The sequence below is a fragment of the Pieris rapae genome, chromosome 2 (genome assembly GCF_905147795.1).
Source record: "Pieris rapae chromosome 2, ilPieRapa1.1, whole genome shotgun sequence".
NCBI classification, from domain to species: Eukaryota; Metazoa; Arthropoda; class Insecta; order Lepidoptera; family Pieridae; genus Pieris; species Pieris rapae.
This window is the reverse complement of record NC_059510.1, coordinates 3,007,352-3,151,530: the sequence shown is the minus strand read 5'-3', so window position 1 is coordinate 3,151,530 and position 144,179 is coordinate 3,007,352. Positions and strand designations below refer to the sequence as shown.

Sequence of the window (144,179 nt, the reverse complement as noted above, 5' to 3'; positions counted from 1 at the left end):
AATCTTACAGATTTATATATTTAGTAATTTACTATTGAACTAAAAGTTGTAGAACTATTTATATATATTACATAATTCTAATTAAATAAAGGTCTACATGTTAGTTTACTTAGTAACACAAATCCCTCAAGCAAGTGTACAGCGCGACCTGAATCTAGTTATTAATGAGATAAGTTTTAATTGTACACTGTGCACCTAGTGTTGTTACATAGACTTAGTCTTAAAGCATGCATTTGGCGTGTATTATAATCAGGGGGTGGGTATGTTAAACAAATGACGAAACGATCGTGCTCTCTGTTCGATTGTATACGTAATAATCCTATTGTGTTCGCGGTAACACGTGACATTGTAGGATTATTACGTGTGATTGCCCAATCACAATCAATTTTGTTACCACTACCCTAAAAAAAGTCGATTACGGACCCATTAAAATGGGTATGCTTAGGCTAATCTGCCCATTTAGGGGCTCGTTGGCCTGCCCCCATAAACTTTGGACCATAAGAATGTAAAAGACAAAACGGTAGCGATATCTATTGAGATTGGTAAATGATGTTCGAGTGATGGGACAAAAGAATCTGTAAGCACTGATTAATAAGCATTATTTAGAAGCAAGCAAGTTTTCTGGATGGACCCTAAGTCGAATTGGTTTGGAAATTCTTCAATCGACAGCTAGTTCGGCATATTGGTGATGGGCGGCAAAACAACGGACGTCGTGGAGATACGGTTAGAATTTTGTATTATGAAACTAAGGTGCCTATCACTGTCTGTTTTAGACGAATATATTTATCTATTTAATTCCTTGTATATGGTTCAATTACTTCCTTCCCACGTGTAGTCCTTGACCTTCTACCGCTATTATTAAGGTTCTGCCCTCGTCCCTTTTACTCCTCGTCTTTAATCTTTTTCCCCACTCATTCCATTATATATTATAATATTGTCAAAGAAAAATAATAGTCACTTTCACTTTCACACAATAATAAATGTTTTGTTAAAACCACTTACAGGGTCTTAATTTAATTATCTGTCAAAAAGGCTTTGATGTAACGACAAAAACTAGTGAGAATATTCGTAGCTGCGCCATACTTTGAAAACAATTGTGTAACTTTTGAACGCATACCGATAAACTTTAAACTCGTACCAATTTTTGACTTCAAATTTCACGTTCCGCGAAAATTATTTGAGGTAAAGTTGTGTTAAGTGAATCTTAAAATAGTTTACTTTAATTTAATTTCTTCAATTTTATTCATGAAAACATTTCATAGAATCAGCCTTCATCATGTTAATTAAAATAATATAGCATTTAAGCTATACTTGATATTTCTCACGATTATGTAAGTGCGTGCTCCTATTTCAACATGCCTCCTGCTGATAGAGGACAAATCTTTGTTTTTAATTTATTTTATTATTATTAATTACTCAAGATGTCATATGGAACATGGTGTAATGGTAAATGTAATGTAATATTAATGCTCCTTACATACATGGTGTAAAAAAACTTTGCGATTAAAAAGAGTGGCGGAGAGTTTATTGCCAGTTCTTCTCTTCCGAGAACTGGCAGTAATTTTAAAATTAGAATCATTTAATTTATATTTCTTTTTTTTTTGACGTTCATAAGTGTATATTATGTTACCTGTATGAATAAATGATTTTTGATTTGATTTGAAGCGGCTATTATTCTTCATAACAAAACAATGTTCTTGTAATCAATCGATATTTTTCCTTAAAACTAGATTTTCATTGTGTTTTTTTTTTATACAAATTAACACTTGACGCATAAAAATCTAGCCTTATATCAGAGATATATGTAAGGCTATTTTTAAAGTCTAACAGTATATTATAGAAAAAAAAATTAAGAAATATTTCTAAAATATCAAAATTGGTCCAATATTTTCTTAGCGAGACATTTCGCTTTTTATGTGCACAGAAATTGAACATCAAATATTACCTCCTATACTCACTTAAACGAAGATAAATGATATTAACAATGAAAGAAAGGTGAAAGCGAGATTAGAAATTTCTAGCACAAAAAGTAAGTTACGATGTCAAACAAACACATAATTTTATATAAGAACGCAATCATTCCAGCGGGATCAGAGGCGAAATAACGCGGAGTTACGCCAGAGTTACGCATGTTATAGCGTATTGAGACACACCGCCTGAAAATTTAGAAAACGTAATGTGTGGGAACATATCAAATTAAAAATATTCTGTCAATTTAGTTTTCGTTTACATACAAAAACAGCCAAAAAACATACATAAATCATAAATAACTACAACCTCTTCAGGTCTTGCCTCTGATTTTTGAATCTGTCTCATGATCAATTTTTAAATCTAATAGGCAAGTAGGTGATCAGCCTGCAATGCCTGACACACGTCATCCACTTTTTGGGTCTAAGACATGTCGGTTTCCTCACGATGTTTTCCTTCACCGTTCGAGCAAATGTTTAATAAAAGATACATAGAAAGAAAGTCCATTGGTGCACAGCCGGGGATCGAACCTACGACCTCAGGTATGAGAGTCATACGTTGGTGCCCCTAGGCCAACACTGCTCCAATAGATACATTAATCATATCCAAAACTAAAGTATTCTTCTGTCTTTTTCATCACAGCGTTATACCCACTCTTTTGTACGTGGGTACTACAGTAACCAAAAAACAGTATGGCCTCATTCGTACGTGGTAACTACAGTACCCAAAACGAAGAGTTTAAGAAAATGCCATCTAGTTCAAACTGACCTAAGAAATAAACGTTTTTATCGACGTAGAACGATAGCTTACGAAATAGTGTACCCAATTAACAACAGATGGCAATGAAATATGAAGAGTTCTTTGTACAAAAAAAATTCCAAAGTCGGTTAAGTGGTACTTGTCAATTTTGTCAACAAGCGTATCGAGTGTCGGCAATTATTTTGTTAGTTTTATATCATATTTCTTTAATTATCATACATCAAAATAAACTTGAATATTTGTACTTTATGATTATGATAATATTTTATAGTTTTAAATGCGAAATTGAGTTTGATTCCAACTTTAAAATATTGTCGTCACGGGCTATTAAATTGAGTTTGATTTCAACTTTAAGATATTGTAGTCACGGGCATCTAATTATTATTAAATGTATTTTAATCTATATCCTTTAAGCTATTTTCTAGTATTTTTTTCATAGTTGTAGTTATTATATTCCAACAGATATAATGGTTTTTGTTGCGATGTATCGGGCGCGGTGCGCGAGGGTCTAGGCCGCGTGAGTAGATGTACAGATGAGATATAAACAGTCGTGCGGCCCGTGCAAAAGAGAGGATACATATAATAGTGACAAAATAAAACGACTTTAAACTAGGTTCATAAAAAAATTATGACATGACAATCATACTGAAAACACCTCACTATTTCTATATTCAACAGCTTAGAAAAGAGATTCTTTTTTAGTTTGGGAGGGAGGGAGCTGCAAGGTATTACAAAAATATTATACAAAAAATGTGTTGCAGAACGAAATTTCTTGAATCTGCCTCTATGGCTTAGCATATTCCGAAAAAAAGTTACTTATAGTACATATTTACATCTTGCCTAACAGCGTATAAAAACATACATATGTTTTGCGATTATAAAAAGAGGTCTTTTATATTTCTATTTATTACGCTATAACTTAAATTTGTTACGTACGTATTACATTTACAATTTTTTATTATATATTCTGAGTGTCAGTGTATCTCAGTGGAATCGTCACAAAATTCCTTTGTCAGCGGATCTTAATGGTTGCTATTTGACACTAGACATTGACAAATATACGTCTCTCAACATCCATTGCAGACCAGTTAACTGCTTGTTGTCTACACTGTTAGTTTGTTATAACCTTCTTGAACTTACATTAGAATCCTACAAAAATATTAATTGAATAAAATACTAACATATTATGCATTTTATCTTTGAATATCTTATGGTTTTTTTTGTGAATGTTTTTGTTTAAAGTAATGAAGTGTAATTAAATATTAATTAATATCTGTATATAAGTTCAAAATATTGATCACAATCAATACTATTTGTTACTCTCTCAAACTACTACGAATCAAAATAAAAAAGTCATCATAAAAGAACTATTAATATTCCGTGAAAATTTAAATCTATAGAAAATCGAAGAATAAAGACATGCTCATTCAAGTAGATATTCCATTTGAGCGCTTGCCTAATCTATGTATACAGAATATAGGAGAATGATCCTCCAAGAAACATTTATTCTGCTTCGTTATTTCCTTATATCTGCACTGAATGTGGGAACTTTTGGGACAGTATCGTGTGTTTCATTACGGTCAGTGGCCGGTCACTTGCGGGCAAAACTTTTACACACTATTTTTCTTCTAAACGTCAATGGTTAGTTTGCACGAAACTACAATATTGTTTGGCAGTTTTCGCTTGTAATGCCATGACTGGAGGAAGTTTATCGAAAGAGGCAATTAATTGTATGTCACTTACGTTTTCGTAATGGTTATAGTGCGATTGTTTTAATAGTATGAAAAACCTTAACAATATTATAATGGCACAAAAGACTTTGATAGTTTTGACACCTGATGTTTGAAGGCCATTATAAATTTAAGTGTGCGACTGTAGCATATATAGCTCCTGAGCAAATGGACCGGAACCTAAATCTGAACGGTTCTTAGCTAAAAGATCTGCATAAATTATCTGCAGACCTTTATAGGATTTTTTTTTCGGAAAAGTTAAGCGCGCAGGAGGCTCACCGAATGTCAAGTGATATTGCCGCCCATGGACACTCACATTTCTAATAAAATACTTGGCACTCTTTTCTTGAAGGATCCTAAGTCGTAATGGTCTGAAAATGCTTTAGTGTGCAGCTGGTTCCACATAGTCTTGGAGCGCGGCAAAAACTGGCTCAAGAAACGCTCAAATGTTGACGGACGTCGAGGTATTTTGTATTCTGCTTTGACGTTCGGGGATAAAACTCAGCTGTAGGTTTTAGTCCGAACAACTCGTCTGAACACTCTCAATGGCGAATCTGTTATGCGTAGACTGCCACATCTCTACACAACGCCTAGAAATTGAGCCGCACTTTAAGTCGATGGCGATTCGAATCGCTCTTCCTTGAATATGATTTAGCGAGAGGAGCTGGTACTGAGGAGGTACCGACCATAGGTGAGTACTGTATGTGTGGAATTTGCGCTTTATAGAGTCGCAAGCGGTGGCCGGGAGTGAAGTACCACCTGGCCCTGCTGAGTACACCACGCTTCTAAGAGGCTAATTTGGCCTTCCTTTCCAAATGAACGTCTGAACGTCGTTCGATATTTACAGCCCAGTATTACGATGCTAGTTAAGGCTTTAAGTAGAGTGCCTTCAAAGGATTTGATCGTAATCAGCTCTTTTGAAAGCTGCTAACATCGCGGTAATTAAGACTGTAATCTCATAAATACACTTCTGTTGTTCTGTGTTATAATTGAAATTGTTTACAGGTTATAAATATTATTCAGCTGACAAAAATGCTAAAAGAATCTACGCCTTTATTCGCTCGTATTTCATCATGATGTTTACTTTCAGTCTGTCGTAGTCTCGTAAGTACTAAACAAACACAAAGTATATAAAAGTACGTACATACTTCACTTTTACACCATTACATAACACAGCCGAATTAGATATTTCTTAATTAAATGTATTAAATAGCTTTTATTATTTTTTTTATTTAAGTAAACTTAAAAATAATACAACATTTTGTAAATACTATATATTTCATTTTTGGCTGAATATTTAGTTTAATTGTCTCTTTATAAATATAATTTAAGTTAACTATCGAAGAACAAAAAATACTCAAATTTGAGTATTAAATTTTTTTCTCTGTATTTATTTATTGGGATCGTATTTCAATATTTTGTCAATTTTAAATTCACCGTAATTGCCATGTTTTTTTTATGAATATTTGTTACTGATATGTGGAAAATTTATTATTTATAATGTGTAGTACTGTATATAGTGATAAAAATGTAAGTTGCGCACTTAAAAATAGCCACAACCAGGTTCAAACACAATGTCTGACAGATTCAAATGCTTAACTACTAAGCCATAACACAACCCAGACCGAATATGAGTCTAGCAAAATAAAACAGTGGTATCAAATTGCGCGGCAAAATGCCGCAAAACCACAAATTTGTACCTTTCGCTAGTAATAGTCGTTTATTCCGACAAATGCAGGCCTCATAATTATTTTATCGTAATTGCCGTTTTAATGTTAATGTGCTTGCTATTTATATAATACAGATTTGGATCCTACTGAGATCAAGTGCCCACGAAGCCTTGTATATCAAAAACAGGGTACAAAATATTGAATAGTAGAGATTTACCCTAGTATAACAATTACAAAAAAAATATTGATAATTATTTGAATGGTTTGATAATCAATTTCACCTGTGATAATATTGTTACTACACATTTAGTTTGCATGTATAATATTATGTTAGTCGTATGGCGACGGCTGTGGCTGACTTACTAGTAAAATTTATCTCTGAATTTTCTTTGTCTTAAATAAAAAATAAATAATTAAATCAGGGGCGCTACAACCTCTTTAGGTCTTGGCCCAGATTTCTGAATCTGTTTCATGATCATTTTAAAATCTAATAGGTCTCAGACATGTCGGTTTCCTTACGACGTTTTCCTTCACCGTTCGAGTAAATGTTAATTGCGCACATAGAAAGAAAGTCCATTGGTGCACAGCCGGGGATCGAACCTACGACCTCGGGTATGAGCGTCGGACGCTGAAGCCAACACTGTTCATTAAACGCTTAAATATTATATGAAAATACTCATATTTAAAATTACAGGAAATACATTACATTTGTTGAATGATTCGTTAGTAAATATGATAATGGAAATAGCATTTTAATGGCAAGAGGAACAAATAAATTCAAACATCGCCATAATCAATACGCGGAGTATAATAAAATATTAAATTTCTTTGAAAGGAAATTTCCATAATATGTAATCGACAAAGAATCGCTTCCAGCTATTGTCTTTAAAATATCAATTTGAATAAACTAATAAACTATGAAGTCGAGATATTTATAGCTTCCAGGCTTTTCCTTTTTAATGCAAAGTACTAGTAGTACTACTTAGTTCATGTAGATTCCGGAACAAAACAATTTTAAATTCACAAATTATTTCATCTAATCAACGTCTTGCCCTGTTTCATTTAAGTGAGTCAATTATAATTAGCATCTTATAACTTTTAATTTATTTTGACGTTTTGAAATGTTTATAAGGAACTTAACTCAAAGATTTTTTATATTTTTTATAGAACAGGGGGCAAACGGACAGGAGGCTCACCTGATGTTCAGTGTTACCGCCGCCCATGGACACTCTCCATGCTAGAGGGCTCGCGAGTGCATTGCCGGCCTTTTAAGAATTTGTACGCTCTTTTCTTGAAGATATTATTGTGTATTAGATTAACGAGTAATTTATTTCATACCTCAATATGGCGTAAACATTGTGTACAATATAGAATCTATGCAGATAAATGTATTTGTTATATTTGTGTAATGTGTGCACTGTGCAATTTTTCTATATTCATTACTGAGATGAATAGAATGCTAGAAACATGTTTACATTATATATTTCAATATTTCAACATTTTCTACGCTTTTATTTAGACTATGAATCTTTCGTGCAAGAAAAAATGACCCGTGATATTCGTGTATACGAGTAAAGACGATATCGTGGATTATTCGTGCAACGTAAACTTGACATAAATAACGCTATAATTGAAACTGACAACAAATGCTTCTCTAAATTAAGTTGGGAAGATACTGCCAATATGAGTTGCCTCACGTACTAGATGATAAATTTCAGAAATTGTCGCCTTCATTTAAATAAGACCTCCCATGTGGCTCTCAAGTACGGTTCGTATAATTAAATTTTGAATATTAAAAGCAATAAAGTATCGTTATTATTTAGGCGTAGAGCTTAATCGTTTAGTTATATTTATGTGAACAAGTATCGGTATATCGCATCATTTGTCTTTGCTATCATTTGATTCAAATTGACAACAAAAAAAAATACTTATTTGTCTATTTCTATTAAATTGTATTTTTGATGTGATGAAATGAATGTTCCAAAAATTAAACTAACTCATAATTTCAGATAAGTATAAGTTTGTGTAATTTATAGATTTTTTTTACTTCGATCGATTGTACATAAAGAAATTCATAACTTTGTTTACATATGCTTGGTGCAAAGTGCTCACTCACTCGCTCCTACCGCGGTAATCACATCAAACGGTAGCAGTGTCTTTAAGACAGAGAGACAACTTAGAAGGTGGATAGACCACATTAATGAAACAGCAGGTGGTACATGGCAGAGAGGAATAGTGGGATTTGGAGGAGGCCTTTACCAAAAAAGGGCACACACACTAGAAAAGGATTAAAATTTAGATCTGTTTAAATGTAAATGTTTCTGAATAAAGGCTATTATTATTATCAGTTTCATAATTAAATTTCAGCACATAAAGGCACACTTCAATATACACCACGGCAACCACTCTTGCCTGAACGCTCTTCTGTCCACACTTTGCAATTAGTCTAAAGTTACAAGCAACAGAATAACAATAACGTCTTCCGTATATTTGGAACTGGATTTATAGACCTGAGACCGTATTCCGACATTCCAAAGCTCAAGGGTTCTATAAGGCTATATGCATGCCTCCTAAACAAACAATAATAAACTGACGCTGTTAATCTTGCTTCGACTGTGACCACTTTATTAGATGCCGAGACACCGAGACACCTCTGTATAGAGAAATATACGCCTTCCGGGAGAAGTTTTTCCAACGATATACAATTCATGGAATGTGTAATTAAAGTTAATCTTATATACGAGCAATTCTTGTATATATTTATATAATTGGAATCTCGGAATCGGCTCCAACGATTTTCATGAAATTTAATATTCGGGAGGTTTCTGGGGGCGATAAATCGATCTAGCTAGGAATCATTTCTAGAAAATGTCATTTTATTCTTGTTTTATCAACTTAAACATAGAATTGCTCGTCTAAAGATGTCAGTCAAATAAAAACTTAAATATGAATATAATCTTTATTCGATAATTATATTCATATTTCATCATTTTATAAGTATGTAATTCGTATTTAAATATAATTTCCAAAAACACAATTTAAAGAATTAAAAAAATACCGAACCAAATTGTGAGATACATTACAAGCAAGGCCAACAAAATGTACACAGCCAGACATTTTGTTGTAGTATTTTGAAGATAATTATTGCCAATGTTACTCAGGAATAAAGTAGAAGAAGCACATGTCTTCATTGAAGCCTATGTCAGATATACGGCCTGTGGGTTGAACGCCGTATTTGAGTGATGTGGTTATTTTTGGGGATAAGACGACCTCCGAGGCCCCAGCCTGCGTCACCACCTTTAACAGGTTTAGGAAGTCGGTTCAGTTATAGAGATAGAACCACACAAATCCTACCCTTTTAAAGATAATATACTTAGTCTGGCCATAAATACTGATACAATAAAAACTAAACAAAATATTACATTTGAATTTGGAATCTGTTATTTTTATATGATTGCTCATGGAGTTTTCTCATTTTGGCGCCAATACCTTGTATAATATTTTGCAAAATTAAAATGGAGTGGGGTGATGAAGAGAACCGAATCGCTGTGATTGCATTACATAAAGTAGGTATGGTGCCAAATGCAATTTTTAAAACTCTCCATACGCTTGGTATTAGAAAAATATTTGTGTACCGAGCTATTAATAGGTACAATGAGACCTCCTCTGTTTGTGACAGAAAAAGATCTGGCCTTCCACGTAGTGTTCGTACAAAAAAGGTGGTCGAAGCAGTAAGGGAAAGAATTCGAAGAAATCCTGTCCGAAAGCAAAAGATTTTATCTCGGGAGACGAAGATAGCACCTAGAACCATGTCGCGTATTTTAAAAGATGACTTAGGACTTGTAGCCTATAAGACACCTTCTGGTCATTTTTTAACTGATGATTTAAAAAAGAATAGGGTGATAAAATTGAAAAAAATACTAAAGCGGTACGCAAAGAGTGGTCAAGGAAGGTAGTGAAGCCCCTTAATAAAACCATTTTCAATAACAAAGAATGGTCCTTCCAGCAAGACTCGGCACCGGGTCATAAAGCTCGGTCTACGCAGTCTTGGTTGGAAATGAACGTTTCGGACTTCATCAGAGCTGAAGACTGGCCGTCGTCTAGTCCCGATCTTAATCCGCTAGATTATGATTTATGGTCAGTTTTATAGAGCACGGCTTGCTCTAAACGGCATGATAATTTGGAGGCCCAAAAACAATCCGTACGATTGGTAGTGATGAATTATCCCATGGAAAGAGTGCGTGATTCTATTGATAACTGGCCTCAACGTTTAAAGGACTGTATCGCAGCCAATGGAGACTACATTAAATAAGCTTTTTATATTATAAATTGTTTTTTATTTATGTATTAAACTAACACACTGTAAAAGTAATAAATGTTATTTGCAATAGAAAAAAAAATATTTTTCATTGTTTCAGTATTTATGGCAAGACTAGGTATAGATGACAGTTGGTTGAACAAGAAAACAGTATTCTTAATACTGTTTATTATATTTTTTGCTTCGATAACACCTTTCAAATCGTTATTTGGCTACGCATAAAGGAGGTTTTTGTTTATAGTGATTACGGATAGTCGGGTTGTAGAACAAAATTTTTATATCATATTTATTACAATATAATTTTAGTAACAATTTTTTTTACCAATGGTAAATTCTCTCTTCCGAAAACCTTAACATTCTTAATAGAGTTTTATTCAAACGAATATCGCTTACCTATACATAAATATACAATTGCCGCAGAATAGTATACTAGAAATTATGAATACCAAAACTAGAATGAAACATTCAAATTTTTTTATTTTTCATTCTCGGAAACAAATTTATTAAAATGTTAATTGCTCGTTTCGTAGGTGAACGCTAGTTTTTATTCATTGAACATTCTTTACAATTCTTAATAACTTTTACCAAGATATGTATGTAAAACAGATACAAAACAAGCGCGTGATACAATAATAAATAATGATAATGTAAATGATTCATTATTAATTTTGTATCAATTAAATACAAACATACTTTTTTATACAATATTCCTTTACATTCAAGGCGAAATATTTTAACTTTAAAAGGTGAAATAAATAATCCTTCTAGGACTGTACATCTGCGTTCGTCGCTTAAACTTACAAGGGAAAATTTATGGAAGGCACTTTAGTTGGTGCATAGGTGGAGTCGGTTAGGAATGCCCTGGACCTAACTTTTAGTTTGCACTACCTCAATGCTTTGTTTAATTTGGCAATTACTAAACGATTCTGTATGGGTTAGGCACGATTGACCCTGGTGCCGTGGTTTATACCTGACTTGAGCACCTTTGCTTTAAACATTTGCTCATAGTGTGAAGGACCTGATTACGCATGGTGGGTTATGGTATATTAACTTTCATTGAAAACCTAAATTCTAGTTTTGAAAAATGAAAATAGTGCGTGTAATCCCTCCGCGCGGAAGAAGTGAAAATTCGTAATGTGACAATGAAAATAGAAAGGGGTAGAAAGTAGAAACGGATTTTTAGTAAAACCATATTGTTACTTTGAGACAAACTTTCAAATGGAACATTCTTCTCTTCCGTTCTACGCTCTAGGTTACAACTGGCTGGTTTACCTATGAATAAAGATATTTTTGTTTATTTGTTTGTTTAGCAACGTTATGCTTACAATTCACATTTGATCCTTAAAAATGAAATAATTAATAAAAATTAAAATAGAACAACAAGTATGAACAGCTAATTTCACGATGAACACACAGTTTACTCCGCTGCATAGCAAGAATACCACACGTATATGCTTGGGTCTACCGACTCACTCTCTTTCTCTATCCTACACTCTACCTTTGTGTATCTTTCTATCTCCCTCCATCTTGCGTTGGAATGTAGCGTTAAACGTTTAACGCAACCTTGTTGGAAGACGGATTAAAAGTTTCAGTTAAAAAATATCTACTGAAAATATATGCTACTTTCCAATCTTAAGACTCAATTTGCCTGTTATAGATTCAGCGTCATGCAAAATAATTATTACCAACTAAATATTGTAGTTTTATACAATTAGATATCTACTGTTGTAACTTCCGTTTACCATAAGTACGCTCTTAAATAATTATGTTACGTTTTAAGTGGCTAAGTACAGTTGTTTGGGCTAGTCATAATTCAGCCTACGTCAGGCTTTTAACATTAATGTTCTAACTAGATACATTATACACTTTGCTGTTACACTAGCAATTCATATATAATGCTATGTTTCCAGTTTAATAACAGAGTAATGATTTAATATGTTTTCAAAACCTGGAAACATAAAATATAGGTGGTAAATAAAATGACACATTTAGGCAAGGCAATGTACAGTAATCAGTGATAAGTATAACGTGGTTGACCCGGGCGTTATAGGAAATCGCGTTGTATGAGTATTCTCGTAAAAATATTTTTATAACAATTCAAAAACTAAGAACATGAATTTAATTACGTGCTTGACAACTCATTATAAACTTTACACTACAGGAAAATAACTTGAGAAATGTCCTCGTTATATGAGGGATGGAAATCGTGTAATAGGAGTACCGCTTACGCCTATTAACTTGAATGAACTTTATGGTTCTAAATATACATTCAAGGACAGTTCACATGTATGGACGATAAACGCTTTAAATTAAAAATTCGATTTAAAATGAATCGCGATGTTTTTGTTTTATAATATGTTTGTAAAGAGTTCTAACCGTTATACCATGCACTAAGTGATATTTGAAATCAAATAATAATAATAAACTAGGCCTCAATCAGCAGTATTAGATTGGACGAAAAGTTATATTTTATTAAGCCCTAGCCTTCAAAATATATAGGTATGGCGTATTAGGAGCACGCAATTATGTTAATAACAACGACATAGACATTTTAATGGCTTCTTCTCTTCTTCAAGTGCCTCTCCATTACTGGAGTTTTTAATTTTTAACTGCGTCTTGTCCTGCGCCAGATGCAGCAACTCTTCCGCATTTGCTATACCCGTCCACTCCATGACGTTGCGAAGCCATGAATTCTTGTCCGTATTTCGCATTTGAACGGCACAATAACATTAACTATATTTAGATAATATATTTTTAATAATAGTATTACTTAATATCAAATTCCTAAGTTCTAATTGTATTGGAAAACGAAAGGCATTTTTTTTAAATTATAACTAGAAATTATGGACACAGAAGTAGATATTGGATATTAAAGTCGTAAAATGCTTCTCACACTAAACAGTGTTGGCCTGATGAAACTCATCCCTGAGGGTCGTAGGTTCGAGCCTCGGCTGTGCGCCAATGAACTTTCATTATATGTTCGCATTAACATCGAACGGTGAAGGAAAACTTCGAGAACAAACCGGCTTGCCTCAAATCCAAAGCGTCGATGGCCTTTTAAATTGACAAATGATCATGAAACAGATACAGAAATCTGAGGACCGGACCTACATAGGTTGTAGCGCCACTGAGTTTACTTACAATCTCAAAAACTAATCATAATCACAGCAATGTAAAACTCAATACACCCAAATTTTATAAAACCTTCAGAATTTTCCAAAATCAAATTAGCGTTGAGAAAGTTTTACCAAATATTGAAGTTTATTGTAAAACTTGAAATTGTCCTGATTTATTCAATTTCTTGTAATGTAATTCAAAACATTTCAGCTTAGTTAAAGCATATTGAAGGAAATTTTGAATTCGCAATTTATAAATAAATATTATGTGTAAATCAACGAGCGATTCAAGTTCAAAGTTGAGGTAATTTTTTTTGAGGTAAAACGAACTCTTAAGAAAGCTCTCGTTACCTATAGAAATAGTTAATTCTTTCTCTTTTCCTTTTTTAAATGAAACATAGTTCTCCAAAACATCGTTCAAGTTTCTTCATTTATTTCTTTCGTATGTGAGTATGGAACTAGACAGTTATTGTTTCACCCGGAATCGAACACAAGACAAGTTGTCGTACCTTGTACGTGCATAACCAAAGGTAAATATAGAGACGGTAATTTTCGTTAGAAAATATTTTTGACGTTATAACGTCTTATAAATCGATGAACGCCAGCTGCACGAACATAAAAACATGAGTCATGTTCCGCCTGTACCTGCAAGCGATAGAGAGTCACGATCGGACTTAGTTCTTGGCTTTTGACGCATTTATCTCTTTTCCACTCCATGGGCCGCAGCCTATGCGTGAACTGTTAGGCAGTTGCAAGTGAAAAGTTCAGGCAAATAATTATTTAATGTTACGAATATTATAAGCGATATAATCTCATATATGTGTTTTTGATTATTAAAAAAATAACGTTTCAATAAAGTAACGAGTATAAGTTAATTGATGGAAAAAAAATATAATTTTCAATTACTATGCATCATAGAAAATAATCATAATTGAGTGATAATAATTAAATTTATAAAAGTTTGAATTTTTTTTATTTTCTTATGACGGTATCACTTAAAATTATCGTCCGTATCAGACCGATTTATAATGCACTTATAGCTGCTTTACCCCGTTTTGTAGATGCTAGTACCCACGTACGAGAAGAGCATGAATTAAAAAAAGTGTGGCGTACAAAGTACACATGTCAGAAGTGAAACTTCTTTGTAAATTAATGATTACTTTGGTAAAGGCCTAATAGATGATCATGTACCAGTATAAGATCACTACATGTATTTGTATATCTATATTCACACTGTTTACATACTGTATACATCCTTATGATAAAATAAATAAAATAAAAAATCTGCGTTTACTGCTCAAAACGTTACGCGACAGGATTTCCATTTAAACTTCTAATATGTAACTACTACACGAATACATCAACGTGCAAGCGTGTATTGTATCTTAATGTCCCTTTCTCGCTCTCTCTTTCAATGGGTCTCACTCACTCTCTCCCTTTTCTTCGATAAAAACGCTGCACATTTTCGTGACGTTCCGTGACACTATAAGTGTCAATGGAAACTCGGCGGCATTTAACATTTTAAGAACTTCCAGTCCCCTTGCTTACTGCATTTTGTTCATTTTACCTTTATTAAAAACGAATTAAATCAGAATAATATATTCAGTACAAATTATCATTATTAAAATTCACAATAACAATAATTTCCTAATTAATTAAAATAGCGGGCAAATTTCACGCAATGGGAGAATATGGCCGTGACGCCAGCTTCAAACGTCCGATCAAATTGACCGAAACGCGGTTAATGGATTTGAGTATCGTCAAAGTTGGCGATTCTATAATGAAGACTTCAGATATTGTCTATTGTTTAATTTATAACTAGACCCATATTAAACCCTTTCTGAGAAAATCGCGTTTCAGTTTATGATGTTTCTAACATACAACTACGGTTAAATACGGAACGTTCGCTACGCCTTCAAAGGACATAATATCTACAATTGATCCTTCTTGGTACGTACGCCTTTAAACCTCTTTTTAAATGATTTATAGCAAAGGTAAAAGTATATTTATATCCTTTTAACTTAATTTATATTTTAAAATATAATACGAACGTGTTTTTTCAAAACAACCCACGCGCGGATACTATATCTATTTTGCTTGTAGATCCTTCAAGAATGCGAGTTTGACAGCCCATGTACAAATAATTTAGCAAATAAAAATAAAATAATAAAAATAATTTTATTTATTTTTTTTATTATTTTATTTAAATAGTTTATAGCATTTTTTTATATAGACTTCGGTCATATAATTTAACGCTACAGGATATATATACAACTTGAGAATATAATTTTAAAAATATTGTAAGAAGAATTGCAGATTAATAATTTATTTTTTTGCCACAAAAGTGGTACATAAGAATAATAATAAAAAATAAATAATTATTAAAATTACAAATAGAGTATTTACAATATTATTAAACTAGATAGATTAACTAAAATAAATTATAAAAATTCCATCCCGATCAACGTTAGGTATCTACCAGACGTCAACTATATTTCATAATGATTGTATTATTTATACAGGATATTATATAATAATCGCTCAACATAAAGATTCGCAGTCATAGTACATTTAAAAGATTTCATTGTCAGTTTAGAAAAGTAATAAAGAAAATGCGCAGTAATGTATGCCCCGCTTGGGGAAATGATTCTTCACTATATTTTATTTCCTGGGACTCCAATACCATCGTAGTTTTCAATTTAACATTAAATATTGAAAAAATCATTTTTAAAAGACGGTCTTTTTTATTACGTGTAAAAAAATTACACGAAAATAATAATTCTTATTAAAGGGAAGTTGAAACCTGAACGGGAAAAAAATTCACCTTGTCGATGTCAATAAACAGTCTAAATGAAGTAAATAATGATTTATGAGCGCTAATCTCCCCTGTGCATAAAAAACAGAATTTAGACGAAGGTTTGCAAAGGGACAAAGTAATGGAGTTCCCTTGTACGGGTTGCCCTAAAGCGTAGAGTTTTGGGAAAATTCAACCCCTTGACGCGGCACATAAAACACTTAGCCCGAGATATAGCTTAGGTGAGGATTAGGATTATGATTTAAGTAGTTTTACTGGTAAAATGTTTACATTTAGCCGGACTGGACGGAACTGGATTTCTGCGAAACCTGTTTAATATGACCCGAAATCGTCTGTAATCTTTTGATTTTCTAAAAGCAATTATATAATACTAGCGGCCCGTCCCGGCCTCGCACACGTGGCCATTATTATGATAGATATTGATATTTAATATCGTGGAAGAATTTTGTTCCATTACTAATCGATTTCGCAGCGCATGCGATGAGAGATATTTAATAGGGATTTTACACTTTGGATAGCATTATTGTAATTTTAGTAGGGATCCTGAGTTTTTCTTGCAATTATTACTTCAATGAATCAGTGATAATGAAGCATTCTAATGGTGAAAGAATTTTTACAATCGGCCCAGTGCTTTTGAGCTAATTCGTTACATACAAATCTTTCCGCTTTTTAATATTTAGTATAAATAATACATTAAATCCTTAAATTTGTTCTCTCATCTTACTATTTACATTAGATATAAAAAAAATAAATCATAACTGCCGCTTCGACTGTTGTAGCTTCATTGTACTGTTTTAAAATAACCGACATCTGAACCTACACCCTTCTCTTTCACTCACTCTTATAAAGAAATATGTAAGCCGAACTTATAGAAACTATACGTCATCTTCTGGTCTATTTGCCACTAAAGCTCCGCAACTAAACCACCGCTTCAGGTAAAAAGAAGGCGAAAGAGGTAAAAAACTTTCCCAAGTGGCATACCTCGAGTACCTTTTATCGCGTCTAAACACTTATAACATGCGATTTTGGATACGTCACACGTTCACGCGCCCAACTTCGTTTATCGTACATTCGTTACTTTATTTGAAGTGATTTTTGTTTTTTTTTGCACAAGCTTTATGGACTATTAGGTTATGACTGGTATTTGGATATAAAAAAAATCGTTTTTGGACAATTCAATAAGTTTTAAATTTATATAACTTACTACTTATTCATTCAATATAATTTAGTTTTATTATTAGTGCCAGCGATAAATCAGCACAAACTGTGAACTTTTTAATTTTTTAGACATTTTAAATTATTTATATTATTACTCTGTAGGTATTGTAAATTATATATATTGGTATAAGTTTTATAATATATTTTACGAATTATGATGTGCAAACCGCTCGCGGATTTATTGTATAACGCGTTTCTTTTCTACTTTCCCTCTGTGTCCTTGTCGGTGCGGCTATAAATAAATAATTACATCACTTTGACTAAAGCACACATGTCTCTTTAATACAAACACAATTTGACTAAAACAAACGAAGGAATAATTATAAAAAAATGATATAAAATTAAAAAAGAAGAATAATATACAAAAGATTAAAGCAATCAATCTGATTTAGATTTAATAAATTATCGCTTAAAATATACATTTTTATTTGGTAGAAGATAGTACAAAAATATAATTCTTAGATCATCATTCAGGTTCTTCATTTAACTTACTGATGGGCCTGTCTATACATTTGTTGTATATATCTATATTATCTTGTATTTAAACAAATGTATATATCTATACATTTGTTTAAATACAAGTCAAATAAAATTTTCACGATACTGAAATTGCCATATAAGAATAGTCCATAAATCTTTAGCTTAGAATATGGGTGTTAGTATCCGAATAGTATGCAGGTACATTAGCCGTGCCGTCACTCAACAAAGCTCAGCCAACAATGGGTGCAGCAGAAGATCGTCTCGACGCTAACAATGGTCGAGAATGTTAATTGCTGTCGTTTGCCGAGACATTGATAAATGTTGACGCTTGTCGGTGGAGGATTTGTAGTGCACTCACTGTGCAAGTAGACGCAGTGAGTAAATTAAATTCAGAATGTACATCGTATTACTATTTGTAAACTATAGACTGTGTCAGAATCATTGGTGGGCATAAAAATAGCATGTCAGACGTTTCCCGAGTAGCCTGGCGACGTTGCGTAATCAATTTGTACTGAATCATTCTCAATTGTTGACAGAAAAACGTTGCAGACTATGCGTGCCGTAAATTTTATGTATAATTGCATGTATAGCAGTGTTAGAGTAGTATCTACCGCCTAGGACTTTCTATCTGTGCGCGTTTATCAATTGCTAGTAAAGTGAAGGAAAATATCGCGAGGAAATCTAAGTTACCTTAGACCTAAAAAAGTGTGCCACAGAAGCCTATTCACCGATCCATTTAGGAAAATAAATGATGACTAAGCAAATACAGAAATGTACGGCCCAGGCCTAATGTATAGTCCTCATTAGCTATCGAACTATTACTGAGTTTTACACGTAACCTATAAGCTTATTTTTGAGTAGTAAAGTCTGACGTGGCCAAGCATAGTGTGTAATAAGATTCACGAAGACTTGTCTTGAATTTAATCTTCGGAATATGGTGAGATTTTCCGCAAATATTTCACCGGAACCTACCTCAATAGCTTGACGTCTAAATGAAAACATAATTTTCCCAGCGACAATATTAATTTACATTGAATAATTACTTTATCTAAATAATAAATGTGTTTTAGGTTATAAGCACGAAAATACTACTTACGTACAATATGAATTACGTTAATCATAGTGGTGCGTTGTATCATATAAAAAGGTCAGAGTAAAATATGCTTATCAACTTTTATATTAAAATCATAATTTTTCATGTGGATAAAACTTTTATAGTCACTTTTAATTTTCTAACTTACCGCCTTTTTAAAATTTTAATTTACTATTGCCCTTAGCTTGTTTTGTAACGTTAGTTAATTATCTTATTTTTTTAGAATGTCTATAAAATTTTTCACTATATGAGGTTTGTAGTTACTTGTTTAGATAAAACTTCTTTAAAGAATATTTAACATTATTTGTATAGCTCGCTCTTTCGATTGCTTCATAGTTATCAAAGAGATCTAATTGACAGGTAACAATTTTGTATTGGTAATTAAAAACCTAACACAATTATTTCTTCACCGGAAATCAAGTTCTAGAGTTCGTGATTTATTAGTATGGGTAGTGTATTAATTACCTCGGCCTCTACTTTATTTGTACGAAGCAATCAAAATTATGATATAGCGATACTACGCGATCTTAAATTCTTAGCATATATACGAAGTTAGGTGTTTGTGAAACAATTTAACATCAGATTAAATCCCTCATCTCCACGTAATTACACAACACAATTTTAAGAGCATTTTGAGCGCTCTAAGCCCAATCGTGATTCGAGAATAGATCGTTAAAACTAGAATCAATAAGGATTACATTTAATCGCAACTTAATCGCCTTTCAACGTAGCGTTTACAGACTGAATTTACCAGGTGAGCATAAGAAGCTTATTGTTTCACTGACATGAATGAAATAAATATATTCCGTGAATTTTGTTTAAAAGGCGTATTTTCGCCTTCGTTATAACGTGTGAGGCTGAATTGTCTTTTGTTTACGTATTATTCATAGAATACCTTAATGGACATAAAATGAAATTTATTCCACATTTACATAGTATAAATAGAAAATACATAACAATTCGTAGCTGTGTAGAAATCTTAGACCAAAGACAATGTTAAATAGGATGATGATGGATGGTAAATTTAGATTGTCTATGGAAGTCCATTGAAAGAAGAAAAAAATGAACATCAGGGACAGCATAACTAGTTTTCGTATTGGCATAGTCTGTAAGAATAATGTATGTATTTTTGTAATAAATAAATAAATTGTTTACCCAAAAATCTTTAGACGAAGGAAGAAATTATTTTTAAAAAATCCCTTTTATCATCCTGAATTCATATTTACCACCTACTTATCTTCCAAGTATTTAGTAAAACAGTTGCAGAAATGTGTTAAAATAAAAATATAATTTTTTAAATTATTTAGCTTCTTAATAACATGTGATACTTATACTTCAGAATTAAAATTCTCAACGCGAATGGCATTGAAAGAAATGGAATTCATCGAAAGTTCAAAAATGAATTCTTTTTAACATCACAAATTCCCGGCGTCCATTGGGAGCCACGTCCCCCCGTTTAATCATCACACATGTAGTGGTGGCGCCCTCTAGCATTCAGCTGGAAAAGAGTTGAATTACCGCTAGTACTCACGGGATTATTTCTCAGCCCCTACTATTGTAATATTTCAAAATCGTGAAGCACCGAACACGACAATGTTTAAAAACCATCGAAATGTTTCTTATTTCAAATTACATACCGGATCGACGTTAATTATGCGATTTTATGTAAAATAGAAATAAAATAGTTTTTAATACATTTCATATAGTTAGAAACAGTTTTGCGTTTTCAGCCGAACTTGTTCACCTTTTGAAAGTTTGACTTTGTGAAAGGTTACATAAGTACTTTGAACTTTATAAATTGTAAGTCTGCACATCATATTCTCTAATAGAAATCCTAGTTATTCATATGCAATTATTTCATAAACTTAAATTTCATAAATTTAAATAGTCAATATTTTTATTTGATTTTCCATTTCGCCATTCATGTTTTGCATAAAACTTATGGTTTCTTATGTTCTGTTTTTAGAAGTCTACATCTATCTAACCTATGTCTGAAACTACAGGAACGATTAAAAACCAGTCGATGTAGCTTACCTTCCGCTGTTTTTATGATTAAAATATTATTTCTTTTTATTCTATTCTGACTCCCATTTTTTCGTGACGCGCGGTTAGGACAAAAGGAATAAGTTAAAACCACATTTTCCTTTCCAATAGTATTGGTTAAGTAAAGCTAGAATTGCGAGAATTTTAAACTCGCCGTAAATGCTCCGGGTGGCAATGATCGTAAAGCATTCTACGGTATTGCTCACGGGATCCGATCCAAATCGAACTAAATCGTCCGCTCTGTGACTCGCACACTACACTGACACTGGATTAAAAACTACTTTTCAATGAACTTTTTCATCTATCCGACTGACAATTATAGTATGGACATAGAAGACAATTTTAATTGCGATCTAATTCGAGTTCCTCTTAGGAATTTCTTTAATTAGTGTCAAAAAAAATCTCATTTATAACATTTTCTTTATTATGTAGATAACATTTAAGGTAAACACCACAAGTGTAGTTCATGAGTACATGAGTACAAGTAAGTGTGATTGCTATATAGTATATCATAGCAATCTACTAGCTTGTACGGCAAAGAAAAGCAAAGAGAATCCAGTACGTTTTAAACCCAAAAAACGACGACGTGCGTCAAACACAATTGGCTGATTTGTGGTGGTTTATTTAAACAGAAAAATCACGAAACATAAAGAAATTTCATTATGAAAGGAACTTCAAAATACAATTACAATGTTTTAGAATTTTTCGGCGCTGTAAAAATTTGAATAAAATATTATTTACCAAACACTCATATTCTTTGTTAATTGCATCAATTCTGAAGAATAAAACATTATACAAGCCAACAATTATTATTATTATATAGAAATATGCCACTTAAGCCTGAATTGCATCCAAGCCTCGAATGAATGCAAGCGTTTTGTGAAAAAACGTTTTGATTAAAAAACTGCACATAAAACTACTTTTGTGAATTCATTTCGAAGTGAAAAACACCCCACAATTGAATGTTTTCATTACTTTACTGAAATGATCCTTGATTTTTGCCTCAAAATTTGAAAAATAAATTCCATTGAGTTTCCTGTAATTAGTAAACAAAGACTAAAATTTTTATATGAGACATCAGGAGAGATAATAGCGGAATTAATGGTATACTAGAAAGAGTGTGGACAAATGCTATTATTTTATTATATGTCTGTGATTTTCAGCAGTAATGGTGAGCGAGATATCAATAAGTCTCATTTATGACTATTGAAGAAGTTTTACTTAAATTTTAACAGTGCCTTGCTGTTTTGTCACGTTAACGCCCTATCCCAGCACGAATTAATTTCTGTGTCAGTGTGTTTTGGTAGTCTGTGGTGCGCTGTGGAGAGCTGAAGCACTGAGGCGCCAGTCTGTAATAACAATTAGTTATGTAAAACATTGAATTAAAATTGAAAAAAAAATCTGAAATTGATCTTAGGATCTAGTAAAACCCAGATAAAATCTAATCAGAGCTACTCGTAGTACCAAGCTAGGGTGGACGCTACACAAAATGACTTTGTGTGATATGAAATTCCTCATATAAGCAAGCAATTCATTTCGAGTATCAGTTCCTAGGTATTAAACCGTTTAGCAAATGAAAGGAAAATGTCAAAGAAATTTCGTTGATAAATATTAATTAAAATCTCAGTTAACCTTTATAATATAAGTTTGACAGTTTGTATTTTTTATTTTTGTTCTAGAATAACACTTTTGTACATAACCCGCGATATCAGTGCTACCCGTATAAAAAAAGCTCTTTAAAAAGGAAATTTTATTTCTTTTGTATAAAACACATTTTCCTTATAAAATTGATGAAGGAGACAGCTTAAAAGAACAACGCGAATAATTCATTTTCACCTATTGAATGATAAAAAATAGGGAGGGCGCGTCAAAGAAAATCCATTCTCCCAATGATGAGAATTACGAAATTGAACATGGCGAATGAAACAATTATTTTTACAAAATTCTCACGGCGTTTTGTTGAATAAATTTTAGTCTTAAAAAATATAAATATATCCAATTAACATTATATGAACACAAGTTTATGTTAGGTATACAATAAAAATATTAAATGTATAGCAGATTATGATAATTGTTTATCACAATTTGTACTTAAAACATACAGGGATTAAGAGTTACAGATTTAATCTGTATATATAAATATATATCAACCAACGCGACGTACATATAGTATGGTCGTTGCCATTTTTTAGTTTTTTCTTTCCTATTTTACAAAATAATATAGTATATCACAAAATGTTACATTAGAAAACCGCTGTGGTTTGTATTAATGTAACCATAGCAGTCTTGTTTAGGAGCGCGACAAATGCATGTAAAAGTAGTATTTTACTTTAAAACGTTATTTGTGGTACGACATTAGGGAAGGGTATATAAATTATATAAATAGCAAGCAATGTACAGCGATTAAAAACAATTCCGCAATATTTAAATAAACAGCAAGCAATATACAGCGATTAAAAACAATTCCGCAATATTTAAATAAATAGCAAGAAATGTACAGCGATAATAAACCATTCCGCAATATTTAAATAAACAGCAAGCAATGTACAGCGATTAAAAACCATTCCGCAATATTACAAATCTGCCAAAAACTACATACAATGATCATTAACGTGTATGAGACCGGGGACAATTAAACAGTGCGATACAAATTTAACCGAACAACCTAAATTATCCTCATTCGGTACACGCTTAATATTCCTATCTATTTGTGATTATTTGAATGTCCAAATTAACTAACTTCTACAGTGTTACTGCGAAAGCCACACCACCATTTAAATTTCGTCGCAAATAGTAAACCGGTGTAATTTTAGATTAGTTTGTTTTGAACGAGCATTTATAACGTATTTGTATTTAATGCGAAGGTAATTTGTTTGTAAGACCTTTTAAACAATGATTTTAATAGGATGGTAATGGAATGTTAAATAGAATATAAATTAAGATATGTTCTATTACTTGTCTTCGTTAGAAAGAATTAAGAGTCTTTCTTATATTTTTATTATTTTCGATTTATAACGAGCGGCCTGGATTCAAACGAACTTTATTAATATGTATAATAAAAATGAAACCTACTTAAACAAAAGAATTAAAAATGTATGTATGTATGAAAAAACATTTCATACATATTTTTACAGGATCGGAGGTAGGCAGATATTATACATGACAGAGTCGCAGAAATGAGTTATCATACTAATCAGAAGTATATTTTTTTAATTTGGTTTCTTAAATTAAAAAAAAGAAACCAAAATTATGACGATTGAACAACTGTATGTTTATAGTACCTGTATCTTAATTTAAAAAGTTTAAATAACTCTCTCCATAGTAGCTTTTCATTTAAAAAAATCAAATACACAACTACATGCAATTCTCGTCGAGCGAGTTTATTTATCTTGACGAAGCCGCGTACATATTATTTAAAGAAATCTATTAGGTAGATGGTGTGAAATCATTTAATCAATTACCATTTAAAATTCGCAATATTGGTGCGTTTGGACAAATTCAAAAAGGCATTAAAGGTGCATGTTAGAGTGATCATAGTAGACTAAAGTTGTGACGGCTAATGGCGACGTGTATCTCGCTCGTATATACATTTTAAGTCTCTCGTGTAAATAAAATATTTTTTTGTAATGAGTTCTTTCAACATTAAATACATCATATTATAAATAAAACATTATAAAACACTAAGATCAGTATGTCCTCCGGCGCAATTTAGTTCCACCGCACATCAAAACGCCATCTGTAGATTTCTTCACGGTTGCATTGTAATCCAGTAGGCGTGTTATAATTTTTCGTCCACAATACTCGTAAAGATCTCGTATTTTTTATTGGGAAGTAAAAGTATTGGAATTTTTATTACTTCAACGAAATTGCAATATAAAAGTTTCATTTAACGCTAAGAGGGAATATAATCAGTACATAACACAGGATATAAGGGACGGAAAGCGCTTAAAGTTTCATTACTTTCAACTTTACAGTGTCGTTAACTCATAAAGTGAGTATCACTTACCCATACTTTGTTGATTGACAGACTGCTTATTTGCGAGCACTTTGCTAAGGGATATTACTTTCGCAGCAATATTAGTTTTACTAATTCAGAGACGGTCTGTCTTAGAGGATAATACTTCCAATATATTAATTAATGATAATAATCCAGTGGCGCTACAACTTTGTGTAAGTATTCGTTTCAGCTTGCAGCTTGCGTTTCTTTAATAATTTTTATTTTATAGTAGATGATCATCTTCTGATACATATTAATTAGGTGTTGCTGGCAGTCAAAGATATAAAGTTCGTTGGTTCACAGCAGGGGATTGATCCTACGACCTCAAATGAGGGTCACATGCTCAAGCCACTAGGCTAACTGCTCCCTTATTATAAGACTTATTAATAGACAAATTAGTTTATAAAGGACTGTGATGAGTCAACATATCGCTTAGTCTTGACAGGTGTATTAAGATTTTAGCTTTTTTAATAGTCTGAGCTGGCTTTACAAAAACTTAGGCAAATCATTGGTTTTATTAAAAAAAAAAGGTAATTTACATTTCAATAGAATCCTTATGAATGTAATCTTTAATCAAATTCGTTTAAGACTGATTGTCGTCAAGATCGTAAATATGAATAATTTGATTTCCCAATTTATTGCCCGTTGAAATAACAGCTGTGAATGACTTCTATTATGAATGGCTCGTTTGAATACATCGCTCTCGAGGCCCATGATTAATTCAGATATTCATCTTAAGACGATGTAGGCCGAGTTATATCACGAGTAAATCTAAATAGGCTTTTTAAAAATGCTTCACAATTTTACTCTTTATGTTCTGGGTTTGTACAGTGATGTTTTTAAGAGAATGACAAAAACCAATATATGGAATGTCCTTCGTATATTCTATTATAAATAATGTGTCGGTGTAATTGTAGTAAATTCTAATATAGCTAATAACTAACCTTAAAATTTAATAATTAAAATATACTTATTAAAAGGATTAAAAGTCCATTTAGGCAAGGTTCCGAAGATACTGGTAGCGTTCCCACTTTGAATAGCTAGACTGATTCTTTGTCTAAGGTAGCTCTTCGTTCTCCTGTGATGTCGACTAACCTTTTTGATATTTCCCTAAAAAGCCTTATAGTGCTAGGAACCCACGGACCAAGGGTCTCGACACCGAATGATACAAAATCATATTCAGAGCCTAGACCCCTGTATTTGCAGACTTTTTTATTAACTTTTAATTTTATTTATTGGACAGGAGTCTTTTTAGTGAGCACGTCACTGAGAATAAATTTCTTAGCGCATCCCATAGATACCAGCGATTAACACTCTTCGATTCTGTTATCGCTTTTATTATCTATTAATGACTAAGCCTTAAATAATTTAAATTAATGATTTAAATACGTTACTCAATGGTTATTCATAACAATATGTTGAGAGCCATCATCACACACTCTCCGAACTCGTCACAATTAACTTTACCAAAGGTAGCAGCAATTTGCGACTAAATTTTTAACAAAATATATTTATATCTATACAAATATTTTGTGTTCATTATAAAATTTAATAAAATCTGTAGCATAAATCACAATAAAATTAATATTTATCGTATCAAAGAAATCGTTTTCGCTTATGTGCACAGGGTATATAAGAAATATATATTTCTTTAAGTAGTTTTCATATTAGAAGAAAATAGGTCATATGATATGGTGAATATCTATGAACACCGCCATAAGGCTCGCGAAAACTTCCTTTTGAGAATTTTACTTCAAGTAGTCATTCATACATTCTTTCTACCTTTTAGGCATATTCATTATGTTTTTTTGAAATAGAACAGGGAGCAAACGGGCAGTAGGCTCACTCGATGTTAAATGATACCGCCGCCCATATACACTGAATGCTCTGGCATATAATAATAGCACGCGAATGCTTTACCGGTTGTATAAAAATTCGTACCTTCAATGACCTTTCGTGTCTAATTGGTTGGTTAGTATATCTTCAACAGGCATTAGACATAGTGAGAGTCAAAAAAAGTCTTAAAAGCGTAAATTTTATGTTGTGCACAGAATACAAAATTTGTTTGTTACAACATCTAAGGTCTCATAAACGAAGTTTCAAGATCAACTGTGACACTACTATTACAAATGACAGTCATAAAGTCGCCGGGTAAGAGGTTATTACGCAAGCCATCAACCCATTCTCTCCTAGGATTACCACACTGTATGTTTTTTTGCACTATTTTATAATATCTCCGGTTTAGTGGAAAAATGTCTGCCCTGTGTGGGCTATTTACAAATATGTGTAATATGTCTACTGTGATATAAAAAATAACATACATTTAGCATTTTGATGTTACTGTATAGTACAGAGTTATGTTTCGGAGAAACTGAACTTATAAATTGAGCTTTTTATTTAGTAAACGTAGCGTTTTTTTCTTTTGCATACATAATTATAGTAAATATTTTAATTGTCTTTCAATTTATGATGAATTCAATTTATTCCAATTAGACCACCTAAAATGGCACTTTTGAACGTTAAATAAAATATAAAGATTAGAAGCCCCTTCCAAAAGGTAGTGTCGTGTGGAGAAGAATAGGTACAAAACTCCACACTTACTCTTTTAAAAAAAAATTTACAATATTTGTATATATTTGTTAAATTAATTATAAAACAATAAACTCCCAGAATAAATATCGCTACCCACGACTGCGATAAAGCACTCTAAACGAAGTAGTTAATAAAGTTTTACATCAGAGAAACGAGTTCTATGTAGTAGTAAACATTTAACAAAACACTTTCGAATCGTCAATTGTTTATTTAGTGAATTTCACTATGCTCTATTTTATTAAATAGCCAGACACATTAAAAGTTGTATTTGGTAACCCTACTCCGTCTTTGTCACTTGGCGTCACGTGCTACACGTTACGGCGAGCCTTGATAACTTTCACTCACTATTAGTACATTCATCCAATTTCAGCGATTTATAGCTTTCTGTGCCAAGTTATAAATTATAGGGAATATGACAAAAAACTTATACTATCCGTCCCCTATATACAAAGTCATATTCATTATTTTTAGATTTCTATTTGACATTTACTTTTCATCAATGATCGCCAACAATGACACAAACAAATGACAGCTGATAATATATAAAATTTTGTAAATATTTATTACTTTTTTTTTCGTGAAAACGACCCTAGAATTCGACCTGTATGTTGTGTTCGTTTAGTTTATCTATTATAAAATAAAGCGTCAAACTACACATATCATAAAAATAAAATTGATATTGTAATTTATAGGGCATTTACAAATGAATACAAATCCTTTAAACAAACGCAAAATAACGGAGTGAAGCATAGTAAAAGAGTAAAGCTAAAAGTGGATATTTAAAACGCGTCAATGTCTGTATCAAGTAATCTATCATTTATTCGTACGTCAGAAATCCATTACGGCTTCGAGTCGCCCGAAGCAAGTAGCTATTTTGCTTGCTTAGCAAATATAGTAATGGAAATGGCGCCTTGCTCCCACGTCACCTGACATGCTTTATACATAGAAATCTTATACTGAAGGAATATGTGGATGAGTCAATCTGTTTATGACCATAAAGAATACTTTCAAGCACACAAAAATATAAAGAATTTCCCAAAAGAAGTCACGCAGTTACTAAAAATACACAGTATTAAATTTCTGAAAATATTTCAGAAATTTACATTACATACTTAAAAAATACTTCTGTTTGCCAATAAAAATATGAGACAATATCAATAAGTCTGCTTCCTACTGCTGTGCAAATTAAAATCATACAAGTAAGTAATCAGTGTAGCGGCAACGAAGTTTTTATCGTATGTTTGAACCAGCTAGGATTGAATGTTTCCAATGGTTGGAATAGTTATATGGCTGATCTAAGTTTCAAGTGCCCACTCACTCGATGGAATACTATTTAAATATCACATTATACAGTCGAAAGTTAAGTATTAAATTAATCCTTAATTTAGGAATATATTGTTTAATGTGTAACTTTTACTTGATACGTCTTGCCAATGCCTCACGGGGAATCTGTTTAGGGCAGACGTAAATTAATTAATGATTTAACTATGTACATTATGTGAGTAGTTGGCACAACTAGCAACTCCTAACCGAGATATTCCTGATTACTAAACAGAAGATATATAAAACATTTGAATTTCCGAGAATTCTAAATAATCTTTTTTTTAGGATATTCCAATATCACTAGCCTTCATAAATTCAGTCGATGTCACCACAATAATAACAGAATTGTAAAACGACTGCTCTTAAATCGCATTTAGCTTACGACGGATAAATTGCTTGAACCCAAAGACAGGATCTTGACGTTCAATTCTAAAGAATATCTGGACCGTGAAATATCAAATGTTACTCACGTTAGCGCAAAAACTATATAGATATACATGGTGTTGGCATAAATTGTATATCAGTTACCAGCTAATAAGGTGAGTTATATGTATGAGATAGGATAAGACGACAGGAATGACAAAGACATCTGATGGAAAAATTGGCGGAAAACAAAGTCGATGAGGGAAGAGAACAAGGTAGAATAACAAGAATGCAGAAGATTGAAGATAATGACGTCGCTGACGTGAAAAATGAGTTTGTCGACATCAGCAGTTTAAAGGCTTCTGCTTGATTCGACCGCTTAATCAAATCTAGCTTCACAGCTTTATTGGCGATAAACAAGTTAGGCGAAAATTATTTAATAGTCTTTATTTTATAGATCTGCGCAACATTGCAAATTATTGGCGATTCGAATAAACCATAGGTAATGACAGTTTAGAACTAATTTGATGTTGTTAATTTGAACTCTGAGATATGGTAACTGATATAAGGTCAATTATCAAGCACGCAAGTTTTCGTTAAGACTATGTACATTGATAATGTGGTTTGATGAAATATTAACTGTTCTTAAAAAAGGAATATCGTACAGAATACTCGACTCGACGAGGAACAATCCCCCCTTGAAGATAATCAAATGTCTTGGGGGGGGATTGTTCCTAGGCGTTTGTTAAATAACGCGACAATGTAATAAGGTTATTTTAATAAATTTAAGACTTAATATAATATGAAATAACCACCTAAGATGTAGACTCTAGGTGTGTATGGTACACTCCTAGAGCATTCCTGTCAAAAATTATAAATGAAATGTCTATGCAATATGAACATGTTCATACATACCTAGAGCATTCCTGTCAAAAATTATAAATGAAATGTCTATGCAATATGAACATGTTCATATTTCATAGACAAGTTCGACGTTCAAATTATGAATTTCAGGCCTACAAATAATAACTAATTATAAGTTTTCGTCATATTGGAACATACTGTATGAAGCGGTGTTGTGGTAGTAAATCGGCTTGGATACAAGGGGATTTTCCTTTTACGAGATTTACTGACGGGATTCACATGTTCCTTTTGACCTCGAACTAACGCCTGAGAAGCTCCCCAAGTCATAATCTTTATGAACGGAGTACGAACTGAGAAATATTGTTTTTTAAAGTTTATCAATCAAATGAGATTTTATTCCCACTTTACCTTTAAATTTTGTTCTGTGCGACAGCTTCAGTGTTAATTAACCTTTTACTGAAAATATAAAGAATAAACAAAAACTAATTTTGAAATTCTAAAACTGACTGAGCTGACTGACGTACTCAGGGACAACCATAGATATTTCGTAGAACGATTAAACGGTTAAATTTCGTGGAATCTACAGCCTTCTGTAGAAGAATTACTTTTTATCCAGGTCGGGTACTGTAGTCTGTGACCGAATTGGATCCGCCACATTTCACAATGAACAAATTTGAGACAGAAGCAAGTTCACCAAAGGGTCACCAAACCTTATGAGCTATGTAAATGTTTAAATATAGATACATAACTCTAAAATTAGAGGAAAATTGAAATATATTTATTTATAATAATAAGTGTCCAGCCGTGCGAGTCTTTGGAATTTTGACAGTGAATTTTATTATTAATATAAATTAGGTATAGTTAAGTAGTGAATGTTGCTGGTATGTTCGTAGTAGTAATAATTTATTTATCTATATCTATACTAATATTATAAAGAGGAAAGGTTTGATTTTTTGTTTGTTTGTATGAATTGAATAGGCTCCGAAACTACTTGGCAGATTTGAAAAATTCTTTCACTGTTGGAAAGCTACATCATTCCTGAGTGACATAGGCTATATTTCATTTTCAAAAAAAATAGGCATCCTTACTAAAATTACGATAACATTAACATTTGTTTATTATTTGATACAATTCTAACAGATGGCGCTGAGTTAAAGGTAGTTTAGTTTAGGTCCGTGTCGTGGTACCAACGTTTCACATAAGTTCTCCTACGGTTTCCCTTGATTAATTTACTACTATGTAATATAACAAAAACCTTAGCCACAGCAACGCTTGGCCGAGTCTGCTAGTTTATAATATATTAAGGCACACAGAAATAAATTTAGCCTGCTCTTATACATGTCATGATGCGCTCAGTCTATCCCTTGCACCATAAAGAACACAAAGCTGAACCAGAACAAAGGTACATTTTTGCCAAATAATTTCACTTCTTAACAATTTTGTCTTCTTAACAAAAAACACCTTTTTCGACTACCGAAATTGATGTTAAGAAAGATTTGAGTGTTAATTAGTCTTAATGCAAAACGGATATTAGATTTTTTTATTTAAAAAAAATGTCGTTCTCCTGATCTATAAATTTTGGGCTGTCATGTTTTGTTTTGCATTGCTGTGTAACTTATTTTTACCAGTGAAACTTTTTTTGAATATATACAATTTGTTTATTTTATGTTTGATTTACTTTTATTGTATAGAGATGTATGTGATTTGTTCCTAAATAAAAAAATCAAAAATAAGTTTACCTCTTTAAATTGCATACAAAAAATATATTTAAAAGAAATATAGAAGTAACTATTTTCCTATCCTAATAGTTTTAGTAAAAAGGTAGAGTTTTCTCTGATAGGTGGAGGTGTTGATTAAGGCCAGCTTTGAGTCCCCGTAGGCGCTCATTATTTTTCTCATTAGGAGAGACCTGTCTGCTACGATTAAAGATGATGAGGAATTCTAAAGATGTATTCATAAAGGCAACTTAATGTCCGACATTTCTTTGCAAATTCTACCTGGAAATGTATAATAGAATGAGTTTTAAAAACGTTTTTGGGTTGGCTTTGCATTATTTATTAAGTACTAGAAAGTGGGTTGTTTTAAAATAATTTTCTTGATATATTTTTCTTACTTTAACGTTACTTATTCACGAAACAATATAACACACTTTAAAACATTTTTATAAATAAATAGGTATTGTATTATATATAAAAAAAAACTCTGATACTTCATAAACTTTTATACACATGAAATATAGTCATAAATAATTGCCAAATGTCATTGTTACATATTTATTCTTATTTAGTAAATTGTATGAACTCATCCCAATCGAACCTCCTCGTTAGGGGCTAGGTGGTGAACTGATGGACGGATTAAGCTTTATTCGAGCATTTATCTAAGGATCATGTTAATAAGTACCGATAAACGACCAACGAACCGTGATCCTACGGGCCAAAACATGCTTCGTCGTTCTGACAAAAGGTTTTCTCTCAATAAATCTTAATAAATGAACGTTTACGAAAATAATCTTTAGGCACGGGCATTAATAATCTCATATTAATAATTCCAAAATTCTTTGCACTAGGCCTTTTGCATGAGGCCCGGTTTTAAATAATAATGAGCCTTTTTCTGTACGGAGTCTAGGGTAGTTTTTTCATTATTATTAGCACTTATCAACTTGTCTATAGAAAGGCTTCTTTAAGTGACAACATGTGGAGCTGTCCTTCGATGGCTAACTTTCTTATATCCTTCGTCCTCTGAACGCATTACCTGCCTTCCCTTGCTTCTCTTTTCATCCATATACCACTTTTTTACCTTCTCCTTATCTCCTCGTCATCCTTCTGTCGTAATCCAAATGTTTGGCTATTTTATTTCACTTTAATCGTACAATATCCGAACTGAACTTTTAGTTAGTTAATAATGTGGATAATAATACTATTCTATTAGTCGTACTGGGAATCGATCATCCAACAATTCATGATTTGGGGTGAAGTAGGCTCATACTAAACTACCATCTGTCTACAAGTCAAATGTTTTGAACGTGATAGGAGGCAAACGAGCAGAAGGCTCAACTGATGTTAAGTGATGGACGACATAGACACTCACATTGTCAGAAGGTTCGCAAGTGCGTTGGCGGTTGGTGGTGCTTGGTAAAATTTCCTGAACCGCTCAGTTGTAGATCGACTGAAGTGATACGGAATGTATTCTAAAGTCTCCCTTGACGTCCCGAAAAATATAATTGGACTGATGACTATTAATTTTAATTCTACCCACACATGTTACTATTATTCATTGTAACATTGCAAAGTGAATGTCAAAAGCGTTGATAAATGTTTGGTACGTAAGAAACCATATCAATCTACACTAATGTAACAAAATGTTCTAGGCTTATCATGTACGATACGTATACGTATTTGAGGATCAGAAAAATGGGACGACAGCCACGTGATCTGAATAATATTCGCAGGTTTTATCATCGCCAAACGTCTTTGTTCGAGATAACGTCCTGCGGGTACAAGTAATAAGTATATTGTATTTTTACGGTGTACGTAAAAATCAAATTATTATTACGTAATTAGAGATATAAAAATAAGTATTAATTTAACTCTAAGGACTTCTAAAGCACAACTTAAAGACATCACTGCATGACTCAATATTGTGTGTTGTTTACTTCTTAAATAATATATCTTGCATCATCGCCTCTTCCACTAAACAGAGATATGACCAAAAATATTTTAGATTTAAGAAATTTTGTTTTTAATTTATTCACATTCAATACTATAGGCACTAACAAATAATAGAGCATTTGCCAGTTCACTCAACGGACAAACGAAAAGACTAAATTCCGTTAACTAAATTAATACACCGAATCACATGTGCCATTTTCAGAAGGTTAGTCCTAGCTGAGCATATGAAGTGACGGTGGCGGATGTCGCTTTCTGACGTACCCGTCAGGTACATTGAAGCTAAGGTACTGAAGTACTGCCGAATTACTGTCTTTGCCCTGTAACAATTTGTTCAAGTATATCACAAGAGTGAATTCTCGGCGTGGTCTTTGCTCGTTGTAGTCATTTTAAACAGTTAAAAAGTTTGGTTCCTGTGACACTATACCTATACCGCTGGCAGCATTTCCTCGCTGTATTCCGATAATTATTCTTTAATCGAGGAAAGTACAAGCTCTGAGGTAACTGGTACAATCTAAGAGTCACAACATTAATATTTAAAGTTAGTCTCTTTAGTAAATGCACTTAAACCCCAAGGACACAACAGGGGAACGAAATCAAAGTTGGAGGAAAGACTCATATTTTTAGCGTTTATTTTTTGCTTTAAAATTCAATTCCGTATAATTATTTCTTAGTACAGGTCCCAAGATTTACTAAAGCCTAATTAAAAATATTAAATATTATTTTTGTTACAATGAGCACCCGACCCTGGAATGCGTTAAATATACCATGAACTGTCCTTCAAAAACTCGTATACTGATTTTGATTTCGAGACGTGTGATTAACGATTTTTGACCGTTGCATTGTAAAAGGTATAGTTTTCAGTACTCCTTTAATATTTCAGTTAAAATTTCAGCTAGATATGACGGATACAGAATCTAATCCTTTTGTTTTTGGCATGTTCGTTATTGTGTTTCTATTCGTTTGATACTTTTTATGTACATTTTTAAAGCTTCACAAATCCACGTATCGTTAAAAACAATATTTTTTTCTATTTTCATTCAGTTTAAGCCACTCTGGATTTAAAGTTAAAATCGATGCGACGTTATATATAACATTCTGTTGTATCTACGTTATGTTTGTGTTTACCGTCTAGAAAAAAAACCAAACTCAGAAAATAACATTGCAACTGATTGGAGGAATTGCTATTGTTATTTTCCTTAACGAAGGAAGAATTACTCATTATCACGCCAGGAGTTACCGGAACTGCGTTTGAAGATAACTCCGGCCCTCCACTGAGCACTCAATACGAGCCAGATAAAGGCCACCATTATTTTTCTCATTAGTCGAGCGCAAGCCACGCCCATTCCTTGCTTGCTAGGAATTGCCATCACTGTTTATTTCATTGCAGTGATTATCTTTTCAAAGTGGAACGCTAGTTTTAACAATATTTTCTCTTATACTTGTTTGTCGCGAGAGCTATAGTATCACTGTGAAAAACAAGGTATTCTAAAACCTAAGTACGAAGTATTCGCGCGGCAAATATCTGTATGTGTTTGTGAAAGTCCCTTATATGCGACAAAAGTTTCTTTAGCTTCGTCTAACAATACGACACGGAGTTATTAATTCATCAGTCCTTTATTTGGACTTGACGATCAATCAAAAACAGCAGTGGACCTATTGGCTTGGTCCACAGATTCATGTATCTATTTCGTGATCATTTGCTTTGTCTAATGGGCACACGACCGACACATGCCCGCTGTCGGCATGCCGGTTACCTCGCCACGTTTTCCTTCCGAGAGAGTGACAAATGCGCACATAGTAAGCGTATTACTAGCCAGCCGGAGATCGAACTACTAACTCAAGAATTTCGTACGCACATTTCGAAAAATTATTTTAAATCAGACAATTTAAATTTTAGCTGCCTTTTACCATTCTTCTATACATACGAGAGATATTTCCATTATTTTAATGTACTCATTTTATCAAATATTTTTATCTGATTTAATTTTATAAACCAAATTTAATTAAATAAAATTACATAGAACAGTATTCATTTATCCTGTAATTTATTGCTCAATGTAAAGAGTTTGGAAGTGAATATAATATTGAGTAAACATAATTTGGTTTCAACTTGCCAACACTGTGTATATTGAAATGGTCTCGAAGCAAGTTATATAGGAAGCTTCGCTAGTTAGTAGTTAGTAATCTTGTATTGTGTTTCAGATGGCGAGACAATCGGCAGCCCGTTAGTCAAAGGCTGTTGAAATTGAATTGATTGACTAAACTACATGCCTTTCCCATTTATATATTATGTACTATGTTCAAGTCACTTTATGATACAATTACCTAATGGACTATGGACAATACAATCTACAAATGCCTGTTTATGCTAATGTCTAATGGTGCTACGGTTTGTATATTGAAACTAGCGGATCCGACAGACGTTGTCCTGTCTACACGTCTTTAATTTCAAAATTTCAATTTTTAATAAGCCATTTTGATGAAAATTATTATTCAAATGTTATGACAATATCTAACGATCCAGCACATGGTCACACACGATATAACACAATGATAACAAAACTTTTTTTAAATTTCGGGACAGACTAAAATTAAAATTCGAATATTATTTAAAATTTGACACTGTGATGGTAGCGCCGTCTGTCGGATCCATTGTAAAACAATCCAAAATCAACAACAACTAATAAATTAAAAATTAATTAAAAAAACATTGTCCAGCGGACAAAATTGTGAATCTAAACCATTCCCAGATCCCCTTGAACACACACAAAAAATTTCGTCTAAATCGGTCCAGTCGTTTAGGAGGAGTTCAGTCACATACACACGCACACAAGAAATATATATATTAAGATAATACCCAGAAATTCGGTGTAGTAACATTCTTGAAGTTTGACATCTAGAAATGCAAAATACAAATACAATAAAACTTTCGTACCATTAACATGTATTACTAACTCAAATTAAGTGAACATATGTGCAATAACTATTTTACCCTAGAATCAAAGAATCAACTTCAAAATAACATTTGAAAATCGAACAAGTTTGTGATGAAAAAAGAATGTGAATTTTTAAGACCTAAATTAAAATAGATAGGAGCATTACGTATCTTCAATATGAGAACAGTCTGCAGTGCTTATATTGGTGTCTCTGCACCAAATATTTATCTTAGTGCCTACTTTCATACGGTGAAGAGAAACCAACGCGTCCGAGATGCAAATATAGACAGCGTCACCACTTTTCTTTATAAGTCATCAGCCTTCACGTGACCCAGCACCAGACATGGCTTAGATATAGGAATCTGAGGCCAACGAGTCATGCCTCTGATTTTTACGGGTTTAAAGGTCGCCTTCATTTGTACCGCGCGATTCCAAGGTGATATTAGTTCTACGGTTATTGAAATAATATGGAATCAAAACATTTATATGCAGCTACAGAGTACAGGCATACGTTAATATTTTAAATACATCATGTGCTATTTAAAACTCCACTCTTCCATGGTCAATTGATATTCATTAAAACGGTTTAAAATTAACAGCTGACCGGTAATGGTCGATTGAATTGTAAAACACTCGGCGATGCACATTGATTATCCTTGACGGTGCATTTCGTTATTTTCTTTCGTTTTAAAATGTTTTTCATACTTTATATGATAATTTATTGCGTTGGCGAGTATGCACTATTAAGACTTTTTTTATCTACAGCGTACTAAATTAGTAGTAATTCGGTTTTACGTTGGGAGCGCTGCTGAGAAACTCCGAAGGTATACCAATTATATTCCCAAGTAGGTGCTTGGTTGGAACCCGCAAGGAAAGCGGAAGCGTGGCCGTCCCAGAGAAACCTGGCGCCGTACCGTTGCAGATGAGGCAAAGAGAGCTGGAAATACTTGGGACGAGTTGAAATACTGCCTCATATAAGAGAAATAGGGCATTAAGTTAGTAAGTAAATTCGTTATGATCAGATTCGTGGTTTGACAGATTTATTATAACACCTATTAAATGAAAATCGATTAAAGATCTCTCTTCAGAAATTATTTAATATTACCGTTACATTTTATTTCATTTTATTATTTGTTACAGTGTGGATGAAGTGAAATTAAATTACAAAATAATTGATTAAATTTCAAAATAAAATAATCGCACCTTTAAAATTAATATTGTTAATTATTTTAACGTGATTTGTTTTCACTACTGATAGTGGTGCAATCTCATAAATGTATATCCAGCAATCCTATTTATTCTTGAAATAAAATTCATCGTATATCGTTGAAACAGATAACATAGAGTTAACTAGAGCATAACGTTTGCTATAATAAATTGCCCGTCTACTATATATATCCTGGACTATTCATATAAAATTATTTACAGAAACAATAAGCAGCATCTAACAATTGAAACAACAAAAGAACATTCTTGACGTTCTAGTATAAAATATTTTTAATTTAAACTACAATCAACTGCAGACGGCACAGTTTCGAATTGTCTGTGAGAAGGTTCATAACAATATTACAAACGTAAAACAACTTTCGTTCATTGTGAGACTAATGCGGACTTCACTTTCCCATTTTTAATTCCCGAATTTTATGTTCAACTATTTTATCGTTCCTTTGGCGTGTCGAGATTGACTTCGTTCTTTAAACTCAGCAATCAATCAATTTTATAAATCACGTATATACACATTGCAAGGAAGTTTAGCATCTTTAGTCAATTGTTTCTAGTTCTATTAAAATTATCTCATACAAATCGCTTTTTTTTTTTATTAGCCGGATACAAAGTCCATTGGCTCAAATCGCTTATAAGAGCAAGTGTTGCCATAAGCCAATGTGAAACAAAAATACGTTTTAAAAACCGTTACCATTAGCAAGGTCATTCAAGTTTTTAAATACTTTTCTCTCAATATAAAATGTTTATTTGTAAATATTATATAAATATATCTGAATAAAGCATAATTAGAAAATATTTAATATTCATAAATGCCCTAGAATTCTCAATCAATGTAAATTAGAAGTTAAGGTGCAATTAGTGATGCATGAATTTTATTAGATCTCGTCTCGAAGAAGCAATTTCAGACTATCGTCTTATCTGCCTTCCCAAGTTAATTCCTATTATTTATACAGTTTAAATTGCAAGGTCCATATTATTTGATTCTCAATTTGAAGACGAAGACCTAATTGATTTTATTACGAAGACTAGAAGATGAAGCGAATGAATAATCAATGGAATAGCTCGTGCCTAACAGAATTACTAGCTATAATTAGATTTCTCACTGAAATAATACAAAATTTAACTAAGCGTTATTCCACTTCTACACTATAGTATTCAAGTACTGATTTTGTTGTGTCTGATGGGTGCGTCAGAAAGTGACCTCCTCCGCCGTTACTTCATTTGCCAACAGCTAGGTCTAACCTTCTGCAAAGGGCACATGTTATTCGGTGTGTTAATTTACTTACAACATACATAAGTTAGCGGGGTTATGAAAGAAAAAATTAAGGAAATTGCGAGAAAAATTAGAAAATTTAAAGTTACTTAACCACCATATAAAATTATTAAACTTTTTTAATGTAACCTTAAGACATTTGACATAGAATTGACTAAATGCGTGCTGCAAATATAGTCAAAGAGGACGTTTGACGTGACAATGACGTTTAAAACGGATTCTTCTGTCAATCTTATTTTATTAATAAACAATACATTTAAAATAATTAAAGGATCTAAGAAACCTGATTTTCTTAGTTCACATGACGGTTTGATGGATGAGAGCCAAGTCAGTTTTAAGTTTCTAAGCTCAATTTAATATTGAATTTTGGTAAGTTTACTTTGGATAGACTAACATACACAATTAACTTAATAAAATCAAAAATCTGCACATTTATGGCGTCTAAGGCGGAACAAAGTTCGCCGAGTCAGCTAGTAAATATATATAATAGGAATATTACAATTGGACCAACCTTCTAAAATACAGGAAATCACTATAACACAATATAATGAAAATCCACACAATCCAGGTTTCTTTGAGGCTTGGAAAAAAATTCCGAATAATTGAGGGCTTCTTTAAAATGATTAATAACAGCTGCGGCTTAGCAAAATAAATGTACAAAAATGTTAAATTAATTACATTATTAATTTCAGTATTAACAAAATATGAAACACCTTTATGCAAGGCATGTGAAAATACGCATCACGTTATTAATCGGTGGTTGGTATTAATTTTTAATTATTACATTCATTTATGTTTTACTATTTGCAGGCATTAAATATTACTACGAGATTAAATCACAGTTAAACTATGACATGTTATTCATTTGTGTATGGTTTATTAATTTCTTTATTGTTTGAATATTAAACCGTTGGATGCAAATCGGCTATTGCAAAGAAATTGTAATGAATGAAGAATTAATAAATATCATTCAAGTTATTACCTAAAGGCATCTCTAGTGGTGTTCACCAATAGTTTTTTATAGTTAATTTGAGCACACTGAAAGAAAACTTTATTAGCGCACATACACCAGGCACGATTTAGCTGTAACACTTTTGATTTGAAAGCATATTATGGGCAGCTGCCCCGCATACTTTGTTTCGCTTTTATAATACGATTTTTTGCATAGCCTATCTTTTTAGTAGCTAAATACCAACATATAAAAAATTTTGCGTTACTGAGTAAAGCGAATTTACATTTTTTTGTACGTTTCAAATTGTTCTCCCCATGTAAACCCTTCTCACAGTAAGGGAATAAATATAACAATAAACACTTGAACTCGTCCAGCCGTCTTCGACTTTTGCCCTTAGTAATGTATTTTGCGATTCATTTTTATAGATAAAGTGACTTTAAGCCGAAAAGTTGTTTAGCCATTGAGACCGCAGACTCTCCCATACAGCAGAAGTTCAGACAGTTTTCGCTGCTCAGCTTTTATAGTGACCTGACTTTCACAACTTCTAGCTTACGTCAAATCAAATCAAATCAAAATATCTTTATTTGTATAGGTAAACATGTACACTTATGAACTTCAAGAAAAACAAATTAAATTAATTGTAAATTTACATTTACAACCAGTTCGCAAGTCAAGGGCGTAGAGCGGGTAAGACACAGATGACAGACAGATGTTTAAACCCATATAAACCTTATACGATAAAGAAAAAACAAAAAACTATACGGTACACGGTTGTTATTAATATTATTTATTGGTCATGTATATATTTAGAGAAAACGATATGGATTTTTTGTGTATAATAAGATGTAATAAACATATTAGATATTGAAATATTTCAAGGAATATGTAAAGGACTAAAAATGTTCTATAGAAAACAATTTGAGCTAAAATTTGTCGATATAATATTTAAGACCGTGGAAAATTCATTCACAACTATCCCAGTCAAGAACGGTAATGTATGTATAAGGTTGGTCAGATTACAGGAATAGGTAGGAGGTACCACCTATGGGACAGAAATATTATAGCTGACTTCAATTGGTTTAACCATAATATTATGTAAGTCAAAATAAGAGTATATAATTGTTTATTTCTTAGTTGTTCAGAAGTGAAGACTTATATAAATCTCCACCAAAACCAATGTATACCATGTATTACGATTATACCTACTACGCCATTTCAACACTTAACAATACTAATTGCGTATAAATACACTATATCAGACATAATATCAAATAAATTACTCTAAGGTGCGATGTGTGAAGCTGCGCGGTACCTTACGACTAGACTAGACAAATAACTGCTTTCGTAGCAAATATATATTATCTATCCTTCATAAATAAATCACATCGGCACAAACACGACCTTCAGAAATAAATATTTTCAGAAGAAGAAAATATTTAATGAAAAATACAATATAAACATCTACATATCAATTATACTCGAAAGTACTTTGCCAGCTAATTAATAAATGTAATGCTCTTGAACCCTCGTATTGATTCAGAAACATCTCTTCAGACAGCAGTACTTAAAGGCCAGCCTATCGAATAAAATTGATTCTATTTCTAATAAAATATTAAATAAATAAGAAAAAATAAAGCTTTCAATCCGAGCTTAAATACATTTAATGAACTCTACACATTACACTCTTGCCCACTCGTCTCTCTGACGTAGTTTTTATAAAAGATTATAATTATAAAATTAAAAGTTTTGTAGAACTCTTGTTGAGTGTTGGAGTAACTTTATATTATTTTCTAGAAAATATCCTTGTTTCAATTATAAAGAGCCGCTTTGATTTTTAATTAGCGTTCTGAGAAATATTATATACTTTCAACTAGGAAGTGTGTTTTGTGTTTCAACTTTGTTGTTGAACTAATAATAAATCATGAAACTTATTTCTCATTAACACCAGCTCATACTTGTTAACATTTTTTTGTGTTAACTTACATTGATGAAAACTATCGTCTCATATGGCTGACTTTTATAAAAATAATACTGCCACTATTTACTACGCAACTATTTCTCACCTGACAGTAGTAACGTAACCTAACATTAGTTAAGTTATATTTAAATTTTAGCTAATAATTAGAATCAATCAAATCAATCATCGGTACACTTGTAGTCAATAAATAGTTAAACGTCAATTAAGTAATAAATGTGCCCTTTAGTTTTTCACACACTCATAAATTGTACCATTCTCGTTTCCGATAATGTCCAATATGTAGCTTTCACTTAAATTCTTTATCGGTAACATAAGTATCACTTAGATTTAAGAACCCTTCAATAAGTCAAAGTTTTTATAGTATAGCATCTCAACCCCAGTAGGCTAATTTTTTGTAAGTTATAAGCAAGTTTTGGCCTAGTGGCTTCAGCGTGCGACTGTCATACCTGAGGTCGTAGGTTCGATCCCCGGCTGTGCACCAATGGAGTTTCTTTCTATGTGCATATTTAACTTTTGCTCGAACGGTGAAGGAAAACATCGTGAGGAAACCGACATATCTTAGACCCAAAAAGTCGACGACGTGTGTCAGGCACTGGAGGCTGATCACCTACTTGCCTATTATATTTAAAAATGATCATGAAACAGATTCAGATATCTGAGGCCAAGACCTAAAGAGGTTGTAGCGCCACTGATTTATTTTTTATTTTTATAAGCAAGTTTTAAATCATAAAAGCCATTTGACAGCTTTATTGTATTATGCTGCTATTGTATTATATCCATACCGCTCTTGACTAGAGCCACTGAAGTATATTTCCTCCGGCCTTTGTCCAGTTATCTAAAATATACTATGAATACACACTGTGAATAATTTATTTAATAATAAAAATATACATTTCTAGGAAAAATATAAAAACCCGCAGATGAAAAAAATAAAATTGTTAGTATAAAAGCATTGCTAAAAAATCACATAATAAAAGGCATTCCACAAAATGGCGTGAAAACTAGGAAAATTACATCTCATAATAAGTGCATCGCAGCACAGGGGCCATTTCGAATCGGTGGTAATAACAATAACCAGTGGCCAACGGCGCCCCATAAAAACGAATAGTAGACTGTGGTTTTCGTCTGGAATTAAATTCGTTACAGGCTAATATCGATACTGAAGCCGATACGTCTCTAACATTATTCAATCGTTTCCAATTTATTGTCTGACCAATATAAAAATACATTATAATTCACTGGCGTTGCATCGTCATTCTCAGATAGTATCTGAGGCCAAAATGACGATGTTAGATGCGCAAATAGAATTAAAAATTCATTGGTTTTCAGCCTCTATTCAAACACATAATCAGTCAATCACACAAACTAAGCTACAAGGCCACCACTGCTGTTCATATGTGATTATATGATGATTTATTTTTGTAACTATCGTTAACAGTTGCCAATGCAATAGTTGTGTATCTTGTTTCGGCCTGTCGACGTACACAGCTGGAGGCATCTCTCCTAAATGTCTCTCTGCATCCAACATTTTACCTCACCAGGTCGTCTGTCAACCTAGGAGATCTTGCATTGCTTCGCTGTCTGGTCTACCGGCCATCCGTTCTTAGGGCAATTTGTCCGGCTCATTTCGAATCTTAGGCGCCCTTTTTTCTATGTCAGTGAATTTAGTTCTTCTACCGATCTCTTCATTTGTTGGAAATTATTTAGAGGCAAATTATTGTCATCCTTCTGCCAAATACCGTACGTTTAAACCATTTCATTGAATCGCTGAACCAAGAGATGGAACGACAATAATAATGCACATAGGATTCCGAAGTCGTTTAGCTTATGCGTGGAATTGGAAATCAGACATCGGAAAACCGTTGAATATAATGACTGGAATTGATTTTCAATAGAAACCGCATAAAGATATTTGCAGACCCTTACTAGATGATATGCATACTGTTTACTGGCATAAGCCGTAGGTATTTTTTATTCAGTGGCCCTACAGTGGCCATACCTTTTCGGTATGACCTTCAGATTTGTGATCATTTATTTTCTATCATGTATTTAAATAATAGTCAATTTAGTTTAAGCCTTCTGTACCTGACCCACGACGTCGATTTTTAAGGTTTGAGGCCAGTTTATTCACGATGATAAATAGGCCCACAGACAGAAAACTTTTAAATTCTTAAAAGGCCAGCAACGCACTCGCGAGCCCTCTAGCATCGAGAGTGTCCATGGGCGGCGGTATCACTTAACATCAGGTAAGCCTCCTGCCCGTTTGCCCCCTGTTCCAAAAAAAAGTCTGTATGGGTATACCTCAGGGACGGAAGTTGCACGCTAAAACCACTAGGTCAACATTGCTCATTGCTCGTCATTTCGTGGTTGTGCGAATGTATATATTCAGTAGCACGACCCTTTCTTGCCCTACCATTTCTCGGTCTGTTTCATTATATCAACTATGAAATATTAAACTTATTTAAATATATCGTATTCGCGTAACCAAAAACAAAAATTCAATTCAAGGCCGAGACATTCAACTCTAGTTTGAGATTGTATCTCAATAACAAACTAGATTTTGATATCCAGGAGTCCGCGATTAGCGAGACTATGACCTAAACTTACCCTAATTGGAATTCTTTGAGTACACATACTTAAAAGGCTAAATACTTATTTGCATTTAAATGTACGAAAACGTTAAACATTGTTGAGCACATAAATATTTAAACGCGTTTAAATTGAAATTATACCTTTGCTGTACTGTGTTTTATACTTTTACCATAACTTTGTATTAAACAAAACATTCATTTTGCTTTGTTTTTCCTCCGTTATTTGATATATTTTAAGCGATAGGTTGTGGAGCGATATACGTCGAGATGATAGGGATGATAATAAAACTCAGCTGCAGGTATTAGACCAAACAACTCCTCTCAGCACTCTCCATGGTAAATGCGGTAGAAGATGCAGAGATACCCCAAATCTCTACGCCATGGATCAAGACGCACGGATAGTGACTTCACTTATACTTATATGATTTACTTGAATGCCATTACATGTATGTATGCTTTGTACACTAAATATCATTAATGTAAATAGCCGTATTCTGAGTTATTAACATTTTAGTACATTGAATTCCCCTTGCTTCCTTTCTTAATCGAGCTTCAAGTTTAATATCCTCGTAAATTTATATTATACTAGCAGATCCGACAGACGTTGTCCTGTCTACACGTCTTTAATTTCAAAATTTCAATTTTTAATAAGCCATTTTGATGAAAATTATTATTCAAATGTTATGACAATATTATCTAACGATCCAGCACATGGTCACACACGATATAACACAATGATAACAAAACTTTTTTTAAATTTCGGGACAGACTAAAATTAAAATTCGAATATTATTTAAAATTTGACACTGCGATGGTAGCGCCGTCTGTCGGATCCAATGTAAAACATTCCAAAATCAACAACAACTAATAATATGAAAATTAATTAAAAAAACATTGTCCAGCGGACAAAATTGTGAATCTAAACCATTCCCAGATCCCCTTGAACACACACAAAAAATTTCGTCTAAATCGGTCCAGTCGTTTAGGAGGAGTTCAGTCACATACACACGCACACAAGAAATATATATATTAAGATTAAGATAATATTATTAATTTACCATTTAAAGTATTTTATTTCTAATTCTATAATTAGAATCTATAGTATGATTATTTTATAAATAAAACGAAAAATAACCAAAGGTCAAACTAATTTAATCAAAAGAACTTAAATGTTAGTGCGATTTTCTAAAATAATGTTGAACACAAAACTCGTATCACTTAGCTAATGAGTCGCGAGGTTGTTCAATAAATCTCAGAACCTAAGTTGAACAAACACCTGTTTTTGTAAAGTTAGAACCGCGGCTTTTGAACGCTCATTACTAACTTTACCTAAAGACCGTTTACTGTGCCTATGTCAAGAAGGCTTATTATAGAAAATCATACACTTTGAAGTATTAACAGCCTCATTATTAAGTAATTCAATATTTTTTTTGTAAATATATTGCTTTTGAGTACTAGGCCGCGTACGCGCGCGTGTTTATCTGAGTCATTAATTATTTCTCTCAAACTATTTTATTTTATACGTATACAGTTATCTAAGCAATAAATGAGACCGAAAAAACATTTACTTCCAGAAGAACTAGCTAGAAGTTCTCGACTGAAAGATTTCTATGACAGTATGTTTGTAACGAATTGGTTCAAAAAGTACTGGACCTATTTTAAAAATTATTTCAACATTTGAATACACTTATCAATTATCTATTATATATCATGCAATTATCACTGATTAATATAGGCAATTTTTATTGCAGGAAAAAGTAAAGGTATAGATTCTAAACTTCAGTGAAATGTTTTTAAAAATCACCCGTAGATGCTGTTTGCAAAACTATCAGTTGACAAAACTACGGATCATTTAACATCGAATTAGGGTCGATCTTGAGGTGAATGAGGAGATGCAAAACCAGGCTTTATCTTGATCGAAGATATGTGTTACTTCATCAAACATGTTGTTTATCCGAAAGTTTTTTTTTCGCGGGGAAATGCGTTACGCATACCCCGCCGCGGCCCGGTTGCCTGAGAAGGGTTATGTGGGACTCGCCACTGTGCATACCCACTAAAACCCCTCGGAGCCACCAACAATCGCCCGAGGCAGGACACGGTAATAGCTTAGGCTTGTCCGCATTCAGCCACACGATCAGCCGTTAAAACTCACGGTCCTCTTCGGCCACGACTGATGTCGAATTGTATTGAATCTGTATATCCGAAAGTGCTTTAACATCGCAATATTGACGCTAGAGACAAGAGACTAAGGGCCTGTTTCACAATGTCCGGATAAGTTTCAAATAAGCTATTTGTTACTTATTTGTAGGATAAACAGTATTTTTGCGTTTCACGACTGTCAGATAGCGCTATTTGTCATGAAATGCCAAGTATCTTAATCAGAACTTTTATCTTTCGAATAATTTATGTGTTGCATAGCTAATTGGCACTTTATCCATACATTGTGAAACAGGCCCTTAATGTGTAAAACTGCCTTTCTTATTTTGCAATGGCAAGCAATAACATATTTCTCTATTTGCAAAAAAAATGTATTAATGTGATTACTTTAATGAAATCCCAAATTAAGTTTAACTTAAGTTATGTTGTTAGGCAGAACGAAGTTAGCTGGGTTGGAGAGTAATTAAAGTTATAAAACAGGTACGATATTGTACCAAGATCTCAATAGTTTCAGAATTCAAACAAAAATCTAAAATACGTAATAAAAAACCTACATGTAAAACTCTTTTTACATTGAAATAAAAAGTGGAAATTTACTGTAACAATTCTAGCGTGTAGGTAAGTCGTATCTCCATGTCTTTGTTAACCTTCTTGAATACATAAGTTATATGTTGCTTCAACCTTACATTTGAAGTACAAAAGACATTTCTTTGCTTGTAAATGCTTAGAACTAAATATAATCTCAACTTAAATCTGTATTGTTACTGTACGCGTCACTCTGAATACCTTTGCTTAAAATAGCAATTTTATTTATTCATATGTAACATATTGTATGGGTAAGAATTAAAAAAATATATGTAGTAGTACATGACCTAAAACGTGGTAGAACTGGATACACTTTTTTTCAAGTGAAACTTCTTTAGGTGCATGAGGGTATTTTTTACGGATGAAACGTCCGAAGGTGAGCAGCGTTTATTATTTAATATTTTTTTCAGTCAACAAAACCAAAAATTAAACAATGTAATTCACGAGCAACAATGACATTTTGCACACTCGGTGCGGCAAAATAAGTTTAGTTGCCCTTCATGACTAATGATAATCTCGTGTCTTATGTGCAAAGAAACAGAAGAAGGTGCCTGGCTGGATATCTGAAGACTTATCCAACCTGGTCGCTAAAATTTTCATACATGGCGTACGCCCGAACCCAATAATCAATATAAACCAAATAAAACCGTACAAATAATATTAAAATATACATGTCTATGTTTAAAACATATTTGATATGTTTTTTTATTTGGTTTTTGATTGTTTTAAAAACTGGTGTAAGTTAAAATCTTAAGATAGGATATTGGCACAGTTGAACTGTCATTTTCATACAAAGGTCTATCCACATACACCGATACGACCTACCATGGATAGCTTGTTTCGATAGATCGCATCCATCGATGGGTTATTGGCACACTTTTATCAATACATATTTGGATTAAGATGTCTATCTCAGATGGTCAAAATGGATTGAGATAGATTATTGGGTAAGGGCCTTAACTGACTGGTCAATTTATCCACATACACAGCCTGATGAATAAAATTCATTATATGCAATAAGTTTTAAGCATTTTAAAGAGTTCTAGATGTATGGGCAAAACGTTCCAATGAGAGAAAACTCCTAAATTTCGTGGCTCATTAAAATTTGCAGATATTCTAGAAAGGCACGGTATTTAAGCCGGCAAGTTGAATCTAAAAGTATGCCTTTGAGAAACTAAATGGAATCTGGCTCAGCTATTTTCATGTGACCTAAAAATAGACTTATACTAAGAATAGGCAAAACTTTTTACCGTGTCCTTTGTTATACATTGTGACCACTCTTACTCTTGAACTTGTGTCCTTTGAAAAAATATATTCTACAATCATTTATTCTTTGTAATAGCCCGTTTCTACGAGTTTATGTTCGCAATTTTATGAAGAAAAAAAATACTGATGGTATGGTTGCATTTTTCAAAAGAAAATTTTAATTTTATTTTAATAGATGTTTTGTATGGATATAGAGAAGGAGGTAAATGGAAATCACAATTGAATTGATCAAGTCACATTGATTTGAACGCATAAATATAATTATAATAATAATTAAAAAGAGACAGATGTCGAACGCTGCCGAACACGGAAGCCGATTACACCTCTTTGTCGCTCGTTCTGCGCTCTCGCTTGCACTTCAAGCCTTAAATGGAACGCCTCAGAATATTTCCTAAAGTATCTTGCAAAAAAATTAAGAGCAAAAGCCTGTCAGACTCACACAAACTTAGCATATCTTCCGTAAATTATGAAATGTCACAGCTTAACCTTAACTCAAAGTTTCAAGTTTAAAACAATACTGTGGAGATAGAAACTTTGTGAGAGCTTCCCTATACTCGCGAAGTGTGCACGATCTTTACAACATACGTTATAACATCGGTAATAATACATAAAAAAAATTTATATAATTTTATTGTCATTAAAAGTTGCCTGAAAGAGATCGTTTGAAAGCTTATTGCTTGCCATATTTTATAATTATTACAACTTAGCTGGTGTATGCCTTTAAATAAATCATTAATTTCAAATAAAGAATAAGTAGTAACTTATAAGAATGGACAACGAATTTACACCTATTGACAATATTTTTTTTAATAAACAAAATATCATCGTAAAACCATATAAGAATGAATCTTTAACTGCTTGCTTTTAATCATGCCCATCATTTGAAAATAATTCAAATATTTTCTTCTTTTCTTCTTAGAATATTCGTTGATTATTTATAGTGTAAATGAACACATTGATTAGAAGTTCATATATAAACATCTGTTTAGATATTGTATCGTATCGTTACATCTAAAGCTCGACCAAGAATAAACAAAACTTGCCGTCCACTTACAGAAGTCACAGGATGAAACTTGAATCGTGTGTATTTAAGTCTGAACTAACTTTATACATCCAACTGCCATATTAATAAATGGTCTAAGCCATTCCGCTTTTATTTAAATCTTTTCTTTCTAGTGACTAAACGATAGACAATAGATTCGTGTATAGTGATAGTCTTCATGCGATAACCAAGTCACCGATATAAACGAAAAGAAACCAATTATTGCTCAATGCAGAAGAATTACCGTGTTTTTTGAATGAATTTAACATCATTATGAAACACCTCTGTGTCGAAAATTTGAATGACAAATAATTTCGATATTTAATTCAAAGGGATTTTTTACATTTGTAAAATATAGTTTAATATTATGTTAAAATGATGTAGCAAACAAATGGTATGAAGACGTTTATGTTAACGTAAATGTCTATTTATATTATCTGTTTCTAAGCCTTCGAAGATTTTCAGACTGGCTTCGAACCCAAAACGTCGTTGATACCAACAATGCCCCGCGTTCATCGGAATTGTATATTTTAATGAGAAAGAATCTATAAATTTTATTAAAAAGTTTTCCCTCGTTTTAGAGTTGGTATTATTCTAGATTCTAGGCAACGTCAACATGGTTAATTGAAGTTAACGTGTTTCGCTTCGTAGCTGCTTAGGCACTAAGTAGCATACTAAGTGCTCTAAGATGGATCGACGGCTACATATTAATACCTAGCTAGCTATACCTAGCCTAACTAGCTGCACCTAAATTGTTTTATAAATATGAACTTTAGATAAAGATTAAAGATGGTTTATTTATAGCAAGAGTTTTATGGCAGCATTTGCGGTGACAAAAGGCTACTTTACGTTATCTATAATTGAGGGCGTAGACAACAGAAAAAAAGTTTATAATTTTTTAATGATGTACTTATGTAGCGAAGTTTAACTGGTGTGTACCGCTTCGTCTATGTAAAATCGATACGGCCTATGATTCAGAATTAAATAATTAAAAAACCGCTGACCATTTAAAATGCACTTAATATGGATAATTATATTGAATAGATTTTCAGATCTAACAGACTTATTTAGATTTTAACTTTCTTGAACAAATTTTCAAAGATATAAATCAAAAATTCCTTCATGAACTTAAATACGCGAGAGCTCTGAAATTCCAGTCATAAGGCTAAACTTACGACTGTCAATTCCACAGAAAAGTTAAAAACTTCTTTCATAAAACTCATTATTATCGAAGCCTTTGTTAGATGAATCGAGAAAATAGAAAAGAAATTATAGCGATCTTCAAATGGACACTTTAAATTAGAGAATCTTTTTGAAATATACTCTGTGGTCGAACATAACTCACATTTATTGGAATGATAAGGTACGAACAAAGAACGTTTATGACGTAAATCAAAAAATTATTGTTACATTATAATATTCCATAAACTATACTATGAACAGAAATCACATAGTAAATCATTTTGCGGTTTATTTCACGAAATGAGCAATTAATTTATTGTTATTTTTCTCTCACGCGATGAAATGAAATAAATTATGACTATTGAAATAATTTATTAAATAAGTGTTGTTTATTGATATTTTTGTTACATTAATAATGAAAATCGATTATGTGTTGTGATTCTGGAAACTGAAAACTAATAAGTATTATATGATTGATGTATCCATAGATTTTTCTTGTTAAGCAACTATTTACCTATTGGGAAATGGTGGCGGTAAGACGTTGTTTACCCGACTCTTACCACAACTATGATTCCAATACGCTTTTGATATAAGAGAATCAAACTTAGCGCAAAGTATATTTTCTTCTATCGTACGAACGTATTAATAAATATAAAAAATGGAAGAAATAAATATAAGGGTTCGAACGCCACAATTCTCGGGTTGAGAATTCAAACTCAAAATAATTTTATTAACATAGGTAGGTAACCAAGTATATTAATATGAACGTCAATAGAAAAAATGTTAAATTGATTGTAAATTTACATTGACTAGTTCGCCACTCTTTTTAATAGCCAAGTTTTGAGTCATACGCCTAGGATCATTTAATAAAAAATCATCATCACCTTTGGTTTTAAAATCGTTTATATTTTTTTGTACATAAAAAGGCTTCAAGAATATTTTGACCTGATAGTGTCATAATATTTAATTCCATAAACTTATCGCGTACCGATTCTCTCGGGGAAACAACAAATACTCCGAACAGCCGGCTAACCTCACTGAAAGCCATCATTTTATATAAGTAGGTATCGAGGGACTCACGAAACATAATATAAGCACTGTATATTGTATAAAAAGGCTATAAATCCTTTAATTTGTCACCGACTGGCGCTAATGCGGATGAATGGTCTGAGAGAGCGCTAAATTAAACTCTCGGAATAATGAAGTGGACGCATTCGTCTTCATTTGAGGATTCACGGCTTATTAGATACATATTAAGTCGTCTGCGAACTTTAGGGTCACTTGACAGTTTCCTAGTTAGGTTGTTTGACAGTTTTGGGTCTGTGATATCGGAGCATGAACCCTGAAACGACTTTTATAGGAATCTGCAATTCAGGTAAGTTTGATGTTAGGGTTGCCAACAATGATTATAATTTACATTTTATTAAAAAGTTTTAAATATAACAGTGTTCATATTATTTTTATCTAGACTAGAAACCAGCAGCAAACCCGTTACTCCGCACATCCCAGGCTCCTTCTAATACACCATCTGTATGTCGAACTAGTGCACCAGCTTGTCCAACTATTTCAGAAAACGCAGGCAACATGGCCATAACATGACCTTTATCCCTTAAATAATTTATGGTTTCTTGAGAAAATCTATTTTCAAGACGTAATATACTCGTAGGATCCATAGTAAGTGGCCCATATGCCCATCGTGGGTCGTAAACAGATTGTTGTAAATTCTTTCCTTGAACCACATATCTATGAAAAATTGCTGCTTGAGTTTGGGGTTGGCCATCTCCACCCCGAGTTCCGTACAACATAACTCTTCCATCGTTCAATATTGCAGCAGCTGGATTAAGGGTGTGAAACGGTTTTTTTCCTGGTACTATAAATCTTAAACTGTCCGGATTTAAATTAAATGAAACACCTCTATTTTGCCACAAAATACCAGTCTCGGGTAGCACAACGCCACTTCCATATTCGTGGAATATACTTTGTATAAAAGAGACTGAAAATCCTTCTTTATCCATAATACCCATCCAAATTGTGTCGCCTGGTCCATCTCCATTTCCTTCGGATGAAGCCCTTTTTAGATTTATGTGACTTGCCATTTCAGAGATATTTCTTTTCGATAGCAATGATTGAGCAGATACAGTCATATATCTAGGATCCGTTATATATCTATCACGCAATTTAAATGCCTGCTTTGTAGCTTCAACAGTGGCATGAACAAATTCACCTTCATGTTTTCCATCAATGTGCAAGTCGTCTAACATACCAAGTATGGATAGTGAAAGTACCCCTTGTGTAGGTGGTGGTAAGTTTAGTAACTCACCATGCGAATGTTGCAGTCTCAAAGGGCGACATCGTATAGCATTATAATTAAAAAGGTCGGATTCCGTTATAGGCATACCGAGAGTTTGCATATCTTGGACTATTGATTGAGCCAGAGTACCACGATAGAAGCTACTAAATCCGTTATTTACAAGATCTTTGAAAGTGTTTGCCAACTTTTTTTGATACAAAATATCCCCAGTTTTCAAAACTCTACCATTAGGAAAAAAGACCTCTTTGAATTCTCGAGTAAAATTTGTTAGCCTCGTCTTAAATATTTCATTTGCTTTTGCCTGGCTTGACGAAATTGGAAAACCGTGTTCAGAGTAGGCTATGGCATCTGATAAAAGATTAGCCACAGGCATCGGTTGATAACCAGATTCTGTTAGATATCTTAATGCCGCTTCCCAGCCTGCAACTGTTCCGGCTACCGTTATCGCAGACTTTGGACCTTTGTCTGGAATTTTATTAATGCCTTGAAAAAAGTTCAGATCAGCTAAGCTTCCTGCTGGACCAGACGCATCAATCGCTACGGGATCCCCATTTGGTGGAAGAATCAGCCAGAAACTATCACCTCCTATACTATTCATATGAGGGTACACAACAGATATCGTCGCTGCAGCGGCAACCATTGCTTCTATAGCTGTCCCGCCTTGTCGTAAAATCATTATAGCAGTTTGAGTTGCCATGTGATGCGGTGTAACCACCATGGCACTTGGTGCCATCACACTTACGTCCATGCCTCCTTCGCTCTGCAAAAATTAAATTAATTTTATTTAAGTATACAAAATAATATATAAAATAGTACCTGTAATATCTCTATAAGTAAATAACAACTGACTTGAACAAGTAAGACATTGGGTTAGATTATAGGGTAACACTAAAATATGTTACCAACCCTCCAAATTCCATCAGTAAAATAACATTATGCAATGTATTACTAGTATCGTGTAACTAATTAGATACACGACAATATGTGAAACAGAGAATATAAATTAAAAATAAACCGTACATTGACTCTCTATTAGTTTTTATTAAGTATAACACTATTTTTACTAACTACTTTTAAGAAATATAAGAATTTATTCAATCGCACAACCAAGTAGCAAGTTACTTATTCAATAAAATATATTTGAATGTATTTATAGAAGACATTCAAATACGTACATAAAAAATAACATATTTTATTTTTCTTTTTTCTTTACGTTTATGAAGCTTTACATTTAGAATACTAAAAATAATCATAATATACATAAAAACTTATATTGTTATGTGAGATTCAATCAACGCCATCTGTTAAAAGATGAATGAACCACAAGAAAAGTAAACTGTGACAGCAACCACGTTGTTATATTTGTAGACCGCGGTTAGTCTTGATAAAAAAAATAAACCATTACAAAAGATACGATCCACATAATATAACGTTTTGAAATAGCATTATTTAAATTATTACAAGATAAGATTTTTAGTAAACGTTGTATTTATTAAATTAATTGTAACGAATTAAAATTTAATAAAAAGAAATAAGTAATATAATATTTAAAGTTACCGTTTAAATATTATATTACTTATTTCTTTAGTATAATGTCTCAGTCAAATACTACGTTATAATATATTAAAATTTATCCCACTGTAAAAATAGTATATTATTAGTATATACCTTAATATTGTAATCGACCCTAATATGTTATACACAATTAACAGAATCTACACCTAACGTTGACTCGATAAAAATATGTTTTCTATTCAATAATGCAGTACCTTCAGCAACAAAAAAATAAATTTGAAATCTTAACGATTCTAAATTTATTTTTGAAGTGAAACTTCTTTAGAATCGTTGTGATTTCAAACCGGATGCAACGAAAAAGCGACAGTAAAAAGAGACAGAAACATTAATTCATATGATTTAACGTGGGAGAAAATGAGATAGATAAACTTCTTTCGAATCGTCGTGATTTCAAACCGGATGCAGCGGTAAAGAGAGACAGAAACATCAATTCATCATATGATTTAACGTGGGAGAAAATGAGATAGCAGGCATTATACAGCCTCTCTTTTCTGCCGCTTTTTCATTTGATCGAATTTCAAACTTTCGATGTTTTAGTTTTTCCCAAATTAAAAATTTATATTAAACTTATAAATTAAAATTTATCATTAAAATATACTGTTTTAAAAGAACACACACATTTAGATAATGGAAAATGATTAATTTATATATGATTAATAATAAAAAAAATGTTTTTGAAGGTTTCACTTCTACCATGTGTGAATTGCACATATGTTTTTTTTTTGATGATTGTGGGTACCGACTAGATATTTTGTTTTTAGTGAACCATTCATTTTTACCATATTATAATCTGGAGACATCTTACCGATCTTAAAACTGTGACATATTATTAATTAATGTATTCACATTAGTAAGACTAACTAACGAAGTTAAAATATAGGATCGAATAAAATGACATCATTTTAATGATATTCAAAGTGATAATCTACTTTTAATCTGCTATTAAGAACTATGTCTAATCGTAGTTAAGATTAACAATAATAAGGTCGGTCATTCACATTCTCTAGAATTAATAAAAAAATTAACAGCAGAATTGCCTTTTTTCTGTTTTTGGCTTATGTATTGGTTGGTATCAGGTATTGTTATACATTGTACCTACTTTGAATTTCCATACTATTACTCGTATAGACTAACAGTCTAGAAGTTTCGCTTTTGTAGTGTTGCCACTTACAAATACAGTATAGGATCTTGAGTACGTTTCGACATAATATTGTCTAGAGACTATTGATACAGAAAATAATACTCTTAATATTGTAAATCCTTTAAATTAATTCCAACAGCTTCTTTTGAGAAATTTAAACCTACACTCTGTGTAAATAGGAAAAATGTACATCAGATTTATGTGAAAATTTTAAGAAAATATAGGTTTGTGTCCGCTGTCAGTGGTAAATATTTTCATGTCACGAGAATGCATATTATTATGAATGACATTAAATCTCTAAAGATATTTTATTTAATAATTATGGAGAGCAAAAAATTCGACACTGAAAATACTATAGTCGACATTTTTTTTTCCAATCGATAAGTTGCTACATTCTGATCACTGCTACATCGATAACTTTGTTATGTTTCACAACACTACTTGCAAGTAGTTTTTCAATTTGGCATTTTGCATTTCTGCAACACCCGGCGGACGGTGTTTGATCATGAGTGTGTTGCGTGAACAACTAAAATAGATTCGTATTATTTTCTGTTGTTGTGACGTAATATCAAGGCAAACGAACTTTACACCGATTTTAAGTGTATTAATATTTTCTATCGAAATCCAAGGATTATTGTGTAGTGAAAAAAATCACTGTAATGTTTAATTTTTTGTCCAATTCCTTGATTACGCAGGCCAGCTGTCAAGAGGTGGGTAAGTTTATTTTAATTCTGCGGATTTTTCTATAAAAATTAACTTCTGTTTAGGTCTTATTACGTAAAATTTATTAAGGAATTAGTTTCCATTTGCAGAAACATATTGTCCTTGAGAGTTTGCCCTTGAAATTCTGTCAGCCAATGTTGGCACTCACTGGCTTCCTATTTCATGTATAATATCATCAGCAGTCGTGAAGTATACTAATTATATTATTTAATTAATTAATTATACAAAGTCCTAGTAGACTATATAGTTCTTATTAGATAATACATCCTAACCTTTATGACCTTAGACTTGCAATAAATCTATTGATGCGTCGTTCGAAACTTAAAAGACTTAGCAAATCTATTTGTTACTAAATTAATTAAATATAAGATTGCGATAAAACAAAATTTAAACTATAATTCTTTTATAAAATCAATCTCCATGAATGATGAAAATATTATATATCTGTGTATATTTTAAAGTAAACTTGATAATAATTCTTATCTCTTACGTCAACTTATTTAATTGATAACTTTAGTCTTATTCAAGTCTTTACAACAAAATGTCATCACGTCGGGTAATGTTCTAAAATTATTGCATGTTTGCTATATTCAATTTTTGTATGTGAAGAATAATGAGTATCTAAGTGGTTCAAAAATATTTTCATTTGTTGAATTTGCGAAACATAAATATCAAGTTATGAGGTTATATTCAAAGTGTTAAGTTGGCAAAGCACTTGATTAGAACTAATATCTCTTTTATATAAGTGTATGGTTGACAAGTAGGCATAATTTTATTTTCCTATCTTATAGAATCTAATATTTCTAGAATCTTATCTACAAAAAAAAATGTGATTTGGATCAATTTATTTCTTCTTCCTTAGTTTTTAATTATTAAAAGTAATAAATAATAATATGTAATTAATTAATTTCAAGTAGTGTTAGATTATGTATATAAATAATTGTCACTTGCCTTGATTCTAATTATAATATTTTTTTGTATGCTTATAATCATGTGAAGAGACAGTGACTGATAGCTTATCAGTGACTCTGCTGTGATGTTTTTATGTAACATTAAAAAAAAATATTGCATTGTATGCTTATTGCTCAATCCACTCACACACATACATTAATATTAAAATTAAATGCATGCACCACACAACAGAACAGTTTCTTTTACCATTAAAAGTTTTACTAGGTAAAACATTTCCTGCAATATTATAAAGTTTCTATTAAAAAAAATTAAACAATGTTTTAATCAAGACTTCTTGCTTCTTTCACTATTTAATCAAAGTAACTACAGTAAAAATCTGTTATAACAGCATCAAAGGGAATGCTCATAATTGGTCGTAAAAACCAATAGTCATAACAGCAATTATGTTGTTATTTAGAACGAATACAATAGAATTAAGCCGGGACCTTTGATTTTGGTCAATATAATGTTATGTTGTTCTAAACAATGATGTTGTACACGTTTTTGACTGTACACTTAACATTACTAAGCTTATAAAAATGTATAACTCAATTCATATATATTTAGAATATTATTAATGTAATACTCACAGTTAACAGCAATAATTGTTATAATAACAAAATTTAAATTTAGAATGGTAGTCATTATAAGTGGTCTGGTGGTTTTATTATAACAATATTTATATAAGATATGGTAATTATAGTCACTAATAGCTGAGATAACTTTTAAAGCCAAGCTAGTTCAAGACCAAATACTTTTGTTTATTAGTTACGATGGTATTGCCGAAAAACTTATAATTCATATCTATGGTTTTGTGATTTTTTGTTGTGTTACAATAAACTTAACCTCTTTACAGGGGGCTGGGTATTTGAAAAGAGCTGATTCAGATCGTCTTCGAGAGATTTTCTTGAAATATGCCAGTGTAGATAAAAATGGTGAAAAATATATCACCAGTGAAGATTTTGTCAGAAAATTCCTTGGACTCTTCAATGAAGGTAAATATAAATTGAAAAAATATAATAAGTCTTCAGCTTTTTATTTAGCTGTATATTATGTAGTTTATCGTATTATATAATGTTTATTCTCATTGTCATGACATTGTATTTTATGTATTTTTTGATGGGTATATATCAAGTGTAGCTGACATTAACTTAATGTATGGGTACCAGTCAGCAGAAATAATTGTCTCTGGGTCATACTAGTCAGGTTTGGTTTTATTAACGTCAATGTAGTATATTTTATGAATTAGGTATTATTTTCACTGGATTAAAACTTGCAATATTTTCTAGATGACTACAACAAAGAGTCAGTCCAGCTCATTGCTGGCATTGTGGATATGGACAAGGATGGCTTTATATCATTCTCGGAGTTCCAGGCCTTTGAGGGACTATTGTGTGTTCCCGATGCACTGTACAAAACTGCCTTCCAACTTTTTGATACTAATGGAAATGGCCTCGTTACATTTGGTAAGTTGTTTTGTGCAATCTAATTACTGAAGTGTATGTAAGGGACTAATAATTGGCTAAACCATACATACATATTTCTATTTGTGTCAGCATACAACAATTAAAAATACTATATTGTACACTTTGCAATATGTATTTTATTAAGTTTAAATAATTTAAAATATAAGATGGAGTTAAGCCCATTGTGATATTTTGTTGGTGTTCCTTAAGTAATTTTAATTATATTACTAACTATTTTTTTAATTTAATTTAAAAATAACTAATTCAAAATATAACTTGAAAATTAATATGCACAAAGAAAATATAACACAATTACAGCAACGGTACGGTTCGATTAAGTTTTCTTTTTTCACTAATTTTTTACCATAAATTTGTTGTTTTCAGAGGAGTTTGCTGATGTCATGAAAAAGACTGCGTTGTACAAGAAATTACCATTCAATATGGAGAGCACTTTCGTACGCCTATACTTTGGAAAGGTAAAAATTATTCCGAGGAAAATCTATGAAATAAATAATTTCCGTGGAAGTTTTGCGAAAATTCTAAAAATTTTTTACAGTTACATTACCCATGAAAGTCAAATATGAGAAAGCATTAAAACACTCGTAATAGTGCTTTACGACTGTATTCCCTGGGGCAAGCGATATAATATGACGCTGTCAGAGCTAAATTGCTGTCCTAAAAAGCCGAATTGTTTTTATCATCAGACAAAAAACCGCGAGGAAATTATACACTATTAAATTGAAAAAAAAAAAAAAACATTTTTTCATACTTTTTGTTAATTAATATAAACATTTATATATAAATATATTATATATATTGTTCACTTACCGTAAAATCTCGAATAACACTACGATTATTAACAGTTTATCATAAATATTATTACCATAATATACGTTATATTGCTTCAACGTGTCGTAGAAAAAAATGACATTACGATTGCGAAATCGTGTGGCTCTTAGGTCGATGACCGAGTCTTAGTTTCCTGTGCCATTACCGCTATTAACATATTTTACGAAATATAATCACATCATTTGTCTTTAATTAAATATATATAAATCTATACGTGATTTTCAAAGAGATACAGATGGATATCGAAGGAACCTTAGATAAGATTATCTTTTAATGACGTTATGAGGGTTTTGAGAGAGTCGGCCTATTGTTAATAGTTAAGCTAATCTTACGAGAAAATATTAGTGCTTGCCGGGTCTGATTATTGAAATATAGCTTTAAAAATACGATTTTTATTGCATTTACTTGAAGAAAAAAAAACGTTAGAAATTTTGTTTATTTTAGAAATGTACTCTCATATTTTTCCCAAAAGAAAAAAAGCCAAAAGATGTATAATTTCAAAATATTGTTACAAATGTGAAAACCTTCATGCAATTATGATATATGAAAAGCATACTTTACAATTTTAATTAGATCGATCAATTTAACAAAACGAAGAAGAAAAACTAATACGAGCACACGAATCGAGTTAAAAATGTATTTAATTTGCATTGGAGTAGTACTTTCATAGGAACAAATGCTATATTATGCAATAATACACGTATTAAATATTTCTTTGCCTTCTGAATTACACCATAGCTTATATATCATTTTAAAAATATTAAACAATCGTTTTATAAGTAAATGCAATACTTCTTGAACATTCCAGGACAAGAAGCGCCTAGTGACATACCCTGAGTTCAGTCAGTTCCTTCACGACTTCCACGAGGAGTATGGCGTGGAAGCGTTCAAGAAACGCGACATCAATGGCAGCGGATTCATCAGTGCTGGAGACTTCAAGGATATCATGCTCTCGGTTAAGAACCACCTTCTCACCAAGGAGATGAAAACTAAGGTTATTGAGGTGAGCGTATGGTTAATGACACAACTTTTAAGATTGAGACTGCGTGTGAAGTATGAAAGTTTCTTGGTTTTAGCTCTATGTAAGACTTAAGCTTTGGGTACTGATAGGTAATAGACTTTCGGAAAGCTTCCTAAGATGGTGCGATCAAAATTTATTCAATTATGCAATAATTTATGGATAGATTTTGGTTTTGTTTAATATTAGATCTCTTCGTGTATGTCATGTTTGCCTATAAGTGCTTGTCACATTGACAATTGTATTTAATGATTTTTTTAGCGATGTAAGCGTGGCAAGCTTGTTATCAATAAAATAAAAAAATAGATGCTAAGGTGAATCCTGATGATTAAACCAACTTGTTCAGACGCAGTTACTTTGACTTCTTATTTCCGTGTTACTGTGTATTGCGGGAAAACAATTCGTTAACATACTTGAACTAAACTAATTAAGTGTATATATGTCATTAAAAATAAATTAAATACCAATCTTAAATGATCACTTATAAGAACTGTATGAAAAGTCAAAAAGTCAACAATCATTTATTCACATAGGTAACAAAATGTACACTTATAAACGTCAAAAAAAGAAAAATACATTAAATGATTCGAATTATACATTTACACACTGCCAGTTTTCAAGTCAAGGGCGGAGAACGGAAGAGAAGAACTAAAATTTAAATATAGGAATTTAATAAAAAAAACTTTTGAGTTTGCGTAGAATTTATCCATGACCTTAGACTTATTTAAATTAAATGTTTTTCTATAATAGTCAAACAAAGTATGAATTTGCGGTTTTTATTCTATTGTCATGTTACGGCAATAAAATATAACTCGAAGTAATAACTTTTATCATTTGATATCAATATATATTTTTTTATCTATTACATAAATAATGTAGTATGGTAAGTGGTCTGAAGAGTTGTTTGGCTCATTATACAACACCGTTATAGCCTTATCATTGCACAATTTCATTGCTGAAAGTCTTCCACAGTCCATTTCATAAGGCACTTTCTTTTAGGGACTAGCAAACTGTGGAATCGGTGGAGACTTCCCTAAGAGATATGTCCTTTAACTATTCAAAGTTAGACTGTACTCCTCCCTCAAAGGCCGGCTAAAATTTAGTGTCAATGGGCTGCGATGACTGCCCTTTATGGTCGTCCCGTTGGCTCATTTGCCCCCTATAATATAAAAAATACATATTTATATATGTATTGATACGTGTACGTTTTTGAGATACCTTAGCTTCTCTTGAATTCGAATCTTACATTTTGATATTTTAATTCTTACATACATATTTGCTAATTTACGTATCTAGTACCTAGTAATACGTAAATGATTAGATTATATATTACTATTATAACTGATAAACAACATATATGTATTTCTGAAATGAAATAAATAAATACACATATTATATAAACGAAAAACGTCGTAATTCTAAGAAACAATTTACTACTACTACGACTTAATTAAAATATTTTCAGGCCTACTAGCAATTTATATAACATTTGGTATTTCTACTGATTCCGATCGATATTCGATTGTCAGAATTAATTATTTAGGCAGATAAGAGTATTGTATATATCATGTATATATCTTTAGTATAAAAATTTGCTGTAGGATTACGAAATAAATTAAGGTAAAAACTTGTACGTGTAATTTTTTTTAACAAGAATATGACAAAGAATAATTAGAGGTGAGGTGTTCAGCCTTTTGTGCTTGATACACACTGTCGACATCAGTCTAAAGCATGCTGATTTTCTCATGTTTCCCTTTCGTGTATGAATATTAAATACGCACATAGAAAGTCCATTGATGCACAGCTGCAGTTTAAACCTTAGAAATCAGGTTTGAGATTCACATACTGAAGCTACTTTGCTAACACTACTCCACGTAAATTTTGTGAAATCCAATGAAACTAATGCCCAATACGTACGATATTTATCTTAAATATATGATGTGACGTGGTCCCTCTTACATATAACCTTTCTAATAAATACTTAGAGATCACGAATAAAGAAAATACACCATCGGTTTGTCATTTGTTTTCGATTTAAAACTTTAAATATGGATTAAATAACAATAGATTATGACATGAAAAAATACATGACATGGAACACATTGAGTTTCATCATCGGACGTCGAGGCAGAATACGAAATTCTACCCGTATAACACCTCGACGTCCGTTGTTCCACAACTGAGCGCTTTTCAAGGCAGTTTTTGCCTCACACCATCACTGTGTGAAACCAGCTGCCCACTAAAGTATTTCCGAAACAATTCGACTTGAAAAAGCGTATCAATTATTTAAAGGCCAGCAATGCACTTGCGAGCCCTCTGGCATTGAGAGTGTCCATGGGGGGCGGTATCACTTAGCATCAGATGCGTTTCCTGCCCGTTCGCCCTAAGTTCCATAAAAAAAAATTGAGTTTGCTTTACTTTAACGAAAGTATAATTTAAGTTACTTTAATGATATTATATACATTCCAGGCGTCAGGCTTCCCTCAAGGCGAGAGGAAAATCAGTTTTCCATATTACATGGCGTTCAATTCCCTTCTTAACAACATGGAGCTGATCAAACGAGTATACTTGAACGCAACGAACGGACATCGAACTCAGGAAGTTACGAAGGAGGAGTTTCTTCATTCAGCACAAATGATGAGCCAGATCACGCCTCTAGAAGTAGATATATTGTTCACCTTGTGTGACCTGATACATAAAAGCAATGGGTGAGTTGAAAAAATTAATCTCTATTGAAATTTGAAATAATCTCGTATTCTACTTGACTAGAGAATGTCACAATGATTCTATAAACGATATAGAAAAAATCATCACAGTAATCATTCATACTGTACTATAAGCAGAAGTTAACGAGGCACCTCGCTGTAATGACGTCATAGTGATGTACTAACTGCATAAAAAATTCAAACAGTCTTTAAGGCCCCTCGACACTCGCGATAGTAGGTATCTATTAATTATTTATAATATCAACGGTTATCAATAATTATTAAATGTAGGTAGTATATTTTTTGGTAACAGTTCCGACAAAATAAAAAAGTACAGATATCGTTAAAATCGCCTGTTATTCACTGATCTGGCTAACAATAATAACAACGAAAGAAAAACACAACTCGCGTAACGGTAATTAATTTACTGATCGTACTATGGCGTCAAGGGCGAGAGGGGTAGGCTGTGAGGTGTGGTGGGAGGGGAAGCACAAACCACGCTGGTGCCAAGTTTATTTCTGCGTGTAGAAAGAAAACATGTTTATTAGGAAGAATACAAATACATACAATCACTACACTAGAGCCGAGTCCTTACCAGTGATCCCGAACTCAATATTGAGTTTATGTTGCGCGCGTCACAAGGTGGGATCAGTATCACTGTCGTTATTGTTACATATGGTCTCTGGCAGGAACGTCGTGTAGTTTACACACACACACATGTTGAATGTGACACAATCTAACAAATTACGTCTTTGACTCCTTTAAAGTAAATTATAATTGATTGAGAGGTCAACAGAATTACGGTGTCATATGATACGTTACTTTGATTAGATTTAATCCTAAATGATAGTGTTTTAACCTGTATAAAACTAATGAGCTTAATTATAAGTAAATAATGAACACGTGTAAAATCTAATCCATGTCTTTATCTAATCCATAAAATGAGTTTAACCTAATCAGAAATATCAATATAATTAATATGAATAGTGTTAGAGAAGAAAAACGGTTGGCATGTACCTACGATAAACGAACCATTAACTAATGAATTATGACTATTATTATGAGAGACATGGAATGTCTGGCAAACTATATAGTTTGCTAGCTGTGCACTGCTGTTGTACCGTTGACTGCGTCATAGAGTGATGTTATAATAGACTTCTTCAATAAACGGACTATTTAGAACAAACGCGTACAACCAAACTTGAAAGCTCCCAAAATAAATACATTTTTCCCGTTATTACAACCTAAAAATAACCCATTTTCATATTGTTTCTTTCTACTAATAATTGAGTAACATTATACGCTACGATCTCCCACTCGTACGCTGAAGAAAAACATCGTTAGGAAACCGAAGCATTCTTTACTAATGTTCTTACTGGTTTTTTGTATGGATTTCCGAACAAATCATTCTAACAAATGTATAAGGTGCTGCCTACTTTTAATATGCATTAGTTCACTACGTAGATAACGTAGTAAGTACCGAGGATAAGTATACCGATACTATATTTTTCGTCAAATATTATCATTCATTCGCCTTTGATGACCTTTAAGAATTCCAATGTCAATGTAAAGTGACAGCGACTACCCTACCCACCAACTATGTACACAAACATGATAAAAGTTTACTTATCTTTTTTATCTGAAATTTTACACACGGCGTAATACGTAGTATCATAGTCAAGATTATTCGATAGATTGTATTAACGAACGCATTATCGCTGTCGCTATAGGAAGTTACACACTTAGGTCTCTGACAGGAACGTCGTTTTGTTCACACACACACACACACACACACATCTTTAAGTGGTCAGCCGTCGGTGTCTGACACACGTCGACGTTTTTGGGTTTTAGGCATGCCGGTTTCCTACAATAGGCAGTCCATCACAGCCGGGTTCGAACCTAACACCGCAGGGATGATTTTCACAGACATTTCCGTTCAGTTTTAAAATAAAAACCACATTTGAAAATAGAGTTTTGAAATTGTAATAGTGATTTAGCAAAAACATAATCTATGAAAATAGAGTTTTGGAATTTTAATAGTGATTTAGCAAAAACTTAATTTATTTATATTTCTGTATTTGTTACCTGATATTTTTTTAGAACCTCAATTATTTTACACTTGATGAGGTGGCATCATTTGTTACTAATATAACACATCAAACCCAATTACACTAATGTACATACTTGATTTTGAACTACAGACAGAATAAAATATAATATAAAATTTATGTGTAACAATATTTTTTTATTACGTACGTATTTTGTGCATAGCCCTACGACAGTATCAACATCGCTGGTGCAGGAAACAAATGCAACGAGACATTCAGGGTTCGATGCCTGTGTGAAAAAAGTTTGTTAAAAGCTTAATGCACATTTTAATAACTTACACGCATTAGGAAATGTTCGTTGAAAATCCATGATGAATGGAAAAAGGTTTTGTGGTGAAGACTTTTAAATCCGTCATTAACTCAGAAATAGCATGGATTAGTTCTTCATAATGCACTTCCTCACTTATTTTCTGTGACTTTAGTTATTTTTTTAGTTTATTTTGCGTCTAACCAATGATATACCTTACTTCTACAACAAGTAGGTATGGTACAATTGTTATGAACAGTATTTTACTAGCAGGAAATTTATAATATTTTGCCTGGACAGGCTTAGAATGTCGGTAATTTGTTTTGGTCAAATTGTGAACTGTTCTTTTTATTCATGATTTTTTAGCTTTTGGTGCGTTAAAAAAAATTATGAGAGTATTTTTTAAATAAACTTTATTTAACTAGTCAATGCGCTATAATACAACATTCAATGTATTAAATATCTTTTTTCTATTGTAATGTCATATTTTCTACAAACGTAGAATAAGGCGAAAGATAAAAAAATTAAAAAGATTTGTATCTTGTTACGCCAAAGAAGTATTACTTCTAAGGCGTGTACATAAGTACACATATTTTTTTTATAAAAAAAGAGAATATATGACGAAACGGCGGCTCATTCTGCATCTTTTGTCTAATACGCGTTGACACACGAAATGATAATATTAGTTCTGTTTCTCCATTCAAACGCCGGGTTTGGTCTTTCGGCTGTCGTACATTCATGTCCCCTTGACCATTTCACGAAATAAAACGAGCCTATCATTTGAATCCCGATATTTAAAATATACCCGAGAAGTATTGCTGTTAATGAGTTCGTAAACATTTCTTTTTTTAACAGACGCATAGTGTACAACGACTTAAACACGATAACCCCAGAGCAGTACTTCAAGCAAGTGACAAGGCGTGTTGCGGAGATCAAGGCTGTATCGGTAAGTAAAACCTAATTAATACCTTATTTATACTGGGTCGAATAACTTTGGGTTATCGTAATCATCGCTGTGTAGGAAATTTTGATTCGGAAACATCACTAACTGATCGCAATGTATTCTCTTTTCAATGCTCCAAGGAGGAGGTAAATAACTTAAGAAGGCCTTTTCGATTTGTAAACTTATTCGGATGCATTCTGGTGAGTAGACCACTGAAGTTATGATGTTTCTTTCTTTTGTCAGTGAGATTTTAGTCCTATTACTATATCATTGATAAATCAATGTTTATATTCATAACTTCTAAGTTAGGCACTGAAATCTCACAACTTTACCACTCTTCAGCGATGAGAATTAATTTCAAATTTATTTATGGAAATTGCAACTATAACAGGGTACATAAATATACAAAATATAGATATGTCGCAGTAAAGTAGTTAAATCAGAGAGTGAATTGAATCTCTAGACAGTTAATTAAAGATCGATATTCAATCAAGTCACTAGCATTTTGATTTAAATAACTCGGCATCAAAACGTTTAACTATCTGTCCGACCGAAAGCCAGCGTGTTGATTAAAAATGGAAAACAAGACTCCGCCATAATTATTTCATTTGTTATTGTTAATAAATACAGATTATAAAATTTCGACAGTGGGCTACGGTAGTCGTAAAGTATTTGTTTCGATCCATGAAAATATGTACACTCAAATCATATACAATGGAACACTACATTGAAACCTTTATAGAACAAATTGCAGATATTAAATAGCTATCATAACACACTATAGTAAAACCAAACAATTTTATGCGTACCAACCTAAAGAAATGATACAAAAGAATCGATAAGTCTCTCAAAAAATGAAGGGGTCGGATACAGTACTTTTTTATAAAAATCCAGCGAAATATAGCAACCACTACCTTTAATAGTTATATACAAAAGTTGTCCAGAATATCTAAACAAGCTATTGATGCATGAGCAATGCCAAGAATGCTATGATGACGCGTCAAAGTCCCCACCGCATTTAAAACACTTGCAGCATCAGTTTGAATGGCTGGTACATCCTAAAATAATCTATAGTCTTGGTTCTTATCACTTCTCAAAATCTCATTTCTATCCGGAATACGTACGTACTCGTACAACGAAAGAGATATAAAATTAAATGCATGGATAAAACTAAAAATAATAAAAAATTAAGATTTAAACCAAGGCTATTTTACGATATCACATTTAACAAAAACCTTGACCATTTTGTCTTTTTCACAAGCTATTTTACACTCGGAATTTAAGTACTACACGCAGATGTTAACTAGGCACCTCGCTGTAATGACGTCATGTACTAACTGCATAAAAAATTCAAGTAATCTTTAAGGCCCTTGACACTCGCGATAGTAGGAAGTACATTCCACGCAGGTGCCAAGTTGTTTTGTGCGTGTAGTATTTGTATAAACAATTTAGCTTGCAAATCCATACGATGCACGTTTTCCTTTGAATTATGCGTTGAGGCAGGTCATGGCTTGGCCCGATTTCTATATCAATCGTTATTGTTAAGAGTAGTAGTGACATTGTTTTTTTTAAATATTTGTTGTACCTAACTTGTTCTTTGACCACGACATTTGTGTCAATGCATATTTCACCTTCTTTTATTGTACTTATGTACTTACTTTATGTACTTAAATGTATGCAATAAGCCGTCTATGCTTGTTTCAGAGCCCCGAAGAAAGAAGTGTACTAATTCAAATATTGGAGAGCACCTACAGATTCACACTCGGTTCATTTGCTGGTGGTAAGTATGACAAAATTTGTAAACTTATTTATAGAAATTTATTATTTGAAATCACGTCATACACGTCAAATTTCTAACTTTTATTTTGTAGGTTAATTTATAAGAGCGTACACTACATATAATATTATGTACATTAATTGTAATCTTAAAAGGTTGAAAGGGGCGGGGCGTGGGGGTTTGTCGCCAAAAATCACGAAAAATCACAAGGGGGAGAGGGGCTATAACGTACGACAATGTACATTTAATATGTTCATGTTCTAATGCAATATGTCTTTCGCATGATTACACCATTCCTTTATTATTATTTTTATGCCAGTCAAAATGAACCGGAAATCTTTCTGTCTGGACATTTTTATCTTGGCCCTTAATTTTCTAGAATACGATTAGATTATACTTTATATTGGTATAAAGGTATTGATTAAACACAAAATTTCAGTTAGGAGTAAATTCCTCATATAACTGGTTTAAGTCCTGTAACGAAGATGATTTATTATTTTGGATAAAATTTTATAGCTTTGGGAGCAACAGCAGTCTACCCAATAGATCTTGTGAAGACTCGTATGCAGAACCAACGCACGGGTTCGTTCATTGGGGAAGTGGCGTATCGTAACTCCTGGGATTGCTTCAAGAAGGTCATCAGGCACGAAGGTGTCTTTGGACTGTATCGAGGTCTGGTTCCGCAGCTTATCGGGGTCGCTCCAGAGAAAGCTATAAAGTTGACTGTGAGTAACATTCAGCCTCATTAAGTCTAACGAATAAAACTAGATTCATAAAAGGGTTTAGGTTAATCTATCGGTATTCTAATCGAAAATTATGCTAGCTGATTTGGTCTCGATTCTGCAGAGGTACAACATATCTTTGGCATGACTCCACAGTTTCAAACTAACACAGACACAGCACACGTTTATACTCTCACCCACACTCTCAAATGTGTATTGCTATTTATACCCATGTGTGCATATATACTGTACATTGTATGCACACGGGCATAGCCATAAAATAAATAAATCAATGGCGCTACAACCTTTATACACCGCCTCAGATTTCTGCATCTGTTTCATGATCATTTGTTGATCTAATAGGCAAGATATATGATTGTTTTGCTGACATTTTATAAGATGTTTAACAAACTTCGTGAAAAGCTAAAGGACGTTCCGTATATACTTCTTCGTACAAGTAGCGGCATGAAACTCTAGCGCTGACCGTTTTTGCGCAGAAGTAAAAAATAAGGTACCTGAGGGGGGCTAGCGGAATGAAGAGCATCGATTGGCTCTCCAGTCGCATTCCGGCCCCCGCACCACAGTACACATGCGCAGCTATCCCCTCCACATATCGGCCAGCGCTAGACTTACGTGCCTACAGTAATATTTATAATTCATTATTGTACTTCGATATGGCCTGAGTAATTTTTTTAAATTATTTAATTAATTATTAATTTAATAAATTTAATTTTATTAAAAAAAATTTTTTTAATAAACTTTATTATAAATGGTCCAAGACTTTTAATTGTAGTGTAAAATGCGCCTTATAAATTTGAATTTGTTTTCAGGTAAATGACTTAGTTCGAGACAAATGTATGGATAAGAATGGCAACCTAACATTGTACGCTGAAATTATTGCCGGAGCTTGTGTAAGTTTATTTCATATTTTGTTATAAACAAAATTAGATCTTTACTAACTTATAATTTCCACGTATTTGTAATTTTACCTTTAATGTAACTTTTAATGATTTTAAAGAATATTTTTTAGTGAAAATTGTTAACGAAACGAAAAAACTTAACGATTTACATAGCATAAGTTTTTAATCGTATCAACGTGAGCTAGAAAAATGTTTTGGTCCCTTAATGGAATCTTAAACGGGCAATTTACCCTTCAACTAAATAAATAGACTATTTACATGTATGATTATTTATATGTATTTTAATATTTTTTAGGCTGGTGGTTCGCAAGTAGTGTTCACAAATCCCTTAGAAATCGTAAAAATTCGTCTACAAGTAGCGGGTGAAATCGCCGGTGGCAGCAAAGTACGGGCTTGGAGTGTTGTGAAAGACCTCGGTCTTTTTGGCCTCTACAAAGGCGCCAAAGCCTGCCTGCTCCGTGACGTACCCTTCAGCGCTATCTACTTCCCTGCGTATGCGCATTGCAAGGTATCGTTTTTATGTTAATATATCTGCTGTCTTAATTTTAGCTCGTCTTTAATTTAAAGGTGAATAACATTTGGAAGTCAACGATACAAACGCAATGTCAAAATTCGTATTGTGTTCAAAACCTAAACACATTAGTAAATTAAGTTTTTTTTTCTCTGCGGTAATTTGCAATCAGCCCTAAGGCTATGAGCGAATTTGTTCTTTGGATTTGTCATGTGGAGTGACTTCCCATTGGTAGCATCTACTCATCTTCTGCCTAGAGCTACTGTCGGTCTTCTAATTAAGTATTAAAAATTAAGTAAGAATTAAATTTCTTATTAGTCTAAAGATAGCCTAGTTCGAAAAGTTTCATTATGTTGGTTAGTAAAGACAAATGTATAAAAAAGGGTTCAAACCTCCCAAATTATATATGTTGTATATTAATACTACATACATATTCATTAAACTTTGTTACAATATTAGCATGCATTTTATCATACATATTTCGTATATCGATTTAGGCTCATTTCGCTGATGAGAACGGCTACAACCACCCGTTGACGCTGCTCGCGGCGGGTGCTCTTGCGGGCGTGCCCGCTGCCTCGCTCGTCACGCCCGCTGACGTCATCAAGACACGACTACAGGTGCGAAATCATAATTATAATTCTTACGAAGACTGGGTGACGGAAATGTTTCTCGATTATTCTGCAACTTAGAGGCGTTTTCAGCAAATTTAAATATTATCCGACCGTTTCAAGAAAAGCTCTATTATAGAAGAAATATTTGAATTTACATACACAAGTTATTAATGCTGTTTTTTGTGTATTTCTCAGCGTAATTTGTTTTTTTTACAATTAGAGTCCTCGTTAATTAAATTCTAAGAACCCTTGAAGAAATTCACGACGTTTATCCGATATCTTACCTGGGTAATAATAACCTTACTACAGTAGCTAGCCTGCAATGTCTCTCCATAATCAGTAACTATAACGCGATTTTTCTAGAATTTATAAGAACTGTGATTTTAATATTTCAAGAAACAGCTCTAGGTAATTCTACCTAAGGAATCCCCCTAGAAAATATACCTATCCAGGCTACAAGGGAATTGTTGAGTCGGACTTACGTCCTTGGTTTACTTTGCTTCGAAGTTGTCTATGCCCACATCCACGCTTTTATATTAGGAAAACACCTTATACTTAATAGGATTCCTGCTCAATCTTATTTTAAAAAAATATTGTAGGTTGTAGCTCGATCGGGTCAGACGACGTATAACGGAGTTATAGATGCAACAAGGAAGATATGGGCTGAAGAAGGTGCAAGAGCTTTCTGGAAGGGCGCAGTGGGTAAGTGTCTCTATAAAATTATTTTATTTACACAATTTTATTTCACTTCGACTACAAAAGTATATAAACCAAATCGGGAAGAATGATAACAAGAATAAAATCATTTTTAATTTGATGGACACTGATGCCTGACCGTTGACTATTCAAAGAAACGCAGCCATCGTTTATTTATTTACACCATCTTAATACACTTTATTATTATTAAAACTTTATTAATTTCTTCCGTTTTAAGTGCAAATCAAGTTTTTTTTTATTTATATTTTAGTGAAAGAATATATTAGTTATTTTTCATATTTTACCATGTCTTCAGCAACATTCATCCAGTTTCCCCAGCCCATATTATTATGTCATCTGTCCATCCTTCCTTTTGTTGTCCTATACATATCTTTCCACTAGGTCCACTCCATTGTTTTTTCGATTTTTCATCATTTATCCCGCGATATTTTCTATACTCTTAGAGTCCTTTAGATATTCGCTTCTCTATGTATTGGCTTACTTGAGGTGGATTTCCAGTATTTTAAGTCGAACTAATATATTTTTTCAGCGCGTGTGTTCCGTTCGTCGCCTCAGTTCGCCGTCACGTTGGTCACGTATGAAATATTACAGCGTCTCTTCTATGTCGACTTTGGTGGAAGGCAAGTTTTATATTTTTTGATCTTCATATCTTTAAACTAACCTTTTATATACATACATACATAGACAATAATCGAATATCGCTACAACCCTCTTGGCCTCCGATTGCATACGTTTCGTATGTTTCTTTTCGATATTTTCTTTTACCGTATGAGCGTGTTTGATGGGCACATAGACAAATACATTACGTTTTGAAGTGAAACTTCTTTTGGTGTATGAGGGTAAAATTTTCACGAATGAAACGTCACGAAAATGTGCAGCGTTTTTGTCGAAAAAAAGGAGAGCTATTCAGACCGAATGAAAGGGAAATCGAGACAAAATACACGCTATTGGTTGATGTATTAGTTTAGTAATTACATATTAGAACTTTAGATGGCATTTCTATTGCATAAAGTCTTGTGCAGTAAACGCAATTTTTTTATTTATTTATTTTATTATTAGCACATATACAGTGTGTAAATAGTGTGATCATCTATTGGGGCTTTTTACCTTAGTAATAATTAATGTACAAAGTTTCACTTCTGACGTGTGTAGTTTGTACGCACGCATTTTTTATATTAAATATTATGGGAATTAATTTTGATTATATAATAATTATCAGTTACATATTTTAACAAGGTAAATTTACGTTAAATTAAATATTAATATCTAAACCGAGTAAGTATTACTGCCTTTTTTAATATGTATTGCGTATGTGTATGTACCTCATACTATGTATTAATGTCATAGGATACATTTTAAAAGGCAGTAAATATATGATTCTTCAGACGAACGTTGAATGTTTTTAATACCTAATTATCATTTACAGTCGACCAGCCGGTTCTGAGCTAACAGTGGCCACTCCAGTGGAAGAAGCGACGAAGAAGCCGCACCACATCGGAGGTTATCAAGTAGCAACGCCTATTCTCACCGGCCTAGAGACTAAATTCGGAATCTCATTGCCGAGATTCTCCTACCCCAAGGCGCAGTAATTTCAGATGAAGTATTCTTAGCAGTCAAAATACATTGGGTCTACCATGGCAAGTACCAAACGTTTCTTTTTTCTTGGGGGCATATGTTACGCGCCCCGCCACGCTATCAGCCGTTGAAATCCCTGGCCCAACAATGTGGAATAGACCTTGGCAAAGTAAGGGATGTACTCACATCGCCCTCTAAGCGGGGGGAGGTCGGGTGCAATGCGACAAGTTTCAAACAGGACAACTTTCTTTAATTGGTCCTTCGTTGTCTGGGCTGGGGAGCGTTCGAGTATTACGTCACGCATATTGATCCCCCCCCCCCCCATATAACGCGCTGTAACGTTTTCAAACCCAGTAACTGTTTATACCAAAGTATTACCAATTTGTCGTGAAATTACCATATATATATATATATATATATATATTAGAAAGTCAAAAATAATATAAAACAATAACTAGCTATTGTAATTCAAGCCTCGTAACGTACAAGAGGTATTGACCCCCCCCCCCCTAAATTCTACGTGTAATTAGTCACTGGTTGGTAACGAAACGTTTTACTATTGGATATAGAAAAACATTACGGCGCGTTACCAGGGGAAGGGGGGGTATCAAAATACGTGACGTAATACTTGAACGCTCCCAAATTATTTATAACACAGATTATTATTAATTTAAAGAACGGTCACGTTTTAACACACTTTCGATAAAAATACCTTTTTTTATAAAAGTTGACATTTTTTTCGTTGTAATAAATTGATTTTGATACATTTCTATAGTCCTTGGGGAAACATCAAGTTTTCACGACTTAATTAGGATTTTAGTAATCCCGGATGAGGGATATATTTTTCAAATAATTATCTTTCTTTCCAATTCAATCAGTTTTGTTCCAATGTTATAATGTATTTTTTTAACTTTTTTTAATAGTAAGTTTTTACGAATATCAAAACAAAAATCGTGATTTTAAAGAAAAATATATCCTTTTATCTTTAGTTAATTTCGGAGTTATTCACTGCCTGTGCGTGTGTGCGTATCAATTCATTTAGCGAATTCTCGAATCGATAAGTTAGCACATTAATGAGAGAATTAATTGGTTTTGAAGCAATCGTAAGCAATATATTTGTATAACTGGGAAAGTTAATGTATAATTGTATATTTCCCAAAGTAGCTCGCAATCAGAAACTATTTTTTATATGTGGTACTATAGTACGGTATTTTTTATTTAAGCCCTGTATGAAGCTATATAATTCTCCGCTTTGATATTTTATCGTTCAGTACCAAATCATGCGCACCTCGCAGCATTTTGATATCTAAAGCCGATATTTTGATATTTCATATATTATTTGCCATTTTTTATATTTCTTTTTAGCACTAAGAGTACATCTAAAATCGACTATTTATTGTTTTTTTTTATATTCGATGCCGTCACTGCTTAGATAGAGAATTATACGCAATACAATATTTTTTTGAACGATATTTTGTAGTTGCTTTGTAAAGGTTTACCATTCGTATATACAATGGAATTTTTGAGGTGTATTCGTTTGCACGAAAGCACAAATTGTTTTCAAGAAATTTGGGTTTTGTAATTAATTGCTATAAATTAAACTGTTTCACGATATTGTGCTTTAGTGTGACGATGAAATATCGAGTCTGTATGGACAATATCAGAAGCGAATTAAAATGTGGTACAAAATTACCTAAAGCAGTATAAAGACGAGATTATTCTGTAGTTAGACTTATTTAATACTTATTAAATGTTATAGCTTGGGTGCATCCATAGATATGCAGTCGATCTGATATAGATAAGAAAAAAATATTTTATTACCCGCACTGAATTTTACAGAAATAATTATCCTGTCTTAGATTTAAATTAAAGAAAAGAAATGGGATGGAATTGTTATTGCGTTGTATAACGAATTCGAAAGAAATTTATTGGAGGGCAAGCCAACTTATTTTCCATAATATCCATCTTAGTCGGGATCACTATAATTGTATTTAGAAGTTTATACCGAAATAACAACGTTATTCATAATAATTCGAAAAAAGAATGTTTAGACACTTGAAAATATAGCAATAGACTATATAGTGTGACGTCATGTTACACCGACAATTTAAAATTAAATACCAATAATTTCTCGCCATCTTAACACTTTCATAGTCTAGCACTATTTTTTTAATAATACGAAATTATGTACAGCAATAAAATCCTATTGATTATTTTATTCATTAAAATATTTAATATAAACAAAATGTATTTTGAATATATTAATTGGTTTAAATGCAATTTTGTAATATAACAATTGAAGTTTGCTAGTATTAGAGTTAAGAGCGCCATTTGAACTTTTAAAATAGTCTAATTAACGGAGGCGTGGCTAGAATTTACATATAGTTAAGAGTATGAGATACTCTTATAAAAATTTCCTTCACTATGGATGACCCGCAGTGCACAATTTCATTATTAAAATACATTTTAAAATATAAGCTATAATGTTGTTAAACAACTTTGTATAAAACATAGAATTAACGACAAGTGATAGAATCCGACGTGACTAGATACTATATTTATTGAAATTGTACATTTTTGTGTTAACAATAAATCATGTCTGAATATTGTGTTTTTATTTTGAAAACCTGACTGACATTCAACATAGCAATCCCAAACTATGATGATGAAAAAAGAACTAATTTATAGTGTCAAATTCACCCAATTTGAAATCCATCATTGAAATTGTATTTGTTTTATAGAGGACTTCTTACAAAACGATCCATCCAAGATGGCGTTTGCGTCTTTAAGGGTTACAAATCCTTCAGAGATGTTAGTTTTAAGCAGCACCAACATATCGGTTTCCATACCTTGATAGTACTTTAGCAATACAATACTATATAAAATCAAAGAATGTGTTTCCGTTTTTAGTTATAACTGCAGTAATCGACATAATAGAGATTTTCACTCATAAATAGAAAAAAAACTTATTATCCCTTTTGTTTCCTACTGTGGAACTTTATAAAAACAGTTATGTATTTACAGTTCGACAGCGTTTATCTTATACACTGGTCTCAAGCAATATTTGCTGGTATTCTTCGATACCACTATACTTATTGGACAAACGTCACAAATACAGCGTTTGTAAGACCCCTAATTTTTTCCAATCCAAATTTTTTAACGTTAATTCCGTTTTTAACCAAACGGAAAATCTGCTAGATGTATTAAAATAATTACCAAATATTATGCTCTCAGGTGTGTGCCTGAAACAAAACCCAAACACACCCTTCAAAGGACTGACTCGCCCACAAACATTAAAACAAAGAAATCAAACTAAAAGTTTTAGCAATTCATTTATTAAGGAATCAAAAATGTATTAATAGTACATGTCATTAATGAGTGTCAACTATGCAAATTTTTAAAAATTAATGCTACTTCTAACCTTATTTATTTCATTGATATTAATAAAACGGTAAAGTATTGAAATTATTTTATAGAATTCTATTAAAATTTACATAAACATTTCTCTCATATTCTATTACTATTAAATTGACCCAGTCTATCTATTGGTTCGAGTTCATTCTTATTAAAACCTATGAGTATTTGTTTAACCCTTAAAGCTGTCTCAAATGAACCAAAGTGAGAAAAAAATATAGACATTAGGACAACCTACACAAAATATAATAACAAACCAACAATGGGCGTGAAGAGGCGAATAAGGCTTTGCTGTTACCGCATCCCGCAATTTTTGTTGGCGCCTTGGGGTTTTAGTGGGTTAGCACAATAGCGAATCCCACATAACCCTCCCGCACCAAAAAAAAACCCCTACACAGAATATAGATAAAAATAACCCAGCTTTAAGGATCCTACAAACATGATATATTCTAATAGTTACGGTTCTATTATATAAGCACTTGGTGAATTTAAAATGTTAATGGCAGTTCTTGTGTCAATATTGATACTTATTATATTCCTCATTCAATTCATTTGTTTCAGTCTCATTTAGCTAAAAAATTAAACAACTTTACTATATATAATGCTTAAATTAATCAATGGTCACAAATTAAAATAAATCATAATTAATTAAAATAAAACCAACAGATGCATAACCAAAATGAAGCATTTGAAAAGTAATTTTTAAACAGCTGTAGTCTAATAATGAGCCAAAAAGAATTTATCTAGGATTTTAGTAAGTGATGTCATTATGCCCCTTGGCTTGCTCCTTGTATGCTAGACTTCTCCAAAATTAGTATGCATTGTCTCCTTAGCATGTTTCTGTGCTTCGACTTGCCCAGTTAAGAGCTTTTGACAAATCATACACTTTAAAGTGAATTTATTTAGGTCAGTAAACTGTCTTGAAGATTTCGCTTCCTTTGCAAGTTGTTCAGCTTCTTTGTAGATATCCATATCTTCAGCAGGAAATACAGTTTGAATTCCACCCTATCAAATTAATATTTATACAACGATTTCTTATAAAAAACATATAATGAAAATACAATAAATGAAATAGATTTTATCAATTACTATTTTTATCACCAGTATGACCCATGTTTGTTACATGGGTCATACAGTTCATAAAAACACATTATTTTAGAAAAACATGTTTATAAAGTTTTTCACACTGTCAATTTTAAATATTTCAATCAATAAATCTTTCTTAAAACTTATTTATGATTACTTACATCTGATTGTTCTAAATACAATGGGTCATAGTGGACACCATCAAACAGTAGAAACACTCGTTGTCCATAATTCTTGTCCTCTCCAAATCTATTGATAATTGCATTTAAGGTATCTACAACTGCCATTTCTATGCCATAAAATCTTGATAATATTGCTACCTGTAAATATATTTTTAAATTAATGTCAAAGTATCTGTAAGACAAAAGAAAGATACATATTGAGCTATGTATTAAATAGAGTACCACATACAATTCGGCACGGGGTTGAACTAAAGTTTATATTTACATATAGTATGTGTTTCATTAGTAATTTTACTTAATTTTTTGGGTCAAACATAAGTTCCCCTACAATGTATACCTTGACTGTACAAACTCATAACTTGAGTATCATCATGCTTAACTGCTCTCTAACCCTGGACATAGCACAATGCAAAATAAAATTATCTACCATTACCTCAATAGCACCTCCCCAGGAGCTTGGCTGTTGGATCCAAGCACAATATTCAGCATTAGGTTTACCAAGCATAGCCTCATTATAAGTTTCTTGGTCACCAGCTACTTCCATTCCTATTATCTGGCGCATGAGGGTATGTACTGTTGTATCAACATTTCCATTCAATACAAAACCTACAACATATACATATCTTCTGTATTTTATATAAATACAGAGTTGAGGAAATTTAACAAATTTAGTTGATATAGATCCAATTTGATCCTAAAAAAATCACTGCCTTAGGTTTCAGAAAATCGGTCAATATATGGTTATTTAATTTAATAGCCGAGTAAAACTACTCCGAGAAAAATAATAAAAAATATATAATCTACCTCTTACTGGACTACTGAGAATATAGAGTGTGAAGCTGTTAATATTTTTTAATGGTTTAGTACTATTTCTCATTAGAATTAAATGAAAAAAAAATCTTAAACCTCAAATAAAATAATAAAATTTACATAACAAATAGTGTTAAATTATCAACAAAAATATATTGTGATAGCATAAACAAACAAAAGGTTACCTATACTCGTGAAGAGGCAAGAGTTATCTGAAGGAACTACTTTCTTCATTAGAATTCCAGGTCTGCAAGGATCTTTCGGTTCATGTGGCGCTGTTCCATTTTCTACTGGTTTTTTATTTATTGCTTGAGTCGAAGTTTCAGTATGTGGCATAGATTTCTCCTCAATTATCAAGGTTTCGCCGGATTTTAAACCAATCTCATTTAATTTTTTCTCATCGTTACTAATATCTAGAGGTTTGGGTGGATACCCTAAAAGGACGCTTATTCTCTCACAACTTACATTCGTTACACTAGAAAGATACATTTTTAGTTCACCCACAGTACTTTCAGAGGTCAAGTCTTTTAATAACTGCTGACCGTTTTTACTTTTCACTCTAATAGCTAAGGATGCCATATTTTAAATATATGTATCACTATTTTTTATAAAAAAAATATTAAGAAAGTATTTTTATAAGAAAGAAGTATTCACAAAAGACTGGAAATAGGTAAATAAAATAATAACATTGCGTTACGTAGACATTTATTTTGACGTAGAGGTAAATTTTGACAACTGACAATTCGCCTTCGCCAGAGCCTAAAACTCAGAACCAGAAGCTATTTACGGCCAGCAGCAAAAATTCATACATCTTTTTTACGTATTATGCATTTACTAGATAACGATTTTTGGTAAAATTCTCTTACTTCTCTACTTATTACACTCTAATGCAACTTATACTTTTTTATTGCTATTTACTTTTTTCTCCGACTCCTTGGTTAGTCTCCTCCATTATCGTAGGTGACGGTTTGTTACTGAACGGTTTCCGAAGGAAACAGAATAGTATTTAATAGAAAATAATATATAAAAATAGAAATAGGATATTATTAAGTACTAAGTATATACATAGTTATAAATAGTTTACATTCTCATTGTTTTCGATAATTTCACCATCGATAATTTTTTGAAGTGCTGGTCAATACTTATTAAATACTATATACGTTATCATTTTCTCTCATCTCAACTTCTAAGAAGTAAATTAAAAATTAAAATAAAACGACATTTTATGGGTGTTACATTCATTTTATTTAAAAAATTATAACATTCTACGTATTTGTATTATTTTTACATAAAGTACCTACATACTAGGTCTTAATAAGTAACTTTTGGCACTGTAAACTAGATATTTGAAAAATCCGATAAAGTCTATATTCGCATTTATACCCAAAACTTCAGTAGCTGTAAATGCTTTTCTGATTACGACTTCAAAATTCAGATTACGTAAATACCGATTACGTATTTATTGAAGTCGACCATTTTGAAAGGGTGGTGGAATCCGGATTGATTCAATCATCAATCAGGAAAATGATGAGTTTTGCGAAATAGCTTTATAGATTAATTAGTACTTTATAGGTACCTGACGGGTTAGTTACCTAACAAAATTACTACCAATCAAATTTGACAATGGAAAGATGGTTTAAATTGACTTTTCTGAATTATTATTGAACACTTATAGAAACGTCCTATTTTCTACGTATTATAATTTATCCTATACAATAATATTGTCGCATTATTATGATTCTAAATTGTGCTTAGATCAACACCTAGTCGAATATTTTGGTCTACTGAAACATGATTAAAATATATTATTATTAATTATATTATACAGGATATACACAAGCATACTAGATACCAGATAACGAAAATGTTTATTGAGTAATGAATGTAATAATAATAGTTCAACGGGTCCTTTGAAAAAAATAACATTCATATTCGTAACTAACATTGAATTAACAATTACTAAACAATTACAGAATTATTCATTCTATAAATTACACATTATTAAAAATTCTGTCATTGATAAAAATACATGCTGTAATAGATTATACTGCAATTTTTACGAAAATTTAGGAATGCAATAAAAAATTTACAAAAGTATGATAACGACTGTGAAAATGGCGAAATTTGGCATAATATAAAGGATTTTTCAAAACTTTTTTCATGATTAAATAGTTATCTCTACCATGAGGTTAAAAAGTAATAAAACTTAATATTTTTATGAAAAATTAAGCTAGACAAAACACTTAATCCAGAAACAATACTTAGTTACCATGAATTGACATATGGGTAGCCATGGTTGGCATCCCTTACAACATGACACTGATGCTGATTGAGATGAAAATGGACACGTAAAGAAGATATTATTATTTCAATACAAAATAATATCATAATAGTATTACATTTAATACAAACTTTACGCTATATGTACTAAGTATTTGTAATATGCTTCTACTGACATACAATTTCTTAGTTCTAAACAGTTGTCCAGATAAAAAATATATTACTTTAACTGTCTTTTTGCGTTTCTGTCAACCTCACGGTGCTACCAATATAATAAAATATATTAAAATGTCTATATAAATTATAAGTTACAAATAAGTACAACTTAGAATATTAAGAAGAGAATCATGTATTTATTGTACAAAAATCGCGTAAAAATTATTCTTTGGTACGAATATGCAACTTAAACTATTCTAACATAACAATATTGTCTCATGACTAAATGACTTTCTACGAGTATTTTGACCAATAGGCAGTTCTAGTTATCTTATGTACATTAAAATGCAGTCAAATTGATTAGTTAACTAATTAATAAATAGTTAAGTAAAATAAACATTTTAAAATGCAGTCTTAAAACTAAAATTTGAAAACAGAACACACGTGGTATGCACCTGTTGTGAAGATTATAATATTACGGTTCTACTTTGTTGTATTACTTGTATTATTTATTTTATGGTTATCTAAAACAACGGTGCAATTCAGGTATTGTGAATATTTGAATTCCCGATATTTAGTAATTATTATAGGCGAAATTAAATTGCTTGAAAATGTAATTTGTATTACTGCTGTAAAGATATATTATGAAATACTGAACTACTTTAGATAAAATCTGTTAAAATATATAACTTAATGGAAGTTTTTTTAAATGAATAAAACTGCCTCATATTTGTTTTAATTTATGCTTATCTTGTGGAATAGCGAATTAACACTTGAATGTGAACTATAACAACCCCCTAAAATCAAGCAGGATGGCGACGACTCGATCAATAACTAGGGAGAGAAAAATTTAACAGAACAAATAGTAAAATAAACATAAAAAACAAGATGTGAGAAACTAATGAACAATGACAACACAATTGATATCTCATTGTATTGAAGTGATTAGTAAATACGTTTTAATCCGGTAAAATGAAAATGACTCACTCCCAGCAGTAAAAGTGGCCTAATACGGTCCATGAACGGACACAGACTTTGTGCGTTTTGTGTTCCTATGGGGTCGCCTGTGTCTAGGATGACGTAATGGCCACCGTCACGTAGGCCGTCTAACATATCTCGTCGACCCTCGTAGACCCCTCCCCACCACAAGCGGAGGCATCTGCTCATCCTCTTCCTCGTCATCCTCCCCACCTTCAGAGCTGTCCTCCCCACTCCAGACATCTGGCTTCACGACTTGGTATGACGCGGAAAAGCCTTTAAATACGATGGAATCGTCCGTACGGAATTTTACAAGCAACGCTTCTGTTGTTGATACAATTTCTGGAGGCATCTGTTTATGAATTAATACATTTCAGTAAAAAAAATATTATAATTTTTAATGAAAAAAAAAAACAAATTAAACTTAGCCTAAAAGCCCCTGATTTGTCTTTATTATGATATGCGATGGACTATAGAAATTGCCCTAGTTCTAGTGAAACTATAATTATTTCCCAACAATCTATAAAATATCCTATAATAGATTTATTTTTAGCAAATCCTATTAACAAACACAACAATATTAGTTTCACATTATAAAAATAAAGTGTTATACGTCAGTCACGTGACACAGATTATACGTGTAAGAAATATGTCTTCGTCTGAGTTATGTAACCTAATAGTTAGGTAAATTAGGTTTCATATACATACATATTTTAGTTTATAATTAGAAGCGCCAACCATAAAATAGCAATTATCATACACTTGAAGCCAAACTGAGCCGTTTAGTTTCTCACTCATAAATTGTACTATAACAATCTCGTAACAAGTCTCACTTAGATATAATCATATAAGAACCCATTAATGAGTCAAGTTAGTTGGTCTAGCGTCGTAAACCCTAATTTTGTCTTTTATATTATTAAACGAGAATAATAGATAATTATTTGTGTCCGTTTAACAGTCACTAACTAATAATCTAAAATTGCTTTTTAAATCTTGGCAGATCATCAACTCACCTTAGTTCCGCAATAATTTCCATATGGCCCAACGCTTCCTTCTAATCCTCCTAAGATTTGGACATAGTCATAACCGCAGTTTGCCTCTGGTTCCAACTCGAACGTGAGGAATGTGAGTCTAACGAATTGGCCAACTGGTGCCACAATACTCCAATCGCAGTTGGCATGGGACTCATATGAATCGTGGCCATATCGAGCGTGGGAATATAAATGTTTAACCGTGTCAGTTGCGCTGAGGTAGCCACCGCACGCTGAAAAGAACGAGTTATATCTTTTAACCTGTATGCTTACCGCGTATAAAATATCGAGTTTGGAGTCCACATAATCCCGTGTTTGACGTTAATGGCGTTGTTAACTCATTATTATTGATATCACTATTGAATACGTGGTAAGCTGCTGGTAATTTTGATGTGAGAGATAAATATAATATATTTTTTGGAGTTAAATAAATTAATGAAAGGTTAAATAATTACCAGTGGAATAAGTAGCGAAGAAGCCCTTCCTTTGTACGGAGGCATCAGACTTGAACACCACATACATGAGGTTCTGCGAAGCGACCACAGGATGTGGCAACTTGCTGCCACAGAATCGACCCAACGTCTTCTCATCGGCTGATGCACCGTCGTAAATCGTCACATGGTCGTATGTGCATTCCTGGTAATAAAAGTTTAATAACACATCACTACAAATTACAGTGTAGTTAGTTAAAATTATGATACTTTTTACAACTGGTTACTAACCTGATGTGGCTCCAATTCAAATACATTGAATATCAATTTGATACGATGTCCAGGTGTCGTTGAGAATTGCCACACGCAGTCTTTGCGGGACGGATACGAGTCGGGATAGTTTGGACTGCCAAGATGAAAATTGTAGTGTTTATAAAGTATGTATAGGACAAGTGAAGGACATCATAAGGACAATGGGAATGCCCTATACCCAAAAAATCGACAGCATTTGTCAGGCTACCTAGATGATCACTTCTATTCTATACTAGTTGGGACCAGTTGCCTACTGAAGTATTTCCGAACCCATTCGACTTAGGGTCCTTCAGGAAAAAAGCGTACCCATTCTTAAAAAGCCGGCAAGGCAGTTGCGAGCCTCTGGCATTAAGAGTGTCCATGGGCGACGGTATCACTTAACATCAGATGAGCCTGCTACCCATTTGCAACCTGTTCAATACAAAAATACCTATAACGCGAAACGCTACTAGTTTTTTTTTTAGTTCAAAAGTTTATTGATTTTTAGAAATATGTATATCTAAACATTTTGACAGTATAACACACAGAAGAATTTTAATATCTTGGGGGCTTAATTTGTATATTTGCAAAGTAATGTTTAAAAAACCAGTCGCGCTACAAGCTTCTATCTCAAATTTCTGCATTTATTTATTTATTTATTTATTTATTTATTTATTTGGTGCACAAAACACATTATAATCTTTACAAAAATAAACTTAAAACTAATAGTTATGAACAGGATTCTAATGTAAAACCATGTGCACACTGCAAAATTAATGTTACATCAATAAAAGGCTCATAACTAACAAAGGTAACATAGTAAAAAAAAAAAAACAATAATAATAATAATAATAAGTTCCTCGACACCAATTTAACGTAACGTTAACCAGGACCACAAGGGTCAGCACTTAACCTACGATGGAGGATGTCTTTAACGACACTAATGAATTTATTGATGTTGCGACAGAATATGTCCACAAGTAAGTGGTTGCTCTTTGCCATCTCGTTATATTGACGAGCCATCCTGGTCAAAGGGTTGTAAAAAGAGATGTTATTCTTATAAGTTTGAAGGGAAAATAAATTGACTTCGTTAGCTCTACGGGCACTAAATCTAATGTTAAGGCTAATGTGAGCTAGTAGTTCGGGAGAGTCTATAATGGAGTGGGTGATTTTGTAAAGGTAAACTAAGTCGAAGACTATGCGTCTGGATTCTAATGGTTGAACTTTAAATTTCAGGAGTCTATCGCAATAATTTAAGTTAGACCGGCCAGGTTTTATACGATAACATAAAATTCTGAGAAATTTCCTCTGAATTCGTTCAATATCGTCAATGTGCACCTTATAATTCGGCGACCATATAGGACTACCGTATTCTAATATACTTCTTACGAGGCTGAAGTATAAGTACAAGGTGCTACGAGGATTTTTAAAACCTTTTGTGGATCTAAGAATAAAACCCAGTAGATGGTTTGCTTTAGACGTGATGTGACTATAGTGGGCACGGAATGAAAGCTTGTCATCGAACAGGATACCTAGGTCTTTTGCAACATCCGATCTGTTAACTAATTGACCATCTATGACGTAGTTCCATACGATTTTGTTTCGTTTATTAGTAAACGATATGACAAAACACTTGTCTATATTTAAATACATGTAGTTCGTCTTGCACCATTGTGATACGGTATTGATATCACGCTGTAATGTTAAGCAGTCATCTAAATTAGTAATAGAAGTAAATATTTTTAAGTCATCTGCATATAAGAGACAATTGCAGGACAGTTGTTGAATAAGGTCATTAATAAAGACTACGAAGAATAATGGCCCTAAGTGGGAACCCTGAGGTACTCCCGATGTAACTGCGATAGGTGCAGAGATGAAGCCCTTTAACGCAACCAACTGAGTTCTAGAGTCTAGGTATGAGCAGATCCATCTATATAAACTGCCGTGGATACCATGTGACGCTAACTTATGACAGAGCAGATGGTGATTTACTTTGTCAAAAGCCTTAGAGAAGTCAGTGTAAACAGAGTCAACTTGGCCACCTGTGGCAAACACTTGACAGAGATAGTTTTTGTATTCCAGAAGGTTAGTGACCGTAGACCTGTTTCTAACAAAACCATGTTGCTTGTCTGAAAGAACAGGCTTAAAATGACTGAACAGATGAGTATACATCACTGACTCAAATAATTTAGCAGCGCAAGATAAAATACTTATCGGTCTATAGTTTTTACAATTGGACTTATCACCACTTTTATAAATAGGTATTATGTGGGCAGTTTTCCAGCGCTTAGGAAACACACCACTAGTTAACGATTTATTAAAGAGAACACATAATGGAATGGACAACTCCTTTCCGCAACTTTTTATGAAAATAGGAGGCAGAAGGTCAGGACCTGCCCCTTTGTTAATATCCAAACTATCTATTTTACGTTTGATATCTGTTACCGTAATAGAAAAGCCAGATAATATATTAAAATACGTGTTATTTACAGCACCAGATTGGTCAGTGTATATAGTTTTATTAGTTTTATCGTCAAAAACTGAACCAAAGTATCGCGAAAAAAGGTCACATATCCCCTGACCGTCTGTCTCAGAAGTATTTTCAAGTGTCATGGTGTGAGGCACTGAAATATGGCCTTTACGATTATTCACAAATCTCCAAAATGATTTTATGTCCTTGACCAACGAGTCCTCGATGGATGCGATATACTTGTCGTAACAAATCTTGGTAAGAAATTTGCATCTCTCCCTCAGCAAAGAGAAAACGTCGTAATCGCGGGGATTCCCAAACCTCTTAAACCGTTTATGATATAAGTTTTTTTCTTTATTACATTTAATTAAGGATTTACTGTACCAGACTGGATAAGATGAGAATTTGCTACAACAACTTGGTGTATTTCTTAATATTATTTCAAATAAAAGCTCATAAAAAGCTTCGGTGCACTCATCAATACAAGGGGACGATAAGATTTCGGACCAGTTCACAGACTGGAGTTCAGATTTAATGTTTTCAAAATTACATTTAGCAAAATTAAGCCGTTTAATGTTAGCGCGTTGAAGCCCTTTAGAAATCTGAATCGGAGAAAGAGTAATCAAAATTGCGGGATGATTTTTATCTAACAAACTTAATGCAAGTGTTTCATTGACACTTATACAATCTATATTAGAAAGCACCAAATCCAACAAGCGAGCGTTTGCATTTGTGATAAAGTTATGCTGTTTTAGATTACACAGTGACATTAATTCATTTAGTAGAAGGAGCTTCTTACTCGGGTTAGGGGAAATTGACAGAGAGGGATTAATCGAATCAGAGTAATCAGGTGTGTTAAAATCACCAATTAATAAGAAATTATCCAAAGGGAAACGATTAAGAAGTAAATTTTGGCAATGGCTATAAAAGAGTTCAAGCTTGTTAATTCTAATATCAGGAGGCAAATAGCAAACACATAAATTTATGCGAGAAGTGTCACGTGCTTCAGGAATAAGAGTAACCCAGACATCCTCCATATCACTATCCCACGATGCTTGACGGATGACCTGGTATTTTTTATGGACGGCGAGTAAAACTCCACCTCCCTCGGTTTTAGCACTGGAGGAATCCGCACGATCTCGTCTGAAGAGATTGTAACGGGCGTCAACAACTTCGCCATCGAAAACACTCATATTTAAGTTCGTTTCCGTCAAGCATATAATATCGAAGTTAGAATTTAACAGATTTAAAGAAAATTGAGTTAACTTGCTACGAATTCTGTTTACATTTTGATAAAATATATTAATCATTGTGGAAATAACGTGTGATTCAGTATATAAAAACAAAAATTGATCAAGTAACTTACTAAGCAATGATAAACAAACAAATTAGTAGTAGTAATAACAATTAAGACAATTTAGTGAAGGAATCATGACTTTTAATTAGAATGGCCGGGCTTGATTCATCCTTACGAACATAAATTTGGCCATATCGCACCCAAACAAACCTGTAGTTCTTGTCAGTAGAAAATTTACGTGCCGCAAGGTGTAACTCTTTAGCTTCAGGAGACAAATGTTCAGACAAGTATATCCTGCTCGACGACGAGCCGCCAATACCAATATCGGTAGTAGATAGTTTGGTGTCAGGGTGGGACTTATTGAAGCGAGTCAACGCAGACAAGAGTGTATTACGCTGACGCTGCGTTGAGAGGGTAACTAGTATGTTTCGCGGCCTTTTGGAGTTTGAGTCCATCTTAGCTACACGACGACATGCTTTAACATCACTCTCAGATACCACAACATTTAAACACTCACAGAGTTTTTTGAATAACTCCATCAGATTCTCAGTCTTGCTTTCGGGTACCTCGTGAATCTCGAGGTTTAAGTCACGTGAAATCTTTTCAACTGTAAATAAACGACTCTGGAGTTTTGATAACGTGTTTTGAGATTTCGTAAGTTCAGTCTCGAGTACCCTGATTCGATTGTCTTTGTCTGCAATATTTGACTTCAAATCATTTTGTTCTAAGATGATAAAATCCGTTGTCGTCGTGAAGTCAGCCTTTACCAACTCAACAGCTCGGCTAACCTCGTCGGTCACCATATCCTTCAAGTCCTTTCTAAGCGCGGACCGTAGATTTAGCATAAACGATGAGTCAGGGGACAGTTTCAAGTCTATAAGTTTGCTAATACTGTCCAACGTAACCGGCTGATTAGAAAAGTCAGCGCCTGCAGAAGTTTTCGTAGCAAAATCACACTCCGGCTCTTTACACGTCGTTATATATGAGGAGGCGCTTGGTGATTGGTTATTGCGACCCCGCCGGACAGGAGTATTATCGTCATTGTTTTTACGCCGAGTTACATTCTGACACAGAGGACAATTAAGTGATGCCAATTGCTCAGCACTGAGCTGCTTAGTCGACCCGGCAGCAACATCAAGGCATTCATAACAAAACTTGCGTTTGCAATTATTACACTTTAAAAAATGATCGACATTTAATACGTTATTACAGCCAAGGCACTTCATAGCTTGATTAGATTCACTATTATTCACTTCACTGATTTTACGTATTCTGTATTACTTCAAATTTGACTTATAAAAGCTAACACTATTGTTAAAAATTGAATAATAACACTTATAACACGGCTAATAATACTTTTAACACGGCTATGGACTACCTTCCACCACGGTTGAAAATTGAATGAATTTTCTTTCGTGATTACTTTTTTCCTATGAAGGTATTTTACTTCCTTCTGTGCATTTAATCGTTCCTCACCTGAAAATAGTCCCGTGTGGATGCGTTATATCATGCTTACACCCGCCCTCTTTGCAATCGTGTTTATTCGGGTGTAAGGTGAAGCCACTATGACAAGCGCACTCATAACCCCCCAACGTGTTGTGACATTCGTGCTGACATCCGCCGTTATTGTCCGAGCATTCATCTACGTCTATGTAATACGCTGCTGCGAAACCTGAGTGATGGACTGATGTGTCCGAAGTAAACTGAAATCGATTGTCATAGATAATGTGGATAAAGGCTAAACCTTAAAGCTAGAGTTCTGAAATAGATTTTAAAATGTCTGAAGTTAATTAAGCGCAATAAAGTTTTGAAGTGAAATTAATTTTTTTACGGTACGTCACGAAGATGTGCAGCGTTTTTGTCGAAGAAAAGGGAGAGAGCGATTGAGTCCCATTGAGAAAGAGTGAGAAAGGGAGATCGACAAAAAATACACGTTATTGGTTTAGTAGTTACATATTAGAACTTTAGTTGGCAATTCTGTGGCATAACGTCGTGTGCAATAAATGCAGATTTTATTAATTTATATAATCATTGGCCCGTATTCAGTGTGTAAATAGTGTGATATGATATGATATAGTGTACAAACAAATCATGTATGCACGCACTTTTTTTTCAGTATCTGGATCTTTTACTAAATATTATATGTATATATGTATTTTTTTTATGAAATTAAAATAATTTTGTAGCTAAAATTTCCAATGTAAATTTCTGGTAATCGAATATATACATTCCAAAGGTTTCCAAGGTTTATTAACTCACCTGAACACGTAAGACAGAGCCATCTGAGGTGACTGGAGGAGGTAAAATAGACCCACAAAAAGCCCCATGTCGCCGCAAAACATCGGCACCCAAACGCGAGTGCACTGTTACACTGTCATATTCACATTCCTGAAAAATATTGCTTTTATATAAAACCTCCTTTTATATAAGACCTCCAACGTTGAACGTCCAATAAATGTATTCGTTTATATTAATTGTATTTGTTTACAAAAGAAGCACCAATCAAAAAGAATTCTTTTCATAAAACTTATATTTTATTACCGTGGCAATTTGATTGATCAAACATAGAATTCGTATGTTTACAAAAAATAGACCTAGTTATTGACACCCAGATTAATGAGCTAACGAGCTGCCCACGACATCAAAATTGCGATCTTCCTTCTAATTCATTCTGACCTTCATTCGGAAATGATTATAGTACTCATTGCGTGGAATTTCAAGGAAATATTGGGTCAAAGCCATTTAAAAAAAATGAAATTATTTCAAGTGCATATAATAATATAATTGTTTAACGAATACAAACGCGAAGTTATTGAATTATTCATGTAATGTTTTAACTATTTTACACCTGGAATGCCCCTAAAAGTATCTCTTACTCCCGTATGTCGGATCCAATATGTTTTTGAGACTCGGTGCTAAGTATGACTCCCGTATGTCAAAGATGTATTAGTTTGACATATACGAGTAGTTAGCTATAAGTCTTACTCTGAATTACAGTTTACTATGCAAATCATATTTATTAACTGATTTCTATTATAACTTACAGAAAGCGACATAAGTTGCGCTTTCCTGCAATAAGCACATTGTTTACTGTATAGTAGTAGCGTTAGGTTAATAATTGAAAATAATTAGTTTTTGTTAATAAATTATAAATTAAGTTTTGTTAATAATCAAAAAAGTTTAATTGAAATTAAAATATTTACATAAATATCTTGAACTGATTTTCGTTTTAAGAACGATTTTAAGGTGTATATAAAAAAATTAAGTTACCTATTTAAAAAAAGTAAGATATAATTATAATATTACCTGGTGGTACATATTATTGCTGCCTTCTAAGTCGAAGTGTGTGAAGTTTAGTGTTATCCGATGCTGTGGAGGCGCCACGATCTCCCACAAACAATTCTTAGATGGAGGGTACAAATCGGGAAATGATGGCGAGGTAATTGTTCCATTTGGAGCATACAGTACACCACCACAAGCGTCTGTAAAAATATTTGTTAAGAATAAAAAAAAAAAAAAAAAAAATGTAATTATTGTACCCTCTTCGTAATTAATTAAATAAACAATTAAATCCATATAGTATTAACTTACTCTCACACTTCTTGCCATCCGAATGCAGTTCGTATCCAATATCACAGGCGCATTCATAACCACCCAGAGTGTTAACACAAGAATGGCTGCAGCCGTGGTCTATGGAAGCGCACTCGTCGAACTCTTTCATAAACGTCGCAGAGAAACCAGCTTTTTGTACTGAACTGTCTGATTCGAAAATTACTAAGAGTTTGTTTGATGTTGACCTGTGTGAAAATAATAATACTATAACATTGTTTATTTAAAAGTCTCAAAAATAATATTGATGTGATGACTGAACATCGCATCATTATTCATGAACATCATCAAAAAACTATCACTTTAACTTTAATATTGAAGTGAGTAAATGTAAATTCAAACTGCAAAATAAAATAGCATTTAATTAATTGATAATTATTACTTCCAATTATCCGTCCGAGTAAAAAACAATCTACTATGACATGTGCCATAGATAAAATAGATTTTTTAAAACTATCGCATTGAGTCTATTATTAATTTATTATTATTTTTAAACTAATTTTATGTTTAACCACTTCCATTAAATTCACTCGATTTCAGATTGACGTTATTTTTGAATATATTTAATATGTGTACGCATTTTTAGTAGCATTTTACCTGATATCTGGCGGTATTTTGTGTCCACAAAACATGCCAATAAGCGGACTGTCCATGGAGTCCCCATCTCGCACTTTCACTTTGTCGTAGTTACATGTATCATGGTTCTCCACTTCAAACGAATGGAAACGAAGGGCTACTTGATAGTCCTGTTAATTTTTATTCATTTAACAAATAAATATGAAAAATACATCGCGGAAAATATTGCAAAATGGGACCGATTACATATTTGATCCTGAATTTTACGAAGTTTCCTCCGAAACTACATTCACAAAGTATCTTAAAAATCAATGGTATTAAATATAGTGTGATTTTATATAATTATTGTGACTAAGAGTTTTGGAATATTATTTACATAAAATTACCTGTGGCACAGTGAGTCTCCAAACACAGAGCTTATTCGGTTGATAGTCATCAGGATAATTAGGTGACTCCAAATGACCACTGCTGTCAACATCTATGTCTCCTCCACACACCGCTGATTAGAACACAGTATTTTTTTTATTTTACAGACCATAATATAATATATAATAAAAAAAATATTTCATTTTATAAATCCACGACCGTAAAATACATATGAATGAAATGAAATAATAAGAACCTTCAATTATATAAATTATATTATTGAAGGTTTATTATTTCATTTATATGTATTTTCGACTTAAATGGAGCAAAATTATGTAAATTAGTTATAAGATTCTCCGACAAGAATCTTCTAGTAAATCTTAATCTATTTAAAAACGTTTTATTTAAATATTAATAATAAAATATCGTTAATTATCATCTTTGTTTGTTTGTTCCATTTTGTAAATCTTTTTGTAGTAAAATGTATCATGTATTCCATCTTTGGCTATATTTTCAGTGTATTTGTTTGTAATTATATATAATTTATGTTAGCTGTAGGATTACGAAATAAATAAATAAATAATGTAAAAACAAAGTAAAGTCCCGTAATACATTATGGGGTAATACATATAGGGATGAGCACACACTAAACAAATAACGTTAAAAATACGTAAAACAGGGGTAAATGGCGATCCAACCTCTTATGTGGTTTCATAGAGATATTTAGAAATACTTTGAACATTCATTAATTAAGTTGTATTAAAAATTTAATGAACACAATAAAAGAGAGATAAAAAAGCAAAGAAATCAAAAGATCAAACCATTTTTAAATTGTCAATTGGTATGTAGATGTTATGAACATCTCGCAATATTTGCCGATATAACATTAACATGCTAAAACGACTTCATTAATAATTTGACGTTAAAGTATATTTATAAAAAATATATGGAAGAAAACTAAGAAAAGAAACAATTAATATCAACAGTCTTAATAAATAATACTACCCAACTCTACTTCATTTATCAGAGCAAAAGAATACTGTTCACTGAGTATACATTTAAAACCGGCAATGTGTAAGGGTTCATTGAATTATGGACACATCGAATCTCGAACCGGAAGGATTTGGGTTCGTTCTGATTTATTGAACTCAGAGCCAATAAAATTATCAACGCTCGAGTCTTATCACGAGTTATTTTAACGACAGTTTGTAAAATGAATTTAATGCGAAACAATTAGTAAGGCGATTCTTAACGTCAGTTCACATTTTCTTCATTCTAATTTAGAGGTATTTTTTCATAATAGGCGAGTAGGTAATCAGTTTAATGCTTCTTTAAGGACGAGTTAAGCCGTAATTACATAACGAAATTAGTTTAACGAAACTTATTTCATGATGCGACGTGAAACTAGTGTCGCGAAAACACCTGTGCTGTGCGGATGTGTTTGATGCCACTACATGCCTTCCGGAATTCGTATGATAAAACTATTTCCAGTTGCAAAAAAACGCAACGTAATTTTAAGTTTAGGTTTTGCTGCTAATGCTTCCCTATTTCTATCTTGTTTAGATATTTTGTTCGAGACTTCTCTCAGTAAAAAAAACGAGTGTGCTTATGACGACTGAAGTGAAACTTCTTTCGCTCCATCTGTATGTATATAAAATGTGCGCGCGCACTGCTCTCTCTTGCATTGTGATACAGACAATTGGTCAGCAGTGTGCTTAGATATACGGAACGTATTTGGCTATGAGAGGAAGAGAGAAAAAAAATGTGTGCGCGCACTGCTGTCTCTTGCTTATATCCCCCACTCAACTTCCGTTTGCCTTGCCCTATCACACTTTTCGTAACGCTTCCGTCACGCGTTCGCCAGCTTACTCGAGAGTTTTATAGCTCTCAGGATCTTCATTTGCTTACTCAGAGACTAACATCATTGCACCCAAATGCTTTCATTTAATCATCCTCGAATCCACTAACGTCGTTTTCTCTTAATAGGCTTTTTTAAGTTACTAGTTATCTCTTTAGCTACATTGATCATAGAAAATAATAGCTTTGATGCTAATGTGGCCATGGTTACAGGGATACTGTGGATTTCACGACACTAATGATTTTACAATATTACTTTTGCATATATCGAAACTACTTTCGTGAAACTGATTTCACATGCATTACACTGATTTCGTAATGTTATTCCGGCTTAAATGGCGCACACTGAAATTGAATACGCGACTCTAGACTAGAGAATAAACTACATTTAATACTAGTCTATTATTGAAAATACTTGTATGAAAGCCATCATCTCACAGATACAACAGGCTTCTTTTAACTATATCTAATTTTAAATACCTTCGTAGTAAGCTCTAAATCCACGATTTGGTTTTGATCGCGGTCCAGGTTGATAAACGACGGTTAGTCTTGATCCCGTGGACCACAGCACTGGTCCCTTCCCGGAACCACAAATCCGGCCTAAAACGGGCGCATCAGGCATATACCCGTCAAGCACATCGACCCATTCTGAACGGCATCCATCTGTTTTGTGGATATCGATTTCTGAAAATGGTAAAATATATTATCTGGCACCTGCCATAAATATATATCGACAAATTAAATGAATTAAAAGCTACTTTATATTTGTAATACATGTATTCTTGTCAAAAAAATTATAAGAAGTTCTCTCCACACTTGTATAACTTTCTCAAAAGCGGACGGTGTGACTCATATAAGTATGCGTCGAATCAGTTATCTTGCTTTACATAGGATACGTACGGACTACGGCAAAAAAATGTTTACAAGATATCAAAAACAACAAAAAGAAAAAAAGGAAAAAAGAATAATAATAAAATTTATTTTCTCATTCGGCTCGTTTCAAATGGCCCTGGCTCAGCATAATGCTGAGAAGCATTATGTTCCATTCTGCCAGAGACTACAGCAGCTAGTTTCCGCTTCAGTCGCAAACGAATGAAGGAAAAGGCATGTAATAAATACCAAATAGAAAAAAAAAAAAAATAATAATAGTAGGAAGTGTACGTAATGCAGTCTTGTGTAAAGGTGTATATTAAATTAATAATATGGAACTTAAATAAAATTAATAATAAAAAAAAAACAATAATTGTTCATTATTAAAAACTAGATTTTGACGTGGGATTTATGTTGAGATAATAGATGAAATTTATAGCTCTGACTTAAATTAGACTTAAATTTAAGACTCTTCAGCGGATATATTTGACCATAATGTTTTGAAGCTAGCTGCTACGTTCTCTGCCTACAAGAGCTACGGAATTTCGTCGAATATAATATGGAGGCCACTGTGTGGGAACAATGTAATGAAAATTTCAAGCACCTGTTAAGTAATTCGGTTTTATTTGTTGTATGTTTTCGCTGCATTCTTATTTAAATTTCACAAAAGTCTTATATAAAATGAACAATTGTTATTTTTTTAAATCAATTTTAAATTAAATCAAATTTCTCATTCGAGACATCAATCTATTAAGGCTATATTAATGAGGTCGATTTTAATGGCCCATTAAAAGTAATATGATAATCATGTTTTTGGGTGATTAAATTGGTATTGTTGTTTATATATTATTATGTTGTTTTTGTTTATAATTTAAAATACAAGATGTCTTATGCAGGAGATCGACGATGACACATAATTTCTTGTGTTAATTTCTATTAATTTTAGCCAGCCAGCTAGTAAGAATCTTAGTTAAGTGTTGTGTTGTTAAATAAATGTGTCACAAATTAAGTCATTTAAAACAGGCAATGCAAACATCGTTTGAAACCTCAAATAGCAAATCCATTTGAGTACAAAATCAACGTAATTTAAAAATATCATAATTATAAACCTTCTCCTTAGAAGTCAGCGAAACGTAAATATTAAAATAGTAAGCGATAAAAATCTAAAGCTCGGCATTTAATAGTTCCATTTTTAAATGCGATTCCAATATATTGTCTATAAAAAATGTGTATTATGAAAATACTTCCCCAGTTATCTGATTGACACATAACTCAATTTAGAACACAATAAACCTCTTTCCGAGCAGATTCACATTACATAACTCCATGAAGGCTGTCTCATTGTATTACGCCTACAATAAATGTTTGTCGTAGTATTCAATAAACGGGCTGGGTTCTTCGATCAATGTTGTCGAAAGTCAATAAAGATTTACTTATTTCTATTTAGAATGTATATATGTTTAAGCAAAAATAAAAAATAACACAATAAATGCCTCCTCGCATTAAAAATTTAAGAAGTAATAAACATTGAACGTTTTTTGGCCTCATGCCTGTTCATCCATTTATCTATTTTATGTATTCAATATTCCAAATCATTTAGTTATATAGGTAACACAATGTACATTTATGAACGTATAGAAAGAAATGTATATATAAAATTCTTCAAATAAATCAAGGGAGTAGAACGGAAGATAAGAACTGGCAATAAACTCTGCACCACTCATTTTTGTTTTACACAATGTTTATAAGGAGCTGCAATCATTACACCATGTTCCACATGACTTCTTAAGTAATTAATAATAATAAACTCTCTCAGTAGGAGGCGTGGTGAAATAGGAGCACGCACTAACATTCTCGTGGGAACAACACGCAAATAAATAGTCGAAATAACTTACATATTTAATTGAATTGTAGACTATTTTTACATTTATATACCTTTGTTAAACACCGTATCTGTCATAATTAGGTAAATAAGGCAATTGAAACTATAATAATAATAATAATTCGAAAGGGGTAAGACAATAGTTTAACAAAAGCTAAAGCGATTTTCATCACGGCGTTGAGAATTTGACGGAAAGATATTTCACCGTGCGATTTTCATGCCTGAGATCGTAGATTAATTCCCCTACCTTTTCCTTATATGTAATATAATATTAAGTGATATGGCAATGTGAGTATCTAGGATGCTAGATTGCCAGATAACTCTCAAGTGCGTTGTCGGCCTTTGCGCACATAGACCTTTGAGCCTCAGCAGACTTTCTGTCTATGTGTGCAACTAACGTAATCGCACGTATGGAGAAGGAAAATCTCGTGTCATCATCAATCATATTGAGGAAACCATCTTAAACCCATAAAGGCTTGTAGTGCTCGATAATTATTAAAGCCTAAGAATAATAAATTAAAGCATAAACCACAAACATTTCAGCAAACAATTAATAACGTGTGTATATAAGTATGTTGACTACCTACGGCAGTTATGTTATTAATATAAGTGGAAGCAAAACATTATATTTAGATCAATCAAAATATAAACGCTTTCAATTTCCGCTCCATTTTAATCAATTAAAATTGAATTTCGCTGCGTATATGTTTTGAATTTACGCTTATCAACATAATACTAGTAAATTGATGTTTCATTAGTGTATTTCAATATTTGATTTAGCAATAATATGAGATTATAGAATATATTTATTAATGGATGACTTGATATTGCACGATAAGTTGACTATCTACATCAGTTGCGTTCTTAAGGTCTAAGTATAAGGGTATGTAGAATCGCAACAGAATTTCCATTTCGCGGACAAACATCGTGACAGTAGATTCATATATACTATTAAGATTTACGTTAACTTATACCAAAATAAGAGCTGAGCTGAGCTGCACAGAGCTAACTTTCTTCGGCCATTATGTTTACTGAGAGGTAAGTTCAGTTCAAAACTAAAACCCCGATAAAATAGTTGTAATAAGAGGTTGCTGTCAATGCCTCTGATGCACTTAAATTCCTTCAAGATATCTACCAATTTAAAAAAGGCGCCTTTTAACAGATTTTTTATACAGCCAAAAAGAAATAGACCACTCGCTCATAAGCATATTTACGATTTAGCATTGTCTAAGAGATATTACTTCAAACACAGAGACCATTTTCGCACGCATCAGCAGAATAAAAGTACTCGGCGAAGGTTCAAGAGGTACTTTGTTGAAAATTGGGGTGCCCCTTAAAGTACCAGTCGTGATCATACCTACATTTCCAATTGTGTTCCTGTTTCAAAGCTCCATAAAAGTTTACTGCAGATCGGATTTAAATGGCCTTTTGTCACCTAAGCGTTGGACTTTTTATGGCTTTTTAAATTGATATAGCGTATTATGGTTCGAGTCGAATAAGTTAACTGATAAAGTTTTTTTTAATATTTTTTTTTAATTCGAATAAGGGCTGTTATCAGATTTGGTAATTTTTTATGTTAAAATTAACATACAAACATAAATATAAAAAACGGTATCGTACCTAAAACATGTGGACACGACCAGCAAATTCTTATATTATATAGATTTATTTACTTAATAACTTACTAAAACTACCGAACAACAACAGAAGCTTGAGAAACCGTTTTTTATTATATTAAAAAAAATATAATTAATAAATATTAATTGTTATTTTTGTCATTAGTTCATAATATTAGGTTATTTAACAAATACCTCCTCTTTGTGTTAACCTTATAAGCGTTTGTAGTCGACTGTAAATTAATTAAATCAGGCCAGAAGATTACGACAGATGTCTATTGTCAGCAACTACTAAACAAGATGGAAAACTAGCTTCTTTATAAGCTGCTTTATAAAGACGCTACCAAAGACTTAGCTACCAAATTTAGATGAGATTCGATTGGAATGTCTAAGACCCCCGATCTTTTTTTAAATTTGGATAACTTCTTGCGAGGTAAAAAATTCAACTCTGATCGGGAGACGTAATCGCCCTCAGAGACTTTATTGATTCACATTCAAATTAGTAAAAGGATCAACGAACTTACCTATGTTGGTAAAAGTGCATAGATAGCAATGGATACTTTGTTTAATTCAATATGTATATTCTACTTATTGTTCCTACTTTACAAAACGCCAATTTCATATGTTCATCAAATTATTACAAATAAACCTTACTGTTTTAATTGAACATTCAAATTTCACATCAGCGGGAATGTGACAGACAGAGACAACACAGAGACAGACACAACGAGACGAATTTTGTCACCATATATTCATCGTAACAAAAAAATGCAACAATATCTGTAACTTAATGAGATATTAAGCAACACTTACCAGTTATATTAAGAACGACTCTTTCCCCATGTGTTGCAACAATACGCCATTCGCAACGCTCCCGTGTAGCTGGAGGTGTTTCTGTACCCCAACCCGGCGAGTTGAACCATCCCGAATTTCCCAAGAAGGTTTTCCCGCATTCTGAAAGCAAGCAATATACGACATGTGATACGCAACGATGAAGCATGTAATTTTAAAATAGGGCGAATATAATCAATCGAATATTGTATAGCTACACAGTAATGTTATATGTACAATACTCGACTAAAGCTTATTAATATTCAAATAAAACCTGGTCTGCGGTCAAAATTATGTGATATTTTAATTTATATCTGATATGTAATTCTATTAGTTATAAATTAAGAGAGCTGTTTTTGATTAATTATTTTAGATTATATATGTAATTAGTCTAAAAATAATGTCTCTCTTATTACAAAAGTCAAAATGCGATTATCTGAACCATAATCGCCAATACGGGATGTCTTACAGACTATTTTTTTGAAGAGATTTATTAATATATTTTTATTAGAAATTATAATAATACTTACTAGCACATTTATACAGAAGATTAGTTTGGGCAATGTCACTAGCACTCAGTCTCACTCTCTGTCCAATCTCCGGTCTCTTCTTTCCATGTACTTCTAATGGTAATATCGTGTCTAGGTATGTACCCTGGATAAATATATACGTAGGTAAATAATATAAATAAAAGTGCTTGCCAATAACGTTATTGAAATAAAATAACTAAAATAGTAAATGGAATACTATTTTAGTTAAAATAACATTGTATGTGAGTTTTAGATTTCGGTGAAATAAAATATTTAAAAAATTGGGATTTATTTATTACGACGAATCGATTATACCACAACAATACACTTCCGAACTGATATTAAATTTAAAAAAAACACCCGGAACTTAACATTGCTTATAACAGTTACATTCGTTGACATGTTCTTTCTGGATTTAAACCTGCTTCAGTCCGGCTTAATAATATTTTAAAATACTAATAGATAATTTAATTTATTTTTAGTAATATTTTTAAGTCTTTAACCCAAGTATGATGGAATAAATGAATAAAACTTCGCATAATGGTTTCTACATTAAGCAATACGTACCTTGCTAAAAGTGTTTCGCGCGTAGTGCATTATAGAATCATAGTCGTAAGTCTGCCCCAGTGAATTCACTTCTTCCTCCGTCAGTTTATTGAAATTATACTCTTGTCCTGTAACATATTTATTAATAGATTTTCTTCTACGGATATAAATCCGAATTGAATACATTATTACCCTTTGACTTTAGGGAGCGTTCTTGAACCCCCCCCCCCCCCCCCCCCACGCGCCGTAACGTTCTACTTTACCCAATAGTAAAACGTTTCGTTACCAACCACCAACTTTGCACCTTTAAGATGCAATTTCTGTGGTGTAAAGTATCGGAAAGTTGAAAATAGTAACACATAATTCAATCCCCGCCACGCATCGTAACGTTTTATCCCCCCCCCCCCCTCCAAAACGCGTTACGTTTTACTTGAACGGTCCCTTATACAAAACATCAACATTTTTAACATTTCACATTGTTTTGCAGTATGAAATATCATATTCCGACCTATGTCCATTGTCCACAGATATACTACAACAAATTTACATAGAAACTTAACAAATTGTATACCTATACCCAGTGTCTATTGGAACATAAGCGTATGAAAATCCGTGAATTGGTTCTAGAGTTTATCGCGAATAGACTGACGCAGACACCACTAGTAATCGTGGTCTGCGAATGATTAATATCCCACTATTACTATTGTAATAGTGTAAAGGTAAAATAGGTATACTGCCACAGGGCCAAAATTTTTAAATTTGTTTTGATTTTTTTTTGATAATTTTTATTATAACTTTGTAGATTAAGAAAAATTAAAATTTTAATTTAAAAATAATAAGTTTAATTTAAATATATTATGGTACCCTCGTAAACGAATGCAATAACTAGACATCATTTTATTTCATAATTTTTAAATAAATTCTTACATGATAAATTTCTGGGCAAACCAGCAAGAGGCTCATCTGATGTTAAGATCACCTAGCGTTAGTATTAACCGCCGCCCATGGACATTCTCAATGTCAGAGGGCACGCAAGATTCGCTGCAGGCATAATATTTGATATGCTCTTTTCATTAAAATCTTCTTTAAAAATTGTTTTAGTTACATTCATTTAATATTGTAGTCACAATATAAAATTGTATGGATTTGATATGGTCTTTATTTAATTATTAAAAAAAAAACACTCTTTGATAAAGTTTAAATGCTTAAATCTGAAAAAATATTTCATAAAAACATTCCACGGTTAAATCACGCTCTGACAAATGTGAATTGTGAGAAGAGAGTATTATGATTATAATACCTGCGCAGCTTAATATTTGGAGAATTTTTCATATAAAACATTTTTTTGGGTAATTGAACGTGATATTCACGATACAGTTATTATTTAAAAAAATGCTTCCATATTATAGTTTCTTACTAACCACAGCGTATTTCTAATGTAGCATACTGTGATGTATTATATTATTTTGTAAAGTAAAGAATATATTAAAAAATGCATTTATATTATTCATAGACTTTCTTTTATTATTCATATTTATAACTGCATTTTTCACTTAATTTTAACGAAAATAAATATATATATATATATATATATATATATATATATATATATATATATATATATAGCTGATCAGCCTTCTGTGCCTGTCAAGGCGTCTAAAACTTATATCAAAAATACGCAGCTTCTTCTAAGATAATTCAGTTCAAATAGCGTGTCATTAAAATATATCTATAATTACAAATTGCTTGATAAAAGGTGGCTTAAAACGATGAATAATGATAATTGAACTGTCGGCAAAAGTGCGAACCGCAAAATATTTATGTAAGAAGCAAAAATATTGTTTATTGTCTAATTCTCTCTTATAATTCTCAACCTAATCCGTATATAATAAATAAACCGTTTGAACATCGTGCACATTTCTATGTGCATAATAAACACTTGATCGTATGGTGCCTAAAAACATTTATGACATAATATGTCAGATCAAAGAACTTTTCTTGAAAGAAAAAAATCTAGAAAGCAATAGGTAAGTTAATACTATGCCCCGTTTCAACCTTACTGGATTTCATATACACGTACTTTAATGTACATTAAGTAAAGTAAGTAAGGAGGTATACTAGGCATAAAAGCCTTGATACTATTAAATAATACTTTATTTAGTAGTACGTATATTTTGCATAGAAAAAGTGAAATAGTCAATAATTATTCAATGAAATTGTTATGAGTCGTAACAATTACGAATAGCATTTTATATTGAGTCTCTAGTGACACAGTGCGCTTTGGTAAAACATGAAATTTCACTTCAGTGAATTTTGAATTCATATGTTGTTCGAAATTTAAATAAACAGGAAGGACCGTGATACCCTTTTTTCTACACTTTTCCTATAAAAATACAGAGCACTCATGACGCGATGTTTCCTGTTATATTTCTAGTTATGATCTTATATGATGATTTACTTTGTAAACTGCGTATCCAGTAATTTATTGCACTTTATTCATTAATGTAAAAAAATATAACGTCATGATCAAGTCATGTGTGAGTCATGAGACAATAAAAAAATCTACAACTAACTAAAACTACCCGACAAAAATCCTGATATAAAATGTGTACATTGTAAATATTGTTAAGTGATACCGCCGCCCATGGACACTCTCAATGCCAGAGGGCTCGCGAGTGCGTTGCCAGCCTTTTAAGAATTGTACTTTTAATTACATCTTAGTTGTATAAGAATTTGTTATTTCATAAATGGGTTTAAATTATTATTTTATAGTTGGGAATATTTTTTCAATAAGTTCGTATGCATACACATTACATTTCGGTACATTTAATAAAAATACCTGTTTCCGTTAAAAACTTTCAATTTCCATGTTTTACACGTAACTTTTAAGAATTCTATTAATTAAGGAAATACGACTATTAATAAAGTTACGCAAACGTGCCGTTTGTAAAGATTTGAGCCGCAATGTGATTCGGGTCAAGCGTCACATTTGAAGGCTACACGTAACACGACGCACTCACACTTCAGGTTTATGACGTATCTGTGACGGAATTAGCAATTCAATATAAAACCCCTCGAGTTATTCTTTGAACAGAAATATGTACGTGTCCCAAAAAAAGCAAAGAAAAGTAAATTGAAATTAGAACAACTGAACAAAGAAGTTATGATATTAAAGTTTATCAACTTATTGGAAATTCGTAAGAATAATACTGTATTACTTGTAGCACAGTGTTGCCACAGTATTTTATTACAAATCCACTTTTTACCTTGTTAGGGGGCAGTGTTGTGACCCCAATGAACTGGGACACCAAAGTGTTGTTATTTCCTTATTCTTTTTACGTGTACGCAGTGTAAAGGTAAAAATTTTAACTTTCTTGCATTTTAATCTGTGATAATGAACTATAGCAAATTTACCATTTTTCTATTTATTTACGCAATTATTATGGTAACGATAGTTTCACGTACTATCGTAGAAGGGTATTTTGTGGAAATAGTCTTAAAATACGGAAAAGCAAAGTTCCAGCTTAATATTCCCACAATTTTTTAAAACCTTGGGCGCCCTTCGAAGACGGGGCTGGTTGCTAACAAATATACTAATTATAAGTTTTTTTTATAGAACAGGGGGCAAACGGGCAGGAGGCTCATCTGATGTTAAGTGATACCGCCGCCCATGGACACTCTCGATGCTAGAGGGCTCGCGAGTGCGTTGCCGTTTTAAGAATTTGTAATAAGAATAGTAAGAATATTTGTATGTAACTAACAAATCTAAACATCTTTGTGTTTCATGTAAAGCTTTCAGAGAACTGAATCGTTTCATTATTAATTAGTACAGTCTGTATAAGTAGATTACGTAATTACAGTTAACAGCTCCCACAGTGTGATTGAGTACACGCCATGCCACTTAAGCAATTTCGAACCGGGGAAGACGTTTTAATTTTCCAGTTACGGCTTACATTTGTTGACAGGTAAATCACTTCCGCTATTAATTAAGCACCTTCATGAATATATTACCGTAAATAGATTCTTTTTTAAATAATTAATCGAAGATCGATTTTTGGTTTAGAGATTGTTAACTTTATGTTATACATTTATTAAAGTTTATATGTAGAACTAAAGATGTTTTGTCTTTATCCCTCTCGTGTTACTTAAATATATTTGATAAAATATATTTCTACTATTTCAATTCTATAATTAAAAATATCTTTAAAAAAAGTAAAATGTTTTCTGTGGTTTGTTCAACACATATTAAAAACTAGTCGGTATAGTGCATTAATTTAATTAAAAAAATATTTAAGATTTAGACCGAATTAACACGAATTAAATGGAACAAATAGCGATAAAACATCATTAAAACAAATAAACAAATGATTTTTGAAATTTATTTAAATTTCAATTTATTTAGCTATTACTGCTTTTTTAAAAAACATATAGAAAAATAATACATGATATCGACAATTCATAGTATTAAAATCGAATTTGTAAAGTGATTTAAAGTTAAAAATATACATTTGCATGCCGATTTCTATATGGCGGATTGTGCGATTTTTTTATAATAATTGTATCTAATTGTACCACTATCTTAGCAAATAAACGATTTCATTTCATTTCATATCGTTTTTCTGCATAATGTAAATGTTTTTCACCATTTTGGAATTATCGCTTGCCGTTCACCAGAGATAACTGATAAATAATCACTTGATTGTATCGAAGCCTTTTTCAGTACGACAATTATTTATTATTCTTATCTTAGGGACAGCAAATGAAGCGGGATATTGTGTCCAATATGTTATACGTTGTATCAGTAAACATAAATAATGGGGTTCTTGGTTTGATCGGATATAAGAAAAATAAGGTTTTGTATTAAGAAAGAGTATCTGTACTCATTGACTTAGTTTAGTTAACCTAGTAATAGAGGTAGTGCGATATTGACCGCAAAGAAGTTGGTCTGTATTTACAAAACTATTATTAAATTACACATACCTTTATACACTTAAAGTGATTTTAAGTAGTGAGATTTTATTAGGAATATTGTTTCATTAATAATAAAAATAAATTCGTGATGTAGGCGATACGTCGGGGTACTATTGTAATGTTAAACACGAAAATTATAAAACTGTGTTTACAGATAAATGTACTGTGATAAATGACGAAAAAATATGCTTGAGACGGACCGAAGGGGAAAGGGAAAAAATAATATACCTCTCTTTATATCTTTTATTTAAATTTTTCTCTTTGATTACTGCCGTGTTGTGTATTTATGTGTGTGTGTTTTGTTTGTAATTAATAATAATATATATGTCTAAATGTTTATTTACGTACCTGTCATTATATTATCCCTGATGATTTGGACATGCCTGTCTCTGTCGGGTCGCGTGTGTTCGTGCCAGAAGCCAACAACGTGACCCAACTCGTGTACAACAATACCGAACTTATCGCAATTCTTTCCAATTGATATAGCTTGCGCGCCATTACCACGTTTTCCGACAAAGGAACAACACCTGATATATAAGAAAATTTATTAGTAGTATTTTTATAGCAATTTTCAAATGATCAATGTATAACGAAACTGTGCTAATCTATTTGCTATCCGTACTGTTAGTGGTTTTAATTTGAATCGTCAAAAATTATAATAGTTTTTACATGTATTCGCATATAATGTTAGTTTTTGATACTATATTGACTATATGACAAAAAGTCCTGTGAAAGTGAATCCTGCTGTATGTACAATAATTATATAACACATAATACATTGTATTATTTTCGGTCTAGCTTTGAGAATAAATGTAACATGTGCACTTATAGAATTTTTAAGCGTAGAATGATAGCTCTAGGTTAGAAGATAGCCAGTAGGATAATTTTAACACAGTTTTTAATTAAAATTATAAAAATTAAAATGAGGTAACGACATGGCGTAAATTCATCTAATTTAGAAATGAAATATCTGTACTAACATAACATCCAACGAAATTAATTAAATTTGGGCAATGGCAATTTGATTATGAAATTGTATTAACTCGATATTAATTCGCCAATTGGATCGATTTGGCTTCATTTGATTAAACAGGAAAATTGCTTACGCATTCATTTAGAATTTATTATAATCGCCGTCTAAAAATTGTATTATTCTTTTATATATTATTATTCTATTATAATAAAACATTTACGTTCGTGAAGTTAGGTTGAATTTCTGTTTTATATTGGCTTACTCACCCACACGGCCGCTCTGTGAAAATAATGTAGTCCCTATGTAGTTCGGAATCTCTTTCGACGAATTTGACGCAAGTAAAGTTTTCCCAATGCCTCATAGCCTGTTTGAATAGAGATTTATGAGCCCCACTAAAGTTCCCGTCAATTTCATATGGAATTACACCGTTTTCCCATATCCGCTCTTTTCTGTTTGTCGCCGCGCGAGCACTACGGTGCCTAATTTTATCCTCAGTTTTATTATAAAAATGACTATCGGCTTCTTCTAAGTCTATATCAGAGTCGCGAAAAAACCAGTCCTGGAACATTTGTGTATTGTTCTTTAAGGGCACTTTTGGTGGTGGCTTAACGTCAAACTTTTCTTCGAACTCATGTTCTGGTATTTCAAATTTCCTGTATTCCAGTTCATTTCGAAATTTCTTATGGTGTCGAAAAAACTTCTTTTTCTGTTGATAGTCTTCTTCTGACCACTTCGATCTGTTTTTATCCAATTCCTCAATCGACTGTATGTTGCGTAGTCTGAAAGAAACTTTGCATTATAATAAATACAATTTTAAATATAAATCAAATATCGTAAAAACTATAGACTCATTTCTGCTTACCTCCTGGTATTACCATGTCTCCTTCTTCTGTGCCGCCTGTGTTCACTGGAGTCGTCAATCAACGTTTGCAGGCTTTCCGTTGGTTTTAGTAAATCGTTAGTTTCATTTATCTCTGGTTTTAGTTTATACCTTGTTTTATCGGCTCTATGTATAGTTTGATTCCTTTCGTCTAGAACACTAGATGACAAGTCTCCGTTCGTTGGTGCAGGTGCTACTGTTGCGTTTTCTGGTAACTTAAATTTAATATTGTTATTATTATTAGAATCTCCAGTTATTTCGCGACTATTACTTTGAATTTTATTTTTGACTTCTTCTGCTTTAGGTGAATTATTTGACAACTTAATATTTGTATAGAGTTCGTCAAGATTCAACACGTTATCATTTGAAATGTTTACAACTAAAACGCCGTCTTGTTCCAGGCTTTCGGATTCTGTCAAGTTATCAACAACAATATTATGATTGGTTTGATTTACGGAGTTGATAGGTTCGAAGTAATCTAAATTTTCGCTTGGTGGTAATTTCCCATTTTTTAGCAAAAGAGATTTATCTAGCCCTGCTGGAAGAACCTGAAAAATATTATTAAATTAAGTAAGAACCACAAAAAAAGAAAGATACTATTTTCCAAAGATTATTATGTTATTTACCTTAGAAGAAATGGAAGCTTCATTATACTTTTTCGGTTTTTCTTGTGATAAATGTAAAGGTTGTTTGGTTCTTTTTCTTAGAATGTCAGGCAATCCTTCTTCTTCTACTTGAAGACCTTCCAACAAGACTTCCTTTTTTAGTCTTTCAACTTCTTCTTGAAGGGATTTATTAATTTTAGAGGAACTCGGAGAGTTTCTAGGTTTGTAATAATCGACGTCTGGTATTGCGATATCTCCTTGAAAGTTACCTGCAAATAGAACAGATAATGAATGAATCCTAAATATCTCAATGAAGCTTTACTTTAAATACTTCTACAAAACTTTGGTCGTCAATGCAAAATAGGTTTATGATAGTATTGTCTTTTATTAACATAACTTTTACATATTTAAAGAAAAACACTTTTTAACGGATTATAGTTATGTATTGTTGTATTTAAACTTATAATTATTTGTACATAATTTTAAATTTAAACCGACGTTTCGCGTGCTTTACAGCGTGCGTGGTCACGGTGACTGAAGACAAAGGTGTTAAATGTCAAAAAGTATTACAGCTGCAGAAAATATTGAGTTATCTGTATTTATTTCCCCGGAGTTGGTATCGACTAAAAGATGTAGGGTTTTTGCAGAAATTGCTCACGGTGTCCTCCATTTTCGCGGATTGTTTATTTTGAGATTTTAAAATGCGCGAAAATGGAGGACATAATGGGAATAGGTTTATGATGTTTATAACTCCCCAGCCAATTAAATGAACCAATTAGCCATTAAATTATGCTTATAAAAAGTGGTGTCAAACTATCTCACTTTTTTGACGAGTGACATTTATGATATTATTATCATTTTATATCCTTGTTTTTGTTTGTCTGACTGGTATTATGGCCATTAAACCGTCCGGACATAAATCCAATTATGTCTGAATAATCAAATTGATCTGAATTTCAAATTCGCCGTAGCTGCCGTAGTGCGCGTGAATTGCAGCAAGCTATTAGCGACGTTGCCATCTGCTACGACCATAAAATGTAATGACCGCATGTTTCTGCCCCATCTGCGGCCCAACGCTCGCTGCCAATTAATTAATTCTCAACACACGCATACACGACGCGAATTGGATAACATGCTTTACGATAGTTCCTGGGAATATGAATATTCATTGTGGCACCTTGTTGACGTTAATTATAGCTGCCGATTACAATTTTCCGATACAATACGTTATTGACTGATAAATGGCCAGTTACTTTTGTGGGTAAATAATGTCATATATGAAAGGGATTTCAAATTAAGTCAATTGGACTGGGACAGTCCTTGTAATCAGAAAATTCTGGCAAAATCTTTTTGTCGAGAATCAATTCCTCGTTCGACTAATATAAAAAAACTTTGGTAAAATTTACTTTTCGCCTGTGAGTTCTATTCTCTTTTCAAAATACGTACGAACTCGTATAATTCACGAACTCATTTGTAAAAACTAGTGTAATTCAACTCTTCTAATAGACAACTTTTATTTGGTATCTGCGAGTTTTTGTTTGAGTTACAATTTAAATTTAATGTGGTATGAATCCCGAGGAATCGTATGTGCAGTATTTAATAATAGATTCCTGTAATATAAAATTAAAGTTCGATTCACATGGGGAACACATTAAGTTTATAAGCCGAAGCTTTAACAGTAATAAAAGCATTCAACGGAGCTTTCACAATACTAAAGCAATTTATTATTTCTTTGTTACGTTGTTTCAATTTCCGCACTTTTACTAGTTCGGGACTAAACTGAAACTAGTTAAGAATTTCATTTGAAGTATAAGAAGAATATTACTAAGTTTTAGAACTAGACAAACTTTATGTAGATGTACCACAAGTGTGTCTTGATTTACGTAAATCAAATGCCGCGTATTCCAAATATAATATTTGGACATACATACATATTGACGTCTTTGATATCTAAAGCTAATATGAAGTTAATTTAGTTTCCAATTGATAATATGTTTTATGTCATACATCTATCAAGTTTCATAACACGCAAATGAATAGGGCTAATACATAGGTAATAAAAACCTCTCCATTGATATTTAGTTTTCAAAATTATTAGAGTTACATGTCATCGTTAACATTTCTATTTTGTAAGCACCTTTGTAATATGCCGACTACCTATTTAGAATGTTGTCCTGCCAATTATGCTAAAACATGTTATATAAAGACTATATATAGGATCTTTATGATACTTTGCCATATTTTTCATACGTATATATTTGTGCATACATTCCGGCCGTGAAAACTACTCGGTGATCTTTGTCAATAAAAGGGTCAATGCAAGAATTTCAGAATATGACTTTACGTTATTGAAAGTAAGTTACACTTTTAAGTAATAAGGAAATTCCAATTTACTAGAATTTGTTGTACTATTGAATCTTGTATTAGTAATAAAACAGTAACGATGAAGACAACAAAATTGATGTGTTGGTATAATATACAAATAAAGTTTTATTTACCACGTACAATACAAGACTCCTGGGATGGAACTTGGGCCAGAAACTAGTTATAAAGTGTAACCTAAGTTGAACAATAGGTATGCTATTGACCTTGCGTTGCGGCCCGTGTAGTTATCAAGGCCTATGTTATGCAATTGTTAACTGTCATCTATACATAGATGCTGCAGTTTGCCACTGACGACACGTCCTGGCATTGGGTTTAAAGACCCACAATACAGTATTGATGCTGTAGATTGTAAAAAGTTTTTACGTAATTAGTCGAATATTAACATATAAAATTTGGTTGTTGAGACTGACCACGAAATGAATAAAATTTATTTAAATATGTACTTGAACCAAGGAGAATATTATATTCTGTTGGAAATGATTGTTCGTTATAAATATTTAAAATTGTTTCACGACTTATTATATCACCTTTTCATTTTTTTGTAACGTAAAAAAATTGGTGTTGATTTTTTAAATCTTTATGAGATTTGTTTGACCGTTATATAACTTATAATATATAATAGGTAAAAGCCTTCAAACTCCACATTCCGAACCTCCGCCGATACTCTTTTCTTGTTAAACTACAATGATATATTCTATATTTTTCTTAAGATTTAACTCGTCGTTCCAAATTGTTTGATTCACTGCGCTGTTTACCGCAGTAACAGCGGTGTACCGAAGCGCGTTGCTCTGATGTTGACAGCCTAATATGTGGGGATAAGGTTTTTCTATACAATATTTACAAAGATATCTTAATGTCTAAAAATTTAATTTATATTTTCAATATATAATAACGAATTATAGTAGAACGATAATTCAATGCATTATTGTCTTTTTATAGTCGTCTTATTCGGTATAAGATTCAATACTTTGCGGTTAAATCACGTTTTACTACACAATCTCTACAAAGACAATATTACTAAATATATTTCCGACGCGAAAATTTTCGGATAATTAGTGCTATTATTATAGTATTGTCTTTTATTAACATAACTTTTACACATTTAATAAAACACTTTTTTACGGATTATAGTTATGTATTATTGTATTTAAACTTATAATTATTTGGACATAATTTTAAATTTAAACCGACGTTTCGCGTGCTTTACAGCGTGCGTGGTCACGGTGACTGAAGACAAAGGTGTTAAATGTCAAAAAGTATTACAGCTGCAGAAAATGTTGCGTTATCTGTATTTATTTCCCCGGAGTTGGTATCGACTAAAAGATGTAGGGTTTTTGCAGAAATTGCTCACGGTGTCCTCCATTTTCGCGGATTGTTTATTTTGAGATTTTAATTTGGATATTATTGGATCCCAGGTGTTTGATAATTTTAGGCCGTCCTCTCTATTGAAATTGGCGTGTTTTTTGATTTCAATGGCTTCGCGTACCAATCTTGGGAAGAATCTTTTTTCTTTCGCAAGTACTTTCGGTTGGTCAAAGCGTATGTAGTGATTAGGCCTATCTAGTGTGTGTTCACAGACTGCTGAATCTTCTTTGCTGAAAAGAAGATTCAGCAATTCCTAAGACCAATCAAAAGTAACACCCCATTGCAAGATGCAGGTATATACAAACTGGATTGCGACTGTGGCCTGTCTTACATAGGGCAAACTAAACGCAATATGTCCAGCAGACTCAAGGAACACATCGCGGACATAAGACATAGACGACACACAAAATCAGCAGTCTGTGAACACACACTAGATAGGCCTAATCACTACATACGCTTTGACCAACCGAAAGTACTTGCGAAAGAAAAAAGATTCTTCCCAAGATTGGTACGCGAAGCCATTGAAATCAAAAAACACGCCAATTTCAATAGAGAGGACGGCCTAAAATTATCAAACACCTGGGATCCAATAATATCCAAATTAAAATCTCAAAATAAACAATCCGCGAAAATGGAGGACACCGTGAGCAATTTCTGCAAAAACCCTACATCTTTTAGTCGATACCAACTCCGGGGAAATAAATACAGATAACGCAACATTTTCTGCAGCTGTAATACTTTTTGACATTTAACACCTTTGTCTTCAGTCACCGTGACCACGCACGCTGTAAAGCACGCGAAACGTCGGTTTAAATTTAAAATTATGTCCAAATAATTATAAGTTTAAATACAATAATACATAACTATAATCCGTAAAAAAGTGTTTTATTAAATTAGTGCTATTATTATTACTCCCTAACTTAATCAATTACTTTCTTATTGATTCTATAATGTTAAAGGTACTAATGAATTACTTTTCATTATAATAACGATTATGGGCTGACTATAAGTATCAATTATTAAAAAGTTGTTCATTTAATTAAATTAAAAAAAAAAATAATATTCGAAAATTAAATAAACAGTTTTAATAGTAATAATAATAATTAACGGTTCTAGGCCGATTTGGCTTTGATAATTTCGTCATAGTCGTAGAATACTGACGGATCTGAAAAATGGTAAACTTTACAGCGTAGACATTTCAAAATAATATAATCATGTTAGTTTTTGTCAAAACTATTTTAAATCATATTCTATTATAATGAAAATTGGTATACTAGCAACAAAAAGGGTTTGTTTTGAAACAAAATAAAAATTATTATTAAATTACACAGGTTTTTAGAAAAATAACATGCTTCTATCAAATCCGTCACTTTTCTTGGATTTTTTGATGAATATTTTTAATGTATCCGTAATATTTAGTCAATGTAGTATCCAAATATGAAAAAGTGGAATTTGAATTTTTTTCGATTCCGAAAAATATAGTATGTACCTGAGAGTAATACCATTGTTTTGATGTATATATTGTATATATAAAGTTCTAAATCTATAGCTTAGGTAGGTGAAGATTAAGGTAAATCAAAAAATTATTCGCGAAAGCGGACATAAGTAAATAATAACATTAAAGAATGGGCGATTTAATAGAAAATTCACTTTGAAAAATTGCTCTCATTCAAGTTATGAGGTACTTACGATAATTTCTGCGTTACTTCTGCTGCGGCCACAAAACACCTCCATTAACATTGTTTTACGTGCAAATTTAAACCTTACCAGATAAAAATAAAGTTCAAATTTAGTATCAATCTTTAGGTGCTCGAGCGGTTGGTACTGTTTTAAGTTGTCGTCTCTAATGTACCTATGTAAATGAAGCGGGTGAAATGTTTAACTGGAGGCGAATATCTCATTTAAATCATAAAATGCATATATTTTTTCTATATCTATGGTAGAACTAATTTTATACTTTAATTATTTTTTTTATAGATCAAGGGGGCAAACGGGCAGGAGGCTCACCTGATGTTAAGTGATACCGCCATTATTTGTTTGTTTCATTTTACCCTAGTTAGTATACAATTGGAACGAATTTATCATAAAAAAATTTTCTGAATACAGAGACTTATGCCATTACAAAACTTAATAAAAAGATGTGCAGATTTTTAATAATATAAGTAAACATCGCACGCGCATCAAATAGTATTTCATTGCACTTGTATTAGATAGATATTTCTAAGACTAACGGAAACAAAACTTTCCACAAAGTACATATTATAATAGAGCCTTGAATATACCTTCATCAATGTATGGCAAAAAATATATGTTAAACATAATATATCATTAGAAAAGATAATTCAATTGAAAATAGTTTCACTAAAATGCCGCTTAATCTATTTCCCCAGCGGCATTGTTTAACTACGCTTGGTGTTGCGCAGAGATTGCCTTTTCGAAGCCAACTTTAAAATTATCATCGCACGCCATACCGACTCCATTCAGACTCTATTGTTTTGACACATTTCGCTTTTAAACGGAAGTGTAGGTAACATAAAGAATTAAAGTATGAAGTTTCGTAACCACAAATTATAGCAGACATATTATAGGGTTATCTTATTAAGGCTAACATAAGTCGAATATTTTTGAGTAAAGACGTGCCCGTTTTCTTGATAAATTTGTTTTTAACTAAGTAGGAATCCATCCAATCAGGCTATATACCAATGACTTATTATGGCTTATAATATATTTTTACTAAGAATTTTAAAATCATCTACTTATCAACAGTCTTAAAGCTGATAAGTAAATGATTTTAAAATTCATATGAAGATTTCAAAAAGCAGTCGTCGATTTAAATTCCTTCCACGATATCCTATATTTGCCCTTATTTACATATATTTTCAATAAATGTAATTAAGGGCAAAGTATTTTGTAAGTTAGTATTGTTGTTTGATTACCTACCTACCTAATACTTTAAATGACATAAAACTTTATATTATCTAAATAATTGTTATTTAATATGTATAAGGTAAATAATTGGTAAGTATTATGTGTGTCGTACTCTCTAATATTTTCAATAATCTATATCAAAACTTCAAAAAAGTAAGCTTAGGTGTAAAAAAAACATTCAAACAGAAATCGCTATACCGCCGACGCGACGATGCGGGAACTATTGACAGCAATGTGATGTACTACAGTTTCATAGAAGACATCAATACAAGTTCAGTATGTATATATAGTTATGTTACAAAAACTACAATATTCATGAAAAAACATTCAATAGTATCGCTAGTTCAAACTAGGCCATATTTTTCGTTACTTTATTGAAACAATTCACTTAGTATTCAAGACTATTTCATTAACTGTTACTTTTATTTTGAATTATTCCAATATGTCGTACGATTCAAATGTTATCATGAGTGGTAATAATTATTATTTTTTTTAAAACGTGGTTCTACCGCCTTTGTCTCCGAGATTTAACACTAAATTTTTCTTTTAAATATAACGAATAATGAACAAATAACATTTTTTTCTATAATACAGGAAATTCACGCGGGCAGCTGCGAGCGGATATGCGTCCCGGCCTCAGATTGTATTCTGTGATCTTTTTTTTTAAACAAACGGATAATCAGTCTTTTGTGACTGAATCGTGTTGATTTTTGGGCTTACGACATACCGGATTCATTACAATATTTGCTTTCAATGTAAGAGCTAAAGCTGATTGCAGACAGTAAGAAAATTACATTGGTGCAACCCCGTGATTCGAACACACGACCTGGGTCTTCAAATGAATAATGAATATCGATTATCGATGCCCGAATATCAATATATATAATATAACACAAAGTAGATATAATAATATTTGATTTCAAGGAAATTAAAAGACATCGAAGTAGATAATAGTAGATAATAATTGGCGCTGAAAAGCTTTATTGGCAAAGCAGCTGATGCGGGTTTTTATTATCTTCAAAGGGAAATTCAATAACCGATAACAGAGAGTTGATTGCGCAGTTTTAAACTAGAGAATAGTTTTTCTTTGTTCATTTGTTACGTGAAAAAAGATTATATTGTTTTACGATCGACTGTTTTAAAAGCTTATGGGTTTTTGGGTGAGGTTTATAAGTAACGTGGGAAGGAGTGCCCTATTTACATATGTATTTATTCAATGTGCTACATATAAACTCTTAATATAGTGCCACCAAAAACTTAAATAATTAATGGCGGATAGGCAATCATAATAAGGAAAATAATATGAAAAATATGTTCAGCTACAACTGCAAAGCAAATAAAAAAACAACTGTATAATAATTTAATACAAGATTAAATACCTAGAGCAGTGATGGCCTGGTGGCTCCAGCGTGTGACTCTCATACCTGAGGTCGTAGGTTCGATCCCTGGCTGTGCACCAATGTACTTTCTTTCTATGTGCGCATTTAACATTTGCTCAAACGGTGAAGGAAAACATCATGAGGAAACCGACATGTCTTAGACCCAAAAAGTCGACGACGTGTTTTAGGCACTGGAGGCTGATCACCTACTTGCCTAATAGATTTAAAAATGATCATGAAACAGATTCAGAAATCTGAGTCCAAGACCGAAAGAGGTTGTAGTGCCACTGATTTTTTTTTAAATACCTAACAGAAGCATGAGCATAATAAATGATTAAAACGATGTTTGCCTGTTAAGAAACGAATAATGTACAATTTCAATAATATTTACTGAGATAAAGTATCAAAGCATGTGAAACGAGTAAAATAGGTTACTCTGTACTGACAAAGGCTTGAAAAGACCTTGAATACTGAACTCAAAAGCTTTGTACGTCTTCAATGTAACGTTAACTCAATAGGAAACCTGAATTATTCTATAACATTGAGAACAGTGATTTTAATATACAAAGTAGGTTGTCAAGGAGAAATATTTTAGTTATAAGATGGAAAATCGATCTATTGCATGTTTATTTGATACTTTTACGTTTATAGACATTTGTTGATCAGCCTGTGATTGGCCAGCGTCGTCATGGCCTTAAGAAATGCACGTTTCCTCACGATGTACCTTCTCAGTACGAGCAAGTGATGGTTGCGAAAAAAATGTCTATTGATGCAGAATGGAATTTGAACCTTCAGAAGGGCATATGACCACTTTACTAGAAATGCTTTTAAAAAACAAAAAAGTGTAGTAAAGCTTTTGAAATACAAACCCTGATAAGATGCAGTGTTTTACGTTCTTGATTTTATAGCGAACAATAAAAGGGGGTACACTTACGAATGCAAATTTTCAGACAGTTGCGGAACGTAAAAAAATTAAGTTTAGTATTGTCTTTATTGACATAACTTTTACACACTTAAAGAAAACACTTTTTTACGGATTACAGTTATGTATTATTGTATTTAAACTTATAATCCGTAAAAAAGTGTTTTCTTTAAAAATTAAGTTTACTAGTGAGAAGACTGAAAAGGACAAAACCATTTAAACTAGTGATTTAGTGATAATGTACGTAAATATCAAGTGCTAAAGAGTGTCTGTAAAATAGAACACAAGAACAGAGTGTCTTCTTCCCTTTAATAGAGACTGTAAGTAGTGTTATTGGACATAATCCTTTTTAGTAACTTAGGTGAGACTTTAATTACTTATTAGTCTTAAGGTAGGCTAGATCGTAATGTTCCACGATGTCTTAGTGAAGACACATGTATATGAAATGTATATGAAAAAAAAAAGTTTACTAGAATTCTTTATTACGTAATTACAAAGCTTCTAAGTGATATCTAGTAAATCTGAGTCAGGATTTTGATTACTAAAACATTAAAAAAAATTGTTTGGATCCACTCAAGTGAAGAAGTCAAACGTTTGAAGGTGTTTAAAATCATAACTAAAGATACGAAGCTCTCGCAAGACGCGAGACAACGATACTTAAAAAAATCATCATTTAAGAAAATTCAATAAACGCCTCAGTGACGCATTTTAGTAATTCGTGCGAAATTCATGGATTAAGGGCTCTTAAAATCAATTTGTCGGGGTCTCACCTTTGGGAAAACTTATTTAAAGGTAAAACGATTGTGGCTTGATGCCAAAGTACATATTTAGGTTTAGTGATTATTTCTTAGTAAAATCTAGCAATGAATGGTTGTAATAATTATCAAATAATACCTATTTTTTTGCAATGTCATCTTCCTTTTAAGCTAAACGCACAAAATACTAACATAAATAATTAATCAATAACATCGGATTAATTTCAATAATTGTTTCGGGTTGGTATAAGCAGTGTAAGAAAAGCATCTGCATTACATTGCGTTTGTGGGACTTAAAAACATTTTACGTAATAGACTTAAAAGCTAATGAAACCACCACTGGAATTCATATGCAAAACCTATGTAGCATTTTTAAATTGAAAATTCCTTCTAAAACACAGGACAGACAGGTATAGGCTTTAGTATACACGGCTATTCCTTTGCTCGCAAGGCTAGATATTTTGTTTATTATTTTGGAAATTAAATTAAAAATTAAAAATTATGCTACATGCATATGTTACTTCCTAAGGAATAATTCTAATATTGACATAATTGCTAATAGTTATTTTTTTTAAATTTTAATAGTTTCTTTTTAAATGACTCTTAATAATAATTATTATTATAGTTTACATAAGTTTCTCATACTTGCATTATTCGTCTTTGAAGCACTGAACTGTTTTGATTTTTTAAATATCTCTTATCTCTGAACTAAATGTACTTGTTATCATAATAAGAATTATAATAAACGTATTGATCGTATCGGTTTAGGAATAGAATTCAATTACATGTCGTTTTAACTATAATAAATATATATCTATGTGATATGTGTGTAATGCTTTTACGCCCCAAGAGATCGATTCAATGGTTCCCATGGACGAATCATGTTTCAATAGAGCACTCCTCTCGATTGAATATGTACTGTTGTGTAGAAAATAAAAGAAGTTTGTTAATTATTATCACATAATAACAATAGGTGAACAACGAGTTTAGTTAATGCTTGAAATATCAATAGATATTGAGGTCTTCTTGTTAGATAAAAACTATTTTGAAAATCTAAAATACATTACATTGGACGACCGTATTTATGCTATCTTTACCAGGCAATCCTAATAATAGGAAAGGTGCGTATTGCATAACTAAAATTATTCAAAACGTCACGCTAAATATACTCGAAGAGAAATAAAACGTTCGCTTAATACGCATACTATATAAACGCAAAGTTAGAATGGGAAAATCTATGTTGTCCTTGTTGATCATATATTCTAATTCCTTATGAACGCTGAAGGTTATGTATTGCTTCAACTTTTTAAGAAATTAATACTATTCATTTTTATTCTCGAGTGTACATGAATATAATATAGAGTAGCAAGCAAGCGTGCACAATAGATCGGTAGGTACAGTCGCGTGCATTAACGACGGACTTTGACAGTTGCACCGATCGTAAAGCCCGCTTCCGGCATTACAATGGTGTTGCCAGGAATGACAGCAGTCTTTTACTGTTACATTTTTAAATATTTATTAAATAGGTCCATATTAATGTTTAATAAATTGTACTTGATGTATAGTTATCTCTTAAGAAATATGTAGTTTTTTGTTAAATATGTCATATATAATTCTATGTCTGTGAAATAAATTATAAAGCAAAGATAATCAATTATGAAAAGCTAAATCTGCGTGAAGTAGTGTCTTTTGTGACAAACAAAAAAAAATTTTTTTCGATTGACTTTCCTATAATTTTTCTATAATTCTATACAGAAAATAAATATTCAATAACCCAACATCCTTACGAACTGTCAACTTATACAGTACCGGTAAATGAGGTAGACTTGTGCGCGTCCACGCTTATTGCCAGTTTCGGCTAAAATAGCCTTTATTTCAACCATATAAGTGTCAAATTGCTATCCACTTATAGTGTAGATTGAGTGTCAACAGAGACCATTAAAAGAGCCCTCGAATCAAACCCAATACTGTATAGAATGAACGCACGCATTTTGCGCACTTCAAAGTCTCTTTGTTATTTTTTAGTTGTAATGTATAATGTCTATAACAATGCGGACAAAACACATCTAAATAAAACTTTTGAACGCATTCCTTTATTTCTTGTTCATTGCCAATCGAAACAAATTTTCCACTGACTTTACCTATTTGACATTTTACGTTTACCATGTTTGCGTACCATCATTATGGTCTGTAAAATGGTCATCATATGGTCGATAACCAGTATCGTACCAGTATACATGTGGTCAGTATATTATGTCTTAACTTTGCTTTCGCTACAGTCATGTTCCTTTTTATACTTTAACGGCTATTAACTCAAAATTAACTATTCGACGTATTGACCGCTTCTTAGAGATCGTGGCAAGTCAAGTAAATAAATAATGTTTAGGGCCTGTTTCACAATGTCCGGATAAGTTCCACATGAGCTATTTATTACTTATTGGTAGGATAAATAGTATTTTTGCGTTTCACGACTGTCATGAAATGCGAAGTATCTTATTTGGAGCTTTTATCTTTCGAATAATTTATGTGTTGCATAGATAGCTATTTGGCACTTTATCCATACATTGTGAAACAGGCCCTTAGTCTACTGAAATGTTGTCATATCAATAAGCATGACACGGTGGAATTAAATTAAAAATCAATAAAAGTAATGGTACCGTCATGCCCATTTGTATAAATTAACACTATTATATTCCAATTTTTAATTGGAGTAATATGTAATTCTAATTTCGAAAAAAACAGATTATTCTTTAGTGCATTTTGAAGTTGGTTATATTTGTTCGGATACGGAAGTCCGACCTCAAAGATGTTTCTTTGCGTTAGTTTTATCTGAAAGGTTTTGCTGAGACACTTTAAGTATTTTTATTTCCGTCAGTGAAATAAAACAGAAGTGAATAAAACGGAGGAAAACTCGGCACCTTTGCGTAACAGGATTGTTCTTTCATAACAGCCAGTATTATTAAACAAAAACTTTATTTTTGTTTCAATATTACACTTTATGGAAGAAAATATTTCCATAAAGTAAAAAGTAAATGGTAGAAACTCCTACCAGACCCCATTTTCAAATCAGGTCAATTTATTTGCAAAGCTTCTACCGTATTCGAAAATAGGCACTGTTGACTATCAAGATACGCCTCTCGTACTCTATTTATAAAAAATAACGTATGATGATATTTTTTTAACGTTGAAAAATTTACATGATATTTTTCACCTTTCGCAGCCCTGTAATCGAAAGCAATGGTATAATTTTAGAAGTTGAAGAAGATGAATAAGGTTTTGAGAAGTATGTTTGAGATTAAGTGTTATTAATTAACCAAATACGTTTCAATTAACTTTCGCGAAAATATGGCACACAATGCTTCATGTGTCACTATTTTGTGTATAACATTTTTTTTCAAAACAACTAAATGTAACTATCAAAATAAAGAGACAGCTATGTTTCTAAAGCTATTTCTGTCTTTTCCCTGTTTCCTAAGTTCTTTATTCCGTTATTTATTTCGGGTTTTCTACTTTATTCGTAACATTTGTGATGGATGTAATAGCATTTCATCAAAGAGTGACAAACAGGGCGTGAAATTATGTGGCAAAAGGGTACCATTCACACGCCATGAAAAACTCCTTCGACTGTTCATTCATAGAAAACTTTGTCTATGAATAAAATTAAGCGGTTAAAAGTAATGTTTCCCACTTGTCCTACACATTGTAGGCTTGGCTGGAGTCTCAGTGGGTGGCAGGTTTGATCACCGGGTGAGCATTCCTTTGTTTGTTACATATATGTAACTGGTTAAAATTTATGTAAAAATTTGTTAATATTAAACTATTTCCGTTCATATACCTACACCATGTTGTACTCTTGTATTTTTATTTTTAGCTAGATAGTTATTATGTATATTACATAATCATCATCAATGGCTGTACAGCCCCTTACTGGCCTTATCCTCCGCAAGTAAATTTCGCCATCGCAACCTATCTGTTTTTGACCTTGACAACTCCACCAACGCATCTCAGAGTACCGGTGATTCTTATGCTAACAGGTATTGAGTGCAGTAGGGACCTTGGGGATCTGTCGTACACCCTTTGATGCCCATGTCCTAACCAGTTCAGCTTATTGGGTTATATAAGTTAGACGATGTTGGCGTCATCAAGGATCGCTACAACCTCTTTAGCTCGAGGCCTCAGATTTCTTAATCTGTTTCATGATCATTTTTAAATCGAATAGGCAAGAGCCGCCTCCAGTGCCTGACACACGCCGTCGATTTTTTTGAGTTATGAGACAAGTCGGTTTCCTCACGATGTTTTCCTTCACCGTTCGAGCAAATGTTAAATGCGCACATAGAAATAAAGTCCATTGATGCACAGCGGGATCGAACCACTAGGCCGACACTGCTCAATTGCTATATGTATTTAATTCAATAATATAGCCAAAAGTAATGCACTAATTTTAATATGTAAGACCTATATCACATTGACGTGCAAAATATTTCTCCAATAAACAACTGCGAACTCATTTGTTTAAGGGCAGACTCGCTAAATTCTCGCTAACTATGACAAATGCGGGGTTTCGTTTCTGGCAGGACTTTTTAGCTAATATTTTTCTCTCGACTAATTGGTTTACATTGAAATATTTGGAAAACTAATTAATATTTATGTCTTAATTTATTATTCTTATAATACTTATTTCGACGAAATGTTTTAGGTAAGAAATGTTGTAGCAGTAAGAATAGCATTTATACGTAAATAATCTTCGTTAATTAATTTAATAATTGTCATATCTATATTATAAGTTATATATATTATAAGTCAAACAAAAATACAGTTCACTCTAGACTAGCAAAAGCCTTCATTTGTTAGTGATGTGCGTATGATCCTAGATAAATCGTATATATTCCCTATTGAAAGCATTAAGCAACATTTTATTTTAAATAGTTGTCATATGATAAATATCCAAAAGGAATTAGCGACATAAATAGTTAATGACATTTTCTTCAAAAACTAATAATCTGCTTCCAGATCTATATTATGTATAAACCTAAAATAATACTAATTAAATTAATGCTTTGCTCTGTTTATGAATATATATATGTGTAAACTAAACTAATAACTTATATTAAACGTTCAATTCTGCAAAAATATTTTTCCAAATACTCGTTCGTTATTTATAGTTATAATTTCAGTAAGTTGATGAAAATATTTTCTTATTTTATATAATATTTTTTATTATCTGTCTAAGCGTGTCTATACTATAATGCTATTAAAAAAAAAACACGAGTTAATTACATTTTATACAGTGATAACGATTAATGAAGAACACTCAAAACGTAGAATTTTAATAAATTATATATTTTATTAACGGTTTAAATTTGTTATGTACCCACACATGTATCGTGGAAAGTAGAACTTATTCTTAGAGTTTAACAATTAGCTAGGTCTAATATAGTTTCTTTATCCAATATTCAACGTAAAAGAAGTAAAAGATAGAGGATTTTATTTTTAAAACAAGAAACGACTTCGAAGAAAATACCAATGCCCTGAAGGCGAAGACTGTAGACCGATGGAAGTGGTTTCCAATTTCTTAAATCAGAAGTTTTATTTCTTATTTATTTCATAGGTTACTAGGTTTCTTAAAACGAACTGTAGCACTTTTAGTATATTTTTATAAAAATATTATTTTAAATGAAAATGTTTATATCTATCTATATGTGTATATAAAATATTGACTGTGTAATTTATTCTTCGTTTTTAAATGACGATTGAGACAATGATTTGATTTTTGAAAACAAAATATTTATTTTTAGTAAGTAATTTCTTTTTTCTTCTGAGTAACTAGTACGGATTGAGTAATTTCATGTCATGGCATGATCGTAAAATAAGCATTTTTACAAGAGACTTAGAACTGACAAAAGTTTAAAAACATAAAGTTTTAATAATATTTAAATCGTGGCTAAATCAACCATGTAGAAGTCTAGGTTAATTGTAGTTTTTACTGTATTACTAAAATCCTTAGAAGGATTTTCAATTTCACAAATAAAATTGAGTAATCATGATAAATCATACTAACCCCGTTTTCTCAAAGATGGCTATTTATGCAATATTTTAAAAACAAATCGTTATCAAATTAAAAAAAATGTAAGTTCATCGTAATTATTATATAAAATTACGATGAACTTACATTTTTTTTAAATTTGATAACGATTTGTTTTTAAAATATTGCATATAACAAGATGAAGGAAAAAGCATGTAAAATATATGAACCCTTAATTTACTGTGTCAACAACTTCTTGATGTTACTATAAATATTCATGCCTGAGAAGCCTCCAGGTGCTAAAGACACATTATAGAGTCATGCTCTATCTTTTATCTATGAAACCGTTTGCCCTACTTTATACAAATATCTATTAATTGTACATAGGTATGCTATGTTGATGTTTCTTTAGATATAAATAGTAATGTAATAATACAGTTAGTAGGAGTAACGATCATGTGTTTGTTTAAATATTAAACCCTAGCTACCCCTGCGAAATTCGTTTCTCCTTCGTTTCATAAAATAATTTTAATTTTTACTTTAGTCTCAATAGCACGTGGTAATCATGATATTAAATTGTAGCTTATGACACGTTTATCGGTTTACCATAGCAGTGCTATCTATTGATTACTTACTCAATCCAGTCGAAAAATATCGATATCTGTTAGAATCTTTTGGAGTTAACAGATAAATGTGACTGTCAATTAATTATAGACAAATAATTTGCAATAAAATAAAATTGCGACTATAATTAAAGATCTAAGCTATCCTATCTCTTAAGTTGGACCAGACTGATCACGGTGTGCCAATTTAATTTAAAATCGGTTAAGTAGTTTAGGAGTCCATCGCGGGCAAACATCGTGACAGGAGATTTATACTTATTAAGATATACAAAATAAACTCGACAGACCCTAATTTCATGTATTATTCATAATTTTTAAAGATTCATAAGAACAAATGTAAGTAAGCAGTAACGAAAGTCTCGAAAGAATTTCTAGATAGAGTATCTTCTCGAACATTCTAATCTCCTCATTAACGAGCTCATAAGGCTGAGATATCCGTCAAGTTGTTTGTTCAGAAACAATACAGTTCTTTCAGTTACCGGGTATTAGAAAAAGAGGCTTACGTTCGACTATAATACTCACAATCAGGTTTTTGGGTTGATCTTTTATCATATATATTATTAAGACCCAACAGATTTTGTCCTATATTGACTATGAATATTGAATAGAAATTGAAATAAAAAATAAAAAAATAATTTATATAAGAACATGGCTTCTTTTATCTGTGAAACCCTGAAACTAAAAATGTTTTTACTGTCGTTAATTTTTCTAAAATTTTCTAATGATTTAAATGTTAATATTTTCTTTCTGCTCGTTTCATCCAAAAGAACCTTCTCCTGACGATAAAGAACACAACAGACAAAGAGTTAGCAAAATAGTTACATCCGTTCACGGGACGAAGAGATAAAGATATTAATTTATATCAATATGTATATAATTTATTTGTATACATAGAAACATAGAATGCTTTTTAACGTCACCCAAAAGTTGATAAAACTAACATCCAATCAACAGTGTATGTGTATGTAATCTAGCGTTAATTTAATTGATTATTTTTAACGTTTTATGAGAACTAGAAAATTTTAACACTAAGAAAATCAATTCACCATTTTTTTACTTTACATTGATATAATAATAATAATAATAATAATAGCCTTTATTCAGATAATCTACATTACATATTTTATACATTTAAACAAATTTTCATTTTAATCTAATTCAGGTGCATCTGTGTGCCCTTTTTTGGCAAAGGCCTCCTCCAAATCCCGCCATTCCTCTCTACACTGTGCCACTCTCTGCCATGTACCACCTGCCGTTTCTTTAATGTGGTCAATCCACCTTCTCAGTTGTCTCCCTCTTTTGCGCTTGCTGTACCTTGGGCACCAGTTAAGCAGTTTTTTGCTCCACTTTTCTGTACCTCTTGCGATGTGTCCCACCCATTTCCACTTTAGCTTCTTGATCGTTGTTGTAACATCTGTTACCTTAGTTATTTTCCTTAATACTGTATTCTTTATTTTGTCTCTTCTTGTTTTCCCTATCATACATCGTTCCATCGCTCTTTGACACACCTGTAGCTTTGTATACTGCGCTTTAGTAGGCGCCCAAGTTTGTGATCCATATGTTAGTACAGGTAGTACACAAGTATTGAAGACCTTTCTTTTAATTACCATGCTTGTTTTCTTATTTTTCATGACTTCTTTAAGCGCCCAAAAGCTCTTCCATGCTTTTGCTATTCTTGTGTCGATTTCTTTTGTTGTTGAATCGGTCATAGATATTGTCTGCCCGAGGTACAAGTACTCATCTACGTATTCTATAATATTGTTATTTAACAGTACTTTTTCCTTTCTGGAATTCGTCATTACTTTGGTTTTCTCGGTATTCATTTTCAGACCGACAAACCTACTTTCTGTGTCAAGGTCTGAGACCATCTTCTCCAGTTCATCGCGTGTTGAGGCAAATAGAATTAGGTCGTCTGCAAACCTTAAGTGGTTCAATCTTTCGCCGTTTATCATTAGTCCGTACTTATCTCAACTTAGTTTTTTGAAAATTTCCTCCAGAACAGCCGAAAACAGTTTAGGTGATAGAGGGTCTCCCTGTCGCACTCCCCGTTCAATATTTATAATCCCTCCTAATTTATCCATTTTTATTCTAGTTTTTCCATTTTTATATATATTCCTGATTATTTTTATATATTTATTGTTTATCCCCTGACTTTGCAAGGCTTGCCATATTTTTTCATGTTCCAGAGAGTCAAACGCCTTAGAATAATCAACAAAGCATAGGTAGATTGGGAGATTATATTCTTTGCTTTTTTCTAAGATTTGCCTTACTACGAAGATATGGTCTATTGTCGAATATCCACTCCGGAAACCTGCCTGCTCTATAGGTTGGTTGTCATCTAAGATTTTACCAAGTCTATGTAGAATTATTTTAGCGAAGACTTTGTATATATTCGTTATAGAGCTTATGGGCCTGTAGTTGTTGATGTCACTCTTGTCTCCTTTTTTGTGTATAAGTGTTATCGTCGAGTTTGCCCATTGTTCCGGTATTGATTCCGTTCTAACTATCTCATTAAAGAGAACGGTGAAAGTAGGTACCAATACTTACATTGATATAACGCGAGACAATTAAATAAAGAATAATAAAGTTCTTAAATGAAAATTATTAAAACGGAGCATACATTTTTCAAATGTCTACTTTTAAAGGGTGAGCCTGATTTCGCAATTATGTTGCTTTGTAAACAGGTTTATTTTTATTTTGCCGCTGTCACGTCGTTTCTACAGATTACTTTCCTAATGAGTTTTTTCATTTCGAATGATAGCTATAAATATTAATCTTCAAATGAAATACAGATTTCCTTTGTATGATTTTTATTTGTTTAATTAATTTATCAATAAATTGAACATCCATTCAATATTGTTTAATAGATATTTTTAATATGAGAAGATAAATTGTATTTCTTACGCAAGAATAAAATACATAATAATAATAAAAGACAGTTATTATTTAAGGAATATGTTGTTTTAAGGATGTAACTAAGGAAAAAACCAGTCTACTTCCGTAGCATGCTCGTAGCGCATCGTAGCACCGTGAACTAGGAGTACAAAGCATTGTTTACCTGCGTAGCTTCTATGATACTTGACATAATATAGCAATTGTTTCGTTCTATAGTACGAGTCGTTCATGACCAGCAATTTGTATTCAAAAGACGAAATCCTTTTTGAAAATTCGATAAATGAACTTTCTTATTTCCTTTAAGTATTTGAACCTTCAAATTGACTGGACCTTTCAATTACGTTTAACAAAGATTTCTTTTAACAAAAGATTCTATCTAAAAAGGTGCGTACCAAAACTGGCCTAATAAGGGTACGGTTGTAACAGTTCTAACAGAGTAATAATCTATGTATCTCATTAAAAAAATCTTTATTTAGAAAAAGTTTATAATTTTGCGACTACTTGTATTTTTTAAACACAACCAATATTGCAAGTTCTTCATAATACTATTACATTAATGGAAAAAAATAAATATTTGTTTCAGATTAACATACATAACCATAAAACACTAGTAATCAATAAAAGTAATGGCCCGTATATAATCTTAATGGTATTGAGAAAAGAAAAATGGAATTTTTTAATGCAGCATTCCACGGAGTGCTATAGGAAAAATAAAGCGTCATTAAAAACAGCTAAAACTGAAATCAGCATGGGACCACCCTACCCACCCCAAGATTCAGTCACGTCCTAACAAAGGGGATCAAACAATAAACATTCAATTTATAACAGCGTTCTATGACGTAAATATCTGTTTTCCTTAACTTTATTTCTTCTTCCGTCCGCACTTTAGAAATCAATTGAGATTGAAAAATATAGGATATAAATAAAAATTAATATGTAAGGCAAAAATTTCTACCGACAGACTTGTTCTAGCGTGGTTGGTAAACAAGTGCAATATAAACACAAAATAGGTTTAAAGTGTATAATAATAATAATCCAAAAGTAGTGCGATAATCTTAGGGTCTTGGATTTACATTTCTTGTGTTTCTTTCATTATTATTATTTTAAAGGAATGTAGGTTTTCGTCTAAAACATACCAATCTCCTCTCGATATCATGTAAGTATTTATGGCGCATTTAAATTGGAAAATCCATCGGAATTTACTCACGACCTCAAAGTTGACAGTCATACTATGCATCTACATGTTTTTAGGTGTGGGAGTCACCAATTTAGGTGTGCACGTGTGCAGCCACCTAGTTAAGGAGTGTGTATGAAATTATACATATTGAGTATCTAACATTTGTAAGCCGCGGGAAGAACGACCGGTGCTAATAATTGAACGCTTCATACTGTCGCTATACAGAAACTTATGGTTTACATAAACCCCTACATATTACACTGCAAAGTTTTTTTTATAGAACAGGGGGCAAACGGGCAGGAGACCGCCTGATGTTAAGTGACCGCCGCTCATGGACACTCTAAATGCCAGAGGGCTCGCGAGTGCGTTGCCAGTCTTTTAAGAATTGGTACGCTCTTTTCTTACAGGACCCTAAGTCGAATTGGTTCGGAAATACTTAAATTGTACTTACCGGCTTTACAAGGATCCAATCCTAGATCGTTAGATTCCTTATTTTCATAATTGTTTGTGAGTAATTCGTCTATTGTGAATTGGTGAGGTTCTTCTCTGCCTTCGATGCAAAGAGCAATAGTCAAAACTAAAAGTGCACTTAGGCGCAACACACCGTTAAACGTCATTTTGACTCACTGGACACAGCACTCATACATAATTCATCACCGTATCTGAAACAAGAATATCTTATGGTAAAATATTGGTCAACATAATTTATTTATTTACACTTCGTTGCTAGAAAGAAACACAAATAACACAATATATATAAATTACAAGGAATGCAACGGGCGGCCTTATCGCTAACAAGCGATCTCTTCCAGGCAACCCCAGTAAGAAAAGAAAACAATAAATAAAAAAAATGATGAGTGCAGAAGTTATATAAAAAACAAAATATATTTATATTAATCTAGAGAAAAAAAAACAAAAAGTAAAAAGTGCACATGAATCATGATAATCCAATTCAAGATCGGTCTCACGTCAGTTAGTAGTTAGTACGCAAGTTAGGGATATGACGTGGACAGGTAATGTTTATACAGCAGAGATTTAAAGGAAGATAGAGAATTTAATGATAAGACATTATTTTTTTCGACATCACAGGCGAACGAAGAGCTGGCAGCTACCTCGCACAAAGAATTAGTCTAGCTATTCAAAGGGGGAACGCTGGCAGTATCTTCGGAACCTTGCCTAAAGGGACTCCTTTTAATAACATATTTTAATTATTAAATTTTAAGGTTAGTTATTAGGTATATTAGAATTACTACATGTCAAGCTATATTATAGAATAATATGTATCATCAAAAGAAATTACCATTCGCCGACCATTCGGTCGGAGGCTAACAACTCGCTACAAGCTGATTACAAATTACATATAATCGAATTTTCGCAGGGCATTGAATATAGCCTTACGGTTCTTTAACAAAATCGTTTAGCCATAAAGATGGTCAGACCCATAGCAGATTCGTTTTACTTTTATATGGGCCTCTAAGCTGGCAGCTAATAATATTTGAAATGGCAGATTTAAGGCAAGTTTTTCAGAAATCGTTGTAATACACAAGTATCTCTGACTACTTACGGGGGTTGTCGCATACTCATGTATTAATGTAAAAACAATAAAATTTATTATTATTATTAATTTATATAGAAGACATTTATTATAGGCACCTACATCGTATAATGAAGTGTCAACGGTGGTAAAAATACACGACAAATACTTTAAAGTATATGTATTATACTAATATATTAAGTAAAACATAGTTTCTGCTACATATGCGCCTTTGAAACTGACAAATAGTCGTTTTGAACTGGCATCAACTTTACCACGGCTTAGCCACTAATGGGAGTGCAGATCATTTTAAACACTTCTAAGCTCTTACGTATTGTCTTCTTGCCAACAAAGACACTATACTGAGACTTTTTTGTGGCAAATCGTATGAAGATACATCACCTTTTTTACTTGTCCATCCTTAGCTTTATAAGACTGACATTAAATCGTAACACTTTTATACTTTTTAATAATTTAAAACGAATTCAGTAAAAAGGGAAGAAGAAATCCAATATATTATCTTAAACTTTAGTATAGTCAGTTATAACCAAAAAAAAATTATAAAACAAATACATTGTGAGTGGTATTTTTTGTATTTTTTCAGTAAACTTAAGTAAAGAAATTACATGTGCCTACTTTTTTTTGTTTTAATTTTTGATTTAACCCCTCTCTTCCTTGACTTAACTTAATTGTAATTTTAAGCAATAAAGAATCTTTAAATACAATTGGTTTTGGACGAATACAAAATGCTTAAAAAAGTTACTATCACAACACAACAGGGGTAAACTAGCTTATAAAATATATTTTAGCAGTCCAATAAAGGGAGCCGTTTAAAATATTGCGTCTGTTTAACTGATGAAATTCTATGTGCCTCAGGTTAGTCTGAATCATCAAGCTTAAATTTTTTTTCCAGAAATATAACTTCAGGTGGGGTATGAGCGTAAATCAGTCCGCGGTAACTTTTTAATACAATTATATTATAATGACAAAGCCATACTAAAATTAATTGATCAATTCAAAGTTGTATCTGTTCTAAAACATAAATTTTCCCTTTGATGCGACAATGATTAGCCTCTTATTTACGTGTGAATAGAACTTTGGAGTTTGCTAAGTTCCCAAGTTTTGTGAAGATAGTTTCCAAGCCGGAATTCAGGGAGTGCAAATGATGGTAATAGTTAATTTTGTCGTGACTTTCATAAATTATAGAAAGCCTTTCTTAGTGTATGATTAATTGCTTTATTATATAAGTACGTTGAATTAATAAAATATAGAGAATATTTTGTGGTGTATTTTTATATATTCGGAATTTGAATATTACTATAAAGTTATGTTTGTTTTCGTCATAGTCTTAATGTTTGTCTACTTGACCTAAGGTCTTGAATATAAACATTGTTGCCTAGCAACATGTATCGCTGTGCGGATTTAACAATCGAAAGACTATAATTATGGGACTCAACTAAGGTACATACCCAAGCTGTCGATTTTCACTCAATATGAGTACCTCGAGTACACCTTTTTTGGTCTGGGCGATTTCTATATGTTTCATGATAATTTGTCAACGCTATATACTTTTTGGATCTAAGGCAAGCCTTTTCCTTCACCTTTCGGGCGAATGTTAAATACGCACATAGAAGAAAATGCACAACCGGGGATCGAACTTAAGACGTCAAGACTGAAAATCGCACGCTGAAGCCACTAGGCCAACGATGCTTCCGACTGAGAGATTAATCGAATTAGCTAAACAAGTGAGATATAATTAAGATTTTGTTTGAAGATATTTTTCTGAAAATCCTTTTGGAATTTTTACACTGAAACACAACAAAATAAACACGACCAACGGTTGTATATTGATTTCACTTTTACTCTTATTTCATGGATTAAAAATGGCGTTATAAAAAACATGTCAATTGTACTTCTTATCAACAGACAGTTGAAAGATTTCAATATTTGTCGATTCCTTTTACAATGTATATTTAAAATGAAGCTAAAGAAACGCTTTTACATAAAGTTTCTTTAGAAATTTGAGACCTTTTTATCAATTGCGAGGGGAAAAAATGGCAACAGTGATCTTTTGTATTAATTTGAGTTCAGGTTATAACGCCCCTAATACCTTTTGTCAGTCTTGTGAAAATACTTAAAAAACTGTCAAAGAAAGCTTTAAAATCTTTTCTAATTCTTTAGGGAAATTCTATCGCCATACCGAAGTTTTCATTAAAAGGGACAAGTTATACTTAAATTTTATAAGGTTTTTTGAGAGCCCTTAAATTATCTTACTTTTCTTAAATACATCATGTTAACTAATCAAATTTGATAAATAACTAAAAACTAGTCAAAATTCAATTATTACGATATTTCAATCGTAATAACTGAAAATAAAAATTGGTTATTTTCCATTTAGAACTTTAAAAAGACTAATGGTTAAATACCAAACTATCTGTTGTGGTCTATGGCGGAATGACCAGCGCTGTGGAAAACGTCTACTCCACAGCATAATGGTGAACCAGGGTCAGTTACTTCCACAGCATGCACAATTATATATATATATACACTTAAAATGTACATTATTCCTTTCTTTACATATTCTTTTTCTTTTTTGATTATTATTTTGTTTGTTTCTATGTGTGTGGTTTGTTAGTAAGAAATGTTATGTGTCCAAATAGATCATACAATCTTCCTCTGATAGTGGGTCGCTTCAGGTGTTGAAAAAATCTAAGATTAATGTTTTGCATCTATAATGTATATAATTAAAACTAAGCGCTACTATTGAAGACAAAAAGTATAAAAAAGAACAGGTTTTGTCGTCATATGTTTTATTATGACTTAAAAACACCTGCGTATTTACATTACATATTTATTAAATACTAATACATTCATCGCAATCAGTTTTGTTCTAAGTATACAATCATTATAACTAATCAGTTCGTGTTCTTTGACCTTATTGTAAATATCCTTTTGGTTATGTGATTTTTAGTACAGGCAAATCTAAACTTTACAACATTGTAAATAGAGTTCCCTTTTTATTGATTTGAAAAGGCGTTTACTATTTTATGCCATATTTGAGTAGGAGCTCCGGTCAACACTATCACTGAATGATAAGAGACACATTCCAATTAATTGTTCGCTTTCTTTGTGTTTACTAGTTCGCTCATATAAGCCCTAAATTCTAGCAGTAAAAAGACCTATATAGGATAATTACCTAGCTTTAAAACAAGTGAAACAACATATCAAATATGTCCTAACTATACACGGATTATTCAACTGCTTGTAAAAGTAGTATCTCCTGATCTCAGCCTCTATTAGTGATAAAAATCGGAACTAAATACGTATAGATTAATTGTATTGAAGTTGGGTTAATATTGAAGTAATGTTTATTAATATTAAAAAAAAAAAGCAAAAGCCTGACTACGTCTGTTTGTGCTCATATTTGAAGCTCCTTCAAACACGATTAACGATTACAACAAAGTCTGTCGTCCTAATCTACCCATATTATTTCCATCCAATCCATATTATTTGCGCTGACGAGTCAATCCCACTCATATATAAAGTTTCCTATGCACACACGAACATCTCGCTATCAATTCATTCTCAAATTGGAATTTGCTTGCAACATAAATTTAAATTATGTATATTAGAGCAAGTGCGTAACAAACGCATAAAACTAAGGGCTAGAATAAATTGTGAATATACGTGGGTAGATGTTGTAATGTCGGTACTAAAGATTTAATAAGAAATTTACGAAATTAACTCAAAAATTACTCATAGATCTTAATATTACCTTATACTTACTTAGTTTTTAATGCACACATATAAAAGTGTTTCATTGCTCAAAAAAAAGAATTAAATATCTTAAGAAGCTGCGATGCTGTAATGGTGGGTATATCATTTGTACCCGTTTTACGGGGATTTCTTAAAAGGTCAAGCTGGCCATTTTTAGACACAGACATAAGACTAACAAATCACAGACACACAGAAACGTAAAAATCAGAATCAAATGAAAAACATCAGAAGAAAAAAGAATGGGAGAGTATTTTTTTAATGAACAAGGTACGTTTTAAGTACCTACTATTTAAGTTTTAAGTTTTTGGATCTTAAGCTAGTTGGTTTCCTTTTAACGTTCACCGTCAGAGTATGAGTCAGTGTTAAATGCGCACATAGAGACGACCTAAGGATGTTCTCTGCTCTCTTATTTGGAACCTATTATATACACTATTTTTGAACCTATTATATATTGGTACATATTATATTTGTTAATATAAAAATGGAAATCTAAACAAAGATCATCGTAACTTTGTAAATATAATGTACAAATTTATGATTTTTTATTCATGAAAAAGCTATTGCTTTTGGAACAGAATATCCACTAAATTCGGTTGCAGCAAAGTTCATAATAGCAATAAAGCTAAAAGTAGAAAATCAAAAATGTGGTTCCAGCAGAAGTTTTTTTCTCATACATCATATGATTCAACAACGTGCGTAGTTTTAGCTTTCAGTATATGCATAGCTATATTATACTTTTCCTAAACCCGTTTTTTTATGACGTAAAACATGACTAATTTTTGAAAACTGTGAAGCATTAAAAATGCGTAGTGTTCTCTCATTCTTGAGGTCATAGATTTGATTTCTGGGTGTGCTTTAACAGGAATACTGTCTATGTGCGTCCGCTCAATAAAGAAAATCATATTGAGGAAACCAGCATGCCTTAGACCAGTGACCAGGGGTCATTTTCATTTTTTTAAATTCTATCCTATTCGGAAATGTATTAAATTTATTTGGAATTAGAATTTAAGATTTTCATCGCATGTATATGTATGTATAGTACTTTCTTCCTAAAATGGAAAATATGCCTATCATATTCTTACTGTTTCTTTACTTTAACGATTTTTTTATTAATTTATAGTTATATATGAACCCCTATTCAAAATACACAACTTTTTAATTATCGGGGGCATAAGAATTTCAGGCTAAGTTGGATCATGGCCCAAAAAAGTTGAGAAGCACTGCTTTAGACCCTTGTATCAGGCAAAGATTTGTTTTTTATATACATTATCCCTTGCCTATACTAAAATAATTCTAATATAAAGAGTTCCATAATAGGCAAGGTTCCGAAGATACTGGCTGCGTTCCCCCTTTGAATAGCTAGACTAATTCTTTGTCCAAGGTATTAAAACGAATGCTTACGAAACTCACACAGAACTCAGAGTCAGATCTTAAAGGTTGTATTGTGCTTAGCAATAAGACAAATGAATAAATAATTATTTAAACATTAGTCTTATTTTGTTATATTGTTGACGCGTTTTCAATTACAAGGCAATCATCAATAGTATTAATGTCGACAATAGTTTTGAACTACAAGATGATCTTTATAATTGCTATTTTTACCCTGAATCTTATCTTTGTTTATTTGCCTCAAGTTGCAAATCGGTATCTCAGCTATAAAACTAATAAATGCAGGTTTAATTAAGCTGACCTTTATGGTTCAATGCACAGTGCGTATAACCCGAAGGCTTCAATTCAAGTACACGCGGAGAGTCTATTAAATGCAATAAAACATTAGAGCAGAGATGGCCTAGTGTCTTATCAATTCTTGGTTGTGCACCTATGGATTTTTCTTTCAATGTGCATTCAAAGCTTAACACTAGCTTCTATGGTGTAAGCAAATAACCCGAAAAGTATACAAGATGTGTCAGTTACAAAAGCCAATACTTGCCTTTAAAAATTAAAATGCTCAATAAAACGGATGAAATCTGCGGCCAACAGCCATAGAGAGTTATAGCACTATTGGATTATTACAATCGTATTCCTTACACGATGTTAGTAGCCACCTGTGCCGCAAGTTTTAAGTTTTCTTTCCGGGAATCTACAGAATACTTCTCTGAACTCATTTGCACACTATAGTATGCACACATATGCACTTCATATCTCTGTGGTAAAGGCTTCACTAGTTAAATGTAGGCATATATATCACGAAATGCAGACGGCATTAATTAGTCGGCTCGCTCAGGAAGCGTAAATCCAATATCTGTATGCGTAGGAAATATGATTCGATGCTGGAAATCGAATTTTAAATTTTACAATCCGGTGTCGTATTCCAAATTTGAATTGGTATTCATTCGGTATTTGAAAATCATATTCCAACTCTTGTCGATAATATTGAAACCACAGGATATAAATACGTAATGCATAGCGCTTATATGAAATTATATGATCTGTGGTTTAACACTAGCATTAAATGCGGTTTTTGGAAATGTACGTTTTGTTCGTAATTCTAAGTAAAGATTTAAGTACCTTTACCACTGATTACATTATATTAATTTGGTTAAATCTCTTGTCTTAACAACTAGTAGTATCAGCCTATATATATAGTTTGTATTCACACGATTTAAACCGGTTAGTTAATTTCGTTTAAAAAAGAAAATCACTATCTCTATTTTATCTTCCTTCAAAATTACAAATTTATAGTATTGCTGTAGTTGTTTTACTCAAAAGCGTAAAAAACGTATTAAAATAATTTAAAAGGACATTCAAATAACCAAAAATATATGAATAACATGCTATGAATACATATAATCAATATCTATATTAAAAATACAAGATAAAAAAAAACTTACAAACACGTAATTATAAGCCCAGTTACACACTAAGATCAAAGGTCAGAATACACTAGATAACGACTAAACAGTCCGACGTCCCGACGAGAACTGATATCCTCGCTCTACGTTCGGGAGAATTATGTACACTTGCATTCATAAGTCAATTTATGATTTAAAAATTTCTTCATCTTTCTTATACCCCATTGTGTTCAAGGAACAAAACTCTATTAGTCGTCGCAATTTCGAATTAATAGATCTATATTGAAATTTATATTAAGGGACCGATTTCGGCCGTATTGTGTAGAATTATAGTAATATATTAAGTAGTTTTTTTAGATACATCGATGTCTACGCCAGACCAATTTAAATGGTTTGGTTAAGTAGATAATATATAAAATAATATTAGTAGAAAATTTGTGGGTAATATCGCAAGTATTCTATTGGCATGTTTCGGATGAATTGTAAAATTCTAAATAGAATGAAATTAAACACAGAGAAATCTATCTGTTAAATATTTTTGCAAAATTGAAATAATAAGTAATAAATAAAACATAAACTATGAAAACATACATAAAATCTACAGATCGGAAATGTGAATTGTAATTTTTTTTAACAAATTTCGTCACGACTGTACTGGCCTTTATACGTTTGTCAAAACAGTTACAGCTATTCATTATTATGTTAAAGTTTATCGCGTAAAGTAAACAAGCAATAATTACCATACTAGACGCCTTGTCGAATCTCTGGAGCGCTATTGTGAACTAGATTGGGAGCTAGATTGTTTGTATGGAATTTAATATCTTATATAATTGATTTGTATTATAATCTGAGAATTTCTAAGCCCATTTAAATTAGATTTCCTTGAATAGTTCTCCAGTTCAGTTCAATTTCAAATTAATATTGTTGACATATAATACACGGGTCTTAATGTATTTGTTTGAAACAAATTGTTTGATATTGCTTTATAGTTACGCAGATATTAATAAAATGGTATTCGCATGTTAACTTGTAAATTTTAAAAGTTTTTATCTGACTTCAATGTATGAATGGCTCTAACATGGGGACTATGACAATAAAACATCGTTACTTCGAATCGTCTCCAGTTTCGCGTATTTACAAAGAATAAAGACTTAAAATTTTTGAATTCAGTAGTGCAGAAAGTCTCGTAGACTAATGTCCCAACTTAAGCTCACCAAGGCTTTACCGATACCATAAGCTTATACGAGACATAGTGTTTTGTTATAAAAGAAAATATTCTGTATAACAAGCTTTTAAGTCTGTTTCATGATCTATTGCATAGATTTTATCGCAGGCATTGACCGATTCAAGAAATTTCGTAACGAAAATAACCTAACACACTATGACGTAATAAAGGTGCGGCCAATACGCGTTAGAGTATATAGACTGTATAGGCTTGTTAGTTTGAGTATGGTAGATATATTTTATTGAGTTTAGTATATTGAATTATTATCAAAGAAGAAAAATACTGCATAAATAAATAATTGTAATTGCATAAGTTGATATAAATGCTATGCAATAGCTTTACCGCGGCAGTCTCCGAGTGCCACACGTTTCTTTTTCTATTAGGATCAGGCTTCTGTGATCAATTTTGAATCTAAGGCACGATTGGTTTTTGCTTCACAATACGAGCTAGTGCAGGGCTGAGCCGTGCTTCAAACCTTAGATATGTAAGACTTTCTCTAAAGCGTAGGCCACCACTGCTCTATGTTTAACAAAGAACATAAAATAAATCGTGTTATTAAGCAAATGGAAACCTGTCAAATGAGGGCCTGAACACAATGAGTGACAGAATGAAAAATAGTTCTTTCTATATTTTGACTGGAACGTTTCGCAAATGTATTTTGATTTTTTTTTATAGAACTGGGTGCAAACGGGCAGGAGGCTCATCTGATTTTAAGTGACACCGCCGCCCATGGACACTCAATGCCAAAGGGCTCGCGAGTGCGTTGCCGGTCTTTTAAGAAGTTTAGGAGAACGCATCATATAATACCATAACAACAATATCCAACATTAAAAGTATAGCCAATAGTTTAAGTATCGTTTTCCTGTAGATATATTAAATTTATAGAAAACTGTATGTTTTTGACGTTTTGAAAATATATAATACCCGGTTTTGTGATAATTTTACCAATAAAGTGTTAAGTAAATAAATATTAATTTTAAGATATCTCTGCCTAGACAGAATTAGATTCCTTCACAATCTATGAACCTGAATAAGTTAAAAATATGCGGAGATCTACAATACAAATCAAATTTAGCAAAAGCGATCAATGATTAAAGAAAGATGCTATCATAGCTTAAATAAGGATCTCTGAAATTAATAGCGTATTAAAAAATATACGGATTTAAACAGAAGTCTTGGCGCAAGTATGGTGTTTAAATTAGTAGTCCAGTAAATATTATCTCTAAGCACATCTCTGTAGATTAAAGTCTAGTAAAATTATTTGAATTTAAGCATCGGATATTAAGTTGAAAAACTGACTTGCCAGATAACAATCCCTGCTGAACACAAAGCATTTCGTATAAATTGCAATCGTTTATCTTGTCAGGCACTTAAAAATATCTCCATTTTAAGACGACACTTTTTTAAGACCCCATAAACTTGTGCTAATCTTAAGCGAGTGATGGGGCCTTAATTAACACTATTAAGCCAAGATCTTGTCTGCGAAAATAATCGTGAAACGAGATGATTGTGATTTCAAAGTTACGTTTGAAATACACTGGGTTGTGTTTTATTCCTCTTGTTTGCTTTTGTAAAATAATGTCTAGACGGAATACAGTTCCTTTGTTTAGGAAAAGATGTATTTGAATGTTTGAAAGAAATATGAGTATTTCTTATCTGAACAATGCATTTTTCGAAAATGTTTTGTGTTTAAGTATTGATAAAGCTTTTTGGTAAAAGATCCAAGCAATTTTTTTTATAACTGAGTGGGATATTTTCCATTTACGAATTCCCCATACCACAAAATACGAGGGTATGTGGGAGTAAGATTTCACAAGGCACACTCTATTTCTACTTATAACCTTGGGTGCCCACCGCACTGCTGCATTCAAACGAGCAAAGGACACATTCCCATAACATAAATTGTAACTGGAAATATTTTTGAAGTGAAACTTCGTTAGGCACATGAGGGTAAATTTTAATGGATCGTCACTAAGATGTGCGGCGTTTTTGTCGAAGGAGAGAGCGATTGAAACCGATTGAGAGTGAGTGAGACAGGGAGATCGAGAAAAAATACAAGCTATTGGTTGATGTATTCTTTTAGTAGTTACATATTAGAACTTTAGATGGAAATTCTGTCGCATAACCTCTTGTAATATGTGAGGCGAGCAACTATATCCAGACCCTGCTCGTTAAGCAGAATGCTCAATCTGGACGCCTACATCAATCAATTATTTAAAGTTAAAATTACAAAATATCTAAGCACGCTTACATATTGTGTAACTTAATTTATTATTTCTGCTCATTGTGTCCCTATCTTAATTCTTAAAGCATTTTATGCAAAGGGAAACACGCAATGAAATATTTTTATGTTTGCTAAAAACCTTATTAAAAAAATAAAACCATTGTCGTTTTAGATTGTATAGCACAAAGTGCTCTTTAAAGCTAAACAGTTTAATGAATTTTGTGTTTAATATTCAGGCAGTATGAGCTTATTCCCAATACAACTTAGGCTCCTTCAAGAAAAAAGGGTAACAATTAAAATTAAAAGGCCGGTAACGAACTCGCGAGCTCTCTAGCATTGACAGTGTCCAGGGGCGTATCGTAACGTCAGATAAAAAAGAAAAAATGTTGTATGCTTTCAAAAAACACACAAAATTTTTTTCTTCATACATCTGAATGCTAAAACTTTGCCTGAAATGGTTTATAATAAATAATCTTTGCATAAAATTCACTGTCTGTTTAAAAATGACTAAGTAATATGTCTTTAAATCACTCGTAGCGGTTTAAACGATGTTTTGTATCAGGGATTGTTAATAAAGAAAATCTGAAACTGGTAAGGAATATAAGTGTACGTACGTGTAGGCTCATCTAAGAGATTTCTTTAATCAAAATATTTCGTTAATTCATTTTTGAAATAAATGTGAACACGTGACGTTTACCCTTGCAACGTTATTAAGCGTTGTAAAATTTTAATTTATCACTGTCACCTGCAAACCTGTCCGTTTACGCTTTGATGAAATAATCAAGATTATTGAAAAGCGTGAATATTTTATTAAAAGTTTATTGTTAAAATATTAGCAAGCGAAAAAGCAATCTATAGCTCAAAGATACAATAACTTAAAATAGGTCTTTATCTATGCGTAAATTATTGCAATGGTATATTAATTGAATATGTTGGGCTCATCAGATCTAACACCGGCTAAGCACCAATAATTTTTGTGTATGTGCGCGTTTAACAGTCTGTCATACAGTGAAGAAAATCATAGTGTTGAAAGGCACAGACACAGAAGGCAGGGAATAGGAAGGCATGAAATATTGTAGCTCCATTCGGTTTTCTATGGTATTAATTAAATAATTGTTGAAGATGGAGGTATCGGTAGCATAACAGATTAAGGAATAACAAACACAATTCATGGAGTAAACATAAATTTAAAAGCCAAAGTGGACGAAGAAACAAGAACTAGAGACACGACCTGAATTTCAACAAGGACCTGCGGATAAATTATTAAAGATAATGAAGTCAGCGTAGCTAATGTCATAAATTAATGTGTTGACATCAGGCGTTTAATTCGATATTAGAGTCTGCTTTGTAAAGGCTTCTGCTTGGTTTGATCGCTAAATCGAATTCAGAGCCTTTTTTTGGGATGGAGTCTTACGATTGTATTCTTGATGGAATCTCGCATTATTGGCATTAAGGGCCTTGACGGCACAGCTGGACTTTGGCTGGAGCTTTGGGGAGCGCAGCTGTGCTGAACATGGGCTATTTACCACGACTAGCGCAAGGACGTTTCTTGTAAGAGTCGAACCTTGCCATGTGCGGTATTTGGGTGATCAATGGCCCGTAGGGGAACACGGAAGCTAACTGGAATAAGCGTGTACCAATCATTTCCTGTATTTATAGCAACCCCAATTTTTCAGAGAGACAAGTTTCGTAACATTTCATGTACTCGTTCCGCGACCGAACTTGTAACAACAACTACAGAGCCAATCGGCAATCGTAGGATCGACTGTCAAATGATTTATTGTCTTTAAATATTACTTGTCTCTATCAACTCACCCTACCCGAGTGTATAAGCCGTCTCAAAAGACGAAGAACCCTGGAGCTCGGCAACATTGTCTGAGCTAATATTATTATGGTAGGTAATAGGAATACTATTGAGGAATGTCTCCACCCGTCAGTCCTCCTACAACTTATCTGCTCATAGTCAGAAGACTGATTGCACGATGCGTTCTTGAAAAAAAAAAAAAAAAAATTACTTGTAATTCACTATCGACCATTAATCATAATAGACCATTATTAATAGACCTAGCAACGAATGTGACTTTGATGTTTTTAATTTACAATAATATGTCTATTGTAAATTAAAAATATCAGTTGACAGTAGCGTCATTGCTCCGACAAATCACTATTATATAAATGACATAAACTATCACCTTATATTTATATCCACCGAAAAGATTTTTCGTGGCAAAACCAATAAAAATACCTATCTTACATCTTAAAGTTTCGTCTAAAAGAATTTTTGCTTTTCGGTAAATTTTAAATATCGCTTAAAAGCAAAACAATGTTAACATCGCACCGCAAATATAATGCCTCAATAATGGCAAATTTTAACAGTCTTGAATTTCGCGTTTTACGTTATTTAATTTTTGTAAATTTTTTAGCTCTACCTAGACTTATTGGACTTAAATGACGGAATGACACTTATAATTTTTTTTGTTTGTAAGGTGCATTGTTTCACTAATAAATCAAATTGAGTAAAAATGCACACATAACCAACTAACGATAAGCACTGAGATAGGATGGCGCTACAGTTACAATTCAAAGGAAATTGTAAAAAACATTTAATATGAAGTACCTAGCCAAGTGCATAAATAAAGGAAAAATATTCCTTACTTATTTTTCCTTAAACACGGGCATTAAATTGATTACCCCTTTGCTTTTAAACGTCTTCCTCCAAGAAACCCTTACTAAGGGAGATCTAAAAGTAATAGAGAAGTGCATAAAAATAGAAGTAACCTCAAACCTAAAAATATTAATACAAGTTTATAAAATTATGAAAGATTAACAAATAAATGTATGTTAAAAAACCTATTTATAAAAAAACATTACACACCCATTAATTTCAAATGTACTCTATTTAATTGTGCTATTCAAACGGCCTTAACACATTTTTTCAACTAATCCGCAAATAAATTGTCTGTGTTTAAATTCATTAATTTCAGTAGACATTAATCATTCTAAACATTGCGATATACGCGTATATTGTTAACGGTGACAAAGGTTTAGGCTGAAAAGGAAACATTTTAGCAGAATATACGTTAAGTGGATCTTAAGGTGTTACATTGGCTTAATGAGTTATTTGGGCAGGCTATAATTAAATACAAATAAAATAAAGTTGGTTAATATGATTTTTTGCTAAAGACCTGTATTATTTTTGTTATTGAAACTTACTTATAAATAAGCAAGGATAGCAATTGAAGGTAACTGTGAAAACATCGATTATTCTCACTTTAACAATACAAAAAAATTGTATTGAAAGATAACTTGAAAATCTATAAATATTCTAAATTCAAAATTAATAAGGATAATTACGTCAGTAGGTATATAAGATAGACTTATAACGAACAGGACGTAGAAATTTTCCGCCTTAACGGATTGCGAAATAACATTCCGAATCGTTATTACAAGATGGCATCGATATCGGAATTTGTTAGACGCGTCGATCGTGACAAACTGGTCCCGGATTATCTTGGATAGAGGAATTCCAATGATATTTCACTAGGCACCCTTTGGGGTGACT

General features: G+C 32.3%; 4 protein-coding genes across 10 annotated transcripts; 1 reads left to right on the top strand and 3 right to left on the bottom strand.

Annotated features, from left to right (window-relative positions):
• Positions 1-52,609: 52,609 nt before the first annotated feature.
• LOC110995311 (oxamate amidohydrolase proenzyme) lies at positions 52,610-60,289 on the bottom strand. 2 transcript variants are annotated; one of them, XM_022262402.2, is made up of 2 exons: positions 60,199-60,289; positions 52,610-54,274 (listed from the first exon to the last, which is right to left on the bottom strand). In XM_022262402.2, exon 2 carries the CDS (start codon positions 54,260-54,262, stop codon positions 52,673-52,675), a length of 1,590 nt encoding a protein of 529 aa, XP_022118094.2. In that variant the 5' UTR covers positions 54,263-54,274; positions 60,199-60,289; the 3' UTR covers positions 52,610-52,672. The 2 variants fall into 2 exon arrangements, with proteins under 2 accessions (XP_022118094.2, XP_022118093.2); XM_022262401.2 differs by lacking the exon at positions 60,199-60,289 and adding an exon at positions 58,495-58,571.
• LOC110995310 (calcium-binding mitochondrial carrier protein Aralar1) lies at positions 56,692-76,682 on the top strand. Of its 6 annotated transcripts, none has more exons than XR_006750637.1 (17): positions 56,692-56,940; positions 58,761-58,899; positions 59,194-59,370; positions 59,755-59,846; positions 61,028-61,222; positions 63,707-63,945; positions 66,214-66,270; positions 67,153-67,243; positions 68,945-69,020; positions 69,534-69,742; positions 70,570-70,650; positions 70,955-71,167; positions 71,668-71,790; positions 72,384-72,486; positions 73,031-73,121; positions 73,928-74,176; positions 74,305-76,682. XR_006750637.1 is itself a non-coding variant. In XM_045631102.1 (17 exons), exons 1-16 carry the CDS (start codon positions 56,890-56,892, stop codon positions 74,088-74,090), a joined length of 2,100 nt encoding a protein of 699 aa, XP_045487058.1. In that variant the 5' UTR covers positions 56,692-56,889; the 3' UTR covers positions 74,091-74,135; positions 74,263-76,682. The 6 variants fall into 6 exon arrangements, 5 of the variants coding, with proteins under 5 accessions (XP_045487058.1, XP_022118088.1, XP_022118092.1 ...); XM_045631102.1 differs by having other exon boundaries at positions 73,928-74,135; positions 74,263-76,682; XM_022262396.2 differs by having other exon boundaries at positions 73,928-76,682.
• A 720-nt stretch (positions 76,683-77,402) lies between these two features.
• On the bottom strand, positions 77,403-80,257 carry LOC110995321 (ubiquitin thioesterase OTU1). The gene is made up of 4 exons (XM_022262430.2): positions 79,754-80,257; positions 79,192-79,364; positions 78,738-78,896; positions 77,403-78,495 (listed from the first exon to the last, which is right to left on the bottom strand). The coding sequence occupies exons 1-4, from the start codon at positions 80,145-80,147 to the stop codon at positions 78,286-78,288; spliced, it is 936 nt and encodes a 311-aa protein (XP_022118122.1). The 5' UTR covers positions 80,148-80,257; the 3' UTR covers positions 77,403-78,285.
• A 543-nt stretch (positions 80,258-80,800) lies between these two features.
• Positions 80,801-137,295, bottom strand: LOC110995327 (tolloid-like protein 1). Its single transcript, XM_022262436.2, has 20 exons — positions 137,208-137,295; positions 129,517-129,727; positions 108,636-108,883; positions 107,992-108,557; positions 107,396-107,908; positions 106,505-106,683; positions 101,207-101,313; positions 100,640-100,763; positions 100,092-100,232; positions 95,391-95,594; positions 93,074-93,186; positions 92,709-92,857; positions 92,094-92,299; positions 91,809-91,984; positions 90,762-90,890; positions 89,979-90,205; positions 84,736-84,850; positions 84,469-84,649; positions 83,996-84,246; positions 80,801-83,334 (listed from the first exon to the last, which is right to left on the bottom strand). The coding sequence occupies exons 2-20, from the start codon at positions 129,680-129,682 to the stop codon at positions 83,098-83,100; spliced, it is 4,032 nt and encodes a 1,343-aa protein (XP_022118128.2). The 5' UTR covers positions 129,683-129,727; positions 137,208-137,295; the 3' UTR covers positions 80,801-83,097.
• Positions 137,296-144,179: the final 6,884 nt, after the last annotated feature.

Coding starts and splice junctions, on each gene's coding strand:
- LOC110995311 (XM_022262402.2), bottom strand. CDS start 54,262: ATGGACGTAAGTGTGATGGCACCAAGTGCCATGGTGGTTACACCGCAT.
- LOC110995310 (XM_045631102.1), top strand. CDS start 56,890: ATGTTTAATTTTTTGTCCAATTCCTTGATTACGCAGGCCAGCTGTCAA. Junction 59,371..59,754: donor AAATGGCCTCGTTACATTTG/GTAAGTTGTTTT, acceptor TGTTGTTTTCAG/AGGAGTTTGCTGATGTCATG. Junction 71,168..71,667: donor CTGCGTATGCGCATTGCAAG/GTATCGTTTTTA, acceptor ATATCGATTTAG/GCTCATTTCGCTGATGAGAA.
- LOC110995321 (XM_022262430.2), bottom strand. CDS start 80,147: ATGGCATCCTTAGCTATTAGAGTGAAAAGTAAAAACGGTCAGCAGTTA. Junction 79,365..79,753: donor TTGCCTCTTCACGAGTATAG/GTAACCTTTTGT, acceptor TATATGTTGTAG/GTTTTGTATTGAATGGAAAT. Junction 78,897..79,191: donor CCTGGGGAGGTGCTATTGAG/GTAATGGTAGAT, acceptor ATATATTTACAG/GTAGCAATATTATCAAGATT.
- LOC110995327 (XM_022262436.2), bottom strand. CDS start 129,682: ATGACGTTTAACGGTGTGTTGCGCCTAAGTGCACTTTTAGTTTTGACT. Junction 100,764..101,206: donor CGCGAAACACTTTTAGCAAG/GTACGTATTGCT, acceptor ATATTTATCCAG/GGTACATACCTAGACACGAT. Junction 95,595..100,091: donor AGTCGTTCTTAATATAACTG/GTAAGTGTTGCT, acceptor TACCATTTTCAG/AAATCGATATCCACAAAACA.